The sequence below is a fragment of the Tasmannia lanceolata genome, unplaced genomic scaffold, assembly GCF_043159265.1.
Source record: "Tasmannia lanceolata isolate RefF3 unplaced genomic scaffold, GAP_Taslan_0.1 ptg000007l, whole genome shotgun sequence".
NCBI classification, from domain to species: Eukaryota; Viridiplantae; Streptophyta; class Magnoliopsida; order Canellales; family Winteraceae; genus Tasmannia; species Tasmannia lanceolata.
This window is the reverse complement of record NW_027518684.1, coordinates 1940083-2084261: the sequence shown is the minus strand read 5'-3', so window position 1 is coordinate 2084261 and position 144179 is coordinate 1940083. Positions and strand designations below refer to the sequence as shown.

The window sequence follows — 144179 nt, the reverse complement described above, 5'->3', positions numbered from 1 at the left end:
ATTTTTTCTTTATATGGCTTCGGACGAAAAGACCTGGAATAGCCTAAAAAATGGCCAACAAGCTGCTGTTGCAGAAATGACAGTTGTTTCAGGAAAACTGAAGCTTGCAAGTCGTTTTTGACATATTAAAAAGCATTTATGAAAATATTTGCTCAATAAGACAGTTTTAGGAGATATTATAACGAACACTTTTCCAGTTGACAGTTTCGAACAATTCCGATCAAAAGTACCCCAAAAATTACTCGACACGAAAATTTCTAAAAAAAAAAAAACTTGACAAAAACAACGTTATGGGCTGAAAACTTTAAACGGGCATAACTCTCTCGTCTTTTGGCCAAATTTGGGCCGCCATATGTCGAACTGACCGGCTTGACGAGATCTACAAAATTGATATGTTTGTTTTTGGTGATTTTAAGCTTTAGAAATCCGAAAATAGAAAACAAAGGGCTGGACAGCAAGCATTTAAGGGTATTTTCTAAGCATACAAAGTGTAAAATGAAAGAAACATTCACTTCCATTGTATGAACAAAATGACACTCAAGCAAACATGGAAACAGGGATGATGCTAATATCATAGCCACATGTTGAGGCATGCATTTTAACCCAATGTTCAAACGAAGTTTGGTTAAAAATTGTTAGGGGCAAACGATTAGATAAGCTAAGCTTGTGTCATTATAAGAAATGATGATAACCTTAATAATCAAGGGTCCTTACCATTCCTAAAAAGGATTCTCACAAAATTCATCTAGAATAAATAGAAACATCACCAACTCATAAGCAAAAATTGAAGGAAAACAAGGTGGGGCTGCTATGGGCATCGCCATGCCTCACGAATTATACCAAGGTAAACCACCTAAACTATTGTAGTTTCACAAAAGGATATGATGAGCAATTGATTGAAATAACAATGGCAGACCTGTTTCATACTATTGCTGAAACTGACTAATGCTATAGGTTAGGACATAGGATAGAGCAATGATATGAACAAAAGCTTGCATTTCTTGTCTTGCTCCCGGTCAAAATGACCACCTTTCTGAGAATTCAACCAACTGTCTAATATGATGGGAGGAACAAAAGGATTCAATGCCATTAAATGAAATTGATGGTGTAAATACATGAAAATCCCCTGCTCAAAGCTATTCCCATAAATTTGGTGAGCAAGAACCAATTAACACATAACATGGCTATGAATATCAATAAAGCTTGACAGAAGACACTTTATATGATACAATCACATTCATATAATCATTTATCCCAATTGAAATATAGATATTTATAATACCTTCTCCTCTTTATCGTATGAACCAACTATACACTCACATACTCATACATATATATGTATACATACACACATAACTTGGGCTGAAATATAAATGAATGAGCTGACATTATGACACAGAAAACTTGGGCTGAAATGTGCATAAAAACAAGGGCTGAATTTTGGATTCGGACTGTGCATAACAAGGGCTGAATTGGTGGACAGAACTTGTGCCAAACAGGGGGCAGATTTGGTGGACAGAATTTGTGCTATACAGGGACAGATTCTAATCCAAAACAGGGACAGATTTGGTGGACAGAATTGTGCCAAACAGGGGGCAGATTTGGTGGACAGATATTGTCCTAAACAGTGGCCGAACCATGGGCTCACATTGCCAAAACATAGGGCTAACCTTTGGCTGAATTGTTCAAAAAAAATGGAGCTGTTTTATGCCAAAACAAGGCTTAAACTGTGCCAAAACAGAGATTACACTGTACCAAAACAGGGGATGCTTTATGCTAAAACAAAGGCTGAATTGTGCCAAAACAGGGGTTGATTCAACAGGGACTAACATAGGGGCTGACTCAGCAGGGACCAAAACAGGAGCTGATTCAACAGGGACCGAAACATGGGCTAATTCAAATAATGGGCTGAAACAGGGGCTGATTCTAATAAGTTATAAAGATGAGTGGTGTTGTGATTAAAGTAGAGAAAATAATTTTTAGCCCAAACACCCATTTATTCACAAGAAAGTGTACTAATAGGTGTGTCCTCAAAAGGAAATCATAAACAAATTTATGCTAACCAATACATATAGACCACGAATTAGAACTAAAAATGGTTAACCTCACAAATCAATTAACAAGGGGAAAAAAAAAACCTTTTTTCTTTGAATTATATGGGGTATCAACGATGATCGGAGCTTTCTTCTTCTTTTTCTTAAAAAATTCACCCAAGCAACTCTACTCTATCTCAACAGATCTTGACTCAGAAAAGGAAAAATGTAAAAAATATGCATTTTAACAAATTGATAATTGCAAGGGCAGTAGTGATCATGAGAATAAAGTCTGAGTTAAAATCAAATTGTTGTCTGAATTATTCCGGAAGAACCCCTCTCTTGTGCTATAAATCTCAAATATTTTGTAAATCTGATCAATTACACTCCTTTCCCCTTCATTTGTATCAAAATCAAGCCTTTTATCTTATAAGACAACAAAGAAAAATTATAAATCTAGCACCTGTTTCAATTTCAGAGTAAAAAACAAAACTCATTTAATAAGCATCCAAAAGAAAACTGATTTTCTACAGAAGAGGAATTTGTACATCATACATATGAGAAGTGAATAAAAATTGAAAGAAGAATACCTGGAGCAAGATCGTTGTATTTTCTTTATATCAAAGCTTTAACACAAAAGTATGAGAGTAATAGCTTCAGAAATTGCCATTGACAACTTGTCTCCAGTCCTTCTCCACTCTTTTCTTTGTTTCTATCTATATTTCTCTTTGATCCCTCAAAAAAGGAAAGAATTGACAGAGGATGACAAAGGAGAGGATGGCTAATGTTGTAACGAAGTAGAGTTGAAGTCATAGAGTGCTCGCCGGCAGTTAGGTGAATGGCCGGAGCTCGTCGGACCTTGCCGGAGAAGACAAAAATCTAGGGTTTGGATCGTGAGATCTACTCTCTCTCTCTCTAAATTTTTTTTTGAGAAAACCCCCTCTTTCAAAATGAAGACCCTTGCCCTCTATTTATAGAAGAATCCCATAATTTTTACCCCCCATAAGTTGTCTTGGTACAACCCCCTTCTATGTTATTTGCCTTTGGCTTTGGTTGCATAGGGTGGCCCATGTAAAAATTTTAATGAGATAAAAAAAAGAAGATAAATTCGTGCTTCTCTGGTTACCCAGGGACACCCTCCTGCAGCAAATTACCCACGCTTTATTCCCACCAGGTCACCTCCTGGTCAGGATAATGCACACCCCTTCTGCGACACTAAATTTATACAACACTACTTACCCCTCTCGTTTGCTATGCAAACCGCGACGGATTTTTCTGAAATTTTAGAGGGACCTAAATGGGACCCTGACCTATGCTAGGAGTGATTTTGGGACATCAAATTCACCTATTTAAATGATTTTTTAACAAAAACAACGGTTTAGGGTTCGGTCAAAATGGGGTGTCTACAGATGCCCCTCTTTGGCAGAGCGTGCTTGTCGCGCGAATGCCAAAGTCGAACAGACAACTCATTTTGATCGACCCGAAAACAAAACAAAGTAATTTTTGGGTTTTTGATTCAAAAATGATATCCACAAAAGTAAAACAACAAAAAGACACTACAAGACTCAAAGCAAATAGGGAAGTGATCTCTCACTAACCCTAAAAAAAAAAAGTAATCATGACATCTCAAAGAGATAGCCTCTCTCAACGCTCATGACTCAACTAAACAAACAAAAACAAATCACAAACACTCTAAGATTTTATATCAAGACCTTCTCAAAACAAATATAAAATCCAAACACTCAAAGAATTTTTTCTTTATATGATGCCGCATAAACCAGCTCCATGGAAATCCAAATTCGTATGGTTCTGCACAAACCAGATCCATATGAACCTCCTCTCAGATATACAAAAACAAGCATAAAACCAAACACTCAAAGAATTTTTTCTTTTTTACTATGCGGTGCTGCATAAACCAGCTCCTTACAAATCCAGATTCTTATGGTTCCGCAAAAAAAACAGCTCTATATGAACCTTTCACAGAAACAAAACACAAAACCAAACACTCAAAGAGTTTTTTTTTTATTTATTATTGAAACTTTACCAAAACAAGTTCAAAAACACTCAAAGAGTTTTTTTTTTTTTTTTTTTTTACATATGAGATAACCAAACTTTTCAAAAACAGTTACGGCGCCGCACAAACCAGCTCCATGTAAATCCAGATTCGTATGGTTCTGCATAAACCAGTTCCATTTGAACCTTTCACAGATATTACAAAACCAAACATCCGAAGATTTTTTTTTTTAAAGTGTGGTGTTGCATAAACCAGCTCCATATAAATTCAAATTCGTACGGTTCTGTAAAAACCAGATCCATATGAATCCTTCACAGATATTACAAAACCAAACATCCGAAGATTTTCTTTTTAAAAGTGGGGTGCTGCACAAACCAGCTCCATGTGATTTTTCAAAACAAATGCGGTGCTGCATAAACCAGCTCTATGTGATTTTTCAAAACAAATGCGGTGCTGCATAAACCAGCTCCATGATTTTTCAAAACAAATGAGGTGCTGCATAAACCAGTTCCATGTGATTTTTCAAAACAAATGCGGTACTGCATAAACCAGCCCTATGATTTTTTTCAAAATAAATGTGGTGCTGCATAAACCAGCCCTATGTGATTTTTTTCAAAATAAATGTGGTGCTGCATAAACCAGCCTTATGTGATTTTTCAAAACAAATGCGGTACTGCATAAACCAGCCCTATGTGATTTTTCAAAACAAATGCGGTGCTGCATAAACCAGCTCCATGTGAATTTTAAACATAAAACCAAACACTCAAAGAGTTTAAAAACGGGGCGATAGCTATACAGACCATTGCTGAAAATCCATCTGTTTAGCTATCAAGGTAACTCTGACTCCTCTCTTTCAAGGTAGCGAATCACCTAAGATTTATATAGTGCTTCATAAACCAGCTCTACAAGAATCTCTTCGCAGATATGCCTGACTCCCAACTTCGTTAGGTAGCGACACATTGCGGATCAACCTTGATTTGTATGGTGCCGCATAAACCAGCTCCATACAAGTACAAAACCAAACACTCAAAGAGTTTTTTTTTTTTTTTTTTTTATCGTTGTATGAAAAACTTCACCAAAACAAGTATAAAACTAAACACTCAAAGAGTTTTTTTTTTTTTTTTTTAAAAAAAAAACTGTAGAAAAAGACCAAACCGCATAATATGGACTCCAGTAATTTTCTACTTTATTGAAAACTTCTCAAAAACGATGGAAGGAAAATAAACCAGACTCCGAAACACAGAACCGTCAGTTTCTATCCTTATTAAAAACTCAAAAGATGGAAGAAAAGGCAAACTCCGAAGCACAGAGCTGTCAATTTCTCTCCTTATTAAAAACTCAAAAGATGGAAGAAAAGGTAAACTCCGGAGCACGGAGCTGTCAATTTCTATCCTTATTAAAAAAATCAAAATGATGAAAGAAAAGCTAGACTCCGAATCACGGAGCTATCAATTTCTATCTTTATTAAAAACTGTAAAGAAATGATTGAAAAATTTGACAACTTTGATTGATTTCACTAATGGATTAGTTATCTCTTATCGAGAGTAACTAAGAGTGCATGATCTTTGCTGAAAGCAAAACTCAAATAGATTGATGAGATTTTTGGATAATGACTCTCTTTAACATGTGAGAAGCATTTTGCTGAGGTTTGAAGACTGTAGGAGTAGGTTCTAGACTCCGCTGGGAATTGGAGTTTCTGAAACTTTGACTCCAAAAAGAGACAATTTAATCAAAGAATTCAACTCAAAGAGTGTTCAAGCTTCTCTCGCCTCTATTTGGTAAGAATAGATATCACAATTATCATTGTTTAATATCTTTTATGACGCAAGTCATAAAAGATGCCCCTAGTATGATGTGCTTCCATGACAAGGTCTTAAGAAGGCAGAACCAAGGTATGTAGGAAAAATTTGAGTTTGCATGGGTTCTTTCTTTGGTATAGTGGTAAAACCATATCCTCAAAGGTTGAATGTAAGCATTCTTCCTTTTGTTCAATGTTTCAGGCTTTGATGTCTCTGACAAGTTTGAACAAAATGTGACTTGCATCTTCCTTGATTCATAAACCAGGATCTACTTTGAATTTTTTTCGCATTTCAGAAGGTATACAACCGCTTTTTCCAGTGCCATACACTATGAACTTTAGAAGAAAATGAATATCAATGAAAAACAGACTTCTAAGGACTCAACAAAGAAGATGCAGATTATTCAAGGGACTTGACTCACTTTTGATTCACCCTTAGATCTGATGTGTTATTTTTTTATGGTAAGGCTAGCCACTTTTAGAGTAATCTCGAGAACAATATCAAGAGGTTCTAATTTCCTCCATCAGGATTTCCGTCATGGTTATTACCCCCTTCAGATTGCTCAGTCTTAATGCCCCTAGTTTAGAAAGGTGTCAAAGTAAGTCTTGTCATCCCTACTCGGATTCCAAGATCTTGTCCTGTGCAGTGATTGCTTCTTCATCTCTTCGAATCTCCTCTAGTGGGAACTCATGATTATTGCATTCCAGATTTCTGGTCTAGCAAACTATTTGCTTCAGCTTTTGCCTGGAATTCTCATACTACTCAAACTCCAGAGTTCTCCATAATCGAGGAACTCCTTCCATGTCTTATCAGCTCACTTTTTGGGAAGTCTTCTCCTCTGACTGGATTGCCTCTTCAAGTTTTCAATCCAGTAGACCGCTACCCTCATTTTGCATAAGCCGGCTCCTTTGGTTATCGACTTAGCAAGTACATGACTTTATCTAGGTCGCCCTTTCGGGTTTTCAACCTAGTGGGTCTTCAGACTCTCGTTCTTTTTATTTCTTTTTGTTTTTATTTTCAATTGCTTTGAACCTTTGCTTGTTTCACCAGAAGGACTTTCTAGGTGGGCTCGGGTTCAAAAGGGTTAGATATCAAAAGTTCAAACGATTTGGACCGAATCTGGTCTTGCCAGACTACCTACGTACCCCAAAAATGGAGGATCAGGTCCGCGTAGTTCGCTTTGGGGTTTACAAAGAATGGTTTAGCTTTTAAGCTCCAAAATTTTAAAAGGGGAAAGATTTAGCTTTTATCCCCAAGGTTGACCAAATCTGAATTAATCAGACTGCCTACGTACCCCTGAAGAGTTGGGGATCAGGTCCGCGTAGTTCAAACTCATAAAAAAAAATGCCCCTGGTTTATAATGTGGTTGGAAAAAAATGGTTTGATTTGAATTTTTGGCCCAAAGGGTTTACAAACGAATTTTTAAACGTTAGGATTTTGGCTAAAAAGGCTCAAACGTCCAAAGATGACCTCCTAGTGTTTTGGTGCACAAGCTCTTTTGCTTAAGGTTCAAAGACTTTGAATATTTTTATCGAGGAGTCTGGCGGTTTTCTGGCAAGACTTTAACCATGGTGCTCCATTCTCTTCTCGAGATCTTGAATTCATGCTCAAGATTCTTCAACTTTCAATTGTCTCCAAATAGTAAAGACGATTCTCATCTGCGATCTATCTCATTGACTCCATCATCTGGGTCTTTGATATTCCAAAAGAATTGTCATATAGACACATTCTCTTTGTCTTTCTCTCATATTCTAAACATTAAAAATGTCCTCTTTTTTTTTTTTTTTTTTTAATATTCCACCTTAAATCCATAATGAAAATATACAGCCCAATTGTTCTATTAGGGCTCAAATCTATGACTTCATTTTAAGAAAGTCTTCTCTCAATTTTTCATCAGCTCCACAGGATGTCCAATGTCCATCTCTCTTGAATTTTGCTCTTTGACCCTATGTCTCAAACAAATGGAGTCTTGCTTTGCACCATACCCCGACATTCACCCGGTTTATCCTTATAGGATCCAGCAAGACTACCTCAAACCCCTATAAACAGGTTTATCAATTCCTCGCTCTCCTCGGGAGATAAAGTTTTGCCAATCCATCCTTCCCGAGTTTCAGATTTCGATACCACTATCAATGGCTTCGATTTCTTCTTCAAGTGGCTATGCTAGACGCTCTTCATCTCATTTGACCATTTTTCAGATCTTGAGAGAAATTTCGTCTGCATTCTCATCCGAGAAGGGTGTATTTAGTTATTTTAAACATTGGATCCAAGGGTGAATCAAAGAATATCAAAGATACGAAATCAACAACTTTATTGAATTGAAAAATATAAGTACATCAGTAACTCTTTGACGCGCCTCAATGGGCTCTACATCAGACTTAACAGTAGACTGGACATTGACTCGACAAGAAGACTGACAAACAGTATATATTCTGAATTATTGATGACACGACTAGACTTACCAAATTTGACACAAGAGTTGGTATATGCTCAACAAAAGACAAACTCTGAAAACTGGACACTTCTTCATGAGCAAGAGAGTGGCACTGAGAGTTCTTGGGCGATACACCCTCCTCCATGATAAAGGTATCTACTGAGCTTGATCCTGAAGTATGAATCTCGGAAAGGGTAACCCTACAAGGCCAGGGTTAAGTGGGACAATAAAAGGCTATGTTGGCAATATAGGGGAAGCAATAGACTGCCTTGATCAAATGTGTTTGAAAATGGTTTGTCTTTTGGAGGAATGGTCTTTCGTTGAACACAGACTCTTGACTTGGAAGCGCACACACTAGATCAACAGTCATGAGATAAGAATTCTGAACAAATAGAAATAAGAGCAATCTTGAGCATATCTGTTGGTACCTCAAGTCAAAATATCAAAAATGATGACATGATCTAAGTAAACTAGGTCTCAAAGAAACCCTCAATCAACTACTTTAAATTTTCTTTGGGTATGACTTCTCTTCTTTCGGGTATGAAAGAGTCAAGAACGATAAACACCCTTAATCTAAATAGGTTTTGATCTCAACATTAATCATGCACTCATGAAATAGATGGGCAAGACATAACCAATCCATTAATGATCACGGTATGATACAAGAATACAAAGTGAAGGACGGAGAAACATAGATCAAATGGATAATCAATGGCTCATATGATAGACCATGGCCATAAGAATGACAAAAGTAGGGTCAAGGACCAGATCTAAAATCTGAATGAAAGATGAACATGCAAATAATTTTTATGTACAAAGAATCTCTATAAAAAGGTAAATCCTAACCAATGGATATACAGGTGGAATGTAACCAATGGATCAAAAGATAAACCACGGCCACGAAAGTAACAGAGAAAGAGCCACAGGCTAGGTCTAAATCTAAAAATTGGATTGATATAATTGATTTGAATTAGATAAGGAACCTCACTAAAGAGTAGGCCCCAATCTGATAATCAAAATATAAGATATATACATATATATCCTAACCAGGGGCACCAGCCTTAAAATATGATCTCAAAGAGTCAAGATACTTGACTCAAGACAGACATGTGAGTGCACTAGGACTGCGTTGTAGCCACGTAAGGTGAGCTACAATAATCTAAGGATAGGACATAGCTCTTAAATCTAGGCTCCAACATGTGTAAGCAACACATGTTCGTCCTTATATGAATGCAATATATATATATAAGCACATGTAGATCCTAATTGGGTTTTACTAAGTCAACAAATATATCCATGTACATAATATTTGTAAAATGAAAATAGGGCTCCGGACTCAATATATTGGGTACTATGCTTATGATCCATACTTAAAATGTATAACACAAGTACGCCTAGTGTTATACATAGTATGCTTCATTGCTCATCGGCTGCTGTAAACACAAGTACGCCTAGTGTTTACGACCGCAGCACCGGCGCATAGCTTGGTAATAGATACAACAGCACCATCTGGATAGTGATATCCCATGAGGCACGCATTATATCTATCCCGTGGAGCCAATAATAATAAAATCAATAAAAGAAAGAAATAAAAATAAAAACAAAATGATGTATGCTATGCAGTGTGTGAATCCTTTATTTTAAACACCTATTTGGTGCCCCTGGATTCTAATCGATTAAATTCCCATTTATAATGATTTTAGCCAAAATTCTTCAAAGTTAGCAACAAATGGCATTTTAAAAGAGTTAGGCAATGTTCCAAGAACTCCCCAGCAGAGTCGCCAGCCTGTGGACCCCGATCCGAGATAGGCGGCGAGGGAACGGGTCCCTATCACCATCCGGATCATCCACGTGTGAAGGAGAGCTCTACCAAGGAACTCTCAAAACGGATGCCACCCTCATAGCATAGCACGAGTGGCGATATAAAAGAAAGAGATATGTCTCGATCCGGAACCGAGGTTCGAAACCGAGACATACCTGAAATAAACTCAGAGTCGCCATCCATGGATATGCCATGGAACCCTAAAATCAAATCCTCTGTGCAATGGATAACCAGAAATATATATGGGTTCGTGCCTGGTTACGAATGGGGAAGGTCTGAGAGCACCCCCGATTCGTCCGAGTGCAAGCACTTGGTCTCTTATGCCATTTATTATTAACTCCAAAGAAGTTTGGGTAAAAATCATCTGAAATGGGAACAATCCTCAAGAATCGTCTACCTAAGCATGCATTTCCTGAGGATAAAGATAATAAACACATATAAAATAAAATGAAAGATGTGCCACCTAAGCATAGCTAGGTTATGAGTGACAAACCTAATGGGTGTCTAAGTTCTGATGTGCAAACACATGCAAGCTACAGCAAAAGGTATAGGATCAGTACGAGAAAGTAAGAAAACACATCAAAACATATAATAACAACATAATAAATCCTAAGACTCCAAATTATTAGCCCGAGTCCTCGGATGGTCTGGTATTCATCCAAAGAAGCCTACGTATCCCCGCCTCCACGAGAATCAAGGCAACGTAGTTCTTCGCGCCTATTCTAAGCTGTGATGCCTAAGACACCTAGCCCTCTATCCTAGACTCGATCTAAAAGACCGGACTAGTTATTAAAGTTTCTTGTACGATTATTTAAATTCCAGTGAATTATGGATTTTTAGGACACCCTATATGCCCTAACTAAATGCAGATTAGCCCTAGGCTAATGCAGGTGGTTCCTACAACCTATGTGTAACTAGGCTGTATTTCCTAAGGAAAACCAAGGGTGGACTAGCGTATCCTACTCTAGTCATCAGTCGGCGATGTGAATCGCCAACTGACCGGACGGAGGCGCTCCTATAACTCTAGGACAAACCCCTAACTCTAAAACAAACACAAACAAGCACACAACAAGTCCAAGACAAACTCCTAACTCTAAAACAAGCACACAACAAACAAACAAACAAACAACCTATCAAAAGACACAACCTAACTCTAAAACTCTCTATCTAGGAGAAACTCCTAACTCTAGAGGAAGATCTTTTGAAAACAAGATTTTAAAGGTTTTTGAAGAAGGTTTAAAACATTTATTTACAAAAAAATATTTGGCTGGACTTGGGATGTAAATCCCAAGCTGCACTACGTACCTCGTGGAAGAGGATCAAGCCAACGTAGTTCGAAACGAACTCTCCTAATTAAAACCTAACAATCCAAAAGATTTAAGGTTTTTAATGTTTTTGACATTTTTAAATTTTTGATGTTTTTGGATTTTAAAATATTCCAATGCTTTTAGATTCTTAAATGCTTTCACCCTTCACGGGAACACGCAAGCATAATCACAAACTAGGGCAAAGCCCTAAATCAAAAGGGGAAACCCCGAACAAACAACAAGCGTCTCAAAGAGACGAACCACAACACGCGAAGAAGTTAGTGTCCCAAGAACAATGAAAAAGATCTAAGATCCCTAGCAGGTAAAAGCATCTTAAAGGATAAACTCCTATCTAACAGACGAACCAAAAGGCTACGGGGCAAACTCCTAACATATAGGATAACCAACTCTAAATGGGAAGCAAATGAATCCAAGACTCTCTATTGCTCTATAAGGGAGGTCAAATGAGTCAAAGATTCGCTCTAGAAAGGAGGGCTCTAACATGAGGCTAGGTAAGCCTTCTAAAGGGAAAACTCTCTAAATGAGACAAGACTTGTCTCCAAAAAAAAAAAAAAATTCTAATGAGACAAAGTGTGTCCCTTAAAATGAGACTCATAGAATTTGAAAGCTCTAGACATGATTTAGAAGTGATCCTAGAAGTTTAGATGTCTAGGTTGACATATAGCACAAGTTCCACTTATTTAGCATATAAAAAAATTTGAAAGCACTCTACACAATAAGCAATTTTCGCAAATACGGCTCTAAAATATAAAGTAAATCATGAAAATTGATCAATATATGATTTGTGACTTGCTAGCATACTCATCATGTCTCAATACAAGCATTAGAATCAATATAGGCTCAAAACAATCTAAAAAAAAAAAAAAAAAAAAAAAAAGAAAGGGTGAAATTTCCACCCAACATGTAATTTTCACCAAGAATGGTCAAAAATGCCAAACAAATCATGGGAATGATTCAATATATGATTTAAAACTTGCTACCAAGCTCAAAACATCCTAAACACTCATTAAAATTGAATAAAGCTCATATTGTCCATGATTTTCAAGAAATGACACAGTTATGTCATATAAATGTGAAAAATGCAACTTTGCACTGACTTTTAGACTCCTCAAACATCAAAACCATCAAAAACTCTACTAATCAAAATTGTAGATCTCAGCATGAATGACATCCTCTCAGTTGACCATTTCGTTTGGATCTGGCCAGAAGTGGCCGGAAAATGGCCTCTTCCGATCCATCGCCATTAAAAGACATATTAGTGTTTTAACTGAAAGTTCGGGCTCAGTTTTGACACTTAAAACATCGCTTCTGGAAAAATTCACTCAAGGACAAAGTATTAGAAAATATTTTTAAGAACATTTTTTCTTTATATGGCTTCGGACGAAAAGACCTGGAATAGCCTAAAAAATGGCCAACAAGCTGCTGTTGCAGAAATGACAGTTGTTTCAGGAAAACTGAAGCTTGCAAGTCGTTTTTGACATATTAAAAAGCATTTATGAAAATATTTGCTCAATAAGACAGTTTTAGGAGATATTATAACGAACACTTTTCCAGTTGACAGTTTCGAACAATTCCGATCAAAAGTACCCCAAAAATTACTCGACACGAAAATTTCTAAAAAAAAAAAAACTTGACAAAAACAACGTTATGGGCTGAAAACTTTAAACGGGCATAACTCTCTCGTCTTTTGGCCAAATTTGGGCCGCCATATGTCGAACTGACCGGCTTGACGAGATCTACAAAATTGATATGTTTGTTTTTGGTGATTTTAAGCTTTAGAAATCCGAAAATAGAAAACAAAGGGCTGGACAGCAAGCATTTAAGGGTATTTTCTAAGCATACAAAGTGTAAAATGAAAGAAACATTCACTTCCATTGTATGAACAAAATGACACTCAAGCAAACATGGAAACAGGGATGATGCTAATATCATAGCCACATGTTGAGGCATGCATTTTAACCCAATGTTCAAACGAAGTTTGGTTAAAAATTGTTAGGGGCAAACGATTAGATAAGCTAAGCTTGTGTCATTATAAGAAATGATGATAACCTTAATAATCAAGGGTCCTTACCATTCCTAAAAAGGATTCTCACAAAATTCATCTAGAATAAATAGAAACATCACCAACTCATAAGCAAAAATTGAAGGAAAACAAGGTGGGGCTGCTATGGGCATCGCCATGCCTCACGAATTATACCAAGGTAAACCACCTAAACTATTGTAGTTTCACAAAAGGATATGATGAGCAATTGATTGAAATAACAATGGCAGACCTGTTTCATACTATTGCTGAAACTGACTAATGCTATAGGTTAGGACATAGGATAGAGCAATGATATGAACAAAAGCTTGCATTTCTTGTCTTGCTCCCGGTCAAAATGACCACCTTTCTGAGAATTCAACCAACTGTCTAATATGATGGGAGGAACAAAAGGATTCAATGCCATTAAATGAAATTGATGGTGTAAATACATGAAAATCCCCTGCTCAAAGCTATTCCCATAAATTTGGTGAGCAAGAACCAATTAACACATAACATGGCTATGAATATCAATAAAGCTTGACAGAAGACACTTTATATGATACAATCACATTCATATAATCATTTATCCCAATTGAAATATAGATATTTATAATACCTTCTCCTCTTTATCGTATGAACCAACTATACACTCACATACTCATACATATATATGTATACATACACACATAACTTGGGCTGAAATATAAATGAATGAGCTGACATTATGACACAGAAAACTTGGGCTGAAATGTGCATAAAAACAAGGGCTGAATTTTGGATTCGGACTGTGCATAACAAGGGCTGAATTGGTGGACAGAACTTGTGCCAAACAGGGGGCAGATTTGGTGGACAGAATTTGTGCTATACAGGGACAGATTCTAATCCAAAACAGGGACAGATTTGGTGGACAGAATTGTGCCAAACAGGGGGCAGATTTGGTGGACAGATATTGTCCTAAACAGTGGCCGAACCATGGGCTCACATTGCCAAAACATAGGGCTAACCTTTGGCTGAATTGTTCAAAAAAAATGGAGCTGTTTTATGCCAAAACAAGGCTTAAACTGTGCCAAAACAGAGATTACACTGTACCAAAACAGGGGATGCTTTATGCTAAAACAAAGGCTGAATTGTGCCAAAACAGGGGTTGATTCAACAGGGACTAACATAGGGGCTGACTCAGCAGGGACCAAAACAGGAGCTGATTCAACAGGGACCGAAACATGGGCTAATTCAAATAATGGGCTGAAACAGGGGCTGATTCTAATAAGTTATAAAGATGAGTGGTGTTGTGATTAAAGTAGAGAAAATAATTTTTAGCCCAAACACCCATTTATTCACAAGAAAGTGTACTAATAGGTGTGTCCTCAAAAGGAAATCATAAACAAATTTATGCTAACCAATACATATAGACCACGAATTAGAACTAAAAATGGTTAACCTCACAAATCAATTAACAAGGGGAAAAAAAAAACCTTTTTTCTTTGAATTATATGGGGTATCAACGATGATCGGAGCTTTCTTCTTCTTTTTCTTAAAAAATTCACCCAAGCAACTCTACTCTATCTCAACAGATCTTGACTCAGAAAAGGAAAAATGTAAAAAATATGCATTTTAACAAATTGATAATTGCAAGGGCAGTAGTGATCATGAGAATAAAGTCTGAGTTAAAATCAAATTGTTGTCTGAATTATTCCGGAAGAACCCCTCTCTTGTGCTATAAATCTCAAATATTTTGTAAATCTGATCAATTACACTCCTTTCCCCTTCATTTGTATCAAAATCAAGCCTTTTATCTTATAAGACAACAAAGAAAAATTATAAATCTAGCACCTGTTTCAATTTCAGAGTAAAAAACAAAACTCATTTAATAAGCATCCAAAAGAAAACTGATTTTCTACAGAAGAGGAATTTGTACATCATACATATGAGAAGTGAATAAAAATTGAAAGAAGAATACCTGGAGCAAGATCGTTGTATTTTCTTTATATCAAAGCTTTAACACAAAAGTATGAGAGTAATAGCTTCAGAAATTGCCATTGACAACTTGTCTCCAGTCCTTCTCCACTCTTTTCTTTGTTTCTATCTATATTTCTCTTTGATCCCTCAAAAAAGGAAAGAATTGACAGAGGATGACAAAGGAGAGGATGGCTAATGTTGTAACGAAGTAGAGTTGAAGTCATAGAGTGCTCGCCGGCAGTTAGGTGAATGGCCGGAGCTCGTCGGACCTTGCCGGAGAAGACAAAAATCTAGGGTTTGGATCGTGAGATCTACTCTCTCTCTCTCTAAATTTTTTTTTGAGAAAACCCCCTCTTTCAAAATGAAGACCCTTGCCCTCTATTTATAGAAGAATCCCATAATTTTTACCCCCCATAAGTTGTCTTGGTACAACCCCCTTCTATGTTATTTGCCTTTGGCTTTGGTTGCATAGGGTGGCCCATGTAAAAATTTTAATGAGATAAAAAAAAGAAGATAAATTCGTGCTTCTCTGGTTACCCAGGGACACCCTCCTGCAGCAAATTACCCACGCTTTATTCCCACCAGGTCACCTCCTGGTCAGGATAATGCACACCCCTTCTGCGACACTAAATTTATACAACACTACTTACCCCTCTCGTTTGCTATGCAAACCGCGACGGATTTTTCTGAAATTTTAGAGGGACCTAAATGGGACCCTGACCTATGCTAGGAGTGATTTTGGGACATCAAATTCACCTATTTAAATGATTTTTTAACAAAAACAACGGTTTAGGGTTCGGTCAAAATGGGGTGTCTACACCAAGGAAGGAGCACAACTGAGACCGAGGCTCCCTAACAATACCACGAAAGATGAATGAGTCAAAGACTCTCTGATAATACCAACTAAGAGACGAAAGCGTCAAAGACGAATGAGTCAAAGACGAATGAGTCAAAGACGAATGAGTCAAAGACTCTCTAATAACCACCTAAAGACAACTGAGTCAAAGACTCTCTAACAACACTACCCGAAGGACGAGGGAGTCAACGACTCTCTAACAATGCTATCCAAAGGACAATAAAAACCACTAACGAAAACAAATGAGCCAAAGGCTCTCTAATACTACAACTTAAATGAGGAATGAGTCAAAGACTCTCTAAAAGGAGCTGCTCTAATATAAGGCTGGGTAAGCCTCCTAACAAGGGAACCTCCTAAATGAGACAAGGCTTGTTTTTTAAATAGGGCTCTATAAATGAGGCAAGGCATGCCTCCTATACACACAAATGATGTAAACAAGAGTGCTAGACTACAAATAAACCGAAAGGGTCCCCACTAGCAGGGAGACAAGTGTCACACAATCAAGGATAGAAAATAACAATGGCCCTGCTCTTTGACAATAGCATTACCCGAGACATTATACCCTCTAACTATATCCTCCTAAACCATGTTCATCTTTAGCTGTTTCAACAAAAGTAAAGGAGCATCATGGCTATCATATACTTCTAAGCAAGTTATGGATTTAATCACACCAAGGTTAAGGCACCATGACCCTGGAATACCAACATGGATCCCGCAAATGGACAGCAGCTTAAATGGAAACACATATCAACTGTAATCACTAGATTAAACCTAAGATGAAGATCGTCACAAGAGACAGTGCTTCACATCTAACACATAGAGAAGGTCAGAATGGTTTGATTGCTGAAGTTCTCATGATTTCACAAAGTCTGCTCTCGAATTGCCATTTCACAACAAGACTAGCAGAGCTCACTTCCAACGATCATAGTTCATGCTTAAGTGGGGATTATTAGCAGGTATTCATGGGCAACAAAAGAGCAAAGCTGAACATACACTTAAAATTATTTCTAACGAATAAATGAAGAGTAGGAATGCCCTCCTAATTGCAGGTAATACAGAGCCTAGAAGTTTGAATTAAAATTGTGATTTATGCATTTGAATTCAAGGCTATGGAATTGAATGAACCTAGATCTGCAGGACCAACTCACCTGAGCTGTGCGGCCCATTTTATCAAAGCTAGTTTCACAATTCACCAGGTCACCATTGTAGAATCCTTGAACAAAGTTCACATCTCCAGAACCAGCTACAAAATGGTTGTAACTGGAATATCGGCCAAAATCAACATAACCCATTTGTGATCTGGTCTCCACATCTTGCAACATTTCTGCTATAGAGGAATTCTTCATATCTCCTTCTTCCTTCGAATTGTGCACTAGCAGGGTGAAATTTACAGAGATTGGCGGTCAGAATCAACGGCATTCCGGCAAAGCTTGCCGGAGATCGAAAATAGTGATGGCTGAAATGGCCTCAGATCTAGATTTTCTCAAATTGATTAGGGTTTGAAGGTGAAGATAATGGTAGATCTCAGAGATGACAGATCTAGAGAAAGTTGAGATGGATCTTGGGGTTTGAAAAATTGGGGATGATGGAGATAGAGAAGAGGGTTTTGGGGTTGAGGTGATAGTGGTCAGAGAGATGAGGGAGATGGAGGTTGCAAGCCCGGTTGGAGATGGGGATGGGATTCGGTCGGAGATGGGGGTTAAGAAAATGGGTTTTGAGGTTGAAAATGGTGAAAGGGGAGCTGGAGAAGAAGAAGGTGGTGGTAGGGTCGGTGGTCGGAGGTGGCACGGGTTTAGGGTTGCAGAAATTAGAAATGGAAGTAAGTTTTGGAGGTTGTGGAGATGAACGGTCGGAAATGGGGACGGTGATGGTTGCCGACAAGGTTGGATCGGAGAAGATGATGACCGACGCGGTTGGATCGGAGAAGATAGTGGTGGCCGGTCCTCTTGCTCCTCTCTCTCTCTCTCTCTCTCTCTCTCTCTCTCTCAACGAAAATCCAAATTTTTTCCTTTGATTTCTTCGTTCAGATTTTATACCCAAAATGGGTTAACCATATTCGCACCACTCTAATTGATTGGCGCGCCAAAAATGATGGGCGCACCAAATAGACTTGGATCTAGATAGGATTATGCATTCTCCTGCATATGGCTTGATCAATAAACCCCTCTTTTATTCTATGGACACCCGCAGCCTGGATAAAATCGCCACCCTTTTGGATTCACACTACACTCATTGCCCTGGCTCGTTCATTAAGCGAACACGCTCGGATCTCAACGAAATTTTATGGAGACCTACGGGGGACCTCAAGCTACCCTAGGGTTCAATTTGGGAACCTCAGCTCACTGATTTGACGAGGCTTTGCTCGAGCAACGCGAACTTGGGTCCGGTCAAAATGGGGTGTCTACAGAGCTTAGCCACTAGCCTCTTGTATCTGCCAGGGTCATTTAAGAAATCTCCTTCTTCTGGAAGGAGTTTCCCATTTGGGTCCATGGGAGCAGACGCAGGTTTCACTCCAAGGTGACCTATCTCCTCAAGAAGATCTAGAGCATATTTCCTCTGTGAGAGGGAGAGGCCTCTAGTAGAATATGCCACCTCAATGCCAAGAAAGTATCTGAGACGACCCAAATCTTTGATTGAAAACTCTTTCTGCAAGAAGGTTTTTAGCCTGTGTATCCCCTCTGAATCACTGCCTGTAATGATGATGTCGTCGACATATACTATCAATAGCACACAACTAGCATTAGAATGAGAACTGAAGACGGAGTGATAGCATCACTGAATGAGAACTGCACATTGCTTCATGCCATATCGCATGATAGCATCACTGAATCGTCCAAACCAGGCTCTAGGGGATTTTTTGAAGCCATATATAGACCTCCATAACCGACATACTGAGGAAGATATCTCCTCCTGAGCAACATACCCAGGAGGTTGCTCCATATACACCTCCTCAGTAAGCTCACCATGTAAGAAGGCGTTCTTGACATCTAACTGATGCAAAGGCCAGGCATGTGTAATGGCAAGAGAGAGAAGTACTCTAACCGATGGAATCTTGGCGACTGGCGAGAAAGTCTCTAAATAATCAACACCAAAGGTCTGAGTATATCCTTTGGCCACCAATCGCGCCTAAGGCGCTCAATAGTACCGTCAGGTAAGTGTTTGACGGCATAAACCCAGCGGCAACCAACTGGACGAGCCCCAGGAGGAAGAGGAACTAACTCCCATGATTGATTGGCCTGGAGGGCCTGCATCTCAAGATCCATGGCCGCACGTCATCCCAAATGATCAAGAGCAGTTGGTAAAGACTATGGCAAAGAAACAGAGGACAAATAGGAAACAAAACTCCGAAACATAGGAGTGAGAGAATCATATGAAACAACAGAGGAAATAAGATGAGCAGTACTGTGAGAACGAGTACGAGAAGCAATAGGAGAATCTAAAGTAGAACTAGGGGAAATGGGTACTTGAGATGTAGAGGGTGGCATCTTCAGCTGCAAGGGCGAGGGCGAGGGCGCAGGCGGAGGAGGATGAGCTGTAGATCTCGAGCGACGAGGATGAGCTGTAGATCTCGGGCGACGAGGATATGTCTGCGAAGGAGCGGGAGGAGGAGCCTCAGTAGCCTCAGGAGCCTGTAGTGCAGAGGAGGGATCCCAGACAGGAGTAGTCTCAGGAACCAATACAAGAGGGGAGAGGAGAGGAGCCGGAAGGGCGGGGAGGGGAAGAGAAAGGTCCGTGTCAGGAATTGTGGAAGGAGTCTCATGAGAAGATACAAAGTAGGACTCGGACTCAAAGAATGTAACATCAGCAGACACAAAGGACCGATGCAGACGAGGACTGTAACAGCGATAACCTTTCTGGGTACGGGAGTACCCAAGAAAAATGCATCGTTCAGCCCGAGGGTCCAACTTATAGAAGCCAGGACCAAGGTAGTGAACAAAACACACACCCAAATACCCTAGGGGTGATAGGAAAGAGGTCATGACCAGGGTATAACACAGCAAAGAGGGAAGAGCCACCAAGACCGAGGATGGAAGCCGGTTGGCAAGGTGGCATGCAATAAGAACAACATTACCCTAATAGCTCTTGGGAACTCGCATCTGAATAAGAAGAGAGCGAGCCCCATCGAGTAAAGATCGCATCTTTCTTTCAGCCACACCATTCTGCTAAGAGGTGTGAGCACAGGAAGACTGGTGGATAATACCCCGACTGGAAAGAAAATCCTTGAACCCATGGGTAGTGGAGAAATATTCTCTAGCATTATCTGTGCGCAAGCATTTGAGGGTACATTCAAACTGATTTGTAACCTCAGAATGAAAAGTACGAAAAGCAGAGAAAACTTCAGAACGATCTCGGAGCAAATACAACCAAGTAATGCGAGAATAGTCATAAATGAAAACAACAAAATATCTATATCCAAAAATAGGAGTTCTCATGGGACCCCATACATCAGAGTGCACTAAAACAAAGGGTGCGAGGCCCGACTAACAAGCCTAGAGGAAAAAGACACACGGTGGTATTTTTCAAGTTCACAGGCCTCGCACTGAAAAGACTGAATAGGAACAGCAACTATAGAAGTGCGCCGTAAGCGCTCAATGCATGGATGACCAAGGCGGCAGTGCCACTGGTAAGCGTCAATGAAGCTGTGTAAAATGGTACGGGTGGAAAAACCATCCAGACGATACAGCCCATCTACCTCAGTCCTCTACCTCACGTCCTCTCAGTCGCAAGATCCTGAAATAAGCAGTAAGATGGATAAAATGAGTCATAGCAGTTGAGAGATTTAGTGGGCTGACTGACTGAAAGTAAGTTAAAGGGAGACTGGGGAACACAAAGAACAGAGGAGAGGGTAAGACCAGGATAGGGAGAGGTACTCCCAGTACCAGAAATTGGAGTAGTGCGGCCATCAGCGAGGGTCATAGACTGAGATGAAAGAGGGCTAAAGAAACTGAGTGATGAGGAAGTACCTGCACATAGTTCGAGGCTCCCGAATTAATGATCCAGGAGCTCGAGCTACTGAGAAGAGAGGTAGGGGTGCTACCTAGCTGTTAGGGGTGCTACCTGGCTGTGCAAAGCCAGCATTGGGAGGGTGGGCAGCCAAGCGTAGGCGCTGGAGCTCATCATAGTCGGCCTGAGTGAAAGATGGGATAGCCGGACTGGAGTTGGAGGAAGATGCTCGAGGGTCAGAGTCATCGAGAGTAAAAAAGGTGCGCTGATCACCCAAAATGAGATGGCTGCAGGGGACGACACTAAGGATGTAGCACATAACAGGTCTCATCACGGTGGCCTTCGCGCCGGCTGTGGACCCCGATCCGAGGATGATGAGGAAACGAGTCCCTACATCCTCTAGGATCTCCACATGAAAGAGAGCTTTGCCAAGGAACTCTCGAAATGGTGCCACCCTCATAGCATAGCACGAGTGGCGATATAAAAAGAAAGAGATACCTCTTGATCCGGAGCCAAGGCTTGAAACCAAGACGCACCTAAAACAACTCAGAGTCGCCATCCATGGATAGGCCATGGAACCCCAAAATCAAATCATCTGTTCAATGGATAACCAGAAATATATATGGGCTCGTGCCTGATTACGAATGGAGAAGGTCCGAAGAGCACCCTCAATTCATCCGAGTGCAAGCACTTGGTCTCTTATGCCATTTTCATTAACTCCAAAGAATTTTGAGCAAAATCATGTGAAATGGGAACAAAATATCCCCGGGAAGACGTCGACCTAATCATGCATGACCAGGGGATAAAATAATAAGCACACACAAAATAAAATAAAAGATGTGTCACCTAATGACAACTAGGTTATGAGTGACATGCCTAACTGGTGTCTAAGTTCTGTTGAACAAACACATACATGTTACAGCTAAAGGTATAGGTCTGCACAAGAAAGTAAGAAAACACAACAAAATATACAATATAACAATACAACAAATCCAAGACTAAACGATTTAGCCCGAGTCATTGGATGGTCTGATGTTCATCCAAAGAAGCCTACGTATCCCCGCCTCCACGAGAATCAAGGCAACGTAGTTCTTCGCACCTATTCTAAGCTAGGATGCCTAAGACACCTAGACCTCTATCCTATACTCGACCTAAAAAACCGGACTAGTTCTTAAAGCTTCTTGAACGATCATTTAGATTTCAGTAAATTGTGGATTTTATGACACCCTATATGCCCTAACTAAATGCAAGTTAGCCTTAAACTAATGCAGGTGATTCCTACAACCTACGTGTGACTAGGCTGTATGCCCTGAGGAAAACAAAGGGTGGAGTAACGCATCATATTCTAGTCATCAGTCGGCGATGGAATCGCCAACTGATCGGACGGAGGCGCTTCTATAACTCTAGGACAAACCCCTAACTCTAAAACAAGCACACAACAAACAAACAAATCAAAGACAAAACCCTAACTCTAAAACTCTCTATCTAAGACAAAGTCCTAACTCTAGAGGAAGATTTTTTCGAAAACGATATTTTGGAAGATTTTTGGTATTTTTAAAAGGGTTAAATGATTTATTTACAAAGTTTGGCTGGACCTGAGATAAGAATCTCAAGCTGCACTACGTACCTCTTAGAAGATGATCAAGCCAACGTTGTTCGAAAATGAACTCTCCTAATTACTGCTTCTAAAACACTCAACACTTTAGATTATTATTTTTTAAGGTTTTCAAATGTTTTTTATGTTTTAGATTTCTAATGTTTTTGAGTTTTAAGTATTTTAACATGTTTTTGGGATTTTTAAATGTTTTTGGATTTCGAATTTCTGATGTTTTTGGATTTTAAAATATTCCAATGCCTTTGGATCCTTAGATGTTTTCACCCTTCAAGGGAACACGCAAGCATAACCACAAACTAGGGCAAAGCCCTAAATGTAAAGAGAAAACCTCGAACAAACAACAAGCGTTTCAAAGAGACGAACCACAACACGCAAAGACGTGTCCCAAGAACAGAGAAAACGAATCTAAGTTCTCAAACAAGCAAAGCTCTAATAAGACTGAGTTAGTCTCTAATCAAAGTGGAGTAATGACAACTCTAAAAGAAGGTAAATAAGCCAAAGACTCGCTATTAAAACTACCAAAATAGGAAAAAACCGAGCCAAAGACTCTCTCTAGAAGATAAGGGGGCTCTAATATGAGGCTAGGTAAGCCTCCTAAAGGGGGAACTCTCTAAATGAGACAAGGCTTGTCTCCAGACAGGGACTCTGTAAATGAGGCAAAGCATGCCTCCGATACACAAAGATGGGCTCCAAGTATCCCTATCATCGCCCTTACAAAGAGGAAGGAAACCTAAGGTTTAAGGGTCTTCAAAAGACTAAGTCTACTATACAAAGGAGGGGACCGCTACTTAGACTGAGCAAGTCCCCTGAAGATGGGCTTGGGCTAACGCCTTCATCGCCCTAACCTGAGAGTAAGTTCCCACGGATCGATGGAAAGATCAAACGCTGCTGACAGTCCCAAGTTAAGTCGTTGCGCCGAGCAATATTGGGCATTTAGATTCCAAGAATATGGGTCTGGAATCGAGATTTGATTCCAATTTCGCCCAATTCCAACATCAGGTTCCAAAATAGAAAAGAATCAATAGTGTGAAATTGACACAGGTGGAATTAGAGGGGGAAATGTTGGAATCTGTTCTCACCCCGAGAGGTAGAATTATGATTACACCCGGCGGGAATGGAATTTTTAATAGAATTTTTTGAATTAAATTTTAATTTTTCTTCTCATTCTGTTTAAGGGAGCAACATAATAGGAATGAGAATATGATGTCAATTTGGAATCCGATTCGGCAATCCAAACACAGGACTCAGAAATTGGTCAATTCTAGACTTTTTTGGGGGTTTTGCAAAAGAAGTCTTCTACTTTGCCTTATTTGCAAAAAAGAGTCTTCCAATTTGACAATTTGCTAATAGTCATCACATTTGTTGAAGTTTGCAAAGGGATTTGCTGGCGTCCATCGCAGAAGGCATTTCGCGGATGGTCTTGCATCTGACAGCAGCCACAGAGGCTCACTTTTCAGCAGGTTTTGTCCTCATTTATGAGGTGGCTGCTGTCAGATGCAACAGACCATCTGAGAAATGCCTTGTGCGATGGACGCTAGCAAATCCCAAATGTTTATATATGTAAAATTATCTTGTAAAAATACCGAAATCTCCACTACACTCAACAATATGTTTAGACATTGTGGGTCCCACCAACTCAGGTCAAACCATGCAAAGGGTGGGGCCCACCATTTTACACTTCATGTTTTGATGGGGTGGGGCCCTTTAATGATTTTATAGGGTGGGCCCTACCAACTCAATTCAAATCCATGCATTGGGTGGGGCCTACTATTTTAACTCATGTTTTGACGGGTAGGTCCCATGATATCCACTCAAGAATATGCATAGGGTGGGGCCCATTATTTTACACCATCAATAATATTTTGTATAAGGTGGGTCCCACCAACTAGTTTGGGACAAAGACTTTGTGGAGTTGAGTTGAGTTGAGTTGGATCCCCCAACTCAACTCAAATTATGCATAGGATGTGACCCACCATTTTACACCTTACGGTTTGATGGATGGGGCCTACCATTTTACACTTTTCGTTCTGAATTTTGATGTGAGGCACGCCATAATCGCCATTTTACTTACCTCATGTCCACCGTCCCATTATTTTGTTCTTCTTGGAAGGTAATTTTCATCTTTCCATACATCTTACCGGATAATACCGAGTTACAGGTCGGAAAAATTCAACATGTATTTTGGTCACAAATTTATGGCTTCATCTGATTGACAGAATTGTAAGGAGTCGTACCACCTTTACGTGTTTACACGGCCTTTCATCATATAATAATCTTCTATTCCCCAACTCTTCTTTGCAAATAAAGCAAAATCGAAGACTGTTTTTGTGCAAACAAATAAAGATTGGAAGAAAGAATCTCTCTCTCTCTCTCTCTCTCTCTCTCTCTCGAAGTAGAATTGGAATTGAAATGGGTGATACGGAAGCTGCAAACATGCAACAGTGGGAATTGACACACAACTCCCTACCTGAAGATGTGGCCCTCAAGATCGCTTCATTCCTTCAGGTGCTTTCTACAATTCTTTTTCAATTTTCATTCTCTCTCCTTTTTATGTGAATGATTTGTTTTTTTGGGTTCTTTCTCTTTTGGGGTTGTTATTTGTTTGATTTGATTTTAGGTTTGGGATATCTGTTCGTTGGCTTGTTGCTCTCGCTTCTGGCGAGATATCTGTGTTTCTGATTTCATTTGGGTTTGTCTCTCCAAAGACAGATGGCCTTCCTTTGATTTATCAAAGCCATTCCCCCCTCTTTCTGATTCCAATGATCAAGACATGGAAACCTTTTCCTATGACAACGTGGGTATTCTTTTTTTCTTCCCTTTTCTATCAAGTTATGCTTCAATTGCAGGATTTTCCATTGTTTTGCTTGATTCTATTGAAGACCATTTCTATTTCATTTATTTGGGTACTTTGTTGACACGGTCGAGTACTCGGGAGAGTCAAAGGAGTTTTGATTGATGTGGCCAAGGTAAAAATGAGTCGACTCAGGCGAGTTAACCATGACACGGGGGAGTCATGAAAATTGAAAGTATGGCTATGGGTGCATTTGAAATTTTGAATGTATACCCAATTCATGGATAGTTTTCAAACATTATAAATTTCACCATATCTTTCATTTCAAGATTAGATACTGGCTATGGGTGCATTTGGATGTGTAACCAATTCATCGATAGCTTCAAACATGATAAACTTCACCATATCTTTCATTCCAAGATTAGATACTAGCTACGGGTGCATTTGGATATATACCCAATTGCTTCTTGGTGAAATTTGAAATGTGAGCCCTTTTGTATTGCAACTTTGTGAGTAAACTGCAATCTAGATAGGCCCTAGTTTTACCCAAGTACAAGTTAGGATAAGGGCACTTGAAATGAATGAGAAAAGAAACTCGAAATTCTTTGCACGTGTAAATGAAAGCCTTGCGTAGGGTTGGATGCTTAGGTAAACAGCTACATTAATTTTATAGTAATAGTTCATTTTAACATTCCAAAGTGCTCCACCAACTCATTGTATGAGAAAAAGATTGATGCTGCATGGAGGAACAATTACCTTGAGTTTGCTCCTTCCATCTTTGAGTGAACAACATGAGCAGTTTGTGATGGTCTTGTTCTACCATGGTACAAAAGAGATTTTGCCAATATCATGATGCTAGGGGTCATTTTTTTGAGTATGATGATTGTCATGGCGATGTCAAATTTCTCCAACAGGTTGTTGGGATTTTGTTGAAACGAGTTTGCAATATTGTAATTTTGTGGGTTCCCTATAATGGGTTAACTCTTTTTCTATTTATGGCTACTCTAATTGAAGTTTCTGATTGCCTCAGTAGATATGAATTCCTGATTTATTGGTCTGCAAAATTTAAATTAGCTCAATTAAACTCTCAATAACTGTTCTTTATTTACCTATGCCATTTGTCTGTTTAGTTTTTATCTTGTATTCTATGCCAATTCTTGCATGCAAGACTTTGTCATTTTCATGATGAAGTTGTTGCTTTTCTATTTGAGTTTTGATTATTGATGAATCTTCTGTTTCAAGTTGGAGAAATAGAATCTAAGGTTAGTGGACTTGTAAAGGCTGAATTAATAGGAAGCTAGTGTGCAACATTTGTCTAGCTACATAAGACCCAAAAAAATAAGGCTACAGATCCGTGCGATCATGAACAATTACAGAGGTAGAATCTCGATCAACACCTTCTCTGGCTAGAACGTCAGCATCTTCATTTGCTGATCGGTGCCGATGTTGGAGGGATGGGTGGATGGAGGAAATCAGATCCCTAATCTCATCGATTTTGCACGCCAAACGCCATGGTCCACAGGCTTTGTTAGAAGCCCACACGATGGAGTTAGAAGAGTTGCCCTCAACTAATAAGGGGCCCCAATTATGACTCTCATACCATTTGAGCGCAAAGAGGAGAGTCGATATCTCGGCTTCATTGGTGTCGCAAACCCCTGCCGGACCTGAAAAGGACATGAGAGTATTGCCCCAATGGTCACGGATCACCCCGCCGATTCCTGTGAGAACTCCCATCGAAGTTTAGCTTCAGCCATCCCTCAGGAGGAGGGCTCCACCGCGTAGAGGGAACGTGCTTTACTTTCCTTTCAGCCACAACCGTTTTCCAATTCCGGAGAATATCACCGACGGGGTAATGTATGCCGCTTTTTAATCTGGCCCATTTAATAATTGATAATTTAATATCGAGAATAACATTCATACGGCTCCTCTCCTTGCCGCCAAAGATCCTGCTATTGCGCTCCGCCCAAATGTGCCATACGATCGCATAAGGGATAGAGAGCCACATTGATTCACCAGAACATCCACCAAAAGCACCATACCAGTTCAAAATTGCTCTCCGAACGCTTTTCTGAATAACCCACGAATAGCCCAAAGTTTTGAATATGCCCATCCACACCTGGAAAGAAAAAGGGCAGTGTAGAAAAAGGTGATTCAACGTCTCTTCAGATCTCTTACATAGGACACACCAATTAGCCATATGGAAGCCCTGGCTCTTCAGGTCCGGCAGGGGTTTGCCGGAAGGAGTGAACGAGACTAGAAAAAAGTGCTACTGGTCATCCTGAACACAAAATATATTGATGAATATATTTATTAAGAGTGCTACTGGTCATCCTGAATACAAAAAAAGTGCTATAATCAAATTAACAACTGAAATTACTAGTTGGAAATAATGACTTAGCCTATGACTCTGAAATTCTGTTATCCAATCACAGAAGGGGATTCTTAGAGCTTAAACTTAAAAGCCTTATGGTGTTTCACTAACCATGGATGTCGAACCATTAATAAATAAACTCTAGAATAGAAAACTAACTGCCCCTATAAGGATGTGCATTCGTGTGATTTTAGATACTACGCTGTAAAATTGTAGGATATCAGTATTGTAAGCAGGTTGATGAGTCCATTTCCAAAAAAAAATGAGCAGGTAGATGAGTATGCACTTGAGTATAAACTAAGATTCAGGATACGGTGGTTAACCAAGAGAAAAGTGGAACTTCTCTCTTGGACTGCTGTTGATCTTTGATGGATAGAACTTGTCCAGTGCATGATTTTATGAGTTAAGAGATCTTTTTTTAAGATTTTCCTAGAATTTACAGTTGTAAGGTAAACAAATTTAGCACCTTACTCTATTATTTATGCCTGCACAATCTTTCAGAGGACCAGTTCAGTGTCCTGCCAGAACTTGGAAGTACCATAAGAAATTCTGCTCCCATCACTTCCATTGGTGGAAATCAAGGGTCCTACAACAATCAAGGGATGTTCCACTGACAAACATGCAGGATCCTACATTTCCCACCAAAAGGAGTGAACGAGACTAGAATTTCTGATATGACCTCTAGCTTCCAAGGTTGAAAATAATACCACATGTTTTATTAAGTAATCAATACCTAGATATGTGGTGGTCACTCTGAATCATGTTTTCGCCCTTCGGTTTGAGTTACTAAGAACCATCTGTCTGGATTTTAACATTGTAAAGATCGCAGTATTTCTTGTTTGTTAAACTTTATTCACATTCCTGAATGATTTTTAATCCATATGATCTGCACAGATGATTTGGTTTTATGTTCTTTGATACTAATAGCATATGCTTTTACGCTGTAGGCATGGAGGAGTTTTTACATCAAGTGGCACAAAGTGATGGCTGGTAGAGCTACTACTGTAGTCAAGTTTGTGAATCAGTGTTCTCAATATGAATCACTCGAAGTTGCAAATTATTTAAGGGCAATTGGAGACCTTTGTTCAGTGGAACTGGGTTTTAAGGATGTTCAACTCTTTCTGTTCACCACAAAGCAGAATGTACTGCTAAATCTGATTGGATTACACTACTGCTTATTTTCGCTAGGAATACCAGTAAGTAATCTTTATGCATAGTTCATGTGGAACCGGGATGTGTTTTTTTCCATTCAAAACATATGACAATTTCTTTTTGAAATTATTTTCTGAATAACTTGTGTAGGATACTTCTTTAGGTTATAGGCATTCAAGAAAAATTACTTCTTTAGGTTATTGTCATGGTATTTATGGTTTAAGTTTACTTTCCAGATGTCAGCACTGTGTTGGACACTTCAGTACTTGACATTTGGATTTGATGCTAATCTGCTACATTTTACTGGTCATTTATTTTATATTTAATAGCCTAATTAGGAAACATCCACCAAATTAATCTACGAATATAACGGAATGAATCTTTTTTTTTTTAACTGCAGCCTCTATTAGAAAGGAGAAAAAACTATGCAGACAATGATGATCTTGATGATCATACCACAAAGAAGAAAGAACGCAATAAATATGCTCTAGTTTGGGTGTGCAACTTAGTTATTAATTTCATTTTGTTCGTCCTTTTAGTGCGGAATGTTTTGTAAAAATTTGTAAGAATGTTAGGAACGAAACATCTCTCTCTCTCTCTCTCTCTCTCTCTCTCTCTCTCTCTCTCTCTCTCTCTCTCTCTCTCTCTCTCTCTACACGAACGAAACATCTTGGTCAGAAATTTGTTCTATACTGGTCTTTTACGGTTTCGTTCTAATTCATATTTTCCAGACAAAACAGGAGCGAAACGACCTGTTTTGTCTGAAATCGTTTTTTTTTTTTTTTTTTTTAATTTCAGAAATCCCAGATTCTGGTATTTTCGCTCTTTTCTTATTTTAGCCTTTTGGGGCCCGTTTTATAGATGTTCTAAGGGCATTTTATATTGACCACCATTAGCACCGCGCACATTTGTCCGCTCGCGTGATGAATCACTATTCTTAAACAGTGCCACAGAAGTCGGAGAAACTGCTTGATCTTGTAGTCATTCCAGGCTCATAACTTTGCTTCTAAAAGGAGTGAGAAGTGAGGCTTCCCCGTCTCAGGTCTCCCTCCAGTTATCCATTAAATTGTTTGACCTCCCAAATGCACCCCATCATTCCCTCTACAAAGTACAGATATGTCCATGAACTACTGATAATAAACTTCCATCTTTGTGTTCTGCTTGCATCCAACTAATATATGTACATCTGATTGTTTTCTGTTGTTCTAGCATCCTTGTTTTGATAAGCTATTTATTCAAAATTACTTTTGTTTGTATTATCACCAATGTACTTAGCAGACTGAGTCACCATTCTCGCATATTTTGAATTCCAATGCATATTTTTTTATGATTCTGTCAATGTCAATTTGTGTGATCATCAGAAACAATTTTTTTCCTTAGCAATCAGATTATTACAATTCATAAACACCACGCCACGCCCTTTGTAGACGTTGATTTTTTATTTTTTTTGGGTCTTCATGTTCCATATCCTCACTCTTATTGAATGAATATTTGCAGGCTGAGGATGTAACTAAAGCCCTTTCCAACGGCCAAATATTGCAACGACAAGTGTGTGTGAGATGGTGGAAGCTGGGCAGGTGGTTTCATGGCTTCCGTCTGCGTGACGAAACTCATTTTCGTAGGGTTTCTCTGGGTGAGCTTGCAACGGCCAAGGAGGAGGAGGTTATGGGGGTCCTTCATCGAGGAGCCATTCATGAGGTATTGCGCGTTCAGATCTCTTCCAATCTCGCAACCACCACATGGGTACGTATTCATTCACAAGGCTGATTGATGAGCATCTCTGCATGAGGGTATGTATGTCTGTATGTATGTGTATATGTGCATATGTTATGTTAAAATTGTTAATAAAATTGACTGCCGCTGTATTGTATGTAAGGAGAATGTAAATATAATATTTTCATAACTTAGCCCCTTTCTCGAAATCACCATATCCTTTCATGTAACATATTTCATTAGACAATCTGAACCCTCTGATCTGTGGAGATTTTTGCGCTGTAACTTCTTTACTATATGGACCACTGACATACAAACCAAACATTAAAGGATTAGGATCATACAATGGGGAAGATTTTGTGGCGAAGCAGGAACAAGAACTCGTATTCGTTTACCTCAGCCTAAGCCTACGACTGATATGCATGACATCGTCATGGTCATGGAACTCGTTTGCTTCCCCGGAGAATCAATAGATCTTTTTATCTTTTGAAAAAGTGACTTGACGTATTCATACCATGGAATTTACATGGGGACTAGTAGTCCTCTAGCGATTACATAGTATGATGATCTAGGAGCATACTCCTGAATCCCAAAAAACATAAAAGTGCACACATTGTGAAACCTTTTGGAAAATCTTATTGACCAAAAAAATACTACTTTGTGTTAAGAGGTATGGCTTTGTGCTAGGGCTAGCTGGGCACAAATTAAGAATTCCCACGAAATTCAACCGGAAAATGGTCCTTGCCCGAAAAAAGGCGGTTGGATCCCAATAATAGTTATATTTTTATAAGATGAGAGCGTGACATTTTGCACCCTTGATTTGTGTCAATTTCAATTAGGGGTGGCAATGGTTCGGTTTTGGTTTCGGTTTGACCCCCAAACCGAACCGAACCGAAATTTGAATCGGTTTGGTTTTACCAAACCAAAACTGAATTTTCGGTTCAGTTCCGCCAATTTTGCCACCCTTTACTCATAATAATTGCAAATATTCGGTTTCGGTTCGGTTTGATACCCAAACCGAACCAAACCGAAACTGAATTTTCGGTTCGGTTCCGGTTCGGTTCGGCCAATTTTGCCACCCCTAATTTCAATTTCTTTTTCTTTTTTCATTTTTCATTTTCTTTGATTTTATCTGAAATTTCTGATTGCCCTATCCCTTAATTGCCTAGTTGACAACTGAAGTTCCTCAAAGAGAGAAATTTGAGCAACATTATCCTATGATCAAAATTGACTACCGGGACGGACCCATCCGAAACCATCGAGCTACATGATTCAGGGTTTTAGAGATTTGGGTTTGGGTTTTGCTATATACCATCGACCCCTTTGTCTATAGAAGGTTCCTTGTAAAAATTTGAGATTTGGGTTTTGCTATATACAAGGATCATCTTCGTACAATAATCTCTAAACTTTTGATGCAGGGTTTTAGAGATTTTATGATATTTAAATCTTTAGAAACTTGAATTTGAGAATTGGGGTTATTTTAGAGAGGAGAACTACTACGCAAAAAGTCACTTTCACAATTAATGGTAAAAGACAATTTTTGGGCCCCACTAGATGTAAGTGAAATTGGGACCGTTGATCATGTACAACATCTTGGTCTTGATCTGAAACGGACATCCCACACCAAAAATCTAAAGCTTTCTCTGGCAAACCCGATGATACTACTTGGATCAAGAGCTAGGATCACTTAATCAATGTGTTCTCCACAGCATTTGGTTGGACTCATGAATGGCATTTGGATCAACGGATATGATCACATATAGGAGGTAGAACTAGGGCCCAACAAGTATCATTTATGAAAGAGCTTAACAACCCTTTATCTAGCCGTGCTGAAAACTGATTATTGGACTCAAAAGGACACATAGGGTGTCTATTTAACATATATGGGGGTCGATTTATCACTGCCCGACTCAAAATCAAGGCCCTATTCGTTTTAGAAATCAGTTTTTGACTTACAATTGGTTCCTAGAATCCAATACAAACAAGGCCTTTGGGTTATGAGAAATAATTCTGAGTCGTTTAAGGTTAAGATTTTGATAACCGATTGTGAGTAATTGGTTTGGTACTCACAATCGGTTATCATAATCTTAAACGAACAGGACCTAAATTTTGAGTCCAATAATCATTCTCATAACCCAAAACAAACAGGGTCTCAATTTGGAGAAAAACAATTTCCTAGGAAACTTTTTTCCATGGGAAATATTTTTCCCGCAATCCAAACAAGGACTAAAGCCCTAAAACCCTAATGTTAGGCCACCATTTAAAACCCAAGCAGCCTCTCTTTCTGATACATTTTCTCTCTGTGTTTAGGTGCTTCCTGAGATTGAGCACTATTAAAAATGCTCGTCCTATTTGAAACCCCAGCAGGTTTTGCCCTCTTCAAAGTGTTAGATGAAGGAAAGCTTTCCAAAGTCGAGGTATAAATCCATGTTTCTTTGAATTCTCTGTTTTTTTTTGTTCTTATTCAGGGCTTATTTCATTGCCTATTTGGATACCCAAAACAATTGATTTTTATTTGCAAAGAAACCTTATTTTGAGTGTGATTTGTTCAATTTCAAATGGGTTGCATCCAAAGTTCTCTCATTATCTTGTATATCATGTTGCAGGACTTGTGGAAGGAATTTGCTACGTCTGACTCTGCTAGAAAGGTCATATTTAGAGCCTTTACACGCCCATTGTTGCAATTTATTTTATCTCTGAATATATGCAAAATTGCCGCGTATTGATATTTGATTCTCTGTAGTTAAATTGTGGAATAGATATTAAAAAGGAAAAAATAGCATATCTTATAATAAAAAATAGCAAAATACAAATAAGGAGAAATATGCTAAAAATAAAATAAATAAAGAACATACATAAATCATATGCATTCCTCTAACTTAATAAAAATTACGAAAAAATTGTAAATGTATGTATTTATGCACAAATCCTGTAGAAATTTGAAATTAACAAATTTTAAATCAACAAAAACATATATTTTGTGCTTCCCTTGTGATTCATATGTGTTTCTGTTGACGTTTTTCTATCATTTATGAAACGTTTCTAATCTGTTTCATAAGACATTTCTCAGTGCCTTTCTTATACGATTTTCCATTGTTCCCCTGTTTCTCGTTTTCCCTCTATTTTTTTCTCAAAATTTCCCATTTTCGCTTCATGTTTCACTTTCTGAATTCTTTTCTCAACTTGGTAACTATGGTTTGATTTATGTTTCATAAATGGGGGTTCTTTTTTCTTTTCATCTTGTATCAGGCAATTCCATTCTTCAGTATTTATCTTGTTTAATCTTTCATTTAAACTTAATCTAATATCATTATAGTTTCATATCAAGGCCAGGTAGTGAAGCTGAAGGCTTTTACTAAGTTTGACAACACAGCAGAAGCCTTGTCTGCAGCAACCTTGCTCATTGATAGCAAACCCAGCAAAGGTCTTAGGAAGTTTCTTCGCGCTCATTGTGATGGAGAAACACTAGCTGTTGCCGATTCAAAACTTGGAAATGCGATAAAGGAAAAACTGGTCTGCTAGTTGTGTAATCTAAACACTTGGGTTTTCTATTGCAACGGGCTATCTTAGTCATTTCCTATTGTGGTGATTAATTTATTTTTTTGCAGCAAATTGAATGCCTTCACAACAATGCTGTAATGGAACTGATGAGGGGAGTTCGGAGTCAATTGACCGATCTCATAACGGGGTTAGCTGTGCAAGATTTGGCTCCAATGAGCTTGGGTCTGTCACACAGCCTATCAAGATACAAGCTGAAATTCAGCCCTGATAAGGTGAATTGCTTTTCTTGTGAGTCTTTACCCCTCTCTTCTCCCAATGCTATAATTAAATCAGATCCGTGCATCAAGACTTTTTTAACCTATTTGCTCTCATTTTTTCTCCTTTCGCTTGCCAAATCAATCTCTATATCGACAGGTATAGTGTCATTTAGGAATGAGTAATGTATGCATTTTCCTTAAGACTTGCCTCTTTATTTTTCTTTTTAGGGTAGATCTTGGCAAAATGAATATAAGAGAATGGAATGCCATTGGCTACAAATGATTTTTTTTTTCAATGCTTTTGATGTTTATATGTGTCATTCTCATTTCATCATGGCCTCTTGGGAGTAACAAATGAGTTGGCTGCATAATTGAATGAATTGAGTTTTTGTGTGCCTCCAGGTGGATACTATGATCATTCAGGCCATTGGCTTGTTGGATGATCTCGACAAAGAGCTTAATACTTATGCTATGAGAGTCCGTGAATGGTATGGATGGCATTTCCCTGAGCTTGCAAAGATTATACAGGATAATATCCAGTATGCAAAGACAGTTAAGCTAATGGGAAACCGCGTAAATGCGGTTGATCTTGACTTCTCCGAGGTAGAGCATTGGCTTAGTTGCTATTTCATAAAAAAAATGACACTTGTGTAAATTTTCTTTTATAATATTTGTTTGTTTTGTTAGATACTGTCGGAAGAAGCTGAGGCGGGGCTAAAAGAGGCAGCTGTGATATCCATGGGAACGGAAGTGAGTGACCTTGACTTGGCAAATATTAGAGCCCTTTGTGACCAAGTATTGGCCCTTTCGGAATATAGAGCTCAACTGTATGACTATTTAAGAAGCAGAATGAATACTATTGCACCAAATCTGACTGCCCTTGTTGGAGAGCTTGTCGGAGCTCGCCTAATTGCCCATGGTGGTAGCTTATTGAATCTGGCAAAGCAACCCGGAAGCACAATCCAGATTCTTGGTGCAGAGAAGGTATGCTTTCCTTAAACCCTGCCATTCCTGTTACACCGGCATCAGGATAGATATAAATCATATTTGATGTTTTAAGAGAAAGTTAAAAAATAATTTTTCCATATCGTTCTTTTTTATTTAATTCCCCTTATGATTTATGTTACCCAGTATGTTAAGTGGGCCTACACACATGTTGGATATGAGTGCCACATAAATCATACCTGAGTACAACACGTAATTCTGTATGTGCTATCAACATGAAGTGCAGTAAAACCCATTAGTAGGTGGGGCCTACGTTATCCTTCCGATGGCATATCTTGCAGAATGCACTGAAGGGATAGCTCTATGATCTGCCTGCTACAGAACTGTGGAAAACGTAGAAAAGAACAGTCCTCTATTATGTTAGTTGTAATGTTTTCTTGAATTATATTATTTATGCCCTGTTCGTTTGAGATTATGACAACCGATGGTGAGCCCCCAAACTGATTATTGGACCTCTCCCAAAGTGATTATTGGACTCAGAATTATTTGAGTCCAATAATCAGTTTGGGGGCTCACCATCGGTTGTCATAATCTCAAACGAACAGGGCCTTACTAGTAATTAGTAATTTCAACTTGGTGGAGTTGGTCCCATGGTTCAGTTGTATCATGCTTTGTTACAACCTTGAGACTACTAGTTTGACCCTGGCAGATCTGCATAAGAAAGAAAGTGGTTCTGGCTCATTGAATCCTTCTGATATTTATTGCAAAGGACCTGCAATTTCTGGAGTTCAATTTTTCAAATTTTAAATCCATATGCACCCAATATTGAGATCTTTCCATATTCCAGATTTCGTGTTTTCTCAAACCATAACAGCTGCAACCAACTTCTGCGGACAACATAACTACACCTGTACCTCTTTCTTGGAATGTAGGCAATGGTTTATGCTTTATATTGCTGTGATTTTTAGAGAAACATATGATAAAAGTAGATACCTTTTATGAAGTATTGATATGGGATATGTTCTTGTACCCTTTTGAGTTATTACTATAGTCTTGATTAGTTTTAGTTTTCAGGCCCTCTTTAGAGCTCTGAAGACAAAGCATGCTACTCCGAAATATGGGCTTATCTTCCACGCATCTCTAATTGGTCAGGCTGCCCCAAAACTCAAAGGGAAAATTTCTCGGTCTCTTGCTGCCAAGACTGCATTGGCCATCCGATATGATGCTCTTGGAGACAGTCAAGATAATTCTATGGGACTAGAAAATCGAGCCAAGGTAAAGATACCAGCTAAAATATACTATATTACTTTACAGTCTTTTGTTTCTTCTTTTCTGAAAGCAATAACTATTGTAAAATTTCGAGTAGCTTGAAGCCCGGTTGAGGAATCTTGAGGGCAGAGAATTGGGTCGCTCTGCTGGATCAACCAAAGGGAAACCCAAGATAGAATTCTATGACAAAGATAGGAAAAAGGGTGCAGGTGCTTTAATCACTGCTGCTAAGGTGTGGATTTGTACCTTGTCTTTGCTTTTCATTTGTTTTTCTAGTTCCTAAGTCACAAATATCGTTCTCGGGAATTTCTTGGCGGACTCTGGGGAGGGCTAGATGTACGCAGCTTTACCCCCGCTTTGCAGAGAGGCTGATATTTTCATGGTAAATGATAAAAGGAAAATATCGCTATTTTAAAAAAAAAAAAAAAAATCTCGGTATTGTTTCGGAATTTTGTCATTTTATCAAAATGTCGGGATAAAATCACGATATTTTGAAAATGCCAGAGATATTTGTGACAGTCTATTTCTTACGTTTTAATCAGTAGGAAGTTAACACAAGTCAAAGATTGGAGTCAAAACAAATTGACAAAGCTAGTGCTTTTTTGTTTGTAGACGTATAATCCTGCAGCTGACTCAGTACTCGGCCAAACAACACCACCAACAGCAGAGAAACAAACAGATAAAGATGATGACACACCCCAAAAGAAAAGGAAGCATAAAGAACAAGAACCATCACAAGCTGAAGATGCTGTAATGGTGACTCCAGCTATAGTTACTGAAGGGGGTGATGAAGAGAGGAAGGAGAAAAAGAAGAAGAAGAAGAAGAAAGAGGCTGATGTTGATGGGACTGTTTTGCGAGATGAGGATCCAAACGTTGAACCAGAAGGGGAAGAAAATGAGGTAAAAGAGAAGAAGAAGAAAAAGAAAAGAAAGCATGAGGCAGAGGAAGAAGAAGCAGCTGAATTAAAAAGTAAGAAGAAAGAGAAACGGAAAAAAGAAAAGAAGGGCGAGTGATTTATGAGAGTAGAGGATTTTCGTACAGAGGAGGAGGTGGAAAAGCATAAGGAGAACAATCTAAATCACAAAGCAAACGACGAGATGAGTAAGAGGAAAAGTGAAAGAGAGCCATGTGTGAGAATGCAAGATCTTCACAGAGCAGGGGACTGACGATTTTGAACATTCCGACTCTGGAATGGTAAGTCATGCAAAATCTTCCTTTGTCTTATTTTTCCTTTACTGGCTTGGAGTTTTAGTTATTTTTGTAATGTAATTTCTACTTCTTGCCACTAAAATTGCAAGAATTGGTGAGACTCAGCAGAAATTGCTGAATTATATGAGTATATTTGGTAGTTTATTTATTGATCCTAAGCACATCATGTTGCACACCAACAATTTGATACCCACAATTCTGAGATGCACAATGCTTACTGGTTCCATTCGATCTTTGGTAGTTTACTTTTCCAGTATATGATTGTTCAATTACTGAATTACAGGAGGAGAAACACCCATTTTCTGATCTGTTGTTATTTTGGGGTCCATCAGAATGATTGCCCAGTTCGGCCAAACCGCCCACGCACCCCCATATGAGTTGTACCCAGAAAACCTTCACCATCTTAAACCATAAATGAACTGTTGTAGCCCACGTTCCACATTAGAAAATGGCCATCCAATGGCTTGTCAACATTGGGGCGTATTGGACGAATGGTCTGAATCACTTAATGGTGATCTGTCTTGTACTGCTTGCTTAGACTGAGTACTAGCAATGAATTGTGTTTTGAGCAGATCATAGTTCCAATATCACAAGCTCAAAGAGAGAATTGAAGGATGGGATTGAGGCTGCCCAAAAAATTAAATAGAGAATGGAAAGATGTGATTTAGGGAGCCCCTTTGGGTGTCATGGGTCTTGGGTTGGGTTGTTTTTCCGTTTGAATTAAGCTGATACACGTTTGTAATGGGAAAAGTAGTAAGCTGAATTAAGCCTAGAGGTTTTTCGAGTGAATGTTTGTTGTTGTCTACAATCTTTGAAATCAATCACCATCCTAAGCTAAGCATTTAAAACCCAACCTGATCCGAGATTTTATCTCGGGTAGGGTCGGGTATATGAATCTCGGATTATCCCATAAAAAGCTCGACCCAACCCCAGCAGCTTCCCTACCACCACCTCGCCCAAGATCTATTCCGGTTCCAAAGAACCACCAGGCCGATTAGGTGACTGGGGTAGAGCTAGTTGGAGAGACATTATCTAGCCTTTGTCCGCATTAGTGGTTGTCCCATAAAAAGCTTGACCCGACCTGACGCGAGATAATCTCGTGGGTAGGGTAGGAATCTGGAAAACCCGAAACCCAAGTTGCAACCCTAGAATTATCATACATAAAGCTTGTGGTCGATTTTAAGAATTATTCATTGTGCAAGCTTATTTCTAACAATTTACTTTTATCATTGTATCAACTTCAATTTAAGATTGGTCTCAACCGTCTATTTAATGACTTGTATCAATGGGAACCAATCAGATGGTTAGGATCATTGTGATTCTTGTAATGTGGTCAATGCATAGAAGGGCCCACCCGATTGACCGTATATGGTCTTGGTCCCATCCCAAAGGATTACAACTGTTTAGATTTTCTTGACAGAACCCTAAACAAGGTTTAATGGATCATCCGATCAATGTGTTGTAAACAGAATTTGGTGGGACTTAGGGTTGACATTTGGATCAACGGATCTGATCATGTAAACGAAGTAAAATTGGGGCCAGACGGAGGTAAATGTGACTTTCATTTTAGCATTTTCCGACAAATGAACTAGTTGCAGAAGTTGATCCAATCAATAGTGAGATGTGCCATCATCACCTACCGTATACATGGGGGCACGACTAGAGATCTTGGCCGTCCATTTCTCCGATGGGCTCTACAATGGATGTGCCATGGTCCAAGAAACAACAAAGGGTGTCAATGGACCCAGATGGTCGGATGGATCCAAACGTTAATGGACAGGATTTTGGCACAGTAGTTGGATCTGAACTATGTCCATTGGATTCATATCTTAAGGTTCGAAATTATTTTGGAGAATGGGGATAGAAACAAAATCCAATGCATTGTTCGATATCTGAAGTAATTGATATTTGATATTTCCACACCCCGACACTCTTTGCTAGTACAGGGGGTCTGAGGAAAGTTCCTCAGACCCCAACCTGAGCAAAGTTTTGTTCCTTTTGAGTAGGGTTTTTGAATGCTAGAAAATAAGTCTAACGAATAGATACAGATGAACAAAAATATTTTCAGAAGTAATTGATATTTGATATTTCCACACCCCTTGCTATTAGACTATTAGCACGGGGTGTGAGGAAAGTTCCTCAGACCCCGACCTGAGCCAAGTTTCGTTCACTCAAAAGTCAAAACAACAAACAATATTTCATGGGAAATGATATCAGCACAACCAAGTTTTGAAAAATAGTTTTGATGTTTTCGCTGACCCTTCTTGTCTTTTAACATTTAAAGAGCTGTCAAACAAAGGTTATAACAGTCTCCACAAAAGGCTCTCACAAGTCACAAGTCACAAGCCAATGAAAAATATGCTGATATCATTTCCCTATTTCATTTTTCTTGCTTTTCATTTTTATAATGATTCTCGTCTCTTTCTTGCGTTTCTTCCTTCTTCCCTCCCCTAACCCTGCATTTGGAATGCCGGGATCGGAATCGATATCATAATGCAATTTCTATTCTAATTCTCTCTTAAATGGAACGAGGAATAAAATTTAAATAAAAAATTTAATTTAAAAAAGGGTGATGATTTTTTTCCCCCACTGTAGGATTATGCACCCCCCATTTCGCGGGGGGAGGTAATCATTTAACTTTAAAAAATTGTAATAAAATTTCCATTCCAACTGCGACAGAATCAGAATATCATCTCTTAGGGTGGAATACAGATTCTGACATTTTCCCCTCTAATTCTGCCCTGGTGTGAATTCCACACACTTGATTCACCAGAATCAGGTAGAATTGGAATCAGATCCCGATTCCAGCACCTGATTCTGGCAATCCAAACGCACAACAATGCTATAAACACAAGTAGGACCTAGGGCACTGATGGATGGTCAGATTTGAAATGGATCATGACCCAAACTCAGAGAGTAGGATCCAAAAAGCTGTCCAAAAATGTTCCGACCAATAAGGGATCCAAATGGATTGTGACCCTGATAGGTGGATTCAATCGAAAGCATATCCGTTGACACCCCTTGAAACAACAATGGATGGTCAAGATCATCCGATCGGTACATTTTCTTCTTAAGCATATTTAAATGGACCCTCCAGATTGTCTAATGCAACTTACTAGATCACATCTTGGAAATACTTCAAGTCCAATTACAAACTAATAATGCCCATATACTTAAATTCTGTTCAAATCAAAACATAACCAGAGAAAAGAAATACAAGCCAAGAAATAGCAAAGAAGCTGACCGGAGATCCGTTAAGGGCAACGGTAAACATGTACGACGGCCCCCCGCCTCGGAGGGGAGTTGCAGAGTAGTATTAGCACAAGTGTAATGATCAAAAGCAAGAAGAATTTCATGGGATCAAATTCAGAACCCCCACCATTATCTTCTTCTGGTTCTGGGCAACAACAACCCCCCATCACAACAAAGATCAGAACAGTTGGGAATAAGATTGGTGGAGAAATGAGGTATCTGGGGTTCTTTATCTACCACCCCAGTTTGAATTATTTAAGGTATTCTAAGTAAGATTCTTGCAGCTTAGAACATATTCAATTTGGTGAAGAGTCTCTTTCTGTAAGTAGATGTCTATAAACAAGGGACAGAAATTGACTTTGGCCCTCTTTTTTTAATCTATTTTTGGGTTGTTTTAGTTGAGGGGTCCATCACATAAGATTGGGCAATAGAGGTCAACTAGTATTAGGCTATGTTTCACTGACGTAATTTCCCTAGTAAAAAATGGAGTATAAAATTGGTTTTAGACCTATCTTACATAGAAAGAAATCGAGCCTGAGGCCCCGTTCAGGCCCACTAAGTTGATGTATTTGCCGCAGAGAAGAGCTTATTTGTCACCATATCATATTCATTTGTGTTTCTTGTATCAAGGGGGAAATGATATGGATTCCCTATCGTGACTTCATTTCCATCTCCCAGCCCTGAAAATTGATGTTTTATCTAGGAAAAGCTCTCTCTACTCTTTTCTTGTCCTTTCTGCCCTCCCTGTGGGACTCTCCAACATATTCATAATAAAAAAACAAGGTCAATCTGTCTCATTATTAAAACATGGTAGTAGGAATAGTCTGCCTCGTTATTAAAAGATGGTAGTAGGAATATCAATACCCATGTTGTGAAATTATCATGGTATTTTTTAAACGAAAATATCTCACACAACAATTTGAAAAATTCATAGATATTTGTGATTATGCTCCCGAATCCAGCAGAGATTTTATCTAGGTAAATGAAGTTAACACCCCCTCCTCATGGTTTCTATGAGAATGGTTCACTGCTTAAGGATAAATTCACCCACTTTATTGTTTTTCTTTGCCTTTAAAACCTAACGAATAAGGTTATCAGGGGGGGCGGTGGTGGTGTATCAAAATATCATTTCCCTTTATTTAAATGTGCACTTGGGTTAATTTTTGGGTATTTTGGTTAAGCTTCACCTTAAAATGTGGTTGCTCCAAGGATCGCCCTCTATAACAAGTCTGTCCAAGGATAAAATAAACCCTAGGTTTGCTATCCCCAAGACAGTGAGGATAGCTATCCCTAGAGCCAGTAGAACCGCTCCAGGGAGAGAGCTTAATGAAGTAACAGGCACGTCAAGAAGGTTCTGGTTATAACTTCTCAGTATATTTTCCCTAATGTAAAGTAGGTTGTAGTACATGGCCCCCCAACTGGAAACAGGTGGGTCCCATCATCCCAGCCAATGGGCTACCATCATTATGTAATCTGAAGGCTGACATAAGCAATTCAACAATTTACAGGTATTATGAAGAAAAGAAAGTAGTCCAATTAGAACCAAAAGTAATTCATTTTATATCTCAGCAATCCATCAGTGAATCTCTGCCCATTGAATGTGGATGCCACCTAACGGATGGTTAGGATTGTCCAATCAGTATGATTCTTGGATACTTGACCATCATCAAATGGTAGAGCCCCTGGTGTGTTAAAGATTTTTCAAAATCAAGTGTTTTGTGGTAAAAACAAATTTTGGAAAATATTTAATATTTTCTTTTAGTTGTTTTGGGAAAAGAAAAATTATTCTTTGAAAAAAATTGCTTTTTGCTTTTGCTTTTGGAAAGAATGTAGAAGTGCATTGAAAAAATAGTTCCACATTGCTCCTGAGAAAAGTTGGAGATAGGCATATATTAGTTCACACATTCCTCTCTCTTGTTTAAATGCACAATGGGTCTTTGCCATGGGTCGAACCGCGCCGTCCGCGCTCGCGCACGCACGGCGTGTGCAATGGGCAATGGGCTATAGGGCGCATAGTGGCGCTTTTTTAGGCGCACTTTGCACTTCCTAACGGTCGGCCCAGCGGGCCCAGTACTCCAACGGTCAGTGGGTGCAATCCATTGGGTTGTGTCCCTTCTCCCAACGGTCAAGAATCTTGGGGGTGCAATCTGTACCGTAGATGGATCATCTAACGGTTACAGGGGAGGACGAGATTTTAAATATCCAACGGTCACTCCAGGATTGATCTGGATCATTGAATCGCGTATGGGCGCGATCTAACGGCCAGAATTCAAACCGAACTGGAAAGACACTATTCCAGAGGCTAAATAAAAAGTGCAGAACCCAACCATTTCAAGACAGAAACGAATTTACTTATTCTGGTGCAATTCTCAAGACTTCCAGTGCAATTATACTCTCTTTTCTCAATCCCACCAGAGTTATTTTTCATTGTTTCATTCTTGTTTGTCTAATTACTGTTATACTGCAGAAACGGTAATTAGATTGATTCTCTAAGGCTTGTTATTCTCTAAAGGGCATTTCGGATTTGACTCCGCTTGTGCATAGCGTCGTCAAATATAGTAGGACATTCCTACCGGCTTCATTGTATCTTGGAGGCAGTTTGCGGATCCCTTTTGCACACTTCTAGTGGGGGGCGAAATCTGTCTTAAGGAAAGCAATTTCGCGCCTTGAAGCAAACCGGTTTCTATTCTTTCTTCTCCAACAGATACAAAATTATTTCAACAGCATGCGCATATATAGAAGTACTTGTACTCAAATTGAGATTACAGCTTTGTTGAGTAATACAAACATTAACAGGTTGAACGGGTGATACTGAAGTAAAAACTAGTTATTTTAACTGATCATTTGAATGAAGTAATCTTAAGGAGAGCACTCACACCTATTCCGACAATCCGAGGAAATGAGAAAAACTCGCATATTTCGGCTCCCATCTGATTTCAGTACGAGTTTTTGAGTTATTTAACTGCTTCCCCAAGGGATCATCAGTTCCTGCAAATGAAAATATATACATTCCATGTATGAGGTTTCAGATTGAAATGTTCAATTAATCATACCATCTTGATTAAGCGCAGGTCGATTTTTGGAGATTTTGGTTGAGCTTTTACAATAATAGGGTTGGGTTCGGGTTGATTCCAATTAATTTTTAACAAAAGCTCAACCCAACCCGACCCAAGTTGAACCCATAATCTTGATGGTTTGTCTTTAAATGCCAGAGAGAGCTTGCCTGTAAAACCCTCAAACTTTTTGCTGAATTTCCCACTTTTGCTCACATAATCCATTACTTCCTGCCTGAAATAAAGAAAGTAGCAATAGAACCTCCTCAGATAAATTAGAACTGTAGGATAACTGGATTGACAGCAGAGTGAAAATTCGAGGTTGAATTAGCAGTAGGGAAAGCCAACAAAGTCATGGTTTCCTGGCATCCGTATAATAAAATAGGTAAACTGATATTTGCACCCATTCTTTGATATACCCTCTTCTTATTTTGAACCTTTCTGATTGGCTATTACATTTTATTGAAAAGTGCAACAGCCAACTAGAGAAGTTCAAAATTTAGAGAGAGGCCCAAATATCAGGCTTCTGAGAAGAACCCCCTCTCAAATTTCCCAGCTACTTCATGTTACACTGCATTTTTCCATTTTCCAAATAGCAAGAGAAGTATTAACCACTGATGAAAAGGAAAATCAGATATTCTTTGGGGCTCATTTAAAATTTTAGAATCACTTAGGTCCTGTTTGTTTCAGATTTTGAGACTCAATTTTGAATCCAAAACTGATTATTGGACTCAAAATTGCGTTTAATTGTGAGTCCAATATCGAAAAATCAGTTTTGGACTCAATATCGATTAATCAGTTAAGTAACCAAATCTTGTTTCTGTAAAAATTTCCTCACAGCCCAGAAGGAAAGATCCCACTTAAAAAACCACTAATAAATAGTCATCTGCTTGTTCACTTGGCTGATAAGATTTAAAAACGGAAATTTTCAAGAGTTTTTTGGTAAAAAAGGACCAGGATATCAAATAGCATTGTATATCATTATAAATATTTTGCTGTCTACACATTTCTATAGTTATATAATAACTTAATTATGCAAGTAAAACCTTGTCTTGCCGGATATTTATTAATTTCTAGATCACTTGCATGGCTATAATGCGGAGAGAGTGGCCTGGTAACATTACCTGGACACAGGATGATTGTCGCAACCCAAGAAAATCTGACTTCTAAATTTCTTTTTCAAAATTGCAATTGAGAGAGCTGCAGCATCCTGTTAATGAAAATCAGAAATCAGAGCATAACATTTCAAGGTTAGAGGCCAACAAGCAGTTAAGATTCATATCCACCAAGATAACCTACGATTTGCTGCAGTAACCCAAAAAGCAAATGAAAGGAATTCCTGCTGAATTCAGCATGCAGAATTATTATTAACATGCTAGAAAAATAAAGAATTTCAAATGTAGGCTGCATATATTGGGCTCTTATTTGTGGGAGAAAGGAAGTGATATGGAAATGAGAGCTGCTAGGAAGGCTCATCCATCTCAGGATGTCCCCGAGAGCCCTATCTATTCTTCCATTTTTTCAAAGATACAAATTTTTATGACAAAATAACCATATCATTTGATAAATGACAAAAATATCCCCATGAACTTGGGAATATTACAAGGGCTGTTTGGGAAAATCTTGACACAAGTATGTCTTCATCTCATGTCCCTGTGGAAATAGTCTCCTAACATATTGCATATTTTAGCATCCCTTTTAGGTTACTGAAACCTGATACAACTCTTTCCCAAGTGGTTAAAATAAAAAATTGTTGCATTTTGACCACAGATATTCCTCTCACTGCTAAGTGCAAACTGACTGGATTGAATTGTGAATGAGAAACCCACGACAAAAGAGACCAGTGAATAGGACAAAGATCACAGAAGGAAGCCGTGACCTCATAATGAATCAGATTATCAGAGAAAGTTCAGCATTTAAAACAAGAATCAAACAAAGGAGCACAGATGAAACCTGACCTCGTAGTGAATCAAATTGAGTATGTGATCCGGACGAAAGCCAACAGTCCCTTTCTCTAACCAATAAACATGGGCACCTCTATCTGACTTGTATAAATAGTTAATGGAACCAAACACTATATAAAATATTTGAATGGAAATTTTAGTTGTGAATAACTGCAATTTCTGGTAACAGCACAAAGAAAGGCCCAAGTTTTGGCAAAAAGCACTGTGTGTAGGATATATAAAGCCCTGCCAATCTAAGAACACAACCGCCAAACTCCAGCACTGCATTTTCTGCTTTTAAAAGAACATCAGTTCGAGGGCTTCTCCCAATCGGAAAAATTTGTGAGTCCTGCAAAGCCATGCCCAAAATGCTAGTTAAAAGTTAGCTTCTTAACATTGGCACAGACATAAACCATAAGGACAAGAACAGGAAAAGGTCAACTAAACAAGGTGATGAATGACGGAGAAATTTGGCGGCCAAGGAAGCTATATTATCATCTTTCATAGTTGAGCTCCCAAGGTTGAAAAGAAAAAATGATAAAAAATAAACAATGCGTATATTGTAGACTTGTAGTTCAACCTCCATGAATTTCCTTCATCTCCTCTGCTCTCCTCTTCTCTCTTTTTTCTCTACTATTTCTGCTTCTTACTTATTTTCCTCCTTCCATAAGAATTTCATGTGGGTGATTAGTTAAGACCTAAGGCCCTGTTCGTTTGGGATTATGGCAACTGATCCTCCCCCCCACCCAAAAAAAAAAAACCATACACACAATACAAAAAAAATAAAAAATAAGAATTGGATTATCGGACTCAAAATCATTAACTTCGAGTCAAATAATTGGATTGGGGGTGACAATCAGCTGTCATAATCCCAAACGAACAGGGCCTAAAGAATAACTAAACCTGATTAATAGCATGAGTTTAGAGGACACATTAAAGAAGCACAAGAAACATGTTTTTTTATCAACTTTTCTTACCAGATAACATAAAATTTCAGGATATAACCAGATTTAAAGAGTAATGGTGACAGATTTAGGTCACTAGATTCTACTAAAAGTTAGGGTTCACAGGACATGCACATACATCAATAAGTACACAAGGAACATATTTTTCCATGTTACAACAAGAAGAACTAAATCAAATTTGTTACCAGTTGAACAATGTGTATATTAGAACTAACACCTCATCACATAATCCATTGTCATTGCAATCGTATACAGCAGTGCTTGACGTAAATAAGAGAGAACCTTCACCACTCCAGTTTGATGCAGCCATCCTGCACATTGTTTAACACTCAGACCTCTGTTATTTATAACTAGACACACAAGATTAGTTTCACACAAATGACTTCGACTAAATTCTCATCAGAAAAGAATTGGCGGCGATTGAACATTGAAAGGAAAAGTTCCTGATGCAATCGTCATCCTCATAATCTTCCTTTAAGATAGTCTCAAAAATTTAGGACCAAAATTGAATGGGGCCCCGCTTCATTACTTAGTTTTGTGAAGCGCTAGACAATTAAGGTCAACTATTCAAAACTTAAAAAAAATTACAAAACCAAATCTTCAGTCTTAGGTTTTTAGTACCAATTATTAGATATTAGACAGTTTTCTATGAAATAACACATAGAACAAAGCAAGAATTGGACATGGCATGATGGCTGATTTTTATTTTTGACAAGATTTTGAGACAATGCAATGTATCTTTGATTAAGAAATATGAAGTTATCATGGTCAAGTTTCAGAATAGGCACTGACAACTAATTTATGTACTTGAAAAGCTTCACCATGTGTACCTGACATCACCAGGGTAGTCTACACTTTGGGATGGAGGAGCACAAAAAATAACATAAGGAAATTGATGAATTGCTTTCGATCCCCTTAGACATGGGTTGATCCCAACTTTTATCAATTCATCATGATGATCCGTGGTCATTGTTTGTCCAAAAATTTGGTAACCTGGATGTTCCTGTTCCAGAATGGAGGTCACAATCTTAATATCAACTCATGGAACATATCCCATTGCATTGGAGAATTATAAAGGTATTAAATGTTAAAAGAGTATCCTTCTATACACGTAGATGCAACAAACCTTTTTCCACTTGCAACCCAAAAAAACATGGAGCATGTATAGATGTGCAGTAAATAAAATTGTATGCAATCCCTCGTCAAGAACATCGGAGTACCCCCAAGGGCCAAGACTAAGTCAGCTCTAACCATACCCAATGAATCAAGCCAAACCATGCAAGAACAGTGACAGCTGATAGGTGATAACTATTGCCCATGGGGGGAGAGAGAGAGAGAGAGAGAGAGATGGATTTGTGATTGGTGGGAAAAGTGGAGGCGGAGAGGCACTTCCTTTTGGGGATGTATAGAAAAGCATGAAGTTGCTTAGGCACAAACACACTATTTGAGCTGGATAAAGATTGATTACGTAATAGCAGCAACTTGTTGAAATCACATCATTCATTGTAATCATACACCTCCTATATGTATAAACTTCCGCATAAGATACGGATGTGTCCCTCCAATTCCTCACTCACCCCCACCCCCAAGGCCACACACAAAAAAAATATATAAAATAAATAAATAAGTATAAGAATAAAGAATTTACAATATATAGAAACGAAACAGAAATTGAAAATGGCTATATTCTACCTATTTTCCAAAGAAAAGTAGAAAACAAAAGTTTTTGATGATAACACATCTAGATATTCTAGTAATGAAAAGAATTTAAAAAGCCAAGACATGATGTCTTTATCTTTGTCCTAGCTCATATTAGGAAACAAGATTGCACAGTTACTAACTCTTTAACCTTGAATCTTAGCTTAGAGGCGCTCTGCAAATGCCATTTCTTGAAGGTAGTAGGGGCCTCCAAATCATGCAAGGGATTTAGGCAACACTACCTTCGGGATTGAACCAAGCCAGACTCAATCTCAACCAGGGTAAATATACTCAAGTCTACTATATAGAGATGATCTTGAGTGCTATATTCAAATCAATAATTTACTATTTACAATGATTGATAACTGTTGGTTCTCAGTGTTGATTAATGGGGAGTCTTAAGGGTTTTTTTAAGTCGACTACAAGTATTAGGGTGGGTTATCTTCATACCTCTTCATTATTGCTGAAGAAGTGTTGAGCTGTGCTCTTAATTTGGCTTTCAATAGTGAGAAAGCTAATTATTATTATATGCAGAGGTAGGGGTGTAAACGAGCCGAGCTTGGCCAGGCTCGGCTCGGCTCGGCTCGGCTCGGTCAGGCTCGACTAGGCTCTCGAGCCTTATCGAGCTTGGCTGCTTGGGTTATATTAAAAAGAAAACAGTAATTGATAACATTTCCTTTTTTCTTTTTTTATAGGAATTTGCTAGCAAACTCCTCCTATGCCACTTCTCGGGCATGTGACCATCCTTGGTGCAGAGATTCGCACATGCCAAAGGTGGTTAGAAAAGCAAAAATAATAAAAAAAAAGTAATCATTACGAAAAAAGTAAAATAGCTGAAAGTGTAAAGTTTTAAATGAAAAATTACCAACAAAAGTTATAAAGTTATGACAATTACCAAAAAAATACCAACAAAAGGTAGGAAGTTATGACAATTACGGAAAAAAGTTATGACTCATGATGATTATGCCTCCAGCTGTTTCCTACTGTATTATATTTATATTATATTTAACGAGCCTTAACGAGCCGAGCCGAGCCGAGCCTGGCCTAAATCTGGCTCGGCTCGTTAAGCTTAACGAGCCTAGCAAGCCGGCTCGGTTCGGCTCGTTAAGGATTCGAGCCGAGCTCGAGCGAGCTTCCGAGCCCGAGCCAAAATTGACACCCTTATGCAGAGGGGATGCAAGCCTATTCCCCATTGTCGTTTGTATAGAACACTATCATTTTTTATAATGGAGCTAAAAGATTTTATGAACATCATGCTGTTTTCAATGAAGCATGAAAGAGCTTCCAGTCAGTTGATTAATAAGAACAAGAGCAGTTTTGCATGTGGAGAGACTCTTTGAATAGCGAAGAAAAACATTATCAAGGCATTTACGGGTTTCAATCAAATGAGGCTTCCCATCACTTATCTTGGTATTCCTCTCTTCAAGGGGTAGACTAAGAATAGACTTCTTCTAGAAGCTGGTCAATAAAATAAGAAGTATAGTAGAAGGTTGGAATTGGAAAGGCAAGCTTTCAACGATAAACCCTCCAATGCTAGTGATCAAAAGAATTGAAAACATATTGGCAAACTTCCGGTGGGATGCGACAGAGCATGGGAACAAGCATCAATGGCTGGCATGGGACAAACATTGTAAAAAGAAAGTGGAAGGTGGGCTTGATACCAAAGTGATGAAGGTGACAGTCATGGATTTCAGACTAAAATAGGGTCCACGGTAGTCAATCTTTATGGAGTGATTTTATGAATTATCGGTACTTAAGGAATATAATAAGAAGTATTGCTGTGTGAACCCTAAGGCTAAATATTCTAAGCTCTGCAAGATATGCTGCTTATGAGAGATATTTAGATGTTGAAAGCTAAATGGATAGTTAGCAAAGGATACACAAATTTCAGGACGGACAGATGGATAACTAACATGCCTCTTTTAAATCATGTTGATATTATAGCAATTGTTAATATCAACATGAGAATTAAAAGATGCGATTAATGAGCCTGAGGAATGGAACGCCAATAAATCCGTTGCTCACCTGTCAGCTTATATTGTGAACACTATTATCAACTCCAACATTATGTTATCTAACCATGAAGATCAGTTAATTTGTGTGTCTAATAGTTTTGGTAGCTTCTCGACCAGCTCAACATGGAATACTGTTAGATTGCAATGTAGTGAAAGGGGTTAGGCGAGATTTATCTGGAAGGATTTGCTCACCACGACTTGTTGTTTTTACGGAGGTTATTTAACCAAGCTATTCCTATGACCCAAAACCAGAGCATGCATGGCAGGTTTGCTTTACTGGTATAACATATCCAGAAGGAGCCAAACTCAAGTAGGCAACCTTATGAGAATAGTTCCTTGCATTATATCTTAAGAAATCTGGAAAGAAAGGTGCAGAATGCATATGGATGGTAAAAGTAGTCTTTTTTTCTATAGTGATCAGATCTATTATGGATTGTATTCAATCCATTGGAGGCAGTGCCAAGCCCAGGTCCTTTATTGATTCATTGGCCTTATCTCAATTCAGCATTGAGCAAATCAAAATTACTCCTCCTAAGAGAATTTGGGCAACTTGGATAAGACCGCTTGGAAACTTGCTTAAATTAAACATTGATGGTGCATCTAAAGGATACCCAGGTGAGTCTGGTGGTGGTGGTATTATTCGTGACAGTAAAGCTAAGGTGATTTTGGCATTTTCTCACAACTATGGGAAGGGTAGTAATATGCAAGCTGAATGTAGAGTATTATTGGATGGCCTTGGGCATTGCAAGGTCAAGGGGATCCAAGGATTGGATTGAATCGGTTAGCCAGGTGTTGATCAATAACTTCCAAGGTAAAACCAGCTTCCCTTGGTCGATTCTTTACTATTGGCAGGAAATTGATAATTTAATGAGGGAAGTGATCCTACCATCGCCCACAAGTATAGAGAAGGCAACCAAATGGCTGACACGTTAGCAAATTATGCCCATATGAAGTGATGAAATCTAGGGTTTATATCAACCATATCGAACTTGCTAAGAAGCTACCTCCATGGCGGATAACTGGATATAGAAAGGTATTAAGTTGATATTCGGTCATGTTTATGAAGAGATAGATGAAGAAAATTCAGTACAGTAAATTAAGAAATATAATTTATCTTATCTTTCAAATGGATGAAAAGAATACCTCTCTCCATTTCTCTGCTACCATTCGACCAAGAACACCCGGACCTACAATTAACAGATCGTTTGCCCCAACCAAACCAGAAGAAGAAACCTCCAAATCTTCATTAGGTGCACCTACATTCACCAAAAATTAAGAAGTCTTCTTCTGCCCAACTAGTTAATCCTAACTGACATTGTATAATTTTCTGACGAGTCGACTAACAAAACAAAAGAAAGTTTTTGAGTCCCTCATCATGCACTCGCTCAATGGAAAACTAAATCATTCATTGCATCTTTTATCAATGAAAAATAAACTGATAAAGCATCATTCCCGTCAATAAAACACATTTTTAGGGACATCATACGAGTCTAAGCTCATCTGATAACATTCTCAGCATCTCCACTGAAAGAATCAAGATTTAAAGCTGTGCATTACTTAGGTGTAAATGAATATCATTTCGCACCCCCACTCCTTCTCCTTATTTCAATTTTCAGTTACCAAGAAGTTGTAAACAATGGACAGTAGTAGAAGTTTAAAAATGAAGAGGAGGGTGCGAATATGAAATCCATGAAAAGGAAAATAATGATGAAATTGGTTCGTCTGTATCTACAAGTGAATGAATATTACTAACCGAGGGCAGAAGATGCAGAGGAGGAAGAATGAGGTTGGAGAGACATTGAGATTGGGGGCTTCGTTTCGTATGGAGATTAGGGTTTGGGAAGAAGAAGAGAGGGCGTATTGGGCGAAGAGATAAGAATGGGCGTCCGGCTATTTGAAGAATTGTACTAGTTATTTCCATGGATTTGTGTGGGAGAGTTCGTTTACTCGCCTTGGATTGGGTATCGATGATGACGTATGATTATATTTTTTAAGGGCGCTGATATTCCCCCCCTTGACGGCTGGCTAGCCCTCCGATCTAAATAGTTGGTGGGCCCAACAGAAACAGTTGGTGGAATGGTGGGGCCATCTTTGAACAACGTAGGCCCCGCCCATACCACACCATAGGATAATCCTAACCGTACATTTGATGAGCCATAAACGTAAATAGGTTGCGTCCCAAAATATCATTTCCATAGGCTGATCCTAGCCCTCCGATCTAAATAGAAACTACATCTTATGCAACCTCTATAGATTGTAGGGTTGTGATCATCCTATGGAAATGATTTTTTGGGGCACAACCTATTTACATTGTGGCCCATCAAATGAATGGTTTGGATCATCCTATGGAGTTGGTCGTATAGTAACATTAAGGCCCGTCCACAACATAGGATGATCCAAGCCGTCCATGGTTTGGATAATCCTATTGAGTTGGTCGTACAGTAACATCATGGCCCAATCGTAGGCCCCACCAATATTTTTCAAATTGAAGTGTACCGTCCACAACATAGGATGATCCAAGCCGTCCATGGTTTGGATCATCCTATGGTGTGGTTCGTACAGTAACATTAAGGCTCAATTTAGGCCCCACCCATATTTTTGAAAATGAAGTGTACCGTCCAGACCATAGGATGATCCGAGCCGTCCATTTGATGGGCCATAACGTAAATGGGTTGTGCCCCAAAAGCCATTTGCATAGGACGATCACAACCCTCCAATCTATAGAGGTTTCCATAATAAGCAATTTCTCTTTATATCTGAGGGCAACGATCATCATATGGAAATGGTTTTTTGGGGACACAACCTATTTATGATGTGGCCTATTAAATGGACCGCTTAGATCATCCTATGGTCTTGCAAGCCTCCGAGCACTCCACTGCTTAAGTACCTCGCTTACCAGATCTAATGGCCTTGATGACCTTTTGGAGGCCCATCAACTGTTCCTGTTGTGGGTTGGATTTGGGCACCAAGGAGGAGAATTTTGGAGGCCCATCAACTATTCCTATTGTGGAGAGAGAGAGAGAGGTGGGAAACGTGCACTAACATGATTCGCCGGGGCGGGGGGACACACTACGTCATCAAATAAAAAAGGAAAAACAAGGGAAATTTAACCTCCGTTTTGAGTTAGCCGTTAAAGCCTAACGTTTAGCGTTAGCAGCCGCGGGGGGGGGGGGGGGGGGGGGGGGGGGGAATAGCCTACCAGGGGAGGGGCGGGCGCCCATTTTTTACGTTTTATCCATTGGGATATGGTGCAGACGTGCAGTGCCCGTTAATGCCTTTATGGCTGGTGGAGTTTTAATATTATGTTTGGAAGTGATATATTCGCCCCCTTTTCTTAACTGGGCCACCCCTTTGCAGCACAAGAAAGGGGCGTCCTTTGAATATATCATTTTCCAATCCTTGTATAGTCATCTTGGTATTAGATTAGGTAACTAAGCAAAATCTCAATTTATCCTAACTGCTGATTTAGCAATGATGAAATCAGGATGAGAAAAAGTCAGAGTTTCTCACCTTCACCATCCTCGCTTTCTTCGTAGAGGAAAAGAGTGTTGCACGGATGATGTTTTTTGCAATAACTTCTTCTAAGTTCACATTGCACTTATTATCATCTTCTCAACGGTCATTATGTCTTCAACGGAAAAATAAAAAAGCAAAAAAGTTGATTCCGAAGCACTTCTACTCCTTTGGATACAAGGAGATGGCAACAATTAAAACAAACAATGCAGGAGTATAGTCCTAGGGGTGCAACTCGGGTTGGGTCCGGTCATGTTGAGGCCAGCCCTAATCCAACCCAATGTAGCATTCCTCAACCCTAACCCGACCCAACCCTAGCCCAAGGAGGGTCAACTCTAACCCAACCCGTCTCCAAATCTCTCAACCATAACCTGACACATCAACTCATTTTTTCCAAATCTTGTCTAGGGAAAAAACACAACCCTAAGATTTTGAAAACAACAATAAAGTTAAAAGACGAGGTCAAGTTAGGGTCGGGTTGCCCAAGGCACTTATTCCCATATCTGCTGAACGACCCACACAGCAAGACGAGCGAGGGAAACTTTCCCACAACAGACTCAGGTTAAGCAAAGCTTGATGAGAGCCATCGTCGATCCAGGGAGCCATAAAAATGGGGATAACGACTACGCCTTGCCCACGGCCATATCCCCCGGGCTGGATCCAGAGGGATTTGGATATGAAGATCACTAAAACTACAGATTAAAAATAGTCATTTTCCTCCAAACAAAATCCGGTTAAGCCCATGTAGATAGCCTATTTGCAGACAACCATTTCAGGTAATCGCACCCCAAGAAGATTTTGAGAAGCAAATTTCCTAGTAAACCAAACAATTGAAAACCCTTTCTTAGAGAATCTATAATGAAAAATAATAGAAAAAGAAAGATAATTCAAGAAAAAAGATTCTACCAAAAATGTTCTTCTAGCCAACCAAGCATGACCAAAATTAAATTAACCAAACACGAGAAAAAACTCATTTTCATAATAAAAAATCAACAACCCTTCGAGCCTTTTTTGTTCAATGTTAGCTCTTATGAGAGGACAATACAACAACCATTTTCTCCATGGAAGAAAGAAATGGTCATCTTTGTCAAACCATCTCACCAACATACATGGCTAAACCTTCAAACTTCTCACGTAAGTACAGTGGATGTGTTTAACATAGCTTTGTCTCTTTATTTCTTTTCCATAAGAGACTACTCATGGTCTTTTAAATAATCTTAACGACTATTTTATTTCTTTAAGATAATAGTGTCTATATGTTGGGAATTTTGGTAGGTTGAGCGAATTTAATGTTTTATTTCTAGGTAAGAAAAACTTACTATTGGGATAAATAAAATTCAAGACAGGTGATAATTGTAAATTTGTTGTTGTATTAGAGTTTAGACAAAAACAAAATAAAAAATTAAAGAGACCCTAAACGTGTCTCAATAAATCCTTAAGATTGAAATCACGGGGCTCTCACCCTCTCTGGCACCCCCTTTCCAGGGGACTTGGGCCCGGTCCGTCGACATGAGTACTTTACCGATTCATATGTGTTTTCTTCTGAATTTTTTTTTCCTTATATTTATCTGCACTATATTTTTCATAAATTCTAATATGGTAGGTCACAAAGAAAAATTGCATCCATTTAGGCAATCCCAATAGTCTGATTAGTGGCTTATAAACATATTAATGAAATGGTAAAGGGCAATAGTTCAATATCAATGGTAAAAGCTAGGCCAGATTTTGAGATTCTATTTTTAATCCAAAGCAGAGTATTGGAGTAAAATTGTCATTTTATCATTGGGCTCTTACAAGGGCACTCTTCATTTTATCATTCATCTACTTATTTATAAAATTGTTGACCAACATCAGCTAAATAGTAGAATTCATTTAACCAGTGCAATGACAATGTTCCTACTCTTTTCTTCTCGGGCAACCCACCCCCAAATATAGGGTAAAAAGAGTAAACATTAGCTTACCAATAAATAAACAAAAAGGATGATGATAAATTCGCACCCCTTTAGGATAATTCGCACCGTTGAACCGGAATTATGTATTTATGTGGCAGACTTTAACGCTTTTTCACGTTACAGGGGAGCGAATTGTCCTAAAGGGGCGCGAACTTATCATCGTATTGCCCAGCCAGTCAGCAATTCCACGTGGGAACGAGGCTAAATCGAGCCTGTTTGACTTTACGGTGATCGGGATTTCTACTCCCGGCACATTTATACTGATCTATCTCTCTCTCTTGAAGAGTGAAAATTTGGAGACTGGAGAGAGCTTCAAAATCTTCAGACGATCCTCCGATTTGAATGTTACAATCAAGTAAGTAGAAAAAAAAAGGAAACCCATTCTCTCTCCCTCTCTTCAATTTTAATGGTGGATCGTCAAAATTAAGAAAGAATACTGTTTCCTTTTTTTGTTCCCCTTTTCCGCCTTTTTTGACCACTATAAATTGAGGGAACTGTAGATCATTTCTTCTATTGCTTGTTAGGGTGGAAAAACTAGGGTTTTTTTATTCGTTGTATTAACGAAGTAAGGTTTATACTGCTTCTTAGATCGAATAAGAGTTTGATTAGGAGACTAGGGTTTATGTGGAGGCAGATCGATCGGAATAGGGTTTTTTATTTGTTTTATTGATGAATTAGGGTTTATACTGCTTCTTACATCGAATGAGAGTTTGATTAGGAGACTAGGGTCTATGTGGAGGCAGATCGATCGGAGTAGGGCTTTTGATTTCTTTTATTGACGAATTAGGGTTTATACTGCTTCTTTGATCAAATAAGAGTTTGATTAGTTGCCTAGGGTTTTTGTGGAGGCAGATCGATCGTAGTAGGGTTAAGAAGCAGTATTAACGAATTAGGGTTTATACTGTTTCTTAGGTCGAATAAGTGTTTGATTAGGAGACTAGGAGACTAGGGTTTATGTGGAGGCAGATTGATCGGAATTGGTTTAGGGAGGATTGGATGAAGGGGAGGGTAATAGAATGGGTTGAGAAATGAGGTATGGATACGTGAGAGATGGGTTGCGTGTTTGGCAGAGCGGCGTCGAGGAATGGGGAAGTGGGTTTGGAGAGGAGACAAAAGGAGAGGGAGAAGGAGAAGGAGGAGGGGGCTTTGGCGGCTTCGGGTCGGAAGTCTCAGGTTATAGTGACGAAGATTGAGAACCTCGTTGAACTTGATAATGGGAGCAATCAGAAGAAACTGGAGAAGCAGGATGGAAATCAGCGGTCGCGGGGGGAGAGGAGAAGGTCAAGGACAAACCCTAGGTTGAGTAATCTGCCAAAGAATGTGCACGGAGAGCAGGTCGCTGCCGGATGGCCGTCTTGGCTTTCGGCTGTTGCTGGTGAGGCAATCAATGGTTGGACTCCTCGGCGGGCTGATACTTTTGAGAAGCTGGATAAGGCAAGTCTCATTCTTATTTCTTTCTTTCCCTCTCTTTCTTTATTGGTCTGTTATTGCTCTTGAATTAATACGATCTTTATTTTATTTTACATTGTTTAGATCGGGCAAGGTACTTACAGTAATGTTTACAAGGCTAGAGATAATTTGACGGGTAAAATTGTGGCATTGAAGAAGGTCCGATTTGATAATTTGGAACCAGAGAGTGTGAAATTTATGGCTAGAGAGATTCTCATCTTGCGGCGACTGGATCACCCCAATGTTATAAAGTTGGAGGGTTTGGTAACGTCGAGGATGTCTTGTAGTTTGTATCTTGTATTTGAATATATGGAGCATGATCTGGCTGGACTCGCTGCGAGCCCGGGAGTCAAGTTCACGGAGCCTCAGGTAAGAGCTCCTGTTCATCATTTTTTACCTTAGTTTCTATTTACCATGTTGACTTCCTCTCAAGAATGATAAAATGCATGCCATAGTTTCTATTAACGCTGTTGACTTCCTCTCTGGAATGATAGAATGCATGCCTTAGTTTCTTCAAGTAGTTAAATTGCATGCCTTAATTTCTACTAACCCTGTTGATTTCCTCTGTGGAATGGCTATTTCTAAGAATTATAGATTCTTGACATGGCAGGTAAAATGTTATATGCATCAACTGTTGTCAGGGCTCGAGCACTGTCACAACCAAGGCGTTCTGCATCGTGACATTAAGGGCTCAAATCTCCTACTTGACAATGGTGGAATCCTTAAGATTGCTGATTTTGGGTTGGCGTCATTTTTTGATCCGGATCACAAGGTGCCCATGACTAGTCGGGTGGTAACCCTGTGGTATCGACCTCCAGAGCTTCTTTTGGGTGCTACTGATTACGGTGTAGGTGTAGACCTCTGGAGTGCAGGTTGCATTCTAGCAGAATTGTTGGCTGGAAAGCCCATCATGCCTGGACGTACAGAGGTAACTTCTATATACATAATTTTTAATTCAAAATTCTTGTTTACTGAATCATCTGAATCTTGCAATTTTGTTTTCATTTCACTTCTCTTGATCTCTTCAGTTTCACACCATATCAATAACAATTGGGGTTCTTATAATGATTATAAACTACTGATCTTGTTTTGTTCCACTGCTTGGTATTTAATTGTTATTCTGTTGCTGGAGAATAGCAGATTTTGTTTCAGTTCGTTATATGGGTGCAATGCCTTATGTATTCTCCTTAGCTTTTTAAATTTACTCAAAGCAGTTGCTATAGCCTATAGGTTTCACCATATTGAGTTTTAGTAAGATATTTTATCATATGCCTGCAATACCATATATAATATTCTCCTTGACTTGAACTGAAATCAACTTCTTGGTGGAGAGAAAAAGAAGTTCTATGAATTCTATCAGAATATATGCAATCAGATTTTTATTTCTTGTTTGAATGGATGAAATGTCTATGCTCATCATGTTTTATGTTGACTATGATCTGTCTGGTGCATGCTCTTCTCATAAGTCCACTTAGTTTGATCTCGTAATTTCCACATGTTTCTAATCATCATCTTAGCTCCATGCATCTAGCTGCTTCTATTTTAAATCACATGTGCTGAGTTCTAGCATTTTTTGAAGTTTCATCTTAAAATTGTACTTTTTCGTCATTTTACAGTGTTTCCACGAAATTTCTAACCGCAACATTTTTGTTTTCTTGGTGACCAAAACTGAAACCGAAACCAAAATTTCATTTTCTTGCGTATAATAATACATTATTATTATTATTATTATTATATGCAAGCTCCTGAGAAAAAAATTTATGTTCATGCGGAGCCCACGAGGAGGCTAACGGTAAGGTTGCTCCATTGTGACCTGGTAGTCACGGATTTGTGTCACGGAAACTGCCTCTTTGCAAAGCAGGGGTAAGGCTGTGTGCATCTTGCTCTCGCCATACCCCGCAATGGCGGGAGCCTCCTGCACTAGGCCGCCCTTTTTTTTGCATATAATAATGATTCTTTCCATATTTACGATATATTGTGTCTCACTGACTATTTTAAAAGGTAGGTTTTGAACCTTGATAATACAATTATTTCTAATGGAGAATAATTGTAACCATTTTTTATTTATCAGGTGGAACAACTGCACAAGATTTTCAAGCTTTGTGGCTCTCCTTCAGAAGAATATTGGAAGAAGTCGAAGTTGCCTCATGCCACCATATTTAAGCCCCAGCAGCCATATAAGCGATGCATAACAGAGACATTTAAAATTTTTCCACCATCATCGTTGCCTTTAATTGAAACCCTTCTTGCAATTGACCCTGCTGAACGTCTAACTGCTTCGGCTGCATTGCGGAGTGAGGTGAGTTATTATGTTATAAACTTATAGTAACCATTTTCTTTCTGTTCATTTGCTCTGTTTTTACTATGACATTATGTGATGTGGATTGTAGGCCCAATAAATGGCATCTTTGCCCATTTGGACTTGTAGGGATTTTTTTTTTAATGGACTTTTAGGGATTTATTTCCATGGTATTTAATTTCTAGGATTTATATTTCCATGTATTGGGCCTACAGTCCTCATCATTATGTGATGTGGCTTATGACAAGGAATGTGCTGCATTGAGTCAAGTGTTGTTGGAATGTTAAATGTTCTATGCTGCATGGTATTCACTTTTGTTCCCCAGACCATTTGAAGACGGTTATAACACTCCTTGCTACTATTCACAAATATTTGTGTTGATGTGGTCATTCGGGGTGCAACTCGGGTCGGGTTGGGTCGGGTTGAGGCCAACCCGACCCGACCCGACCCGAGGAACCCTTTTTGCCAACCCGACCCGACCCGACCCGAGATTTTAAGCTTAAAAAATAAAAAAATTATTAAAAATGTCGGGTTGACTCGGGTCGGGTTGCCCAAGCCCTCAACCCAAACCCGACCGAACTCGACCCGGGTTGAGAAAACTCAACCCAAACCCGAACCCGAACCCGACCCGACTTTTTTCCGGGTTGAACCTGCCGGGTCCGGGTTGAGCCTGCCCAAGTTGCACCCCTAGTGGTCATATAGCATATGCTTGCAATTGTAATTCCAAGAGGGGTTCCACCATATTTGGTTCATAAAAGAATATGCTCCTTGGTTGAATGCCCCAAAACTAATTCTTATATAGGACAATTTTACGCGCAATCATAAATCACTTATTTTTAGAACCAACATTCATCACATGGCCCCTCACATGTGTGTAGCAAGGAGTAATGAGGTCTTGCAGTCTGGGGACTTTCGGTGCTCGGCCACTGCGTACTAGTCGACCATGTTAGCTATTCTCCAGTCAACGGGTACCTGACACTCGAGGCATGCCAAGCTGTCCGCCAAAATCTATTTCTTAGAATGCATTCTGCTTTGCACCCAAATCTATTTGTTAGTAAGCATTCATCCCATGAAGAAAGAAAGGTAAGCTGTTATGGAACATGATACTGCTAGCAACCTTTTGGGTTCTTTGGAAGGAGAGAAATGGTAGAGTATTCAGAGGGAAGTCAAAAGCGTAAAGTTTATCTTTGTTAAAATAGTAGCTCTAACCATAGCTTGGATGTGGATTCTTCCATCTTTCAAGTTCGTCTCCGCATTTGACTTGTGGCACGGGTGGCGAGAGGTGTGTTGAGGGAGTGATCATAGAGTCCCCACTCGATGTGATTGGAGCCCTTCAGCGCCTGGGCTTTTACAGCTTAATTTTGATGGTTCCAGCTTAGAGAATCCAGGGCTGTCGGGCATAGGGGATATGCTTTGAGATGAGAGCGGTTTGACAATTTGGGCCTTCTTAGGGCCCTTGGTATTGTCAATTCTAGCGAGGCAGAGTTAAGGGAAGTGCTACAAGGAAGACCGAATTTGGAGTCTGCCTCCTTTGACAAGTTTGTGGTGGAGGGATACTCTCTTAATGTCATTCGTTGGTTAAAGGATTCTTCTTGGCCGCCTTGGCGGTTTGCGCATTTGATGGATGAAATATCAGATTGCACTGTTGGATCATCGATTACATTTCAGCACGTTAAAAGATTGGCAAATAGTTAGGCTGACAGGCTTGCCGGAGACGGAGTCATTAGGGCTTCTTTGGAGTTCTTTGATTATCTCCCTTCTTGAGGGGTTTTGTTTTGCTATCTTGTGCCTTCTTTTGTTTCTATTTGTAACTGACCACCTCAGTTGCGGCCCTGCAGTCCCTTTTTTAATATTCAATGCAATCCATTACCATTAAAAAAAAGCAAGCTTTCATCCCATGCTTCAGAAGCACATGCTCTAGTTACATGGAATTAGGTCCCCCAAAGGAAAACTATACACTTGTGGGAGCCGCAATGTAAATTATGGCTATAATTATGATTTTTTGAATGACTAAAAAACTTTATTAAAACTAAGACGAAGGTGGTCAAGTTACAAGAGAAGGACACACAAAAATCACTCTTGGGGGAAAGAGACACGGAAAATAATGAAATCCTGAGGAGGAAATGGAAGAGCTCTAATCTCTGTCTATTAACTCTAGAGTGAACTAGGCTATTTGTTTCACTATTAGCAGACCTCCAAATGTGGTGGAAACGCACCCTTTGGCCCTCAATGAGACCCTATAATTTCTCAATGGCATCGGTAGATCTCCAAGGATAAGGGGTTTTGTTGTTTGTCCGCCTAATGACGTTAAGCGAATCTCCTTAAACTGTGGTGTCCTTGAAGATTCGAGGATCCCTTGCAGGATCGCCGTCACCTTTGGCTTGTTAGCAATGCTCTGGCTAATAGGCATTGAGAATGCCCACATAGTGGCACAATTATTATTTCTAAGCACACCTTCCACACCTTCTGGACCCGGATTACCTGAGCAAGATCTGTCAAGATTGAGTTTGTGTACTAGGTTCAGGGGGAGACCAATGAGGCATAGGGGGGTTGTTGAAACTCATGACCACTGCAGATATCGCTCCAAAAGTGCCGGAACATGAAGGAAGAGATACCTCTGAAGCAACAGAGATGCCCGACCTAAAGGATGGTCAAGGTGTGGGCATTTTGTTAAGTATTCACGATCCTTTTAGATTTGTTGTTGAATATGTGGTTGTTCCTTTCTTTCCAGATAACCCATATTGGCCAGAAACACGAGTTTGATCTGACCTCTCAAACCATGAGTCACACATCCATCCTGATTTGACCTCTCAAAGGCCATGAGTCACACATCCATCCCTCAAAGAACTTGTTAATGTGAACAGGTGTTACCCAAGAAATACCGAAGATTGGAAGGGTCCAATTCCAGATTTTTCTGGTAAATCTGCAATGGATGAAAATGTGGTCTACACATTCTCGAGCTTCCTTGGTTATAAGTAGGGGTGTCAACGGATCCACTTCGGATCGGATCCACCTATGTCTTAGTCATGATCCATTCAAATCCCTTATCAGCCGGATTCAGAGTGTTCTTCGGATCTTACTTCTGGTGTCCCGGTCATGATCCATTTCAAATCGGAGTGTCCAAGTAGGTCCTACTTACAAAACAACAAAAAATCTCAGCTTTCTTCATTTGAAATGAACTCCAAAAGTTCCTCAATTCAGAAAAGAATTAGTCACAATATCTAATAATATCCCATGATTTTGATGAAGAATAGGATTTTATTGTTGAAAAGAACTCCAGTGTTAGAGGGTACGTGGCGATAAAACTTTCTAGTGACTAATCCTTGTTGAGGGTGAGTGGCAAGTTTACAGGAAGAAAAACCGATTGAGGAAAGGAAGAGAAAAAGATGCCTGAAAAAGGGGGGAAGTGGAAAGTCGTAAGCTAAGCAATATTTAGTTCATTTTTATGAAAATACCCCTCCTTTAAGTCTTAATATAATAAATATTTTGAGGGTATTTTAGTAAAAGGACTTCAGATCAGACTATCCATCGGTTTTTTTTTGCCATGTCTTGATCACGATCCGAAATTTTCCGGATCTTACGAAGAGGGTCCAAACTCCAAAATATGTCCATGGATCCTTCTAATGTGCTTAGATCCTGTTTATTAAGGTTCAGATTCGTACTATCCATCGAACCATCTGGGTCCATTGACACCCCTAGTTATAACTTATAAGTTATGTTCTTTAGAGTTTTGGAATCAACCTTTTCTCGTGTTAGCCCATATGTTTTTATGACTACCATGTGCTGGAAGAAATATCTCCTTTCATTCTTTTTGGAGACACAACCATAGTTGTTAACCCGTGACTCGATTTCTTAATTTTATGACTCGTAACTCGACTCGACTCATGACTCGTAAGAGTTTTTGAAAAGAGTAGAAATGTAGTTGCAAAAATATCATTATATCTCAAAAGATGAAACATGTAAAAAAAAAATAACCCAATTGCACATAGATAAAGCACTAAGCCAAAAATATCAATCTATCCATCCATCCATAATATATACTAAGCACGTAACTTTCCAATTGTCATTCACCTTTTCCAAAAAAAAATTCCTGGAAAGTATTTTCCCCTACATCATGTTTTGATCTTTTGATGGGGTGAGGTGGAGCCCATATTCTATACCTAAGAATAGCATGGGTAGGGTCCACTATTTTAACCATGATCCGATGAGCCCATCAACTCTATCCAAACCTATGCATACACTGTAGGACCAACTTTTTTTTTGAATGGTTTGGACTAATTATTTTACACCTCATGCTATGATGGGGTGGTCCAATATTTAATGACCATGCCTAGATTGATGGGGCCCACTGTCTCTACCCAAACCCATGTAGAAAGTGGGGCCCACCATTTTACCCATAATGTTATTGACAAAGTGGTGTCCACCATCACTAAAAACCTATGCATTTGACTGGAGCCCGCCATTTTACATCTCATGTTTTGATGGCGCAGGGCCCACCATTTTACTAGTAAATAACTACATGCTTGTAATGTAACTTACAAAAATAATTAAGTTTTAAGTTCCTACTTCCTAGTTTTCAACCATCAAAGCAAGAAAGTCCAAGCCCAACGACTCGATTCGACTCGTAAGAGTCGTAGTTTTTTTATTGACTCGGAGCGACTCGTAAGAGTCATAGTTTTTTTACTCGACTCGGAGCGACTCGTAAGAGTCACCAGATGACTCGTAAGAGTTTTCGACGACTCGACTCAAGAGTTGACTCGTACGACTCGTAAGAGTTTGACAACTATGGACACCACTATATACGGTAGATTAAATATGCTACTGTTTTTTTTTAATAATATTAAGTAAGCTACTGTTATGCACGTGTCAATAAGAGTTAAGTGTTTTTGTTAATTAAATTAATGGAAATCTTGTGGCTATGGTGATCAACACAAGGCCTAGAGGCTGCCACTTGAATCTCATCATATCTCCCTCTTTGAATCCATGTTTTCAACCACTTATGATGCGCAAGGGGAGTTGAAAAAGAAAATAGCAGAAAACACCTCTAAGTGGGCCATGGTCTTGTTTGAATTCGAATAGTATATTTACTAAAAGGAAAAAATGCATGATTTTAGTTAGTAAGCTTCTTCATGTCATCTTTGGATGATAAACCAATGACTTTTTTCTAAAGAAAAGTGCTTGTTTCATGATTTAGATGTCAAGTTTGCCAATTCTAAGCTGTTGGAGGCATACACTAATTGACGGAAAACTTGTAAAAGTATCCAGAGTCCTTTAGTTGAATCACTGTTAAAAGACCTAAAGAGAAGTCACAATCCTTTAGAAAGGTCTGTTTCTTATATAAACTTATACGATGTGGTCAGATCAGAATTTTGTTTCTTGCTTATAATAAATTTCTAGAGACATTCTTGAATCAATGGGCTTGCTTTAACAAACCTAATCATACAAGGACGGAGACTCTTTGGTCGCGCTCTCCCTCGATCTCCAGGATCCTCTCTGGCCACACTCGCCCTCGGTCTTTCACTGTATTAATGGTAAGATCACCTCCCTCATGACGTTGTAACCTCTTTTAGTGAAGTTGGAACTATTCATTGGATTAGAAACAAGGAAAATAACTTAAAAGTGCACATTTGACAGCAAAATGAGTGTGTACTGGTAGGTGACAGGTAAAGAGGGTCTTGTTTCATCCTAACTCTTCAATAACCTGAACCTGCCATTTGGTGTTATAGATTGCAGATTGAAGTGTGGAACTGTCACAACTTTAAACTTTCATTTAATTGCATTATGAATTATAGAAATTCAGCCGACCCCAACTGGTTTGGGGCAAAGGCTTAGTTGAGTTGAGTTGTATGAATTATAGAAATTCACAATTTAGGGAAAGGTGAACCGGGTATGCAGCCTGTTTTACAGCTTCTCCTGTACCAACCACCAAAAAGATGCCTCTCAAAGCTTAATCTGTGGGGATCAAAGGATGTATGAGGGTATCTAGATTTTGTTGGGACTTATATCATGCTTGAATCTTCTCCAATCTACATTGCTTGGCATTTTAATTGTTCAATTTTACTACTGGGTATGTTTTATAGAAGGCTGTTTCCGTAATGACCTTTTTCCTGTTTTGCAGTTCTTCACAACCAAACCCTATGCGTGTGAGCCTTCAAGTCTTCCTCAGTACCCTCCAAGCAAGGAGATGGATGCTAAACTAAGGGATGAAGAAGCTAGAAGGTATCGGTATTTTTGTTTATGGATTATTTTGAATCTAACTTACATTCCATATTTCTTTAATATTCGATGATTGTGCTTGACACTCTTATTTGGAGTCCCACTTTTGTTTCTAAAAGCATACCTTCAAGGTATTATTTTTATTTGTACCAGAAACTAGTACAAATAAATAAATTTCGTGTGCCTGATTCCTTATTAGGCGCCAGGTTGTAACTTGGCATAAAGGTAGGAAGGACTTGGCAAGTAAATATGAAGGCTGTTGGATTGTATGCATGATATCTTCAATGAAACAGACGTGATTAAAATTGCAGTATACTTTTACTTGATTCTAGCGCCCTACTGATTTGTTGGAGCATTTAAAGAAAGCTCCAACAAGATTTTCTATGGAATGATAATGAAAATAGTCTATAATTTAGTAATATCGAAAGAGGTTTCCAAGAGAAAGAAGAGAAAATGGGCTGGGGATTAGAAGTTTAAAGCAAATAAATCAAGCCCTACTGGGTATGTTGTTTTGGAGATTTGGTGAGTAACGAGACACAGTATGGAAGCAAGTCATTCGAAGAAAATATGGGGCGGATTTTGGGAAGTGGAGGTAATTGGGGCGCTAGGAATGTGAGGTTGGGGGTTTGGTACTTGGCTCGTGGAGCAAAGGTTTCTTTTGATTGGTTATGGGATTCGGGATAAGTATGGCAATTATGATTTGCTTTTAGGAGGACCCCTGGTGTGGTGTGGCGTCCTTTAAGGTTTCTCGTAGAGCTTTCCTTTAATAGTGTCAAAAAAATTAAGGTCAGTGAATCTTGTGATTGGGAGGGTAATAGGTTAGTCTTGAAAACCCCACTTTCAGAAGAAGCTCAAGAATTGCAAGATTCAATATTTAATGGGGTTGCTGTTGTGCCTTGGAGGGTTTATATTTGCTAGTCAGAGAGGGGTTCTAGGGCGTGAGAGTGGAATTGTAGGCTGTCATCAAATTTGGGTTGAAAATTTTGCAATTTTTGTAGGACCCTTTTTCATTTGATTTTCTCAATTTACTTGAATTTTTTGAATCTATCACAAATTTACAAGTAATTTGCCTTTAGTTTGAATTTCTCTCGATAATTTGAAAAACATTTTCTTGATCTCTCCCCAAACTCTTCACGCACTTTTTGAACGCTGAATTATTCTCGAATCCAAACTTGGTGGCTATGGTTGTAGGTAGTCTTATAGTTTTCATTCTATCTTGTTTTGGTCTTTGGTAGTTTCATTAGTTTGTCTCGTGAAGTTCCAAGATTTGCTCCAAAGTGGGTCCTCTTAGAGCCATTGTTTTTTGGCGAGGCCACAAGTATTGAAAAAGGTTCTCATTGTGGATCAGCTCAATCTTTGGAAGTAACACATTCCTAATTAATGTTTTATGTGATGCTTGGTGAAGGAATCATTGCCCTTTTGTTTTTAAGATGTCACAATTCATTTTTCTCATTATTGGCATTTAGTGGGTCATTACAACCATGCTGGTGGGTCTCATCGAGGTTCGATCTTTTGCTTTTTTTCATCATAGAGGTCTCTTACAGGGATTAGCTTTGGTGGTGACATTTTGATTGATACAGAAAGAGAAAAATAGTATTTATATTCTAGAGATAAGGCAAACACATCTATGCGGTGAACGAGAAATCATGAGACGAATCTGTCCCCACTAATAATGACTACTCAACCGTCCCGCTATCCCAAGATGGTTCAAAATGTTTTCTGCCATAAAAAATCAAAATAAATCTGTTCATGAGCTCAATAATGGGGTATTGATGTGAATAACAAATGCAGTTTACTTGCTAGAGAGTTCGGATATTGGGTGCAGAATTTACGATGGTTAGTATCAAATTTGGGCCACATTTTCATAAGGGTGTCGTTATCAAACCTGGGTCCCAATATCACTATTGAACCTCATTTTCGTGGGAGTGCCATTATCAATAGTGGCTAGGTCCATAGTTGTCAAACTCGTTTGACTCGTACGAGTCGACTCGCGAGTCAAGTCGGATGTTTTTCGAGTCGACTCGGAAGGGTGACTCGCTGGTGTTGGAAACTCGTACGAGTCGTGTGGTGACTTGTACGAGTCGGAGCGAATTGACTTGAAAACTTAGGACTCGTACGATTCACAGAGTTTGCGTCATAGTTGTCTCTTTGTCTCTTCTCAGTTCTCCTCTTCTGTTCTTAGTATTTACATGTAAGTCATGTAAGTAAATTTTTATTTTCCATTTGCTTAAGATTTACATGCAAATAACAGAATACCCCCCATTTGAATCTATTAAAAATGGTTTCAAGACCAAAACCTAAAAGGATATAAAGTCAACTTTCCAGTTCTAATATAAAATTTGAAAAAAAAAAACATGTCAGGTCAAAATCTTAACTTACAAACGATGGGACATTTTGTCAATTTTAAAAATTCACAAATTCTATCATGTCCTAACATTATTAAATCCCAAAAGTCCGGTAAAAAAAATCTATTAATTTGGTCTCTAAAAGTTTTTCATCTTGTCAGCATGGTTTTAAATTTCGGTCGAAACGAAACGAAACGACTGAAATATTTCGGTTTCAGCCACGATTGAAACGAAATTTACATAAAGTCGTCTCTTTATAAGATTTCGATGAAATTTCGGTTGAATTTTCGTTTTAGCCATTTTTACAAAATTTCCACCGAAATTTATCCTTTCTTTCGACAATCTCGGTCAGTTTTTAGTTTTTGCACTTCTAATCATCATTTTCTTTATATATATATATATATCTCCCATCACCATTCCAAAAAAGAAAGAGGAAAAATCAGTACCTTAGTATGCGTCAGATTTTTCAGCCATCTGATATTTTATTATGCTACTCCTGCACTTTGTGTTAAAATGGTAATATCAGGATCCACAACCTAGACTCTATTCCTCCCAAGATGGATTATATTTTAGTAAACTTTTAGATGCTGAATAGTATATTGTTCGTCTAGCAAGCATGGTTATGGTTGTATCTTCTCAAATGGTTTTCTTGTTTACGGATTAGTATCTTCAACTTTGTGTTAATCTCTTGACAAATGGAACTCATATGACAAATATTCCTTTCTGGTTTACATTCATTGAATACTTGCCACACCCACTGGTTTTTGGCTGCGGGCCCCATCTTCATTTCCTTATACTCAGGGGTTCTTTAAGAATTATTGAAAGGGTCTGGGGTTTTTTTACTGTAGGCTGAGAGCTGGTGGAAGAACCAATGCAGATGGTGTGAAGAAGACTCGCACACGTGATCGACCTGTAAGGGCAATGCCTGCTCCTGAAGCTAATGCTGAGCTTCAAGCTAACCTTGATGTACGCCAAAAACTCCTACCTCTTTTTATTCATTTCTTTTTCATTCTTGCTAATATTTTGGTTTATAAAAGGGGTCCAAAACTCCAGATGTTAGTACCTCAGGGGCTTCCATTTCATTTTTCATATTATTCGTCACCGCCATTGTTTCTGATTTGCGTATTCTTATCCGACTGCAAATTCAATATTCAAACAGTTAATTTGTTTGTCGTGTTTATTTTCTATCATAACAGAGGAGGCGTCTAATTACGCATGCAAATGCGAAGAGCAAGAGCGAGAAGTTTCCTCCGCCACACCAGGACGGAACACTTGGCTTTCCATTGGGTTCTTCACATCACATGGATCCCACCTTTGACCCACCTGATGTTCCATTCAGTACCACGACATTTATATACCAAAAAGGACAAATGCCAACGTGGTCTGGCCCATTGGTGGACCCTGCTGCTGTGGGCCCTCAAAGGCGAAAAAAACAGACTCACCCCTCGAAACCACCTTTTGGCTTGAATCTGTCAAAGGAAATTAAGAAAGAGAATCGTGGTGTCCGTGTTAAAGGGAAGGAAAGCATGCCATAGACTTCATGCCCACACGTGACAGATGAGACTTGATTTATGAGGTGCTGTGTTTGTAGGATGATCTTAAAGCGGCCCGGAACATCAGTAAGTGTATGGTGAGTTAAAAGTCTTTCTTTTTTCATTCCATATTTTGGATGGCTGGCCTTATTATAGCCAGAGAATTAGCTTCCTGATATGTATATTTTAATTTTTTGTTTTAGTATTGCAAACTGAATGCTGTTTAGTTTAGGCTCTGATTTCTTTCGATGTAAACTGGACGTAAAACAAATTTTATGGTCATTTTAAGTGTAAAAATGGGTGTATAATTTGTTTTTACGGCCATTTTCCGTTGAAAGAAACGGAGCCTTAGTGAAATCCAATAAATGTGTCATAGAATCCGCCTATCTTCTGTTTACTTGTACCATCTTGTATCAGATTCAGGTGCTTCTCAAGGACTTTGCATTGTGTGGTACTTCTCAATTTTCCCCTCGTTCTTTTCTTTCAAGATTAATGAGTTCGGTACTCAGAATGATTATCGTTCAAAAGTCTAAACTCATAGTTATTATAATTAAACTAAATGACAGGAGCTTGAAGAAGATTTTTGTGTTTCTATTAGTAGTCTCAAAGATTTAGTATTGCAGGTCTGGGATGTACAATGTAGCTCTCAATTGAATGTTCTGTTGTGATATTGATGTGGGACTTGCTAGGCACCATCGTGGAAGGCATTTCGCGGATGGGCTGTTGCATGTGAGACGCTCACATTTTGTCTTTTTCATTTACTTCATCTGAGGTGGCTGCTCTCACATGCAACAGCCCATCTGCGAAATGTCTTCTCAGATGGTCCCTAGCAAATCCCTATTGAGGTTAAACTTCTATATGCATGGTGTTTATCTGCGGACTGTGGTTAAGTTGTTTCTAGTTTCTGAAGCATTCCTAGAAATGGAACATAGCTACTTTCACTTGCTCTGTTTGATCCATTTTCCCCTTGTAGGCCCCGTTGACATGTTTTGTAGGCTCCAATCTTTTGTTGGGAAATGATATATTCACTCCCTTTTCTTCCTCGGGCCACCCCCTGTACTGTAAAAAGGGTGATCATTACTCGATGAGCGTAAAGGACTTTTACATACGCACAGTTCTTTTAGAGCCTTTTATTACAGGCGAAGTGACTGAAAGAAGTCACTTTTCTTCTTTTACAGACCCACAGCAAAATCTTTAACAGGCGTATTAACTACTCTGTGACAAGTCAATTTCAAGTCCCACTAACAACAAAATCCACTCCATTTGATTCTAAGCTCTCAAGTAGTAATATTATAATTGTCCATTTAAAACTCACGAAGTAGAGGGAGGTTACATGATGGATATGCATATTTTACTACCCTGTTTGGACTATAGGGAAAACACTTGTCATGGAAAATTGGTTCTGTTGATGCCAAAATCGGTATCTGTCATCGAACGGCTGGTAGAGTCTCACCGCCCGATTATCTACAAACACACTCGAGCCTGAAAATTCTTACAACACTATGACCCTGTTTCTTTGCAGGTGGAAGGTCATGTTTTGCAACCGTAAATCTTTTCCCATGGATGCACAAGTGCAAAGAACCAGTGACTTTTTCGCGACCATAGGGAGTTTATAGAGGATGTGAGAGGAGATACACATCCAATCTAAATTTCTTTAATCTCTAACTCCAAGGCTGAGTTTGGATTGCCTGAAATCATTATCCTATTCGAATTCCGGCGTTTGGTAAAAACAAATTGACGATATGATCACAACCCCTACCACTTGCCCTAATGAGCAACTCTTTAGACGGACATAGACTCCTTTCCATCGCCCAATTGAGCAACTCTTCCATCTCCAACAGCTGGCCTCCACAAAGAGTATACTGGGTGATCATCCCCTACGGATCCCTTGCATAAATAGCCGTTTAAAATCAGTTGAAAAAGTAAATTCGATTAGGCATAATGATGTGGGCCCAATCAAGGACCCTATTCCAGCTCTTCATGCAAGGGCAGACCTGGCAAACGGCCGGGCTGGGTTTGACCTGGCCCGTACGGGTTCGGGTCAAAATGACCCGGAAAATTTTACCGGTCACTAAGCTTGGACCCGCACCCGGCCCGTACGGGCTGGGTCAACCCGCAGGTCATCCGGATTTTTGACATATTTTTTAAGATTTTTTTTGTTTGTATATGGATTTGCTAGCCACCTTCGCCAACCATTTATGTTGACTGTTTGAGAGATTTGTCTTATTGTCAACGTGATGCGGTACTAAGTTTTAAATGAGAAATTACGGAAAAATGGAAGCAAAGTAGAAAAATTATGAAAAATAAACCGAAAAAAAATGTTCTAAAATATGACACTTAGGGAAAAAACTACCTACAAAAAGCAAAATTAACGACAATTACGGGAAAAAAGGCCGAAAGGTGCCAAAATAAAACGTTTTGCACTTCTCTACGGGCACCTGCGCGTCCACCCGGCCTGGGCCCAGTTTTGACGGGCCGGGTGGACCCGTGGGTCAATTTCGAACAGGTCATTGATTGGTGACCCAGACCCGTAATTTACGGGCAGGCCGGGTGGACCGCGGGTCCGCGTCACTTTTTGCCAGGTCTATGCAAGGGCGCCCTTCATCTATCATTGCTCTTCTAAAATTTCTTATTTTTTTTAACACTCAAACAAAGTTAATTTGAACCGACCCTACTCAAATTTTACTTGTAGGGACCTTCTGTTGAAGATTATATCTCATTAAATTAACCATAACCATATCATTACCCTCCAAATTGTTGAGAGAAAAAATTTAGGAAGAAAAAAAATTCATTCAGAAATATTTTCCTAGCAATCCAAACATTGCATTACTACTGAAAAAGAAAAAGTAATTCTTTTTCAAGCTTTTAGAACTCTGTCAAGATTGGATGCTTTTTAGGTTCTGCAATTTCCATGACATGTACGGCCTCCTTCTTAAACATGTTGGAAATGTAATTTCATTTCGCTTTTAAAACCAGGCGATGATAAATTCACAGACCCTGTAGGATAATTCACACCACTTTTAACGTGAATTGTCAAAAATGGGAAGAGATATATTTGGCCGCTTTTTTCCCACACAATACGCCCACTACAAAACTCGTAAGTGGGACCCACTCACTTAACTGCGAGTCAGGGATTAAAAAAAACAATTAAAGTGGGGCAGTGATAAATTCACCCCCTTCTATTACAATATTCACCCCCTATTTTTCAAAGTGGACTGTACAGCCCACACCATAGGATGATCCAAACCGTCCATCTGATGATGCAATAGAATTTGCCCTTGCAATATATGAGATCTTCATATGGACCCCATTGATTCTCTAAAGTAGTCCAACCCACATCTCCCGGTTTATAGAAGGAAAATAGCGACCAATTAGTGAGGAGGTTGACAACAATGTAGTCTGGTGTTGAAATAGGATCTGCTGATAAAACAGTCTCGTACATATACCTATAGTCCCTTTCTTTTTCTGGCTCACAACTCATTTGGGGGTATATGAATTTATCAAGTGAGGGAAGCTGGATTTAAAATATGAACATTGGAGTTGTCATCTACAGTGACGACCCATCCCTTGGAAGACCTGCAGCACCATTTACCATGAAATTCTGGTATTTGAATATCATAAAGCTTGTTTTCAGGGACACTGAAGAACTTACCGATGAGGAAGTTGGGACTTCTCGTCCATGTCACTGCTAATGTGTATCTTCTTGGTTTTGATTGGATTTGAAGCTGAGAAAAGTGAAAAGTTGAGCATCTAAACAATAAATATAAATAGGTGATGGAGATTGGGTGGGTCATTGAAAAAACACATTTGCATATAATCTTATTATTCAAATAAGAGATATTTAGTAGTTGTAGACATATCCCAGCATTACGCGGGCAAAGAGGCTCTTAGTCTCCTCATGTAATTGTAATTCTTAACCCTATAGTAAAAAATGAGTGATTAGCCCTAGTTAAAAAGGTTGATCAATCACAGTTACACTAGGAGACTTATTTTTGAATGGGACATTGAGGCCTCTTTGGCCATTAACTATATCATTTAATAACATATTAGAAACATTATGTGCAAATAATCAACGACATTTAATACAGACAAGTAGGAATGATTAGATAAAACCTAGGTGCATGGTATTGGGATGCAGCAGTTTTGAAAGAATGAAAAGAAAGAGATAATCCCTTCAGCTAGTCACCTGATTTGTTCCTACCAATTTTGAGTACAGAAGAGGAAATTGGGCGTTTTCAATCACAATTGTAGAATCGAACGATTCTACCATCCCACCAAGATATACATAGAAATGTCAAATCAATTTGACTACAAAACCAATATTAAAGTATTAAACTACAAACCAAACACTCGACTTTGGTAAGAATCGGTTTTGGACTCAAAACCCAAAACAAAGAATTCCAAACAAAATAGTTTCAATTTAGAAAAAGGGCCACATATAGAGAGGTACCTCAAGGGAGAGAGATAGGCGAGGAAGACAGTGACCAATTTTTCCAAAAACAAGGGGATACAATGCTCTTTTCAAAACAAAGAGGGTATGTTTAATGTCTTTCGTGAGGATTAAGTAAGGCCGAGATTTTTGGGAATTTTTTCGCTTGCTAGTAAAATGGTTGTCGAAAAACTACTACTTTTTTAGTATAGAAAGAGAAGGTAACGACTATTAACGATCTGACCAAGCTTGGGCAAGGGCATTCAATCCAGACCGTTGAACTGTTGAACTGAGACCTCCAAAGGCCTTAGCCGTTTGATCACTATATTTGAGGTCCGGTTCATTGACCAATTCAGGACTTGCACCGCCTCACCTCTCTCAACTCAGTCTTGTAATATAGTGGGTCCCACTTTTGAATGATCTTAGCCGTCCATTTGACATGTCTTGCTTTTGGTGGTTCTGTGAGAGAGGGTAGTGAGGGCGTTTGTTTTAGATTTTGAGAACCGATTATCAGTACAAAACTGATTTTGGACCTAAAACTACGGCCGCGTTCGTTTAAGATTACAACCGATTGTGAGTGCCAAACCAATTATTGGACTCAAATTTAAATGTAATTTTGAGTCCAACATTCAGTTTGGCACTCACAATTGGTTGTTATAATCTTAAACAAACATAATTCTGGCCCAGTAATTGGTTGGGGCCCTCACCATTAGTCTTCACAATCTGAAATGAACAGGACCTAAATGTCAATTTAAGTCCAATAATCAGTTTTGGATTCACAATCGGTTCTCAAGATCCAAAACAAACAGGGCCAAAACAGACTTAAACAGACTTGAGATTACATGCCGATTCAACTAAAGCCAAAAGCTAGGGTCCTTTTTTTTTTAAGAAAATTTTGTTGTTGATTCAAGGTGGTATATCTTCAGAGTTGAAAAAAAAGAGAAATTTTAGAAATATGTTCCTTTCCAAACTTTTTCTAGAAAAGTCCTGCAATCCAAACAGGGCTCTATTGAAATTTATTCTCTTGTTCATATCCCAGGAAGCGCCGATCGCCTTGCCAAACAGGGTATCTTGAGGTCTTTGTATTCTGAGCAACCCTTGCCTGCAGATGGGAATACACAGTACATTTTACCAAAAGAAAAACTAATCATACTATATCAAATGATCTCATCAGTCCATTCAATGGCACAGTTTGCAAATCTACAGTTGCAACGGGGCCACTCACAGATAGCATTAACATTACATTAAGAAGCGTATCACAAACATTTCATCTTCCATCAGCTTCACAATATGTTGCATAGCATTAACATCACATAATGCACCTGTTCTAGATAATCTGAATCAATTATCTGTTTTCTCATTGTTCATTAATTGATCTTTTGTGAATCCACCCCAAATGCAACAAAATAATGGGTGAGTGGGTTCAAAATATCCTATCAAAAACTACTTATGCACAATACAAAGGTAGCAGCCAGCATTTCTAGAAGCAAAGACTGGCTAATAAAATAGTATCACATTGTCAAAGCCTACTATAGTACTAGGCTTCTAACTATGGTGTGGATGGATCTCATAACCTTTGATATCTTGAAGGTTACACAGACTCTTCCAGTGAATTATGAGGTTTCATTTCCTCCTCCCCTGTAACAGCAACAAGCAAATTATCAACATCTCTCTTTTTTTTTAAGGTAATCAACAACGAGGTTTAAAATTTCGGTTTCGGACATAGCCGATGTTGAAACTTACCAACTTCTCCAAAAGCTTAAGCTGTTGGAGAAAGGCAATATTTAATCTTTTTATACTTTAACACTTCCCCTCACGTGTGGCCTATTTGGCAAACACGTGGCACATGTGGTCCCACCTTGGGTCGACCATTGCATGTGGATTTTTGCTATCCGAGAGGTTTGAACTCTAGGCCTTTGGCTCTAATACCATGTTGGAACTTACCAACTTCTCCAAAAGCTTAAGTTGTAGGAGAAAGGCAGTATTTATTCTTTTTATACTTTAACAGACGAAACTGAAATTTCAGCCGAAATTCAGTATTAAAATTTTTTAAAAAAAAGCAAATTTCATTATTGTCCTGAAATTTTGGCTGGAATGTTGAAAAAAATATCAAAAAGTTACATTTTACCGAAATTTCAGATTTAGGTGGTTTCGGTGTCTGTTCCAACCGAAATTTCAGTATTTCAGCCAAAATTTAAAACCATGATCAACACCTCTTTCGTCAAATACCAATTTAAGACCATGGTTTGAAATTTTGGTTTCGGTACCAGTTTCGGACTGCACGGAAAACAAAATTTCAGCCGAAATCCGGCAAAACAAAGAAACCAATATATTATTTGATATAAAATTTCGGTAAAATATTAAAATAATTTTAAAAAACAGGTTTTTTGCGTGAAATTTCAGAAAAAACGAAATTTCGCCCTAAATAAAATACCGTTTCAGGAAAGTGTGATTTCGGAGTCGGTAATTTCGGATTTCAGTTGAAATTTAAAACCATGCTTAGGACCACATATTACCCACTTGCTTTGTAATGAGTTTAGATACCAAAGAAAATATTGTAAATAAAAATATTCATTTGAATGAAATGCATGGCAAATACCATTCATTTTGTGAAAATCTATATTCAAGTTTCAACATTTAGGAATCAAATACAGTAAAGGTTAAGTAAACTCCAAGAAACAAAAACAGTGAGTTATCTTAACCAAGCAAGCAGCAAAAGGAGCTAGGTTAGAATGAAGCCATTGAGCTTACCGAGCTTAGAAACTCATCCATGCTTGATTGTTTCCGTTTCTTTAGAGTCAGTGGTGGGGACTCCACAGCTGGTGGTCTTGTCATGGCTCGCTTTGTCGGTGTCAGATTCTGAAAGTCATAAAAAACAACACCCGGGGAGCAAGGGTGTCGTCAAAAGGTCAGAACTGCCAATATCCACAGCCTCTTCACAATACAAATGACAATAATAGAGAATATATGGACAAAAGAACAAAGATGAATCTGCACTAGAATACAATTAGGCCACCAACACGACAACTGTCACCTAATGTGCCCAACTCCCATCCATGGTTTGAAACTTCACCGAAATCCAAAATTTTGGACCGAAATGGTACTGGATTTCGGCCAAAATTTCACTTTTTTGTAATTTCGTCCTAAATTTAACAAAATTCAACCCAAAAATCTCTTTTTTTTTTAATAATATAGTATTTTCCCAAAATTTCGGCCGAAAAGGTTATTTCGGCTGAAATTTGGTATCAAATAAAATATTGTTTTTTAAGGGTGTACTGGATTTCGGTGAGGGCCAAAACGCATACCGAAACCGAAATTTAAAACTATGCTCCCATCCAGGTAGCTATATGGCACCAGAATTGGTTTATACAGCAGAAAAATGGGTGGGCCCTCATCCAATCTTTGGTATATGACTGCCTTCTGTTTTCTTTCTTTTCAAAATCTACCTTAAGAAAAATAAAAATGTATATTAAAAAATTGTCTAGTAGAGAAATTCCCAACCTTGGCAAGCTTCTTATCTTTCCTAGCCTGTCTCTCCTTCTCGTCAAACTCCTGATTTTCTCTCTCCACCAACCGAATAAGAGCATCACAACGACGCGCAAGTTCCTGAGTAGTGCGGGACTTCACAAACCAATCAAAACGGAACAAGGGTGACGTGCGGAAAGCAGCCTTCAGCTCATCCCAATTACCATAACCAAGTTTGTGGACCATGCATAACTGTAAAAAGGCAGTTAGTAGAACAGTGGGTCAGCTTGTGGGAATTAGTTAAAGGGTTTTGCTAACGAAGTGCCCTAAAGGTGCATTGGAAAGAAATTTTACACGTGTTTTGATAAAAATCTCAAAACATGAGTAAAAGTCTCAAAACAATGTGTAAAATGATTGTAAAATTTCTTTCCCACTGCGAGTGCCCTAAGCTAAAAGGCGGAACTATTTGAATTTTGAACTTGCAAAAATGCAGGAAATTTTAGAAATATCAATAAATCGCACCATAAAACGATCACATTCTTCATTGTACAACTTCCCTTTGTTCTGCCCATACTGAATCTTGAGTTCTAACCATGGATTCTTGTAACGATTTAACTTCTTACCAATTGCTTTCATTATCTCATCTTTCCTAGAAATTCGTGCCTCTCCTCTTTCAATGTTCTTGATTATCCTGTCATAATCTGGAAAAATGTGCCAGACAGAGACATACATTTTTACAATGTAATAGCAATATAAGAAATAACCAATAATTCTTCTCTGAACACTAGTTCATGTGAATCAGCATGGCTTTTACGGTGTTCATGTGAATCAACTGGATAGGAAAAAAAAGCATGAGTAGAATTGTAGGGAAAAGGGAAGCCACTGGGAAGGGAAGGAGAAACCAAGGATCTACCACAGAATAATTTCTCTTCAATTCATTTTTTGCTTACAAGCATAGAAGTAGTATTCTTTTTAAAATACAAAAAAATAGAAGTAGAACTTACCATTTAACTCCTTATATCTTTCCCTAAAGACTTTGGCATATCTTTCAACTTCTGCTTCACTCTTGCCTTCCATTTCAAAAGCAATACCCTTTATGTCATTCCGACCGTATTTCTCACATGCTCGAATGAAGGTATTAAAGTCTCTCCTAGTCCACGTGGAAAAACCCTGAAATTCACGGAATCAGTCTCGAAGAAAGCACCGAAAAGAAGGTTTGATTTGAATACTTAAACAAGTGGGTCACCTCTTCTAATAACTGATCCTTTTCTTGCCGTTCCTCTGCAGTAAGCGGGTCCCCTAGTTCTGCACAATCAATTTCATTTATTAAATAATTTCATTCAACTTTGAAGAGAAAGTTCTATATAAAGAGTATTTTCAGGGTGAGTTAATACCTTCAATTTCATCCCCATCTCCAATTGTGTCTTTTAACTGATTCTTTTGATGTGTTAGCTAAACAGACATGGAGTTGGAGGAGAAATTAAATCATGGAAATTAAAAATTATGGAGTTTATACACAGTACCATTTCAAAGCGTTAGAAAAAATATATTAACTAAATCAAAGACAATTTGACAAAACATTTTATCACCCAAAAATCTTAACAGCAGAATTCCATGAGAACGTAAAAGAGAAGCTTTTAGCAGGCACTCACCATGAGATAGCGTACTTCCTTTTCATACAGCTCATTTAGCCTTTGGTTGTTGAAAAACTGGAAATCATGCCTGAAAATGAAAGAAGGTAAATTAGGATGTTAAAAAATATTAACCATAAACCATGAGAAGACAAGTAACATGAACCAAAAGAGACTTACAACTGAGGCATGCGAGGTATTCGTGGCTCTCTTGGTTTTACTGGACCTCCTTGGCGCATTGCTTGCTTAAAGTAATCAGATTCTGAATAGCTATATCAAAGAGTGGGAAAAGGTGGGTTTTAAAAATATAAAGAAACAACAACCAGTCGCAGAGTTTTTTAACCGAAAATTGTCTTACTTGCGTTTCCGCTCACGTCTTGGTGGTTCAATAGCGTTTTCGCTAACAATTTTCTTGAAGTCGAACTTGTTATCATCCTTCACTCAAATACATCAAAGAATGAGTTGGCAAGCAACAGATTGTGGAAGAATAAGAAGACTAGCACCAACCATGGATTTAAATTTCGGTGTCGGTTTCAGCCTTGGCCGAAATTTGGGAAACCCCAAAATTTTGAATTAGGTGGATTTCGGCTTCGGTTTCGGCCGAAATTTAAAACCATGGCACCAACACAGAACATTCCACAAACATCAAATTAAGCAGATATTTCGCAGTTAAGGGTAAAAGGTGTAGATGATGAATTGCCTCTTACATTCTCATCATCAAAGTCATACAATTCAGCAGCTGCATCAGAACCAGATAATGTTATGAGACATAAGATTGGACTTGATTAATGAAGAAAAACAATAAAAGATCAGACAGTCAAAACTATTTTAATAAAAGATAAGCCAAGTGAGAACTAATCTAATCTAAAGCATAGATCCACATACTATCGTCCATTTTAAATTTGATGGCATCTTCAGTAAATTTCTTCATTTTTGCATCAAGCTCAGCAGTTGCCTCCTCTCCTTTAGCTATGATTCTGTCAATATCCTCATCTGTAATTGTGCTGTCCTTTGAACTGAAAACCATTTCAGCACCAAACCTCACCATTTGCAACAGTTCATCTTTATTAACAGCTGCACCAATGGCCACCATGAAAGCATAAATGAGGATAGTAATCTCATTTTTCGAAAATCAAATTGCACAAACCAAGAAAGCAACACTAAGGACACTTCTAAAATGTCAGCTTACTTTTCTGCTCTGCTAATCGACCTTGTTGAATGACTAGAGCATCAAGTGCAAGCTTCTTATAAGCCCGCTCAATCACTTTCTCCTCTATGGTGTACTGCATTTGTTAAGTGAAAAACAGAGTATGATTTAACAGATGATATACCAAAATTCACAATGAGACGCTCATGCAGACCATACAAACCATAGTTACCAGGGTGGGAAACAAATTCAGGAAGAGAAACATGAAACGGAAATGGGAAACACAATGAAAAAAAAAAGAGGGGAGAAGAGAAACGGGAAAACGATAGAAAATCACATGAGAAACATCTTAGGAATCGCATTAGAAACATTTCAGAAATGATAGAGAAACACAAATGAAAACACATGAAACACAAGGAAAACATAAAATATATGACTTTGAAAATTTAAAATTTGTTAATCTCAAATTTGTATTTGAATATTTCTTATTTTTATTTTTTATTACAAATTTACAATATATGCCATTGTTTTCCTTTTTAATATATTTACAATATATGCTATTGTTTTCCTTTTCAATATCTATTTCACTTGTTTGGTATGTGTTTTCCAAAATGATTTTCGTAAGTTTCACAAATGTTTCCCACACGTTTCACATATGTTTTCGACCAGTTTTCCATACGTTTCTCAAGGTTTCACATTCCCCCAATTTTTTTATCATGTTTCGGAAACGTTTCTGAAACGCATTTTAGGGGAAACGAGTTTCCCACCCACCCAAGAATTTTCCGGCTACTATGATACAAACATCCTTGTACCTCAGTGCAAAAACGGAAGACTTGAACTTCTTTTTTCTGGCCAATCCTATGAGCACGGTCCTGTGCTTGCAGATCCACCTGTGGGTTCCTGAAAAATAGAAAAATAGATGAGGCCTCAAGCACTTTAAACGACCAATTTTAAGACTCACTACAAATATGTGTTAAATGACGTACCAATCACTGTCATAAATAATGACAACATCAGCAGTGGCAAGGTTAATACCCAGGCCACCTGCTCTGGTTGAAAGCAAGAATATGAACTTGTCGCTTCCTGGCTGGTTGAAGGCGTCAATGGAAGCATCACGGTCATCTCCACCAGTATTCCCATCAATCCGACAGTACGTATATCCACGGTACATTAGATAATCTTCCAGAATGTCCAGCAATCGTGTCATCTAAACTCAAAAATAAAAACCATAAATCAAAAAAGATTCTTCATTCCATAAAAGTAAAAAATGCATGGGAACCGGATAGACAATACATGGTGCACTTGTTAAAAGCAACTAGGTTGAAACAATCTGGGCCAGATATTGCAGGCGAGGAAGTTCACATGGATTACTAACAAGACAATGGACCATGAAATCAAGGCATTTTCAGAGTCGACTCTCTTTTAGCTTGGCCGTGTTCTTGTCCAATTCCGCATTTTGCACTATAAAGTCAATCAAAACTCCTTTGACTCCCTCGAGTTATGTCCGCGTCAACCTAGCAGTCAGCCACGGATTTGATTTGGCCATGTTTTTGGCCCACATCCGCGCATTTTAAAACAATTTTAAGTTATCAGAGGTACTATAATTTTCTTTAGTTATACAATCAATGGAAGACACTTCCAAAATGGAACTCCGTTCTGAAAATAAATATACAGTGAAATGACCAACGATTTGGTCATTTTCAGTGTTTTGGTGTTGAGTGCAAATCCGTGCTCTTTTCCTTGCTTTCTTGTGCACGTGTCATGAGGGAGGATCTCGTCTTTCTTTTTTTGGAATGATAGCCATTTTCATTAAAAAGGACCGAGATCGTCAAAATATGTCTCGTCTTTTTCTTTTTTTAAGAAATTGGATTTCTGTCTTGCCAGCAGTTAAGTCACTTAAGTGAATGCCTCATAAAAGTGGGGCCCGTCAATTATTACGAGAATTCTAAGTGTTCTTTTCTCATTAGAGTCGTACAGTTATATGGAGTCTATTTAGAAGTCCTTGTCGTGTTGGGCAGTCAACAAAGATTCCATGTCCTAAGTGAATAAGGGTCCAATTTTAAGCTACATAGAGTCCTTGTTTAGTCATTGTCCGAGTGGCAACATGTGAATGGTTTTTTCGTGTTTTAGAGTTGGTGAAAATAGTCCTATGACCCACACTCACTTAGTTGTGAGGTATAATTTTGCCTAAATGCAAGGCCCTTCGCCCACTTTTTGCATGTTATAAGTTTATATGATGAATATAAGATTACAGGTTTATTAGCCCTTGCTTGCTCTTAGAGTATGTTGCATTCGCCCTAGCCCCTTAAAAGTGATTCTAGGTTCCCTTCTTCTCTCTCTACTTATTTTTTATTTATTTCAGTTTTAGAATTCCTGCACATATTTAAGTTATTTCCTCTTTGTCCCCTCTTTTCTCTAGTTTATTACTTCTCTTACCCTCTTTTCTCTAATTAACTACTTCAGTCCGTGGATTCTCAAGTCCCAACCTTGACCTGTGTTTAAAACCAAGAAAAAGTCCACTACACCCCTGCTACCTAGCCAACCACTACCATGCCACCTTTCTTTCCAAACCTAATTTCTACGCTTTGTACAGCCAATATCCATCCTTAATCCCTTCTTGAATTCAATTATTAATCCGTTCACAGATTCAAGAAAACAGTCCCAAACATCTTACCAATGACCCATATTCCCAGTCAACAGCCCCAAAACCTATTTCCTTCCATCGATCACTCAACTAATCTCATTGCAACCGAGCAAAACAGGATTCAGTTTGAACAAACTTGAGAGTTGAGACTGATATAATTCACTTCTTTCTTTCTTTTTCACTTCATTTTATCATCTTTTTTCACTTTATTTTATCATTATTGTTGAAGTATAAAAGATTAAATAACGACTTCTCTAACAGCTTAAGCTTTTGGAGTAATTGGTCGTTTCATATGGTATCATAGCAAAGGTCCTCGGTTCAAAACTCCTCGATGTTAAAAATCTACATCAAATGGCCAACCCAAAACCAGGGCCACATTTGCCACATGTAGCCCAACCCTAAAAAGAGGGGCCACACGTGAGGGGGAGTGCTGAAGTATAAAAGATCAAATAACGCCTTCTCTAACAGCTTAAGCTTTTGGAGTAATTGGTCGTTTCACAATTATGAATAAAGAACCGAGAAAATCAAAGTTAACATGTGTTAATCTGTAAAGATAAACACGTAATATTAACCTGCGAAAATATTAGAACTCTAGAGTCGCGCTCTTTTAGCTTCGGTAGCAACTTATCTAGGAGAACCATTTTGCCTGCAAAAAATGACAGATTCATCAAAAATCAAAAATCAATAAGAATCATTTAATTTATCATTCAACAAAAAGTAAGAATCATTTAATTCCACCAGCAATATAAGAGCTGGAGTCTACCTGCATTTGTGATAAGATGTTCTCCTGTGGTGTAAGGTGGGCCCGGCTCGGCACCTTGAAAAAGATATGGATGGTTAGAACATTTTCGCAGCTGCATGCATATGTTAAGAAGACGTTTTCGTTCTCCACCAGCATTTAAAACCTCCAGATCTTTCTGAATTATAGCCCGATAAAACTGTTTCTGTAACTGGGACATTCCAACCTTAAGTATAGTTTCCTTTTTCGGAGGCAATCCTTTTTCAACATCGGACTTTAGCCTCCGGAGGAGAAATGGTCGAAGGACCTTCAAGATACATACAGTTATATTCATCAGTGACATAGATCAAATTAGCGCCCAGATATGAGGCATGTAAAAGTTTTCATTGATCGTTTGGATACATGGATTTTATAATCCATGATTGTAAAATCCTCGATTTTACAAGTTAAAACCTAGATTTTGTAAAGCTAGAATCTGGATTTTACGAGACTGAGTGGGAACACCTTATTTATGCATTCAAAATCCGTGTTTTAGGATTTAAAATCTACGTTTTAACTTTAAAAAATCTAAGTTTTAGCTTGTAAAATCCAGGCCATCCAAAGTTCAAGTTTACCTTATGAAGCTGCTGAACAACCTCCTGCTGATCATTTTCGCCAGATATTTGAAACCACTCGTCAAAGGTTTCAGCAGAACTAAATATCTCTGGGAGTAGAAAATTAAGAAGAGACCACAGTTCATGGAGATTGTTCTGCATGTAAAAATGATTGTAACAAAATATTAACCTAGCTGAAACTTAAAATAGAGATAGCTGACTATTTAAATATAGATAACTGTATAATGTACCCCAGAAGATGTGACATCATGTAGAGGTATTTTTTTTAATAGTAACTCGGTTTGGTGTATGACAAGATATATCCCCAGTAGAGGTATTTTTTTTAATAGTAACTCGGTTTGGTGTACGACAAGATATATCCCCCGAAGATGTTATTTCACGTCAATGCATACATTGGTTTCAATAAAACAAACAGCAAGAAAGCATAATGAAATAGAAAATTCCAGCAGTGACAAAGGGCACATTTGGCTGCCAGGAATTTGTTTTCAAGATAAATCTGTATCTCCAAGTGGAGATAAGGGTAAAATCCCTAAAAAATCATGAAACAAAATCCCGGAAAGTAGTGTTTCCGGTGATCAGAAGCTGCTAAAAATCCAAAAACAAAAAACTCTACTCAAAACCAGATCAACCTTTTCAGATTTTTAGCAGCAACTCATCACCGGAAACGCTAGTTTCTGGGATTTTGATTCCTGATTTTTAGGGATTTCACCCTCATCTCCACTTGGAGACGCCGGATTTATTGTGAAAATAGAATCGCGGAAGCCAAACGTGCCCAAAATGTAGGCCCAAAAGGACAGCCAAGCATGACAATGAACTAACCAAATTATCACTTGGTGGCAAAATCAAGCCCACCCAGGCTTCTCTGATTAACTAATCTATTCCCTGATTAACTCAAACCAGTGACTATTTTGGGACTTTAAGATGTGGACAACTAAACAAGAGAAAACTCATTCTGAATGAATTTTGCCAAAAGATATAAAATATATACCTGAAGAGGTGTGCCCGTAATAAGAAGGCGATAATTTGTGCGGTAAAGTCGCATTGTCTTAGAAAGAAGAGAGTTTTCATTCTTGATCCGATGGGCCTCATCAATAATAACATAGCGCCAGCTAAAGCGGCATAAGGAACATTTTTCTTTGATAGCCATTTCAAAACTAGTCACGCATACATCAAAGTTCCCTGCCACCAATTGTTTCTCACGTATATGCTTCTGCATAATTAGTGTCATGTGAATGTTAGGTTTAAAGTATTATATAAGCATACTTAAGAACAAGGTTTTAAATTTAGAATGAAATTCGGAATTTTGGATTTCGGTCAAGACCGAAACTGAAATTTCAGCCAGTATCCCAAATTTTGAAAAATTTTGAAATTTTGGGAAAATGCTACTTTTTAATTTTTTTTCCTAAAGATTTTGGCCGAAATTTCGTTACAATAATGAAATTAGCTTCTTCTTTTTTACCGAATTTCAGTACTTCGGCCGAAATTTTGGTTTTGGCTATGGCCGAAACCAAAATTTAAAACCTTGCTTAAGAATAGGAGAAGATTTTAGCGCAAAAGTTTAGCCATCAGCCGGACCCTTTCATCTGGATTTCCCAGAAACTTTACAGCTCGCAGAAGTGGGCAAAAGCGGTGAATCTCCTTCATCCAGTTTCCAAGAGTAGATTTTGGTGCTACCACCATATGGGGGCCAGTAATTCCTCTGAACTCATGCAAATAACCCAATAAGGAAATGGTTTGCAATGTTTTCCCCAGACCCTGGACAGAATTACCAAGTTACAATCAATATAGCTTGCTTAAATATCAAATGGGCACTTGGCTTATACAGAATTATCAAGTTACCATCAATATAGCTTGCTTAAATATCAAAAGGATACATGGCTTATACAGCACTTGTGATGAGATCCAGAAAGGACTGATGCATAGCATATATGATACAAACCTATGTCATAAATATCGTTCTCAAGAATTTCTTGGTAAGAGAAAATCTCGGGATATATTTGTTTTGGGGTTTATATCGGGAAAATGATAAAATAAAACTACTTAAAAATATATAAATTAAGAAAAATAAAAAAGTCATAAAATATCGTAAAAATATAGTGATATTATCACAATAAATGAAAATATCTCTATATTTTTAAAATTCTCGGGATTATATCGGGATTTTGTCGTTTTATCAAAATATAGCGATAATCCGGGGCCGGCTGCAATAGGGGGTGTTCTTAGAGATGAGGAGGGCTTGGTGAAGTGGGCTTTTTCTGGTCCAATTGGTGTTGCTAACTCAAATGAAGCTGAGGTTCGGGCTGTATATCAAGGTATCAAATTCCTGAGGGAGATGAGTTGGATAGCGTTATGGTAGAGGGAGATTCCCTTAATGTTATTCGATGGTTGTGTGGTTCCCGTGTTTTTTTGTGGAGATTTGCTGATTATTTTGAGGAGATTAAGGACATCATTGGAAACCATTCCAGTTTATTTCGTCATATTAGGAGATCTGGTAACGAGGTGGTGGATAGGCTTGCTAGGGAAGGGGTGCAGTTGGATGATATTGAGCTGTTTGATTTCCTCCCGCCCTGATGTCGTGTTGTATTCTGCTTCATTTATGTTCTCTTTGTATCTTTTTTCCATTTTTTTAATTTCTTGTAATTGACCATCTTGGTCTTTTTAATGAAATCTTTGCCATTAAAAAAAATCACTATATTTTGAAAATATAGGAGATATTTGTGACATAGGTACAAACTGGAAGCATAGTTCAACACATACCATCTCATCAGCGAGAATCCCATTAATGCCATTTTCATACAAACGTATAAGCCAGTTCAATCCAGCTAGTTGGTAATCCCTCATCTTCCCTTGTATGCCTGCGAAGAAAGCACAATAGATAAGTCCCCAACAGCAAATAAACAGCCCAAATATTGGAAGGTATGAAGTATACCTCATAAGGGTGTGAACTAGAGTCCTAGACACAGCCTAAGTTGTATGCAATTCCCAACATGGCAGACATTAGGAATATAATGTAAATTCCTATCATTCTCGAGTAAATAGTAAATGATAATGGAGTAAATTTACTTGCCAACCTAAGAGAAAGATCAATACAAGAGAAACTGAAAACCATTCATTAAATAAAGCTCTTACAAGATGGTTGTGTCACCAATCGTGTACTTCCTGCAACAGAAAAACCATCCTCTTCCTCCTTAAGGTATTCTTCATCTTCTTCCTTTTCAGTTATCTTTGATGAATGACGACCCCTACATATATTGGAAAACAAATTTGAAATGTTTCATATCATTAAATACTATAAGCAAATAAGAAAAGCTCATATCCCTGACCATTACAAAAATGGCTCTGGCAGCGAAATAACGGTGTTATAACCCACAACATATAGTATACTGATCCAATCTTATTTCATCTACAGTGCTTAAAATGTATGCGATAGCAAAAAAGTAAACTCCAAAACATCGCACACCCCAAATCAAGGGAGAAAAATCTACAAAAGTATGTCATCCACAAAATAATCAGAGTCAAATAAACATGTGTAAACCACTATAAATAATTAAATAGGAGCATAACCAAACAAACTAGCATCGAATAAACAATTGACCCTCTGCTATTTTCACAGGATTAATATTTAAATGTACATTTAATTATTTTACATCAAAATTAATAAAACCACTTGTCCAAGTAAAATGGCAAACCACCTACAACTGTTAGAAACTTAGAATCAACATTACACCTTTACAGAAAATAGTGTTATTACAATTGAGGATGGATTGTCATTGTAGATTAAGCCATGAGAAAATACTAACATGATAAAAAGGAAATTTCATGAATTCCTCTTAAAATAGTCACCATTGAAAATACTAAAACAGTAAAAAAAGAAAAGTAGAAGATATCCTCAGTCCCATATTTTGGTAATAACACCCCTTTATTTTAAACTTCACTAAATGGGAAGAACTTTAAAATAGACGAATGCCCATATCAAATCAAGGGTGTGTGGATATTATATCCCAAAAGAAAAAAAACATCAACATACTGGCAGCTTTCAAGAAAGTAGGCAAGATTACCTTCCCCGTGGTTTCTTCTCATTTGCAGTTTGACTACCTTGGGCAAAATGAGCAAATATCTCTGTCTGTTGCAGAAGATATTTCAAGCGTCCCTTCCCTCTGTTGTTCTAATGAAAAATAACTGTTAATTTATTGCACTCACGAATAAAGAAAATATCAGATTGAATAAAAAAATGTATGTGTTTCATATCCACTGGACTCACTCACCATATCAGCATCAATGGCAGCATTTTGTGTGTCCAAGATTTCCCGAATTTTTTGTTTCTTCATCCTTTCCATCTCTTTCAACCTGGCTCTTTCACGCTTCCCAACTTCAGCATTTGATGATGGCCCTTCAGCCTGGGAGAATATTAAGAAGACAATGTGACTGCAGGAAAATTCATGTATGATGCAACTATTTATTCTGTTTAAAGTTACAAAATCATAGATGTAATGTAAGTGATGCCAAAAAATGAAGGGCAACCATAAAAAGGAAACAGAGCTTAAGCTTCTCATATTGAGAAATTTCAGCAGCCTGAGAAATCTCAACGGCCCAAAAAACATTCGGAGAGGTGAGAAATGAGACTTGCAGAGCAAACGAATTGCAACAAGAACAACTGAATAACCGGGTGCAGGCAAAATGTGACAGCAATAATCAACTGAATAATCGGGTAATGGAAAGAATTCACAATAAATTGGTAATGAGTATTGTTAAGTTCATGAGAAACTGAGGTAAAATATAGGCCAAAAACAATGAAGACAATAAAAGATACTAGAGTGAAAAGAAGAGTAATATGATTGCCAGACAACAGCAAGCTTCCACCTATAATTCTTGGGTATGAGCTACTGTTTAGGATTCCATCTTACCTCAGTTGGTTAGCCACACTGATGGGACCCAGGTAGAACTCACCCTTAAAAGCTAGTCTTTGAGCAGGGGCGGAGCTACATGTAGCATAAGGGGGGCAGTTGCCTCTGTTGAGTTGGGCCAAATCCTTAATAGGCCCAACTCAATTGGGCCCAGACCCCTTTAAAATTTGAAGGCATGCCCCCCTTATGTATAAGCATGTATAAGCTTGCCCCCTTATGCATAAATCCTGGCTCCGCCACTGTCTTTAAGGGGAGGGTGCCCAAATCCTTATAAGCTCATCCACATCCTTCAACTATTTCGATGTGGGATCATTGCTTTTGCGTGGAATCCAACACACACAATACACGGGTGGGTCCAATTATTTCATGGATGGGACCTGTCGCTTCAGCCAATTATAACCCACGACTCTCCTTTATATGCAAGGCAGTGTTTCCCCATATCATTTATCTGAGAAATTACATGATGAGTGGACGGACAAACTCATATTGGTTGTGCGATGGAAGTACCAACCTTGACATTTGATCCAACAGTAGCTTCTTAAAAACCGAGCTGCTGTTTGATCAAATATCAGGGACGGTACCTCCAGCACAAGCGTGTAAGCCCACTCAGCATATAAAATCTCCATTTATCTTCCTCTTTTTGTGAGTAAGGTAGGATCAACTGATCAAACATGACACCACAATTCCATAACTCTCGCAACCAAACCATCACAGAAATAAATGAATTCATGGGTACCCTTAGGGGCACCTCTACGATGAATTGTTTTTCATGATAAATCGGTGTCTCCAAGTGGAGATGAGGGTGACGTGGCAAGAAATAAGGAAACAAAAAACAGGAAACTAGTGTCTCCGGTGATGAGGAGTGGCAAAAAAATCAGGAAACAGTCAGATCGGATTTGAGTAGGGTTCTTTGTTTCCTGATTTTTAGCCACTTCTACCACTTGGAGACACTAGTTTTCTGTATTTTGTTTACTGGTTTCAGCCATTTCACCCTCATCTCCACTTGGAGACACGCATTTATCACGAAAAACAATTCAAACAGACGAAAATGACATTACAGACGAAATACAAACAAACCCTAAAAGTTTGTTTGTAGCCAGAGGTGCCCTAAAAGTGCAAAATTTGACATAACAGACGAAAATGATAAAGATATAACAGAGCACTCAAAACTAAAGAATGAAATCTTCATCAAATGCCGCAACAAAGACACCAACTCTTGCCCAACAAACAAACCCTAAAAAATCTCAAAAACAACGAAATACAACCAAACCCTAACCGAGCAGAAAACACCAGACACTGTACCGAATGCACAAACAAAATTCCGATCTTGTTACCTCGTCATCATCATCTTCCATCGGCGAATTCTCCTCTCCGGCTTCTTCTTCATCTGGATCTGCCGATCTAGCTACCGCTTCGAGTTCTTCCTCATCCTCCTCGTTGATCTCCTCGTTCTTCCCCTCTTCTTCAGTTTCCGATCCGTTCGATCGAGCTTCGTCGGAAGAAATCTCTGAATTTATGGCTTTCGCCATGGATTTACAGAGATTGGAAAGGGTTTGGAGCAAAAAAAGGGGGTGCGGGAGAGGAGAAAAGGTATTTAAGTCGGAGCTTAAAAGAGAGGGATTTGGGGAAAGGATCCGATGGTATTTATAGGCGTTTGAGAAATGTTGTGTAGGAAGTTCCCGCGCAATAATTCGGTTAGGGCATCATTTTCCCGCCGTGGTCTGTGTAGGTTTTTAGAACTTTCGAGGTCGAGCCCCGTGGCCCGGGGCGGTCCTGACCTATTGGCCATGTGCTCGAACCCAGCTTGTTGGCTTTGAAGAAAATGGAAGATTACTAAAATCTCCTTGTCATTTTGCGAGGGTGCTTTATGGTCTATGATAGCTCTGTCGTTTGGTTACATGGATTCTATTATCTAGAACTGTAAATCCAGTGTTAGCTTGTAAATACTGGTTTTAGTTTATAAAATCCATATTTTATCTCATAAAACCCTAATCTAAGATTATAAAATCCATGTATCTAAATACACTGCATGGCACATTCAGTTAGCATGACTTATTTTTACGGGTCTCCAAGTGAAAAATGAGGGTGAAGTGGCTAAAAACTAGGAAACTACAGTCTCCGATAATGAGAAATGGCAAAAAATCAGAAAACGGTCAATCTGATTTTGAGAACGCCCCATTGGTCTTCTTGCATTTTTTCATGAAACTACCATTAAAAAAATTAAAGCCAAGTTATCAGCACCATCAAGTTTAATTTTGATGGTGCTTCTAGAAACACAGTCCGGCGGGTATCTAATGGTGTTTTCAAGGATCGCACGAGTGTAATCATCCTTGCCATCTCTAGAAAAGCATGAATCACAATCATGGGGCTGATGTACAACAACAACGTAAATCTTTGCGTATCATTGACTGCAAAGGAGCTGATGTACTTCACGTTAGAAGGAATCGATGGGGCTAATTGCCACGTACACTGCTTCAATAAAAAGGGGCGGATATATCACTTCCCCTCTTTAATTGTGAAATGAGTATTTTTATCACGTTCCATGAGATATGGATATTTTTGTTAGTTTTTTTAATATAGGAGGTGTCATTTGGTCATTTTCATGAGACAGAGGTATCTTGTCATTTTCATTATAAATTACTGTAATGGGTATTTTGTCACTTAATATAAGACAAGGAATTTCAAAATCTTTTAGCTGAACTCTGAAGTCTATTTGGGATGGGGTAAAATATGAAAATTTCATTTCTCAATGCATAATGATATGTACTTATGCCATGTGGTATGTATGGATTTGTTATGTCCCACTCTAAGTTACTAAGGTTAGGCAATCACGGCACTCTTTCTTGATTATAATGTGAAATATGAATTTTTGAATCTGCTAGAGAATTTCGTGAAAAGGCATTTCACGGCTGACTTTTGCACGAGAGAACAACCGCACATGCTCACTTTTCAGCAAATTTGTCTTATTCATTTATCTTGCAAAAGTTTGCTGCAAAACGCCTTTCTCGGGAATTTCTTAGCAAATCCCATGAATTTTTCACGTAGAGAACGTGTGCTAATCGTGGCCCACCATATAATGGTCACTAATCATCCCACAACCAAGAATGGTGGGCCCAAGCATGAGGACCAAAACCCCAATGGGCCGTTTGGCTATTCGGATTTTAGAAACTTGAATTTCCTCAAAATTGTAGATGGGAGATGAAAGATGGGAGATGAGAGAAGAGTGAGACCAGGTTTTAGAATTCTCGCCCCTTTCCTACAACAAGAGAGCATGCAGTCGTCCCAAGTTTCCAGGTTTTTGAAATCTAAGGACGCGGGAGATTTCTAAAATCTGAATTTCTCACTTAAAACCCAAAAAATGGTGTCAGCAGCTTATCATGAACCCTATTTACACTATTTTCAAACTAAAACTTGGATTCTAAAATCCGGGAATCCAAACAGCCCCCAAGTCTCCTGCTAAAATTGATTTTTATTGAAATATCACCTCTTTTGCAATCGTGATGGTCGCACAAGCAGTCTTCTCATTTTTTAATTTGTTCCATCAATTGTTTTAACGGCGAGTGACGCTAGCAATCTTCCCAAAGTCTCTTTCAAGTCAAAGGCATAAAAAAGGCTAAGGATTCGGAAATACGAAAAGAAGACCACTAATAGTGGCATTATGTCTTTTAAAAATAGCACTAGCTCAACTTGTCTTTTATGCTCTGAACAGCCGTCAAAGGTTATTACAGATTTACAGCTCTAAAAAGCTTTCAGAAGCCAATTAAAAAAGAAAAGACAAGCATAATTATGTGCAATTATTAAAACACAGCCGTGCTAATATCAGTAGAATAAAAAAGGACGATTTCGGTATATTCGATTTTATTCTCTACGCCGGTCTCCAGCAATACGAAACCAGAAAAGAAAAGGGGGTTTGTACTTTGTTGAGGGGGACTCTCTCTCTCTCTCTCTCTATATATATATATATATATATATATATTCAGAGATTCAGACCCTCTTCCCTTCATCCCCGAAACAAAAAACGGAATTCAGTTTCGCTGAAGAAATTAGGGTTTTTTTTTTGTAGCGTCTGATTCCTCAAAACCCCAATACTCACAAATTACGCAGGTATTTCCCTCTAAAGAAAATTTTAGCTCCCTCTCTCATTATTGCTTATTAATTTCCTTTTTTAATGACACTGAAACGAGAATCTTGTTATTTTTTTCCTAATTCGGCTTTTTCAGCAAGATACCCTTCAGGCCCTGTTTGGATTGCAGGAATTTTCTGGAAAATTTTGGAAAGGAAAAATATTTCTAAAATTCCTACTTATTTTAGGCATGAAAAAACATAAATTGAACCAGCCAATTTCAATTTTCATGTAGATAGATCTTAAATTTATTATGATGTTATCCCTCTAAATTAATCATAACAATATCCCAAGAAAAAATATTTCCATGAGAAGTGTTTTTATTGCAATCCAAACAGGGCCTTAATGTTACAATTTCATTGTTGCGAATTATTGATTAGTTGGTTGGTTCTGTGTTATTAGTCTGTTGATTTTGAGTTTCTTTGTTAAATGTAAAAAACCCCAAAACATAAAAGAGGCCATTTCCATGCTGTGAATTTTTATATTTTTACCTTTTTATTTTTATTTTTGACATTTGTTCTTCAATCTTTGGCAGGTTATGGAACGTTTCCGATTTTTAAAGGTGGCAGTTTTGATCTGTTTATTCGTGGTATCCGGAGGGGGAGGTAAAATAGCGATTGTCGATTATGCTCTTGAATATGCTTTGCGATCTGAATTGTGCTTACTCCCTTTTTTTCCTAAAGGTTTATCAATGTAACCTGTGCTACTTTGCTTCATAAAATTTTCCCTAGAGGTAGACATAGAAACTATTGTAACTTCCATTATTAGTTTTAAGTTGCTTCACTTGTAGCAATTTATTGTTCTAGCATTCTTTAACTGTATCTCGTTTCTGTAGAGAAAAATGGATCAAGTAGTGGCCGTAATTTAGATATGCAAATTGATTATGGAATTCAGGATTGACATAATTCGATTGGCTAATGGAAACAAAATGCTAAGTGGACTATCTTCCCTCTCATCCTCCTCCCCTCTCTCATTTGTCACATCTCCCCCTTAGTGATGAGCCTGATGGCCACCCGACTATTTTTTAGCAGCGCCTCTTGATTCTCAATTCCTGGCCAGTCTTTTCTTTTTCCCTTTCTATTTCCTTTGCTTGTTTTAGGGAGTACTGCCTAGTGCCGTTGGAGATTTCAGTGCATGCTTACGATGACACTAACAAGGATGTCCTAGACTCCCAGGCACTACCTGGATCAAAAGATATCTGGTGTGAGTGAATTGTTGGAATTCGTGGTCCTTTTAGTCGTCTTTCAACTATAAGTTTGTTTCGTAGTCCCCCCTTTTCTTGATCCAACCTTTTCTTTGCTCCAGTAGTTAATAACCTACTAAAAATGAAACCGGCCTGCACGTACCAAACCCAAAACCATGGTGACAACTACCTCCTAATAATCCCATTAAACTAAAGTTTAATGGGAGTATGTGTCCTTTGGGAACATAATAGGGGATTGTTACAGATAACATTTGTAGGGTTGTTCCTCTAAGAATCTATAGACCAATTAGGTATCACGGTTAAGGGTGAGTTGGAACAACTCACTTTACAATTGTCATATTTGGGATGGTGGTGATGATTCCCGATCACACAAGAGACGTACTATCCATCCACATGTGAGTGTGCGTACTTGCATTTGTTGACAGGGTCAATGAGGAAACCCTAATAGCACTACCATGATTTATGGTTCGATCTCATTGTCAGAGATTATATAAGGTTTTGGGCCTTAGATGTTTATGCCTTCGAATAACTATGATGGGTCCTTTTACTCATTTATTTATTTATTTTTATTTTTTTTGACTCATTGAAATTTGATCTCAAAAGAAGGGATATATCATAGGTGTTTTGTGTGCACATGTAGCTTATATCTTAAAGCATGGATTGCCAACTTGGAATCACATAATTTGATGGATTAATTTACATGAGTGATGGTTTCCAATAGATATAATTTATTTGACCTCCAAAAGGTGACAATCAGATGTTTTCCCATTGATACATCTTTTTCAAATCTGTTATTTACTTATATATTATATTGGAAAAATTCCAAATGTTTTTCAAATTGTCAACTGTGATTAAATCAAAATTCCTCATGGTTGCAGAGATTAAGGTCAAGCATGATCATCATTTCCCTATGTACAATCACACTCTTGCCAACATACTTGTGGAGTATGCTTCTGCGGTAAGGTTCATACAAATCTCTTAACATGTTGAGGGGCTACACTTTTTGGGAGAATTTGAATTCTTGGTCTATACGCAATCTCCAATTGTCAAACATCAATAAATTTCCGATGCGTTGCTTTTTAGACTTCTTGGATTCTTCTTGCTTCTGTTGAAGTGGTTTGCCATTTTAATAGCTGTGACTTGGTTGTTTAATTAAGTTTGGTAATAGGTGTCATTTTAATGGTCATGGTTTTAAATTTCGGCCGAAATGCCAAAATTTCAGATTTCGGTTGGGACCGACACCGAAAGTAGATAAATCCGAAATTTCGGCCAAAATCCTAAAATTTCAGATTTTGGTTGGGAGCGACACCGAAAGTACATAAATCCAAAATTTCGGCTGAAGTTACCGAAATTTCGGCACAATAATGAAATTTGTTTTTTTTAAACGAATTTCGCCCAAAATTTCGGTTTTGCCTATGTCCGAAACCGAAAATGAAATTTTAAACCTTGTTAACAGTCAACTTATTCATTACATTATTTAATTGTCTTAAGAAGATTCACTTACCTGTAGTGGCCCTGGTGGCTTGCTTATGTGTTTTGAAGGTGTACATGTCAGATCTAACAGCACTAGTTACTTGGACCTGCTCACGGTGCAATGATATGACTAAAGTAATTTTACTTTCATTACTTTTTTCCATCTCTTTTTTAATTGTCTAAGCGTAAGCGTGTAATGTGGGATTTTACTTGTGGCTGGAAGCATGGTTTTAAATTTCGTCCGAAGTTTCGGATTTCGGTTGGGACTGAAATCTGAAAATTTCGGATTTTGGCCGAAATGTTAAAAATTTTGGCCGAAATGACTGAAATTTGAAAAAGAAATTCTTCTTCGGTTTCAGTCCTACTGAAATTTAAAACCTTGGCTGAAAGATGTTGCTCTCCTTCCTAATGGTTGGTTACCTAATAATTGTTCTATATTGTGCAGGGGTTTGAGATGATAGAGCTGATAGTTGATGTCCAATCCTGCTTACAGGTGCATTCTCATTTCAAAGTTGCTTTTAAAAGAATTAATGTGGACATGCTTTATTACTAAATCCAGTGTTTAAAACTTGTTCAAAGTCACACTGGGTAAAACCGAGTCGGCTTGTGCATGTCAATGATAGATGCGGCAGGTTTTACTATTGGCTGAGGCGAGTCAAAGTGATTTTGGTTTGACTCACTAGGACCAAGACTGAGTCGATGGTTGACTCGGGGAGTTTTTAAACAGTGATTTAAAAGTACATAAACCTTCAGTGCAATGGCATTATATTTAGTTCTACTGCTACTTGTTAATATGTAAGCTCTTAAACTATTGTAAACTATCGATGCAGGCATTTGTTGGGGTGGATCAAGATCTTAATGCCATTATCATTGCATTTAGGGGTACCCAGGAACACAGGCATGACTTTATGTGACCCCTCTCTCTCTCTCTCTCTCTTTGAATGGTTTATGTCACCCTCTTATTCTTGTTCTTTCTTACACTGACCCTAATATATATGCCACATAAGTTTTGAGAAGATGGTAGTCATGGAAGTATAGAATTAGAAAGGTTGGGGGAATTAGAAAGGTTTGGGACTTATGTTTTACAGATCCTGGGAAGGTGCGAGGAGAACGTTTCTTCGAAGATCTTGTAACTATATCTGCCATTTTTATGAAGTTAGGTTTAAGCATGTGTTTTTCTATCCCTCCCCCCCCCTAATAACATCTGTTCTTCTTTTAGATTTCAATTGTGAATGATGTGAAGGTTTTGTAATCATGCCACCTTTCAATCAGACTAAACTTTAAAGAAAGAGAAAAAAGGTGTAAATCTCATGAATTGAAGAAAAATCCTAATTACAGCAACTATGTCAACTATTTCCTTCTTTTATGTAGCATACCAAATAAGGAATAGTTTTTCGAAAGAAAAACCAAATATAGAAGCTTATTGCTAGGAAATAAATTTGGTGAAAGATCCAGTTGAGCTTGAAAACAGGTGCTTTGCGACACTTGTCTATTGTTGAAAAAGCAGTGGGAAAGCCAATGATGTTTTTTAATTTTGTTTCCGTTGAAAATATTTATTACAATGCAGTACCTGTTTTGAATTATCAATAGTTGTTTTGTCCATGCCATACCCATTTGGTGCCCAATGTTCTCCAGCAAGCAATCTGTTCACTGTTTACTGGAAAAAAATGAAAACGAGCTGGATATGGCTATAGAAAGTATATTTTTTATTAGAGGAATGATCTTTGCAATAGAGAAGGGCCCTTGAATAGATCCACATCATTTTTAAAGTCGGTTGAGAAACTGAATTCGGTTGCCCTTAATGATGTGGCCCTTCTTTAGCCCTTGCATAAAGAGGGCCCTTGCATCTATCATTCCTCTTTTTATTATTGTAAATTAAAAAAAATCAGAATTAGACCCTGAAAATGGATGGCAATTTAAATGGAAACAAAAATAGGGCTTACGTAGTTAACTGCAATCATCCATCTCGTGTCACACACATAAAAGTCACTCATTGGTGCTCAAAACTAACGAGAGAAGTATCTTTCCTTAATTTCCTTACATTAAATCATATCCACATACTGAAAAATCTCGTTCTGTTTTTTCCTGTGATAAAAGGGGATTTTGCAAGGAGAAGAAGGGTTTCATTCCCATTTTCATGGCAAGTGCGATTTTGGGGGAGAAAGGGTTTCATTCCCATTTTCTGAGACTAGAAATTGTAGAGAAGACCCAGTTCTCTCTCTCATTGTCCTTGCTTTCATCTCCTTTTTTTCTTAGTTGAATGATCTTACGCCACGGTAGAGAGAGAGGATTAGATTTGGGTTTTCCTGGGTTGACCTACCTTGTATCATGGCAATGACTCGTGATTGCAAGGGACCGGGTTTTTGTCTGCTATGAGATGACAAGATGTAGGCACAAGTAAATCAGGGGGTTTTACTTGAAAAAGATCCCCGATTTTGCATTATTGTGCCGGAACTGAGATGCTACGGAACCTGATATTCACCCGACAATCCTGTAGAAATCTGGGGTTTTAAAATGCAAAAATGGCAACCAAGTGGTGCATTTTGCTTATGTGGCTTTTAAAAATTGAACAAAAAGTCCCAGAGAGAAGTCGGGATATTTTGCAACCAAACACACCCTAACGAAGGAAGCCCTAGAAAAAATTTTGGGAAAAAATGTGAAAAGAAGCCCCTCTTGTGTCAGGGTGTGTCCTCCTCCCCTCATTCTTTCTCTTTCCTTGTTTCTCTTCTCTCCTTCTCTCTTATAATATTCTAATTAGCTCCTTATTACTCTCTTCAATGGCTTCCTTGTGTGACGTTCTGGGTTTTGGTATTCATGTTATGCAATATTGAAATTATCAATCGTGAGATTAATTTCTATAGACATTTTGGGTATGATTCGAACTGGGGATCTTTGTTAGGTCACGGCAAAATTCTAAATTGATTCAGTTTCCAAACAAAACTGATTTTTTTAAAGTAATTATTTTGGATTGATTCTAAGTTCTGAATATTTGTAAATCACATAGTTTTCTCTATCAATTAATTGCTTTTTTTTTTAAACATTTGAGCAGTATACAGAATTGGATTGAAGACCTGTTTTGGAAACAGCTTGACTTAAACTACCCAGGAATGCCGGATGCGATGGTGTGCAACTTTTTTTTTTTTTTTTTGAAAATGAGGGTTTTTACCCCCCAAAAAAAAACACTCTAAATTGCGATGGTGTGCAATTTAAAGGGTTTTTTTTGAGTTTATGCTTCAATGGCCTAACATCACAGTGATTATCCATTGCTGGTGCTCATGCACTGATTTTTGGATGCAGGTGCACCATGGATTTTATTCTGCTTACCATAACACAACTGTACGTCCTGGGGTTCTGCAAGCTGTTGAAAGAGCTAAAAAATTATATGGGGATATAGGCATCATGATTACAGGGCATTCAATGGGAGGGGCAATGGCTTCCTTTTGTGCCCTTGATCTTACTGTAAATATCACGAAACACTGCCTCGAGAATATATATATTCATTTATTTACTTGATTTGTAGCATACTGACATCTTAAAGCTTCATTTTATTCTTCATTTCAAAAAAAAAAAAAAGAATCTTCATTTTGTTCTTTTATTTTATTTAGAATGATATGGTCAGATATCGATGAATTCCAGTGGGCTGTGATTGCATGATGTTAGGGGTTATGCTTGATACACACACACACACACACACACACACACACACACACACACTTTATATATATATATATATATATATATATATATATATATATATATATATATGCATTCATTTGAAAGGCCCCATCATGGATGGGGTGTGTACCAACAATCAGCTCCATTGGTCATCCTAACCCTTCCATTTGTGGGGTGAAAAAATGGGCAGATTTGTGGACAAACAGTACCTGCCCCCCCCCCCCCCCCCCCGGCTCCCAAAAAAAACCACCACGACGACAAATGGGCACCTAAGATGATCCAATTAGCTGATTTTTGGTACACACCCCATCTATGATGGGCCTTTTCAAATGAATGCTTAGGATCACCCAAAAAATGTGGGCCCACCCTTGTTTCCTGCATTCGAGCGCAGATAAAAGAATATATGTAGATGCTTGCATGCACGTATATCTTCTTGACTGAGCCATGGCCATAGTCTTATGAAGTCCCTATCATCTAAAGATTGCGTGACTCTTTCACATTTGTGGCATTAAAGACTAATACCACGTTAGGTGGTTTAGATTCTTAGTAGAGCTGATAGTTCTAAATGGAATGATTTCGCCTTCTCTGTTTTGCTTTTAAGGGTGAAGCTTGAAAATGAGGGAACCCTCTCCTCTCTCTCTCTCTCTCTCTTAGTGGAGCTGATAGTCTTGAAAATGAGGGAACCCTCTCTCTCTCTCTCTCTCTCTGTTCTTAGTGGAGCTGATAGTTCTAAATGAAATGATATCACGTTTTCTGTTTTGCTTTTTAGGGTGAACCGTGAAAATGTGGGAACCCTCTTTTTTTCTCTCATTTCTCTTCTGCTTGTGAGGCACACCCATTACAGTCTTGAAGCCATGCACGGATAATATTCATGGCTTCCAAGTTCTATCAGGACAGCATTTTCAGTTCCCTGAAGAATTTCAATTTCCCCACTGGCTTTGTCTTTCTGTTTTGGAGTTATGAGACAATTTCTGATTTATCACGCCCTTGCATAGTTGGTTTTTGTATTTTTTGTCAGATTTTTAGATGTTATTCATTGATTATCATGAAAGTTCCTAGTCTATGAATTGTTCATTGGCATTATTTATAACATAAAATTGTAATTACATTGCATTGAAGGGAGATTCAATGTTATTATTGATTATTTCCAGGTTAATCATGGAGAGCAGAATGTTGAGGTTATAACGTTTGGACAGCCACGTATTGGCAATTCAGCTTTTGCAACTTATTTCAGCGAACAGGTTCCAAATACAATTCGAGTCACCAATAATCATGACATGGTGCCACATTTACCTCCATACTATACTTGTTTCCCCCAGAAGACGTATCATCACTTCCCAACAGAGGTAAATCTACGCTTATAAAACATTAAATATGTCCTGTAGCATACGAATCTATAAATAGGAAAAGTACATTTTGAACATATTTTACAGTTTGTCCTCCCCGCCATTGTCTTTCTTGTTATCTTTTTCCTTATAATTTCATTTCACCCCTAGACCTCTATAGTGTTCCATGAAATTTCAGGTGTGGCTCCACGACATTGGATTGGGAACCCTAGTGTATGCAGTTGAGAAGGTTTGTGATGATTCCGGCGAAGACCCATCTTGTAGCAGGTATCAATCTTTCTCCCCCATGTTTCCATCATGATAAGCAACACTGCCCAGCTTCACCATTCAAAAAAAAAAAAAAAAAAAACATTGCCCTGCTTCTCACCATGTGGGTTTTGTAGGTCTGTGAAAGGCAACAGTATCTCCGACCATTTAGTGTACTTTGGAGTTGAGCTACAAGCTGATACATGGGGTTCTTGCAGAATTGTAATGGATAACAGTATGATAAAGGATAGCATGGATCTCAATGGAAATTTTGTCATCTCAAGGGATCCTGTTACCTCAGTCTTGAGACTAAAATCTCAAACAGGTATTAGTCAGAGCTCTGTTTAGTATTAATCGTGGATTAATCACATGGGGCTGAACAATTAGGCGCCTGTTTCTGCAAACCTTTCTGAGACATTGACCATGAAAAAAAATTAAAAATTAAAAAAAAGTGACCATGAAAATTCTCCCAATGGGCCGAAGGTAGAAATTTCTGTATATAGTTCAATCCGATGGCTCGGAATGTAGGTACAATCACTGTATATAGGTCAATCCGATGGCTCGGAATGTATGTATCATCTCCCCTGGGGTTGATATGAATCCAGACTGGGGATAATATAAATAATATATTGTTAATTCTGTTGCATTTCCTTTATTATTCTGTTTATTGTGGGGTGTAATTTTATTTTTACCTCTTTTATCAATAAAAAGGAAGAAAAACTAGCTAATCTGGCTCTCTGTCTTGAGCTTCTTTATGAATCAGTCATCAACAGTTTATCGGGAATTCAATTTATAATGATACCCCTCTAAATAAGCTTTAAACCATGTCATTTCCCTCCTAGAAATTAAAAAAAATAAAATCTCCTGAGGGAGAAAGCACACTCCAGATCATTGGTGTAGAGTTGAAAGATGAGAATTTCTTATTTGGGGATCAACCTTAGATCTTTGTATAGTTACACTTGTCCTGCAGAAGCCTTCTTTTCAACTCTCACTTATGTACTTCCTTACAAGGATTAAGTATTCTTCCTTGCCTTAAGCCCTTAATCAACTTGCATGTATGCCAGAAAAGATTAAACAAATTTTTTAAGATAAATTAGCAAGATAATCTCATCTTGATGAACTAAAATGGCGATGACTCGGGGAAAACTTTTCATGCGTGCTTAGTGGAAAGGGCCATTGGGCACTGATTAATTCGCACCCCCTGTGGGATATTTCGCATCACTTTAACCATGAATTGACTGTAAAAAGCGTTAAAGTCTGCCACATACCCTTGAGCTAGAGCTCCATCCTTTGCCCTTACAAAATATTCTGAGATAAATCTGCTTCAGATCTATATCTCCAAAATGTGCGGTCCTGATCATTTATAAATGACCATTCTTTTTTGTTAGTCTAAGTTTGCCCTATTCAGTCACAGAGCCAAGCTTCTGTAGCCTATCTAGAGAACCAATTTCTTCCTTATTTTTCTATTTCCTGGCCTAAAATTCACATGAGGTTGTGTTTGGTGACTGTGGAAAAAAATATTCATGGAATATTCTGAAGAAATCCAAGATTCTAAAATCTGCGTATCCAAACGGCCCTTAAGTTTACAGTATAGTATAAATCCAGTGGACCGTGAAAGGTTGGAAGTCCTTGTTAGAAAGCCAAGCTAGTTTAAAATGAAAAAAAAATAAAAAATGCTGGTCCTCTCAAGTCATCTTCATTTCAAAAGGAACTAAGTGCCCGTTTGGATACTTCCCATTTTGTATTTGGATTTGAAATTGAGTTTTGAATACAAATTGAATATATCAAGCAGCTCATGTAGAGGGAGACAGAGAGGGTAGGGGGTACTTTCTAGTTGAGGGGGAGAGGTTGAGGAGCAAAGAGGGTGAAGGAAACTGCCACATCTGTGGATTTCTAATTTCTTATTTCCACAGCAAACTTAGAAATCTGATTTTTTTTTCACTGTCAGCTGCTGAATTAGAAATCCAAGAATTTGACCCGATCCAAATTACAATGCAAAAAGGGCTGCAAATGTGATAAATCCAAATCAAAATCTTCTCGGCATCCAAACGGGCCCTAAAAGAACTAAGGCTCCGTTTAATTGCATTAGTTTCTGTAGAAAAGATGTAGAAAATAGTTTTTTTTTCCGTCAAACTGGGTTGACTGTGCATTCACTTGTGCTGCTTCTTATGAGATAGAAAGCGAGCTGGATTCTATGTCGGCTGACATGGAATCCCTGTCAGCCTGACTATGCATTTCCAATTCCCTTTTCTGAAAGCGGAAAAGATTGGGTGATTTCTTTGTTGCTTGTCCAAGTGTATTTACTACTAAGGGTAAATCCACAAGGTTTAGATCTGTAACAATTTTGGACTGACTACATTTCTCCTAAATGGTCTTCTTACCCTAATGTCTCTCTTAAGCAAAACTATAATGTCGCAGTAAGAAAATCCACGACCAACTGGTATTAGAACAATCCAGAGGATAATAGAAATGTCATAAGGTAGGACTCAAATGAAGCAGAAGTTACTAGCTTTATCTCTTCTTGATTCACTAGTGGTGGAGGAGGATTCCCTTGGATTAATGGGAAAAATCAACAAGAAAATTTACCACGAAAAGTGAGGGTTATACTCAACTCAACTCAACTCAACTAAGCCTTTGTCACAAACTAGTAGCGGTCTGCTAATGAATCCTTTAGAAAATTTTCATGAAGAAGGTGAAAGGATCTACCCGGCTCGAATTGACTTAAGTCTAAATCTGACACTAGTTGGGTTTGTCTACATGGATCATTTTCTTCCATTCTCTCCTATCTAGGGTCATGAAAAGTGAGGATTATAAAGGGGGGAAAAAATCAACAGAAGGGTTATTTGATAATGACAGATAGATAGGATGGAAAATTGTGAAAGAAATGCTCAGTATGCAAAACTTCAAGCAATCTGAACTTACATAGATCGGTATAATCGGGACAGTATGGTAGTATGCGCAGCAGAAAAGCTATTAATGTCTTAAGTAAATACAGATGCTCATGACTGCAAGTAAAGACGACAATAAAGTTAGGACAAGATTTTCAAGTTAAGCACTTAGAAATCATTTAATGAACAGTATTATGATGAACGATTAGAAAACAATAAACTCTGACTTTAACAATGTTTCCTAATAAACAAGTCAAGAAAGAAAAACTTTTAAAAGAATTTTTCAAACACCGTCTGCAAATGAATGTCATAAGAAAACAAAATTCCTGCAAAAGATATCGTCCTAATTCTCACATAGGGTGTGTGAATGATATGCTCATCGGCAAAATAGGGTACAGTTCCTTCGGAAAAAAGTAAATATAAGCACACCTTTCTCCATCTCCCAGTGGATACCTTTGTAATCATTCCCACATGTTATATTTCACCCGCATAAACTCATTATGCAGAAGACAAGTAATAAAAAGTCCCTCAGATAAAACCATAGCCGCTCGTACATGTCCTAGTATAAGATACACTTGATTGACAAAAATTTATCATTTAATTCACTTTCCAAAAGATGGCAAGCCCATTCAAGAGCAACAGAGACGGAACTTCTGTGTAAACCATAGACATGACTATTCTGAAATCCATGCACAAGAAAATCATATGAAAAAAGGTAGAATCATGGGATATCCAAATCAAAACCCAACTCGGGGAAAATTACATTTCTATACTTTTGACTCCTTTTGTGGTTAACTTTTTCTCCTTCCAAAGCAGATGACAAAAAATAGAATATAACATACAATGATGACTAAGATTTTAGGCACTGGAATTTACCTCTCATTTACTCATTTGTACCATCAGAACTGCCTAGTGCATTTGCCCGCTTTCTCTCTCTCCAATTCTCACCCCATACTTTTGCCTCTGCTACGGCACGCTCTCTATCAGGGTTTTTGTTGAAATTCTTTTGACCATCCCTTGCTTTCCCTGCATGAACAGGGCTGTCCCTCTGAGATTCCTGTCTCTCCAATTCCTCCAAGCCCCACTTCCTCCCGGACCCACCACCACTTTCGCCTCTGCCTCCTTCAGCACCGATACTCACTCCTCGGACAAGGTCACGGGGTCTGAAATCAGGAGAATTCTGATGTGGCGATTGGACGCCTTGTCGCACACCACGCCCATCATCTTGGTTATCGGGCCCACCACCCATATTCTTACGGTCATCCTTGTCCCTTGGTGTGGATGGACTAACTCTACTACTTTGACCAGTAGTAGTTGCATTTGTATCATAATTTTGGGAAGCTAAATATGATAGAGCAGTCACAACATCCCCTATAAGAGGCCGAGTTGTAGCTTGCTCTTGCAAGCACATTGCAGCAACAGCAAGAGCTTGGTATAGTCCTCGCATTGGATAACGGCCCTGCAATAGTGGGTCCGCCATTTTGGGGAACTTCCTCCGGTCTTTGAACAGTGGACGTGCCTGCACACCAAATCCCAATAATTGAAAGCAAATAAGCATCATTTTCAATAAATGAAAAAAGAATGGACGCAACTTCATGAATTATTTTCCGAACTAAAATACTCAAGTGTTGGGAAAGAATGACGAACATATTTTTGATACATCAGTTACTCTTGCACATTAAGAGTTCAATTTTGGAAGGTGGAGTATGCATGTAATTCAAAATATGTACAAGGCAACCAGTTGCCCTAATAATTCCTAAAGTTACTAACTGTTAGAGCCAAGAACATTATGGGTTTTTTTTTTAAAGAAAAGCGGTCTTGCAGTATATGAGTACTGAGCGCATTTTTAGGAAATCTTATGATGGAAATATGGTTAAATATGAAAATCTCAGTGCTATTGATTTTTTTTTCTTTTTCTGATTCATAAAAACTCTACTAAAAGGAAAATAATTACAAAATTAAAAAAAGGGCAGAGCTTGCCCATTATCCAAGACCAGCCTAGAGCTGGAGTTTGGACAAGCTTGACACTGTTGACATGTCCAAATTATATTGGTATCTGCCGGTCTGCCCACATTAGAGGGCAGCTTAATGAAGTTGGCAGATGTCAAATGCAAGGTTTGAAATTTCGGTTTCGGCTAGGTGGAAATTTCGGTGCATATCTTAAATATCGGTCGAAATTTTTAAAATTTTGGTATAAATTTCGGTTTTGGTCCTGGCTGAAATCCGAAGTTTCGGTGGAAATTTCGGTATTTTGGCTGAAATTTAAAACCATTGTCAAATACACGAGAAGCCTTCTAACATGAAATCCGCACAAAAGGAAAATGGAAATGGAACACAAGAAACAATTTACCCATGCGACCAGATTGTGCTCTCCAGCAGCCCGGTTGTTGTCGATTGCCTTGCGTCCTGTGATCAGCTCAAGGAAGACCACGCCGAAACTGTAAACATCCGACTTGAGCGTGAGTTGTCCAGTCATAGCATACTCAGGAGCACAATAGCCATATGTTCCCATCACTCTTGTGGAGACATGAGTCTTATCACCAACAGGGCCAAGTTTCGCAAGCCCAAAATCCGACAGCTTTGGATGAAATCCTTCATCAAGTAGAATGTTGGATGATTTGAAGTCCCTATAAATGACAGGAGGGTTTGCTTTATCATGCAAGTATTCCAAGCCTTTTGCTGCCCCAGCTGCAATTTTCATCCTTGTATTCCAGTCTAGAGCCTCCTTGTCAGGTGGAATATCTGAAAAGAAGAGACAGATTGAGTTATATAGTTGATTTGCAAAAGTAGCAACCACCTGAATATTCAATTTAAGACTTCTATAGAAACTGGAAACAAAGGACTCCGGTTGGATTTTTTCTAAGCCATAGCTATATGTCTTAAAAACATATTAGGAGCTTTCTAATGGAAGTCCAAGCAAAAAGTAAAAGCAGCACTGCACAAAAGTAATGTAGGCAAAACCAAACCATTCAAAAAAAAAGTAAAGAAAAAAAAGGAAGGCAAAACCAATAAAAGGGTAAAATGGTAAACAAAACAGTAAACCTTTTTTCTCAGACTGCATGAGAACGCAACCCATGTCTCTGAACTAACATTTTCACACACACAAGAAATCTCTTCAGAAGCAATGGATTACCATGATTTAGTATTACTGCACTTTGTATAATGTGATATGAGAGGACACTGAATTAGATGCAATGGATTTTACAACAAACTGTTATGTATTTATTTCTAGCCAGGCACTTTTAGTTGTCCTTTATATGTATGCCATAGGCTGATAGAAGATGGGAAGGAGACAAGGTATGGCAGAACTGATTCTCACAAAGATCCCGCATATTGGGCATTCATTCACTATTGCACATACATATATAAATCTTTTATATGGTGTTTGGGCGTTAGTGCGCATAATGGGGACGCTGTCCTTGATATTTGATCCAGCGACGGTCGACTTTTTCAGAGGTTGTCGTTGGATCAAATATCAAGGGCACCTATGGCAGACCCTCATGCATGCGCGTCTTGTGACTGGTAAGTCCCCCTTTATGAGAAATTATGGTTGAAGAAGTCTGTGTGGATGCACTGTGGAATTGTAGTGCAGATCTGCAAAGATGTGCTGGTTATGTCATTTTGCAATCATGAAACATTTTTTGAGATCGTGAATCTCTTTTGTGCTATTGCAATTGCGAGCGACGATGTGCGCTTTGCCAAAAAAGTTTTATCCTATCTTCTTCAGGTGTTGTGAACTGTAATGTGCAAGTGGGATAGGTTGGAAATGATTTTGAGACCTCCTGGCAAATGTTTAACAAGTGTTTAGAGATAAATGATGCCTGATATCACATCCTCGAGCATGTTCAGTGACATTCTAGTTCAAATTGGACCCGAGGAAGTAGTCAAATGGATCACTCTAGTGTCCAAATCACCACCGATCGATTGGGTGGATTTAATTACCTTGAATGGTCACAATCTGCAAGAATGTTTACTGGTAACAAATCAAAGTTCGGATACATGAACAGGAAATTGCAGAATGTTTATTGGTAGCAGATCAAAGTTCGGATACATTAATGGGAAAAGCAATGAACCTAAAGAGAATGACCCTAACTATGAAAAGCGGTAGCCTGCTAAAGTCTATACAACCTAGCATCAATAGGGGTCTTCTATTCTTACGCACGACAAAGGAAGTGCAGAATATTGCAGCACAAACATACTTAAGTACGACATTGCTAGAGTCTATTAGCTTCATCAAGACACAGAAAATCTTGCTCAAGCAGAGATGACATGTAAAGAATACTATGTTACTCTCAGAAGAAAGTGGGCAGAGTTGGATCATTACTAACTTATTGCACTTAGCCCAAAAGATATAAAGAAAAAAACAGAACAAAGGAGAATCTTTTAGTCTCTAACAGGATTGAACCCTAATCCTGAGTGACAGAGGGTTCAAATCCTTGGGAAGAATACTTTCCTTCGCTAGAGTCTGTTTACAACTATGTCAAAGGTGAGGCTATCACAAGAGCCATACTAAGCATAACAGGGGAAGTGTAACTCTACACGAACGATGTACCTTAGTTTCCAATTTTACTTCGCTATTAGGTGGAAGCTCTAGCAGAGGAAGAAACCAAGGAAACATGCCAACTACTAACAAGGATAAACTGAACTGGAGTTGTGGGACAAAAGGCACAATAGAGAGATGTGTTGGCATCTTAATCCTCATATGTATTAGAGACTCAGAAGATCTAGTGTTCATACTGCCCCTACTGATGGAGAAAACACTGGCTATGCTGACAGGGGAACTATGGATGCATCACTGCTGTTGGGTCCAGTTAATTCGTAAGCGATCTTGTACTCCTCATCTAATTTCTGGTAAGCGATCTTGTACTAACCATCTAATTTCTAACCTTGACTACAATGAGTCTTTTGTCTCCATTTAAAAAAAGAAAGAAAATAGAGTCTTTTGTTTCCTTCATACGGAGCATACCACTTCCATTGCCTTCGTATTTGTTCCTACTAGAGTTTCAGATGGCTTAGCTCATCCACAACAGAAAGAAGCTATGATTGAGGAGATAAAAGGGCTAGAAAAAAAAATCCTACATCAGATATGGTAGAGTTAGCTGCAAGCAAACATGTGGTTAGATGTAAATGGGTGTACGTTGTGAAGCACAAGCCGGATGGGTCTATAGAACGACACAAAGCCTTGTTGGTAGCGAGAGGGTTTACCCTGTTATACAGGATTGATAATCAAGAGACCTTTTCTCTCTTGTTGCCTAAATCAACTCTCTCAGAGTGCTCTTACCACTATGGTTGTAAACAGAGATTAGCCTCTTCATTAGCTTGATATTTTGAATGCGTTTCTTCACGGTGATCATCATGAGAAAGTCTACATGGACCTTCCACCAAGGTTTCAGCCTATGGGGAGGCTGGAAAAGTGTGTAGGCTATTGAAGGTAATATATCTCTCGTGCCTGGTTTGACAGATTTAGATCGGCATTGCTGAAAATCAAGTTCAAGTGAAGTTGTATAAATCATTTAGTCTTTGTTAAAAGAGATGGAAACATGTAAGCCCAATGGTCCCCACCTTGGCAATCTTCTATGTTTTGATGATTCCAAACACAAGTTGATTTGTGTTGTATTTGTAATGTGTTTGATGTTGAACTGCATGTGTTGGAGATTCAAGTAATCAAACACAAAAGTCAAGGACATTGCATGGATCGTGACATGAATCAATGGAGAAGATCATTTGAAGCCAAAGGAAGATGAAGGCTTGGAGCATTTCATGAAGACCTCATGAAGCCAAAAGAAAGGAAGAGATGATCCATGATTGGCTTGAAGCCTTAAAGTTCAAGAGAAGATTGAAGTGCTTGTCAAGTCAATTTAGTATGTATTTTCCTCTCTTTTGTTTTTAGAGATGTTAAAGGCACTTAACAATGTTTTAAAATGAACTTGAAAATCTATTTGAAAGATTAGAAAAATGTATTTGAAAACTTTGGATTAAAGCCCAAAGACCATGACCCAAGACCCTGATATTTTAAAGTAAAAATGAGATTTTATGCAGGGCCAGTCGACCGGGGCTTCCTGGACGACCGCGGAAGCCGTGCTGGAAATCCAGCACTTGACTTTCAATAGCGGGCCCGTCGACCGTGGTGATCCAGACGACCGCGGAAAGGTTTTGAGCCGATTTTTTATCGAACAGGTAGCTCTCGTCGGGCGACCGCCATGGGGCCGGTCGACCGCGACGGTTTGAAATTTGAAAATAAAAAAGTGCGCCCGATAGGGGCGGGCGACTGTTGTGGCTCGGTCGAACTCGCCGGTCTGGCAAAAGAGTCGTTGGGGCTAGTGGGGCTTGATTTTTTCAACCCAGATTATTACAACTTTACCCCCAAACGGTCATATTTTCAAATGGGTTATATATACACTATCTAAACTTTTCCAAAACATCTTTTTGCATTATCTTGAACATCTAAAAGATCAAATCAAAGTGTTTTAGTGTCTCTCTCATCTCTAAGCAAAGAAGTAGAATTAGGCTTATATTTGTACATCTTTCTTCCATCTTGTGTAACCCTCTTGAAGGGATTTTAGTTTTCTTTCTTCAAGATCAATTATATATTTGGCGAGTGCGAAGAGATGCGGAGCCATCTCAAGATTAAGTGTTGGAGACGCGGAGCTTTCTTCGGTTTGTGGTGAATCTTGCGAGGCGTAGCCGAACCATCTTTGTAATTGTGTTGATTCCCCTCCATTAAGGGAATCCGTAGTGAAATCACCAAGAAGTCTTGGTGGAGTGGAGGAGGTCCTTGGTAGTGACCGAACCACTATAAGTCTCGGGTGCACTATTTCTCTCTCTCTCTCTATCTCTTTGTGCATTTGTAATTTGTTTTCATTTGTGTGCTTAAAGGTTTTAATTTGCCATTGTTTTTAGTTTTCGCATTTTATTTGGCAAAAAATTTTTAAACCCAATTCACCCCCCCTCTTGGGTTGCCATCACTCCTGGGATTTCACTTCGTATCAGAGCACAAGGCTCTTATTTAGGAATTTTTGAATTTTCAAAAATTTAAAAGAGAAAAAGATTTTCGTTGCCAAACCCATGGATTTTCATCTTAGCCAATCAATTTTCAATCCACCTATTTTTTATGATAATAATTTTGATAAATAGAAAATTCGTATGAGTTTCTTTTTAGAATCATTAGATTATGATATTTTGGATGTGCTTGAAAATGATTTTTCTAAAAAGAAAAGGGGGAAAATTGATTCCAAATGGCTTGATTTGAATGCTAAAGCTTTAATCGCCATTTGTTGCTCGTTGTCTCCTCATGTAATTGAGAAAATTTCAAAATGTAAAAATGCTTAAGAAATTTGGGTTAAACTTGAAAATATCTATAAATCTCATGATTGTCATTTTGCTTTTGTAGATTTTAATGCATCTCATATACATGATTGTGTTGTGAATCCTAATGAGCATTTAAAGTCTTTTAATATTGAAAAGGATTTCAACATTTCAATTTCCAACATGCAAAAAGAGATTGATTCTTTAAAAGTGGAAATTGATAATTTTTCGCTCAAAAATGATGCTTTGAATCAAATGAATGAAAACTTGATTAGTACTAATTTTGATTTGATTCAAAGATGCAATTCATTTGAGAAAGAAAATGAAAAATTGGTTTTTGAAAACCATGATTTGCAAGAAAAGAAGAAAACACTTGAAAATCATAAATCTTCTTGTAAATCCGTATGTTTTTCTACATGTTGTGCTAAATGCAATTTTTGTGGTAGAATAGGACATTATAAAAATGAGTGTATGTTTAGATTATTACCTAAAATTACAGTGATTTGGGTTGAAAAGAACACTTTAGGTAAATCTAAACCATTTGGAACCAAATGGGTGTGGGTTCCAAAGGCCCAAACCTAGTTTTCTATGCTTTTGCATTAGATTAGGGGCTCATGTTTTAACTTGAATATCTTTATGATTTTGGTGTTTATGCCCAAGGTTTTTGTTTAGATTGTTACATCTTTACCTTGGCAATGTATTTTGATGACTCCCACATATATTCTATTTGTATTTCAAATAGGGGGAGATTTGATTTAGGGGAAGCTTGAAATTGTGTTATTTTTCAAAACCCTATTTATGTTTCTAAACCTCCTTGTTTTGAATTTTGTTTTTTAAATAGGGGGAGTTTTAGATTGTTTCATTCCTTGACAAAGGGGAGCTATACATTGTATATTTTTAATCCCTTCTGTTTAAACTTTCATCCCTTTTTTTTTGTGATGACAAAGGGGGAGATGTTTTATGCTTATTGTGCTTAAATATGGCAATCACCTTGTGTGTTGTCATCATAAAAAAGGGGGAGATTGTAAGCCCAATGGTTCCCACCTTGGCAATCTTCTATGTTTTGATGATTCCAAACACAAGTTGATTTGTGTTGTATTTCTAATGTGTTTGATGTTGAAATGCATGTGTCGGAGATTCAAGTAATCAAACACAAAAGACATTGCATGGATCATGGCATGAATCAAATGGAGAAGATCATTTGAAGCCAAAGGAAGATGAAGGCTTGGAGCATTTCATGGAGACCTCGTGAAGCCAAAAGAAAGGAAGAGATGATCTATGATTGACTTGAAGCCTTGAAGTTCAAGAGAAGATTGAAGTGCTTGTCAAGTCAATTTAGTATGTATTTTCCTCTCCTTCGTTTTTAGAGATATTACACTTAACAAAACAACACCACAATTTTGGTGGTATATGCTGATGACATAATCATAATAACTTAAAACGGGAGAGATATTCAGGATCTAAAAGACTATCTTGAGCGAGTATTTGACATTAAATATCTCGTCCCTCTGAAACCTTTTTTTTGGGTAATAAAGTAGCAAGACCAAAACAAGGTACCTTATATCTCAATGAAAGTATGTTCTTGACATGTTGAAGGAAATATGAAAGCTAGGGGCAAAATCTGCAGAATGTCCTATGGAATCACGACATAAACAAGCAGACCAATAGGGAGATTTTGTGACTTGTCTAGACGGATAACGGAGGTTGATAGGAAAGCTTATTTATCTCACGATCACTACTCTAGATATTGCATATAACGTGAGTGTAGTTAGCAAATTCATGCACTCACCTCGGTCCACACACATCGAAGCGGGTCATAGGATCCTAAGGTATCTAAAGAAAACACCAGGAATTGAAGTTGCTCATTCCAAGTAGGGTATTTTCATTTCTCAACACAAGTGTGTTTTAGACCTTCTCAAGGACAAGTTTAGCAGGCAAAACTGGTTGATAGCTCTCTTGGAGTTAATCATCAGCTCTTCAGCAAGACTACAACCCCCTCTCCATGATCCTTCCAAAAATCAGAGATTAGTTGGCAAGCTAATATACTTGTCCAGCACACATCCATATAGGCTGTATGACTAGTCAATTCATACATTCTCCCTACCTTTATCATTTTCTCGCTGCATAGTGCACTATCAGAAGGGGTCACCAGGAAAAGGTCCATTATATAAGAATCATGCGCAGCTGGAGATCATGGGATATTATGACGCTGAATGGGCAGGATCTTCAACTCATAGGAAATCAACCAACGACTACTGTAAATTTATTAAAGCAATATCGTAATGTGGAGCAAGAAACAATCAGTTGCTCGATCATCTGCGGAAGTTGAATAAAAATTCATGGCTCATGCATGTAGTGAGCTAATGTGGTTACGTTCCCTCCTGACTGAGATGAGTGTTGAGGTCTCTATGATGAAACTTTATTGCGCAAGCAGGCTGATATTCACATTGCCTCTAATCTAGTGTTTCGTGAAAGAAAGAAGCACATCGAAGTTTATTGTCATTTTGTTTGGGATTAGGTGACTTCCAAGCTCATTGTTAGTCCATTTGTTTGTTCTACCTCTCAATTGGCTGATATCTTTACAAAAGCGATAGTTTGAGCAACCTTTCATGATGTTTTTGGCAAGATGGGCATGTGCGACATTTATGCACTAGGCCCATCATTGTACACTTGTAAATGCAATTTGTCGGGTTTACTGGGGATTTATTTGTAATAGCATGGGGATTTCCCCAACATTATGCAATGTTTACACTTAAGTGCGTTAAGTGATTCAAGTGTGGGTCTCTTTGGGTTTTCCCACTTATGAAAGAAATGAAATGCTTGTGCACAAACACTTTTCCTCCCCATTATTCTCTTCTCTTTTCTTCCTCATATCCTCCCTCCCCCCTCCCATCCTGGTTCTCTTCCATCGCTTTTCTTCCCTTTGAATCTAGTGACTGGATTGTTACCCCTCCATGCGGTAGATTATAACAGCCTTTAATTTTACTTTCATATCTTCCCAATCACCAATTACACACCCAGTTAATCTATTGATTACCATGTGAATTCTATGCCATAAAATAGTTTCTTGGCTTTTCATCCTACCATTACCAAAATATAAATTCTCTTCTCCAATGTCATTCTAACCAAAAAATTATATATTCTGCTCAACCAAATAAACAAAGCAGCAAAATGTAAACCAAGGTTCTAAAGTTTGGTTTTGGTTTTGGTTCCGATCGTCATAGAAATGAAAATGTTTCAGTTTAGGTTAGAGATTTCAATAGAAATCCAGTAAAACCGCGGAAATGTATGGAAACATATGCAAATGATAGAATTTTAAGATGAAATTTAGGAAATGCTATAATAAGCACAAATACACACTTAGAAACCATCACATAAGCAAAACAGTCATCCATAATAATCACATCGAACTCCTGGTGACATGTGTTGCCGTGAATGTCGGTTAATTCAGTACATACCAGATTTTACAAGTAATTCACATAAATATTTATACAGAATATACACACCATATTTCATTTGTAATTCATATAAATATAATTATGTAACACATACTAATATAGTATACCACTAATGCACTTACAATTTTAATTTCGATTTACATTTCGATTTCGGTATCATTGCAGTGGGGTCGAAACATCGTTTCGTATTGGTTTTGGTGGAAATTTACAATCATGATTTAAACTATAAAATTCAAGCACTTCTAGATGCACTCCACAGTAATCCCAACAATCATCCTTGCCTCCATAATCATGTGTATAATAGGCTCCTTTTTTGAATGGCGAACACATTAGCCTCTTCTAAAGCCCTCATAATAACCTCCATCTAATGTTGTATTACAGGGAGCAGCTGCCATCTAATGTTTTTTGTATTTGTTCTTTTTTCTATGTTCATTATATCTCAATGTGGATAACCTCTAATTTTCCTGTCGCTCACGAAGGCCTCATCTCTTGGGCCTTTTCCCCTCTTGGTCGTCTTAATGCTCAATTTTGATGGCAGCGGCAAAGGTAAACCTGGTTAACTTATACCTATATGGAACTTTGGGTTCCAATGCCAAGGCCATGGAATAAAAAAACTCCAACGAAGGACATCTAGAGATAAATCAAACATGTAGTCTGCAACCAATTGTTGGTCAATGAGACCATGCTATCAAATGTGTAAAGCATATGTTGCATCAGTACGGGTACGAATGTTGAAATCTGACACGGGCATCAAGTGTCGTATACGGCAAACCTTAAAAAAGAAAGATTCGAGGATTTGTTAAAATATTTTAATCAATTCTCAGATTTTAATTTTTTTTACATCAAGTGTCGTATTCGACAAACCTTAAAAAAGAAAGATTCACGGATTCATCAAAATATTTTAATCAGTTCTCAAATTTTAATTTTTTTTACATAACCAAATGGTTGTAACAAGTAATATGTTTAAAATTTAAATAGGTTTAGTAAATACAATGCTTTATTTCCTTATAAAATGCTAAATATTACCCGTACAGAAGAATCTGACATGGGGTAAAGCAAACATGCCCACCTTAAAGTTGGCCATCATCCTTGATAAAATATATGATACCCATGTTTGGCTCAAGAAGGTTTCACTCATACAAAGAGACAGAACAGAGTCAATATATAGTTTCAACTTACAGTGTACCTCCTAAAAGGCAAAAGGCTTTACTCATAATGTGTTTATATTAATATAAGAACTTAGGAAGGAATATTTGAGATACTAGGCCAATATTTGGGTGCATGCTAATAGAAAATAATGCAGTTTTTATGCAGGAACATGCAAACCTAAGAAACCTCTTAGCATTATGTCAAACTTGCAACAGCCTTCTCAAAAAAGGACTACAGAAACCAATTAGAACTCTAGATAATCATCTTGAATGAGCAGTATAATGGCCATTCTGACCTAAATGGCAGTATCATTTAACTATATATAGTGTACAATTCAACTAGGAGATTTATATATGGAATAAATCAACTATTTACATGATATGGGCAGTGCCATCTAACCATGTAAATGATCCTCCAAAGACCCCAATGGCATAAACTCATAAACGAGGAGACGCTGGTCCCCGTCAGCACAATAACCGATCAAATTGACAAGGTTAGGATGGTGTAAGAGGCTGAGCATGAGAACCTCCACCAAAAATTCTCTATTCCCTTGAAGGCCATTCCTGTCGAGTTGTTTTACTGCAACCACCTGCCAAGATAATTACTTTGCATCACTCTCAAACAAACCAAAAACATCACATTTCATTGGTAAAAGGATTGAGTACAATAATTACATAATCCCATCAGAGTGACAAAATTCATACAAGTTATGGTTCTCAGAGATGTAAAGTAGTAAACATAGTTGATAAAATGCCAAATGCAAATTAATCTCAAAGCCCAACTAACCTGCCCTGTGCTCTCCAAGCGACCCTTATACACTCGTCCAAACCCTCCTTCACCTAAAAGGCACTCTTGCCTAAAGTTCTTAGTAGCAGAAGCAAGCTCTCGAAACGTAAAAGTCTGTGCAGCAATATGTGCAGTTGGCCCATCTTTGGGAACTGAAGTTTCCTTCTTAGAATCAGAACCACCCCGAGACTTTGATTTGTCTGTATCATGAAAACAAATCATAAAAATTGAGAGAGAGAGAGAGAGAGAGAGAGCCAAAAAATGACATAGAACAAACATTTGATCACACCAATTACAAAAGGGCAACAAGAACCAAGGCATTCACATTTGCGCATTCACATTTGCACACTCTACATTTAGACTCCATCCTAAACTGCCCTAAAACTAAAACATGTCAATATGAGGTCCTAATTTTCAAGTATAGCCAATTAAAAAAACACTTCTCAGCACAAACTTCATAGAACAGTAGCAGAAACAAATAAGAAAAGAAAAAAACAAATTCTACAATGTACACAATGAAAATCTCAGAATAAAATCTAAAAGCAAAAAAACCAGCACACTCAGTAAACACACCAACTAGACAGTAGCCACAAAAAGACAAATTGCAAACAACACACTAATAGAAACCCCAGAGAACAGATTAAATAATAAACAACCCATCTTCAACTTATCCAAAAAGAAAAAAAAAACCCCAATATGGGAAAATTATAAAAAAAAATCATAAGTTCATAACAAAGAGCATAGAACAAAACCCAATTCAATAAAAATAATATAAGAAAAAAAATTGAGAATTCTACCTGAGCTGAAAAAGCTAAAAGCAAAAAACCAGCACACTCAGTAAACACACCAACTGGACAGTAGCAACAAAAATTAAAAATTACAAACAATGCCCTAATAGAAACCCCAGATAACAGATTAAATAAATAATAACCCATCTTCAATTTATAAAAAAAAAAAAAAAAACCAATATGGGAAAATTATGAAAAAAAAAACATAACAAAGGACATAGAACAAAACCCAATTCCATAAAAATAATACAAGAAAAAAAATTGAAAATTCTACCTGAGCTGACCCTTGTAACGTGATGAGATGAATCAACTGAACCCTCTTTACCAAAATTTGTATTCCCTAGTTCAAATCCTCCCTTCACACTATTTTTCCCTTCATTTTCCTTATCATACGATCTAAAACAAGGTAAACACCCTCCCATCTCAAAGCAAACAAAAGCAAAACCCCCAAAAAAAAATCTTTAACAAACACAGTCCTTCACTTTCGAACCCATCACAATTTTAGATGGTTCAGCCCCAAATTGATTATCTCCTCACATCAGATCAGAAAAAAAAAACTGAAAGAAGAAGAAAGAGAGAGAGAGAGAGAGAGAGAGAGAGAGAGAGAGAGAGAGGGATGAAATTAGAAACAGTGACGAGGTTAAGAAAAAGAGAAAATAGGAGTTGGGTTAAAAAGAAAAAGGAGAGAAAAGCAGTAATAAAAAAAAAGTCAGCAATCGGCCCAAACAAGGATCGACATAATTACAAAGTAATCACGTTAATTAAAGGAAATATCAACAGTGTTTATTTACAAAGCTATTCTGTTTTCTGTCATTTGCCTTTTTCTCCCAACTATTTAAAAAGGGCTTTACTAGGGACCATGCAGAAGCCATTTTGAGATTGGGCTGTTGCATGTGAGAGCAGCCACCTCAGAGCATGTGTGGCTGCTCTCACATGCAACAGCCCAACCGCGAAATGCCTTCTGCGATGGTCCCTAGCAAATCCCATATAAAAATCATGAAACTTGCAAGTTATTTAAAACTTCCAATTTTGGTAGTTTTTGTTTTGAGGAAAAATTGCCAATGGGAGACATCAAAATATTGGAGAGGGACGAAACGTGGTTATCAAGTCTCTAAAAGGGGGTTATCAACCCTCTAAATGGGGTTATCAAACTCTCAGAAAGGGGTGGGAGACATCAAAACATTGGAGAGGGACGAAACGTGGTTATCAAGTCTCTAAAAGGGGGTTATCAACCCTCTAAATGGGGTTATCAAACTCTCAAAAAGTGGTTATCAACCCTCTTTAACAATTTTCATGAAGTGTGTCCCCTGTTGGCAATTCTCGTATTTTGAGGTCTCCCCTCTCCCCGCGTTGATCTTAGGAAAAATTGCTAATGGGGGACATCAAAATACGAGAGAATTGCCAATGGGGGACAGACTTTTGAAAAATTGTTAGTGATTAAACTGCTATTGCCTTTGGAGGTCACTGCAAGAAGGGAAACAACATTTAAGCCCTGTGAGTCCCTATCGTGAGTCCAAAACTGACTATCGGACACAAAAGTAAACGTGATTTTGAGTCCAATAATCATTTTTTGATTTACAATTGGTTCTCAAAATCCAAAACAAACAGGGCCTAAATGCAATGTGGGATTATGGTACAAGAGTTTTATTTAGAGTGATATTATTAGGAGTCGATTTCACTTCTGTCGCTCCATCCAAAATCAGCACATTTGCTTTGGTGTGAATGGCTGAGATTAAAAAATCTGTTTTCAGTTGAAAATAATCTTTTAATTGTGAATTCTTTTTGGTTGTGCTGATATTGTTTCCCAATTTTTTCCTGAGTTTTTAATTTAAGTATAACATTTTAGAAATAGGGATTTGCTAGGGACGATCGAAGAAGGCAGTTCACGGCTGGGCAGTTGCATGGGATAGCAGCCACTTCAGGATCAACGGTCTAGATTGAATGTCCCAACCATAGCTTGATCGCCAAGACGTTACCTTATTCCTCTTTCTATATTCACTTCTTGTTTTTTACTTGTTAGTCAAGAAAGAGTGGAATTAGTAGGCCTCTCGTAAAATGGTTATGAGCTTTGGAATTTGAAGGTCTCTCTTATAAAAATAAAATGGAAACGAAGAGCAGCTTATTCCCTTCCCTATGAAAAGTTGGTGTTACAAAATGATGCGTTTTGGTGGTCTTACTCGCCTATCTCTCTCTCTTTTCAAGTCTAAAGGTACCTCTATGTGGCCCTCTTTCTAAATTGAAACTATTTTGTTTGGAATTCTTTGTTTTGGGTTTTGAGTCCAAAACCGATTCTTAGCAAAGTTGAGTGTTTGGTTTGCAGTTTAATATTGGTTTTGTACTCAAAGACGTTTCTATGTATTTTTTATGGGATGTAGAATCGATTTGAGTGCAAGTTCGATTCTACAATTGTGATTGGAAACGCCCAAATTTACCAAGAACATGTTTTGTACTCAAAATTGGTAGGAACAAATCAGGGGACTAGCTGAAGGGACTATCGGTTTCTTTTCATTCTTTCGAAACTGCTAACCTATCCATATATTACTCATTAACGGTTAAGATGTTTTTCAAAAAATAGGTTGCATCCCAATACCACGCATCTAGGTTTTATCTAATCATTCCTAGGTGTCTTGTTGAAGTTAAATATGATTATTTGCACATTAGAAAAGTGTTTATAAGCACGTGCTTAGGGAGCTCCCTAAGCACAAGTGGCTTAAAAAGCCACCGATTGGTTCATATGGAGGGTCCACCTCTGCGGGGTCCACAAAAAGCAACCAATCGGTGGCTTTTTAAGCCGCTTGTGCTTAGGGAGCTCCCTAAGCACGTGCTTAGAAACACTTTTCTCTTTGCACATATTATTTCTAATATATTTTTAAATGATATAGTTAATAATTTTTAGAGACTATTCAATGAGGCTCCCAATCTCCATTACGTATTTATATTTATTTTTTATATGCTCAACTTGTTTATCGTAATGCCTTTTCACTTTTCTCAGCTTCAAATCCAATCAAAACCAAGAAGATACACATTAGCAGTGACATGGACGAGAAGTCCGAACTTCCTCATCGGTTGTTCTCTAAACATCAATTTCCACTGTTGATGCTCCCTATGAAGTGCGTAGTGAATCTCGTAAGTTCTTCAGTGTCCCTGAAAACAAGCTTTATGATATTCAAATACCAGAATTTCATGGTAAATGGTGCTGCGGGTCTTCCAAGGGATGGGTCGTCACCGTAGATGACAACTCCAATGTTCATATTCTAAATCCTTTTTCAAAAACACAAATCCAGCTCCCCTCACTTGATAAATTCACAGACCCCCAAATGAGTTGTGAGCCAGAAAAACCAAGGGACTATAGGTATATGCGCGAGACTATTTTATCAGCAGATCCTAGTTCAACACCAGACTACATGGTTGTCACCCTTGTCACTAATTTGTCGCTATTTTCCTTCTATAAACCGGGAGATGTGGGTTGGACTACTTTAGGGAATCCATGGGGTCCATATGAAGATGTAATATATTGCAAGGGTCAATTCTATTGCATCACTAATTGGGGTGTTGTTGTAGCTTGTGACTTTGCTTCCAACGATTCACCCAACTTTACAATAGTTGATCCAGAAGAAGATGGAGGGTATAATAAGATGTATATAGTGGAATCATCTGGGGAGTTGTTGAAGGTATTCACACACTGGGAGTTTCATCCCGAGTATTTAAGATATCTTCGAGGAGACAGATCGGTATTGTCAGATGAAGATATTGATCCGGAAAGTTTGGAATGGACTACGAGGACATCTTGTTTTGAAGTTTTTCAATTGGACCAGAACAGAGGAAAGTGGATCGAGGTTGAAAGCTTAGGTGACCAAGTGTTGTTCTTGGGCTCGAATTGCTCCTTCTCTCTCTCAGCTTGTGATTTTCCCCAGTTGAAGGGGAACTGCATCTACTTTACTGATGACCATCCTGATAAGGACGAGCACCTTTATGATAATGGCATATACAATTTGGAGGATGGGACTATAAAACCATGTTATCCTAACTCTCCTTCGTGGGTGACAAAGCCGATCTGGCTCCATCCAAATCTGTCGTAGGTGGTGATCAATTTTATTATCATTGGTTTCCTTTTTATTGTTTCTAATCATTTTTTCCTAAGTCTTAATGTGTCATCAAATGCTGAGACATTGCTTGTTTGAAATTGTAAACAAATTTTAGTTACTTTTACAAGATGTAGCCATAACTACTAGTTTGAATTTTGGTCTAATCTGGTTATGCAAGTTTACGTTTGCTTACCAACCAAAAATCTGGTCTACCAAGTTTATGAAGTTTAGAATGAGTCACAAAAGTTCATGGTTCTTTGGATAAATTTGCAATTATTCACTGAATATAGTAACTATAGGTGCAATAAAGGTTCCAAGCCCTTGTCATGTATTCTTTGTGGGGGTGTACCAAATTGCCAAGGCTTCTAATTGGTGCGTTTGGTACACCAGAATAGGGAATTAGAATCGGCATCCTACTCTGTTAAGCTGATTACTGCGTTTGGTTCTAACAAGTGGGTGGAATGGGTGACTCCGGAATTTAGGGTGGAATGGGCAGAATTAAGCCCGGAATGATGTTCTACATGTTCAACGGTCTTGATCTTACAAGCATGCATCCATACCGTTTAGAACCAAAATCTTATATGCCAACTCTTGATGTTCTACAAGATCAACGGTCTGGGTCTTACATTACCTCCATACCCCACTTTACAACCCAAAAATTACCTTTTACTATTGATCATAAGCGAATGAAACTTCATTATATGATCTTGGAAGAAATAACCACTATTACACACACTGTCATGACCCGTTTTCGCCTAATATTTTTGGGATTTTTCTGTTTTTTATTTATTCCATCTGACTTTAACTTGTTACTAATGACGATCTGACCATTGGATCATCCCCAAAATTTGTGAAAATTATCACCGGGGAGCGATAATCATGGCCATGCTAGGTAATGCAGTTTTTGATGAAAAATATCTCTAGTAGCATTTATACATTACCACAATCTATGACACGTAAGAGCCTTTAATCCAAACTAAAGGCCAAAAAGGATACTGGCATTCGAAACTATAAAAATTATGTTTTCCTTGTTTTTTCTTAACATAGCTGTATTATGTTACGGTCCCGAGTGGGGGCCTGCCTAGGTATGGGACTAGGTGGGACCCAACCTGGTATGGGATAGGTTTAAAGGGCCTTGCCTAACACGTTCCTTCAGAGGCTACCTGGAAAGGCCAGAGTGAAAGCCATCACAGAGTGGGCCACCGAGGACGGCAAATTCGGAAGCGTGGTGGTATGTTACGGTTCTGAGTGGGGCCCCGCCTAGGTATGGGACTGGGTGGGACCCAGCCTGGTATGGGACAGGTTTAAAGGGCCTTGCCTAAGCGTTCCATTAGCTCTGGAGCTTTTGTCGTATCGGTAAGGTACCTAACATATTCATGATTTTTTTTGGAGCTTTTTTGAGCTTTTCTACGGAATCCAGTCACTTGTGGAGATGCCTGGATTGCTCCTTCTCCCTGATTAGCTGCTTGGTGATAGAATCCAATTTTCTCAAGTGGATTATAGAGAAACTGTGTAGAGTTAGGTATGTGATAAAAGGACATGGGCTATAGATTGAAGTGGCCGGTAAACCAAAGAATCTTTTCTTTGGTTTTAAGTTGGGAGAGATAAGATCATTCATAGGAGGGGTCTACTATATATGTTCTATGATACGATTGGGGCACGTCTCATGCCAATTAATTTACTGGATCCTTTCAACCATAAAGAACTTAAAAAAAACAAGACATGTCAAATGGACGATTAAGATCATTCAAAGGTGGGGATCACTACGTTCCACTACACAGCCTGGGTGCAAATCCAGGGTCAGTCAATTTACTGGACCACCCCACATTGTGATTAAACGGCTATTGCCTTTGGAGGTCACTACATGAAGGGAGCCAACATTAAAGCCCTGTATGTATAGGATTTTGATAGCCTATTGTGAGTCCAAAACTGATTATTGGACTCAAAATTAAATGTGATTTTTAGTCCAATATTCATTTTGACTCACAATTGGTTATCCAAAATCCAAATCAAGCAGGGCCTAAATGTAATGTGGGATTATGGTACAAGAGTTTTATTTAGGAGAACTTATATGATGCCCGACCGTCAAAATAGCAAGGGCTAGGTGGTTTGATTTCTGATATGGTCAAAACACCTTTTTTGAGTGTTTTGACCGGATCAAAAATCAAAAGCTAGGTGGTTTGCCACCTAGCCCTTATAATTTGCCCGGTCGGCCATTATATAAAAACTCTTTATTTAGAGTGATATTATTATGAATTTATGAGTCGATTTCACTTCTGTCCCGCCACCCAAAATCAGCACATCTGCTTTTGTGTGAATGGCTGAGATTAAAAATTTTGTTTTTCAGTTGAAATAATCTCAGCTGTTCAATCAAAAGTGAATGGGCTGATTTGGGGTGATGTAGAAGGTGAAACAACCTTTTATCAGAAATTGAAGGTCCCTAGTAAGATGCTACTTTTTTTTTTTTTTTGGATACTGATTTTAAACCTGGATTTGCTAGGGACCATCGCAGAAGGCAGTTCATGGCTGGGCAGTTGCATGTGAGAGCAGCCACCTCAGGATCAACGGTCTAGATTGAATGTCCTGACTCCCGACCCTAGCTTTGATCGCCAAGACGTTACCTTATTCCTCTTTCTATATTCACTTCTTTGTTTTTTACTCGTTCATCAAGCAAGACTAGAATTAGTAGGCCTCTCGTAAAATGGTTATGAGCTCTGCATCCCTGAATCCTCCTCGCCTGTCTCTCTCCCTCCCTCCTCAACTCCTCCAAAGGTACCTTTCTTTCCCTCTTTCTAAATCAAAGCTATTTTGTTTGGAATTCTTTGCCCTCTTTCGATTTTCAAATAATAATCTAATATTATGGGTGTCAATGTCCCATTTGCAAATAAGATTACATAAGTCCTCGTACTCTCCTAATGTGAATGTGATTGTAATCCTATAATATAAGTTGTGTAAGCCCTTTATTAGTGCTAATCACTCATTTATATTGTAGGAGTAAGAGTTATAGTTACATTCATTATTGAGACTGTGAGTCCCTTTGGATATCACCAATATTAAATTTATTTGAAAGTATGATTATTTGCCAATTGGACATTAAGGCCTCTTTGGAAGTCATTAACCACACAATTTGAGGACGTATCTACAACTATTATATCGCTTATTTGAATAATATGAGTATATGCAAATGTTGTTTTATGCAAATGATTTTTAGAGAGTATTCAATGAAGCTCTAAATTTCCATTACGCATTTACATTTGTTTTTTATATGCTCAACTTGTATATCATAATAATATTTCTCTTTTCTCAGCTTCCAATCCAATCAAAGCCAAGAAGAGACACATTAGCAGTGATGTGGGCGAGCAATCAGAACCTCCCCGCTTGTCGGTCTCTCAGCATCGACTTCCATTGTTGATGTTCCCTGATAAAGAGAGTAGTGAATCTCGTCAGTTTCTCTGAAAACAAGCTTTATACTATTAAAATACCAGAGTTACATGGGAAATGGTGTTGGGGATCTTCCAAGGTATGGGTGGTCACCGTAGATGATAACTCCAATGTTCATATTTTAAATCCATTCTCAAAAACCCAAATCCAGCTTCCCTCACTAGATGAATCCGCGTACCGCGAAATGAGTTGTGAGCCTGAAACACCAAGGGACTACAGCTTTATGTCCAAGATTGCTTTATCAGCAGATCCTATTTCAACCCCAGACTACATTGTTGCCACCCTTAACGGTTCGCTAGTTTCCTTTTACAAACCGGGGATGAGGGATGGACTACGTTGAAGAAGACAGGGTCGGGTCCATTTGAAGATCTAATATATCACAAGGGTTAATTCTATTGCATCACTAATTATGGTGTTGTTGTAGCTTGTAACTTTGCTTCCAATGATTCACCCAACTTTACAATAGTTGATCCAGAATCATCTGGGGAGTTGTTGATGGTATTCAGACACTGGGAGTTTCATCCTGAGTATTTAAGATATCTTCGAGGAGACAGATCGGTATTGTCAGATGAAGATATTGATCCAGAAAGTTTGGAATGGACTACGAGGACATCTTGTTTTGAAGTTTTTCAATGGGACCATAGTTGTGTTAATGAAGGTATTTGTCGGACTCCTACTTTAGTATTATTATGTTGGATGTGTGAGGTTCGTTTCCATTGGGTTTCTTCATTGAAGCAGCAATTATGAGGGTCTTTGTTTCTACTTTGACTGGATTATTAATGGATTGTTCATTGTATTTGCTTTTTGTTCACTTTTTTTTAATGACAATTTTTCCTTGGAAAAAAGAGACATTGTTACGTCTTCTCACCAGATTAAGCATCCCTCCTGGATGATTTAATACCCAATTTTATAGGTATTGGTTATGGTTGATTTTCCCTTAGTGATAAGCGAATCCATTGTCTGAATTTATGATCTGCTTACATCAAGTGCTATCTTGAACATTCATCTCATGCCTTTTTGTTTTTCATCCACAAGTTACAAGTAAGGTTGCATGTGCTATGTACATGGGAGGAACCATAGTTGTGACTATAAGCTTTTCTTTTCTTTTCTTTGTTTGAGCAAAGGCCCTATTGGATTGCAAGTTTTTTGGGGAAAAGTTTGGACATGAAAACTCTCTCGAGAATTTCCTGTTTTTCTATTATTTGATTACAAATGAAAAAATATGGCTTGACCCACCACAGCTGTTCAAGTTTTATTTAGAGGGAGCTTCAGTTTGTGATGATATCCCTCTAAATAAGTTGTAATCATATGATTTCCTCTTATTATTTTTGCTTGGCCTAGATATATATTTTTTGTATGTTTCTGTGCCCATGTGTTTCTGAAATTATTTGTATTTTGTGTTTTTTGTCTGAAAATTTTGATGATAATTTGAGAAATCATCTTCATTCATGCATCTGATTTTTCATAGGTGGAAGCGTTTATTGCTTCTATTTTTTCTGATACAATCAGTCTGTTGAGTATAGAAAATCTGTTCTACAACATTAAAAAAAGAAAAAAAAAGAAAAAAGAAAACTCTGTTCTACACTTTGGAAAACCATGGGTCAATTTGCTCATTGTTCCGACAGGACCATCTCGGTTCTGCTTATTCATATATATAAATATAAACTCTGTTGCCTTCTTCAAAAAAAATATTAACCTATTGCAGACTCTCAGGATGATATTTTACAGTAACACTAGAGTATAAGGTTTAATGTTTTTTGGTGTTTGAATGTATCACTAAGGCCATGTTTGGTAACCATGAAACTTTTTTCCATGGAATATTAGTTTTATCAAGTAGTGGGAGCGGGGCAAGGAGAAAAACAGGAAAAAGAAAAACTCTATTTCCCTTTCCCATTCTCTCTACGCCTCTGTCAACTCTTGGTAAGATAATATTCCATGAAAAAGATTTTCATGGTTACCAAACATGGGTTTTATTTTGTTTAACTGTTTTAGCTATTCAATTCTGTATTATTTAGTTTTCAACTTTTCTTGTATTTTTACTTTGCATCACTCTCTTTTTCATGTTTCTTAGTGGATCTCAAGTACACTACTTTATTTCAAAAGACTAGTTTGACTTTGATTCATTCTCCATATGAATCTTCATTCTTGCATAAAATTTCCCCTTTATGATATTAGTTTCCTTGCAGCTTTGACCTCTTTCTTTTGGGATCATTCCAAGGAATTCTAGTCTACCTGAAAATACACATTATAGCCTTTACTTGATGCATTCTTCATAGAACTCTGTTTGTGTGAACTCTATATTGGTGCGTTTGGTACACCGGAATAGGGAGTTGGAATCTAAATCCTACTCTGTTCCATCGATTCCGACTTCTAGAAAAATGATTGAAGTACCCTAGTCCTATGGAAAGTGCTAAAAAGAGACTATTGCCGCCCTCCCTAAGTGACTCTTATTGGGCTCCACATTTGCCCTGTTGGCAGGATCCAATCCTTTAATCCGAAAGGCTACCATAAGGCCATCCAAATTCCATTGACAGCTTCTTGATCCGTTGATCCTAGACCCTTGATCCATCAAGCCTCTTTTTGGGTTCTTTACAAGAAAAGCTAATTGTTAGAGTCCTATATCTTATGCATGGGATGCCCATTTTGGATGGAAACCAAGATCATGTAGGTCGTCGCTTCATGATGTTCTACAAGATCAACGGTCCTGATCTTACATACATGCCTCCCTACGATTTAGAACCAAGACCATGTATGCCAGCTCTTGATGTTCTACATGATCAACGGTCCTTGATCTTACATATACTCCATGATCAACAGTTGTTGCGTGGGATCGCCAAATCATAGACGGGAGGGCCTATATTATTGACTCTCTAAATATTTTGGAAGGGCCATAGTCATTGATCAATCAAGATTATGATAAATGGTGTTCCAAATCATAGACTAATAATAATAGTTATAGAGACAGAGCATATGAGGAGTGAATAGTGCATATACGGAATCACATTTTTATTCCGATTTGCCACATTCAGATTGGTATTTAAATTTAATGGAACAAATGACTAGAAAGGCAAATTCAAGCCCCTCAAATTGTTTTCATCAAGGAAGGAAAATGATACTAACACAGTTTATGAAGAGGAGAAATGGATTAGCACCTGAAAGTGAACCGACAGTTGGAGGTGATGCAGTAAAAAGGAAACAGACAACATAAAGGCAAGAGTGAGAAATATAAAGGAAAACCAAATTAGGAAGCCTAGAAACCCAAAAATTCAGAATAAAAAAATAAATCTCTCCAACATTAAAATAGTGGGGTAATTCAATCACCAACTTGCTCTATTTTTATACATATGGGGTTTGTTGCAAATCTGGCCATGACTGTGGGTGACCTGAGCTCCTCCCACCTTTCGCGTGATTATGGGGGAAGGGCATGTGAGTTGTACACTTGTACGGTGTTTAACGGCAGATGGCAACTTTATTGACACGCCCTAACATTTTATGTTAAAAGGGTTGATTTAAGATATATGGGGGTCGATTTATCACCGTCCAATTAAATTTCTCTATTAAATATGGTATGCATGTAAATTTCTCAGGAGCTATTACGTATTTTATAGATTCAAATTTATTAATTGCTATTAAATACCTTACATTTTAAGCTTTGGCTCTATTTGAAGAAGGGTAGGCACCTCTCTGCAGATTTTGAGATGAAGTGCCCCAGTGCGGCCACCATTCCTGTGAGCCGCTGCACTTCTCTGATAGTTCTCGGTGGAGTGAGCTTCACCACGGCCTTGAACTTCTCTGGATTGGCCTCTATCCCTCGTTGGCTTACTATAAACCCCAAGAACTTTCCTGAGCTGACGCCAAAGGTGCATTTGGTGGGGTTGAGCTTCATGCTGTACTTTTTCAGGACCTGGAATGTTTCTCTCAGATCAGACACATGATCCTGTGCGCTTCGGCTTTTGACCAGCATATCGACGACATAGACTTCCATGTTACGGTCGATCTGGTTCTGGAAGAGTCTGTTTACGAGCCTCTGATATGTGGCCCCGGCGTTTTTGAGACCGAAGGGCATGACACGGTAACAGTAGGTCCCTTGATCTGTCACGAAGGAGGTCATTGGTATATCTGATTCATACATCCTGATCTGGTTGTATCCGGAGAAAGCGTCAATGAAGCTTAGTAATTCGTGACCTGCGGTGGCGTCAATGAGCTGATCAATTTTTGGGAGCGGATAGCTGTCCTTGGGACAGGCCTTATTCAGATCAGTAAAATCAACGCAGGTCCTCCATTTTCCATTTGTCTTCTTGACCAGGACTACGTTTGTCAAACAGTCTGGGTATTGGATTTCCCGAATGAAGTCATCCTTTAGGAGCCTCTCCACTTCCTCTTTTATCGCCTGCCGTCTTTCGAAAGCGAAATGCCTTCTTTTCTGTTTCACCGGCTTGCAGGTTGAGTCAACACTGAGTAACAGGTACGACAGTGACGTAAGAGCTGAGCTGGACGACCCGATGAGTTGAGTCCCAAGAAATCGAAGTGAGGGAGCTGAGTCCTGCTGAGAGAGCTAGGTCCTGCACAAAGGCAAGCGAGGTCAGAAGACCAACCCGGGTGTTACTCCGGACAGGCCCTTCGACACTCAAGTCAGTATGAGCAGGAGTGTAGAGCTAGTTTTAAGAGTTTTGGGTGGAGAGAAGGTTTTTGGCCTGCTATAGGTTTGAGTTCACCTACTCCAGGACAGGTGTCGGCCTGCGATGGGCTTGAGTTCACCTACTCCAGGACAGGTGTCGGCCTGTGATAGGTTTGAGTTCACCTACTCCAGGACAGGTGTCGGCCTGCTACAGGCTGCTGTTTTTACACCCCATCAGCACCTTTCTTTCCCTCTTTCTAAATCAAAGCTATTTTGTTCGGAATTCATCTGCCCTCTTTCGATTTTCAAATAATAATCTAATATTATGGGTGTTACTGTCCCATTTGCAAATAAGATTACATAAGTCCTCTTAGTCTCCTAATGTGAATGCGATTGTAATCCTATAATATAAGTTGTATAAGCCCTTTATTAGTGCTAATCACTCGTTTATATTGTAGGAGTAAGAGTTATACTTACATTCACTATTGAGACTGTGAGCCCCTTTGGATATCACCAATATTAAATTTATTTGAAAGTATGATTATTTGCCAATTGGACATTAAGGCCTCTTTGGAAGTCATTAACCACACAATTTGGGGACGTATCTACAACTATTATATCGCTTATTTGAATAATATGAGTATATGCAAATGTTGTTTTATGCAAATGATTTTTAGAGAGTACTCAATGAAGCCCTAAATTTCCATTACGCATTTACATTTGTTTTTTATATGCTCAACTTGTATATCATAATAATATTTCTCTTTTCTCAGCTTCCAATCCAATCAAAGCCAAGAAGAGACACATTAGCAGTGATGTGGGCGAGCAATCAGAACCTCCCCGCTTGTCGGTCTCTCAGCATCGACTTCCATTGTTGATGTTCCCTGATAAAGAGAGTAGTGAATCTCGTCAGTTTCTCTGAAAACAAGCTTTATACTATTAAAATACCAGAGTTACATGGGAAATGGTGTTGGGGATCTTCCAAGGTATGGGTGGTCACCGTAGATGATAACTCCAATGTTCATATTTTAAATCCATTCTCAAAAACCCAAATCCAGCTTCCCTCACTAGATGAATCCGCGTACCGCGAAATGAGTTGTGAGCCTGAAACACCAAGGGACTACAGCTTTATGTCCAAGATTGCTTTATCAGCAGATCCTATTTCAACCCCAGACTACATTGTTGCCACCCTTAACGGTTCGCTAGTTTCCTTTTACAAACCGGGGATGAGGGATGATGGACTACGTTGAAGAAGACAGGGTCGGGTCCATTTGAAGATCTAATATATCAGAAGGGTTAATTCTATTGCATCACTAATTATGGTGTTGTTGTAGCTTGTAACTTTGCTTCCAATGATTCACCCAACTTTACAATAGTTGATCCAGAATCATCTGGGGAGTTGTTGATGGTATTCAGACACTGGGAGTTTCATCCTGAGTATTTAAGATATCTTCGAGGAGACAGATCGGTATTGTCAGATGAAGATATTGATCCAGAAAGTTTGGAATGGACTACGAGGACATCTTGTTTTGAAGTTTTTCAATGGGACCCTAGTTGTGTTAATGAAGGTATTTGTTGGACTCCTACTTTAGTATTATTATGTTGGATGTGTGAGGTTCGTTTCCATTGGGTTTCTTCATTGAAGTAGCAATTATGTGGGTCTTTGTTTCTACTTTGACTGGATTATTAAGGGATTGTTCATTGTATTTGCTTTTTGTCGGTGTGGGATCCTGATCAGTCTGTTGAGTATAGAAAATCTGTTCTACAACATTCAAAAAAAAAGAAAAAGAAAAAGAAAAAAGAAAACTCTGTTCTACACTTTGGAAACCATGGGTCAATTTATCACTGTAATGTCACGAAATCTCTTTTTCATGTTTCTTAGTGGATCTCAAGTGCACTACTTTATTTCAAAAGACTAGTTTGACTTTGATTCATTCTCCATATGAATCTTCATTCTTGCATAAAATTTCCCCTTTATGATATTATTTTCCTTGCAGCTTTGACCTCTTTCTTTTGGGATCATTCCAAGGAATTCTAGTGTACCTGAAAATACAAATTATAGCCTTTACTTGATGCATTCTTCATAGAACTCTGTTTGTGTGAACTCTATATTGGTGCGTTTGGTACACCGGAATAGGGAGTTGGAATCTAAATCCTACTCTGTTCCATCGATTCCGACTTCTAGAAAAATGATTGAAGTACCCTAGTCCTATGGAAAGTGCTAAAAACTAAAAAGAGACTATTGCCGCCCTTCCTAAGTGACCCTTATTGGGCTCCACATTTGCCCTGTTGGCAGGATCCAATCCTTTAATCCGAAAGGTTACCATAAGGCCATCCAAATTCCATTGACAGCTTCTCGATCCGTTGATCCTAGACTCTTGATCCATCAAGCCTCCTTTTGGGTTCTTTACAAGAAAAGCTAATTGTTAGAGTCCTATATCTTATGCATGGGATGCCCATTTTGGATGGAAACCAAGATCATGTAGGTCGTCGCTTCATGATGTTCTACAAGATCAATGGTCCTGATCTTACATACATACCTCCCTACGATTTAGAACCAAGACCATGTATGCCAGCTCTTGATGTTCTACATGATCAACGGTCTTGATCTTACATATACTCCATGATCAACAGTTGTTGCGTGGGATCGCCAAATCATAGACGGGAGGGCCTATATTATTGACTCTCTAAATATTTTGGAAGGGGCATAGTCATTGATCAATCAAGATTATGATAAATGGTGTTCCAAATCATAGACTAATAATAATAGTTATAGAGACAGAGCATAAGAGGAGTGAATAGTGCATATACCGAATCACATTTTTATTCCGATTTGCCACATTCAGATTGGTATTTAAATTTAATGGAACAAATGACTAGAAAGGCAAATTCAAGCCCCTCAAATTGTTTTCATCAAGGAAGGAAAATGATACTAACACAGTTTATGAAGAGGAGAAATGGATTAGCACCTGAAAGTGAACCGACAGTTGGAGGTGATGCAGTAAAAAGGAAACAGACAACATAAAGGCAAGAGTGAGAAATATAAAGGAAAACCAAATTAGGAAGCCTAGAAACCCAAAAATTCAGAATAAAAAAATAAATCTCTCCAACATTAAAATAGTGGGGTAATTCAATCACCAACTTGCTCTATTTTTATACATATGGGGTTTGTTGCAAATCTGGCCATGACTGTGGGTGACCTGAGCTCCTCGCACCTTTCACGTGATTATGGGGGGAAGAACATGTGAGTTGTACACTTGTACGGTGTTTAACGGCAGATGGAAACTTTATTCACACGCCCTAACATTTTATGTTAAAAGGGTTGATTTAAGATATATGGGGGTCGATTTATCACCGTCCATTTAAATTTCTCTATTAAATATGGTATGCATGTAAATTTCTCAGGAGCTATTACGTATTTTATAGATTCAAATTTATTAATTGCTATTAAATACCTTACATTTTAAGCTTTGGCTCTATTTTTATTCCATTAAAATTTAGTCGTAAACGCATTTTTTTTTGCGTAAAAATGTTCCCACGCACATGGTTTTCTTGCTATCATTACAAATTATAAGATTTATAACATCCAAAGAAAAAAAATAGCACCTTTGAGAGGTAAGTCAAAATGATATTATTCGGGCCAATTTTTGTGGCATCCAAAGAGATCCTAAGGGTCCGAGGGAAGTCAAAAGGTAAAAAAATAGCTTGCATTTGGAAAATTTACAGCTAACGACGTGGCTGTCATGTGAATAGTAAGCGGATACCAAATAATACTAGGAAAAGGAAAATATTGGGCATAAAAGCAACGATCTCACGTCAGAAAAGTAAAGTGATGTGGAAGGGCTTATAAGCACTGGGGCACCCACTCTTAACCCCTGCCTTTTAAAGGTGAGTTCTACGCGGGTCTCAACAAGTGGTACCAGAGCCGGGGCATGACAACTCTGGTTTGCCCTCAAGGACGTAAAAAAGTCCTTTGGTAAGATCTCTCATCTCACATTGCTCTTGCGTAGAGGAGGAGATTATTGGGGGTTCCACATGAAAGCAACGATCCCACACCGGAGGAGTATAGTGATCAGGAAGGGCTTGTAAGGACGCGGGCATCCCCACCTTAACGACTAACTTTTAAGGGTGAGTTCTACCCGGGTCCCAACAGGAAATATGTCCTTAACAGCTAGCTTTTACAAGGCAATCTCCATATAAAAGCCCCCCTAAACAGCATTACCTCTTTAAGAACGAAAATAAAGAAGAGAAAGGGCATGCAAAAAGCAAGCAAAATTTATTTACTTTAAACTTAGGGGCTTTAAGCTCTCTTTTTCTTCTCACTTCTAGTGTAGTGTGTCAGAAAGCAAATCCCCTCACCTATGTGAATATGAACTTCTTACATGGTATCGGAGCAATCTTGATTCTACTATACTTAGAGAGCTCCGGCCTCTTTAAGTTGTTGGATTAAGGATCCGCTAAGGTGGAGAGATATAATCGTCTCAATGGGTCCCACTAGCTTGCCGTCAATGAAAACAACCGGCACTGGTGGATTACGATTCAACAGCTGGACGAGCACCTTCTCCATGTCTTTTCCATTGGGGTCTTTGTCGAGATCATGAACGGTTGGTTCAACTCCGATCTCGCAAAAAAGCCTCTTGACAACATGGCACATGCAACATGAGCTTAGGCCGAAAATCAACACTGCATTTTGGGAGGCCAATGCCATAACCCTATCCATCTTAGCACAATTGAAATTTACTTGAAATGCAGATAAATTTTGTAAAATATGTTCAATTGGATTTGCAGGTGGAAATTGGGTTGAGAATGTAAGAAGGGAATTGAAGAACAAGATTACTAAAATAAGAGAAAAACAGCTTTAATGGAGGAGATTACAATAGTCCTAGTGGGTTGAGACACTGATCAAACCCAAGTGAAACAGAGGAAGAAGGTTGTTTAGAGGAATGAGTACACTAAGGCTTTGGTTGTGATGAACTTAAAGGTCTCTCCCATGGCTTATTTATATATGCACAAGAGGGTGGTGTATCACCTTTCATGATGGTGCGCGGGCCATGAATCTGCTCGGTCTGAGTGGCTCAACTGCTCTTTGTCTTCTTTTTTTCAAGGATTTGTCTAGGCAATTTTACACAAAAGCATTTTGAGGTGCCTCTCTTTTTCAATAGAGAAGGGCCACATTAGACGAGCTGAATTTGTCGTATTAATTTAATTCATAATATAAGGTGGCACTTTCTTCTGGTAAAGAGAGGATGCAAATTCCCAATCATTCCCCCTTTTCAAATATAAAAGTTGTAAAAGGGAATGTTCCTTGGATATCTAATCGTTGCCACAAACACTCCTTCATTTGTGCTTTTTTTTATGGGTTATGCTTGATGGAGACCAAAAGGTGTGGGGGTGGAATAAGAATGCTTTATTTTTCCACTCCAAAGCATCGAATATAAGGACCGGTTTGAACTCTACCCATTTGTCGGCTGTTATTTGATGGTTATGATATGATCGACCCGTACAATTTTTACTTCGAGGGCAATCCATGGTGGGGCGATTGGGTTCATTGGTTGTGGTTGGTGATAAGACCACGCCCAATGGCAATGCACCACATTGTGATAGTTCCTTTCTGCAAATTTCTGCAAATTTCACTTGTGAAACAGTACTCCAAAATCTTAAGCTGGTAGAGTTGGTATTATTTAATCATTTATACTTCAACACTCCTCCTCACTTGTGGCCTCTTTTTTTTTTTTTGGGGTTGATAGTTCATATGGATTTTTAGAGATTTTATATGGTGAATGTGCACATTCACCTTATAATTTCTCAGATTTTTAATATCAAGGAGTTAGTTAGGTTATAGCTGTGATACCATGTTAAACAACCAATTATTCCAAGAGCTTAAGTTGTTAGAGTTTGTGTTATTTTATCATCTACACTTCAACCGTACAAATGGTAAGGGCACAACTTGGGTCGATTTTTGGGAATTCGGGTTGAGCTTTTACCATAAAATCAGGTCAAGTTCGAGTTAATTCCATTTCATTTTTTAGCAAAAGGCCAACCCGACCCGACCAGACCCAAATTGCACCCCTAACAAGAGGCTAAGTCATGTTAAAAGGAAGGAGAAAGAGAAATGAGACCTTTACCGTGAAAAGGCAAAAGAAGCATCCTATAGCTTCGTCTCCTATAAATTGAACAATCTCCCGGGGAAACATATCTTAAAACGGATATGTTGAAGAAAGTGGATCTGCTTAGTTATAAGAACTGTTTTAAGTCATAATTAGGGGTGTGTGACCCATCATTGGATGACCCTATTGGTGCTTTTGCAATTTGTTTAAAGACTGACTTGAAATATGAAGGCCCTTCTCTTCTTGGATTTTAAGAGTAGATTTTGAGTCATACGGCCAAAATGTTAGTGAGGTTGGGACCCACACAAATTCTTTGTCTTCTTATTTTCTTTCTCTTTTCAGCTTGCATGGGTAAAGACTATTAAATGTGACATGGTATCATAGTATGAGACCTGATCTTAGATAATTTAATCTTTTCTTTAGAATTCAGTCTTGGTTCCCTTTTCATACGATTTCTATCATTAGATCTGATCTTGGATTACTTATCATTTTTTAGAATCTTCCATTAGATCTGATCTTGGATTTTTTTTTTATCTTTTCTTTTGGTTTATTCCATTAGATCTTTCTTTTCACTTTCTGTTTTGAGACCACACATTTTTATTTTTATTTTTCCTTTTTCATCTCTCTGTATCTTTCTTTGTATCCAAGATATAGATTAACATCTGGTTATACTTTCACTATTTATGGGAGATTCAAACTAAAACATAGATCTGCCCTTTGAAACCCTAGGTCTACTCTTCCAAGCTCTTGATCTATCCACAACCTATCTCATGGCCCTCTTTCCATCTCTCAATCTAAAATCACATTCAGTACATGTTTGGCAGCAATGGAAGTTCTTATTTTTCCATGGAATTCTAGTGGGAAAGATGAGAGATAACATAAAAAGAAATGAAAACACTTAATTAGAATTGATTTTTTTGTTTTCTTGGTTTTTAGGCCATCAGTCCCACCCAAAATGTGGCCCCACCCTGTTTCTTGTTATATATATATATATATATATATATATATATAGAGAGAGAGAGAGAGAGAGAGAGAGAGAGAGCATGCATTTGCTGCGCTCGAGCACAGAAACAGGGTGGGGCCACATTTTGGGTGGGATCCAAAGCATTCATTTGATGGGCCCTTTCATGGGTAGGGTGTCCACAAAAAATCAGCTCCACTGGATCAACTTAGGGTGTCCATTTGTGGGGCTAAAAATGGACAGATTTGTGGACAAACAGTATCTGTCCATTTTTGGCCCCACAAATGGACACCTATTGGTGATCCAATGGAGCTGATTTTTGGTAGGCCCCTCATCCATGATGGGGCCTTCCAAATGAATGCTTAGGATCACCCCCCCCCCCCCCCAATGGCCCCACCCCCTGTTTCTGTGCTCGAGCGTAGCTACCCTTCTCTCTCTCTCTCTCTCTCTCTGTTTATATATATATATATATATATATATATATATATATATATACACACACACACCATAGGATAGTCATTTTAAAAGAATCAGACCGAACAAATGCTCTCAACGAAACAATCCTGACCATCTGATTGATGGCCTTCAAAGTTCAAACATTGGAAAGAAAAAAGAGTCCGTTCATCCGAGGGTTGAGATTCTGCAACTGTCCAAACACTTGTTCTCTCAAACCCTTCATGGGTTGTGCCTTGGGCTTGGGCTGGTGTAAATGTTGGGCCTTGGGCTCAGGCCCATGTATGGGTTGGGCCTTGGACACAAGTCCATTTATGTCAACCCATAAGAAAAAAATCCTAAAAAGGAAAATTTACTTCAAAAGGAAATCTTTTGCTATAAGGGCAGCCATGCCATTTACATTCTACCATGTTTGAATGAATTAGGTGTGTTGGGGTTTTTAATGGGGGGGGGGGGGGGGGGGTTCCACAAACCCCGCTGCCAAACTAAATAGTATTCACTATCCAACAACGTGGCTAGGGGTGTCAATGGATCCAAACGGTCCGAACGGGATCCAAATATATGAATAGGATTCATGGGCATATTTCAGATCATCAAATCTGGGATCTGAAAATTTTTGGATTGTGTATGGGCACGAGGGCACGCCACATATGTCCATTGGATAGTCACGATCCGAAGTGGTTTACAAAAATACCCTCCAAATTTTGTTAATGCTAACCATTCTATGAAGGGTATTTTGGTCAAAACCTCTCTTATCACTTAATGAATTGGATGGGAATGCGATTTCACTCATTTCAATCGTTTCATTTCATACTTTCACAAAGGAAAAGAGAGAGGGGTTTTGTTCTTTATGGATAATATTCTTTGATAATAGTTATACATTATATTTGTGTATGTAATTTTGATTAGTTTTATTGTTTACAAGCATTATCATACATATAGATTAAACATAGATAAATTTTTAATTTAGTTGAAGAAAATGCATAGAGACAAACTAATAGTGGACTGCCATTCTGTCTCTTTTTTTTTTAAAAATTAATTGTTTACTTAGCTTAGTGGGACATAATAGGACACTCCGATGGACGGTCCGAATTAAAATAGATCGTGATCATGACGTGGAAAGTAGAATCCGAAGAACAATCTGACTCCGACTCCGACCCTACCGATAAGGAATTTGACTGGATCGTGACTGTGACATAGGTGGATCCGTTGACACCCCTAAACATGGCCCACAATCAGGCAAATGAGCAGCAAGTTTGATTGGAAAATGATATATTCACCCCCTTTTCTTCCCTGGGCCACGACCATCTAGTGTATTCATGATTACTCTTTTACACTACAAGGGGAAGCCAGGGGGGGGGGGGGGGGGGGAGTGTATAATTTCCCAATAATATATGTGCTCCATTTTCAGCCATGGACTCCCCCTCTTGAAGTGATTTTATCGTCATTGCCATAAACCACTAAAAGAGGAACAAAACTCGGCTCCATGCGTAGTAAAAATTAGGGCTAATTTAAGCCACTACTTATGCCCAGCGGCCCTCTCCTCCCATGGTAATCTTTTCTGCATGGAAGGAAAAATGATGCTATGAGTCTATGAGATGCAGTTGGATAAAAAAGAAAATCAGAATACATCTCATTGGTGGCTCAGTAGGAACCACATGAATTCCATATGGGGAAGTATATATTCCCCACTTTTCTTCCCCGGGCCACCTCTCTACCAATCTTTTACTGTTTTACACTACAACAGGGTAGGCCGACGAAGAAAAGGGGCCAACTATTTCATTCCCCATTCCATGAAGCCCTTCTCATTGGTTTCTTAGGTAAAATGCATCATATTACTATTTTTTTTTTCTAAAATATGGACCCAAGACAAGCATTCCTATAAGAAATGAGAAAAGAAGTCTCTAGTTATGGAAAGCTATATAATACTGCATTTACTCTTTAACCAACAACGAAGATAAAAGAGGAAACATATGCTAAATGTAAACAAAAGCTACTTCCTTGTTTCTTTTTATTCTAATCATCATATATGGAGTATGTGGGTAAGCCCAAAACCTCTATGCATATAAGCTTATTCTTCTAATATGGTATCAGAGCGTGCAACATCTATTTTACTTCACCCCTGGGTACGGTGAGACCGCGATAGCTCCGGCGTCTAAAAGCAATTTGATTAGGGTACCGTCCATTTGACGAGAGAAGACCTCTTTATTAGAGCCTATAAGTTGATTGCCTATGTACACAACAGGCACAGGCGGACTGCGGCCCATCAGATTTGTGAGTGCCCCCGCCATTTCGTTCCCTCTTGTAACCTTGTCCAGCTCGTAAATTGCCGGGTTCGCTCCCATTTCGTAGAAAAGCCTCTTGATGGTATGACACATGCAGCATGAACTCATGCTGAAAATCACCACCGAGTTCTGCTCAGCCAATTTCAAAACCCTATCCATCCCTTACAAATTCAAGAAGGTTTCTTCTCTACTTTGTATGGAAAAAGTTGAAGAGAAGTATCCCAAGTGAAAGAGTGTTAAAAATGCAAGAAAAGAAGCTGTTTTGAATGCAGTGAAGAGATGGGTGTGTTGAAATTGAGGTTCTACAATGGCTTATTTATACATGTCTGAGGGGGTTGGTGGATTGCTTTTTTATATTGGATAAAGAGTGAAAAAAAGAGAATGTTCCTCAGATAGTTTGCTATGTATTTCCAAAATGCCCCTTATGATTTCTTCATGATGAGTGCTTCAACTTAGCACGTGAAATTCTATGGTCGAATATTTTGCTTTGCAAGGAGCAAAATGCCGTGCAAAATCAGGAAAGGGGATATCTTCTTTTGGACTTATACTTATTTGGTGCTTGAGGATAGCAAATTAGATGGAATGGGTTGATGGACGGTGAATGATGGGCTATACACTGAAGTTTAGTATGTGTTCAGAACGTTTATTGAACCCCACTTTGTACGTCCTGTATGTGATCGAACGGCGAATATAAGTCGGCCCAAATGCTGTTGAGAACAACTTCATTGGTGACCCTAGGCTCTTGGTCCATCAAACCTTAGTTAGGCCAAGTTTGGATTCGAGGAAAAAATATTTCTTAGATTTTTTTTTATAATTTCCTCAGTTTCGACGGAAACGATGAATTTTAGTAATATCATTAAAAACTAAGGGTGTATTCAGCAAGGACTCTCATTCTAACATTATCGGGTAGAAAGAGATAGATGAGAATCTACATAAGCGACTCCGAGTCACTCTGAGGAATCTTATCTCTTAGACATGTGAAAGGAGAAAAGGGGGAACGGGCTTTTGCGGGTCACTCATTCCAAACGGGATTGTTACTTTCATTTTAAATTGCGGGTCGGCAGTGTTTGGTTGCACAGACGCTCGACATCCATTGGAATTTTGAGAGAGAAGTCAAGTTGATTCTTCGTTTTGTTGCCAATATTGCATTGAAATTTCAAGAAAGTCCCCAACATGTTTCTGACATAATATTGTGTGTCTTCCCATGTGCTTTCCACTTTCAAACCAAATTCTACCAAGATGGGAGAATTTTAGTTGAAAAATATTTGAAAGGGAAATGTTATCAGCACTACTGTATTTTGATGAGGCACTCCTCACTTTATGAAAAGTAGGGTATGTCCCGCACCATAGGATCATCCAAACCGTCCATTAGATGGGCCACAGCCCACTCCTTTGGGAATTCGCTTTGAGGCCAGCGAAGTTCCCCTTATGCCGTTGCACAAAGTTACCCATAATTTATCTTTAATTTGACAAGATGGTGTTGTAGGGATTCCCTTATTCAGATAAGGTTAGTGGGAGAATCACTATTCAAAAAGGTTAGTATGCATTTATTTCCATGGTTTGTTTGTTTGCTTTTTATGTAATAGATGACATGGTTTGATTTGCTATGTATGTTTTTCATTTATGCAATGGTTGTCTAAACTTACAATTGTTTATTTATTTTTTTAATTAAATAAATATAGTCCCTCCCATCCAATGGGATAAAAGCTCCATCCATATTTTCTATAATGCCCAAAATAACCTTTATGGTTAATACTTAACCATTTTGGTATTCCCAATGTATCCCATAGTGCAAATACACTATTTACACTGTGTATATCCTATCAATGCATCGAATGCAGCGAAACTATTTAGGCTAGGGGTGTTCAATCGGTTATAACCGAACCGAAATAACCAAAATTTGATAACCGAAATTATTTCGGTTATCAAATTTCGAAAACCGAAACCGAACCGAATTTTACGAAAACCGAACCAAAACCGTACCGATTTAAAATTCGGTTATAACCGAATAACCGAATAGTGATAGAAAAAGACAAAAAAAATAATATTTGGACGGTTGATTGGAGGGCTATGATCAATCTATCAAAATGGTTTTTTAGGCACAGCCTATTGAAGTTGTGATCAATCAAATGGACGGTTTGGATCATCCTACGAAGTGCCCATACACAATATTTTGAAAAAATAATGTTTATTTTTGGTGAATTTCGGTTATTTGGTTAACCAATTTTTTTTCCCGAGATAACCGAATTAACAAAAAATAAAAACAGAAACCGAACCGAATTAGCAAAAAACCGAACCGTACCGATCGAATCAATTCGGTTAAAACCGAATAATGAACACCCCTGATTTAGGCTGTGGCCCATCTAATGGACTGTTTGGATCATCCTACGGTGCGGGATATACCGTACTTTTAATAAAGTGAGGAGTGCCCTCATCAAAATACGGTAGTGCTGAAAACATTTTTCTATTGGAAATTAATCTTTTTTTTTTCCTTTCTCCCTTTCTCTCTCCCCCTCTCTTCACTCTTTATATTCGTAATGACACCTGTACTTTTTCTACAACTCTCAGTGTCTATGCCACGCAACTTAACACCACTCCGCTATTCTGCAAGAGGTAATTTCAGACAAATCCAATGCTTGAGAGGTAATTCTAGACAAATCCAATGCTTGTCTCCTTCATGTTGACTTCTTATTCCACTACTCTCTCTGAGCCAAAAGATAAGCCATTAATTTGCATGGTATGTCCATATGGGAAGGGCGTAAAGGTCATGTGGGTCGGCTCATGACGTTCTACGAGATCGGCGGTCTTGATTTCACTTAAAAGACCCTTGTTGGAACCGAAAATCTTATGTTACCATTGATACTAACAATGACTTTTCTAAGCAGTCGCGGTCTTCTTTAAAATGGGATTTGCTAGGGACCATCGCTGAAGCCATTTCGCAGGCTCGCTGTTGCATGAGAGAGCAGCCACCTCTCATGCAACAGCCCGCCCATAAAAATGTCTTCTGCGATGGTCCCTAGCAAATCCCCATTAAAATATTATAATAATGAATTTGAGGCCTCTTCCACTTTTATTTCCAATAAATAAGTAAGGCCCAAGGCCTTGATGGGCTTTCTTTTTCATGATTCTTGGACCCATCTTCTTTTAGCCGGCTTAATATCTTCCTACTCTTTTTACTATCCTAGTTATTTAATAGAGGACTGCTAAACTAAAGGGTACCATTGCAAAAGCCCAGCTCCATGGTTGCCCCACTAGATCTACACCATGCAACCAAATCTGAAACCAAACCCGTCTAATTTTTTCGCCCGATAGGGTTGGGTTAAGGTTGACCCTCATTGACCTGAGGCCCGGCCTGGGTCGAGATAGGGTTAACGGAGTACTAACTCAGGTTGGACTAGGGTTGGTCTCAACCGGACCAAATCCCTCTCAAGTCGCACCCCAAGTATAGATAGTGGACCGTGGATAGCAGGTGCTGTCATCCTGTGAACCCATTTAGGCCTAGCAGAGGCCTAAATGGGTCTAGGAAACCCAATAGGTAGGCCCAATTGGAGATACACATACCATTACCAACTATAGGCCCAATAGAAACTGAGGTGTTAGATAGCGTGTGCATGGATGTGGTCCATGTGGATGAGAACGTGTACGGAAGGCGCTATGAACAGAACCGTGAGGAAAATGACGGAAGTGGATCCGTACAACAAAGATGGAATCAAAATCTCGTGGAATCTTATCCAAAATCATATAAAAAAGTGACATGGATTTGGAGAATTTTAAAAGATGGTTAGAACTTAGAAAGGTAGAAAATGGTTTTGGGAACCTAGAATAGTTTTTTTTCTTTCACATTCTATTAACGTGGATTAATAAACCCGGTTTAGTAGTCCCCATGCTACTAGAATTGGTAGCCCAAACCCCAAAAGTGAGGATAAGGGCAAACTCCCAACTTTGGTAGT

At 38.4% G+C, this 144179-nt stretch overlaps 8 protein-coding genes across 11 annotated transcripts; 4 read left to right on the top strand and 4 right to left on the bottom strand.

Moving 5' to 3' along the window:
* Window positions 1-24924: 24924 nt before the first annotated feature.
* LOC143881385 (F-box-like protein) lies at window positions 24925-31063 on the top strand. Of its 3 annotated transcripts, none has more exons than XM_077384426.1 (4): window positions 24925-25329; window positions 25534-25618; window positions 28934-29182; window positions 30636-31063. In XM_077384426.1, exons 1-4 carry the CDS (start codon window positions 25298-25300, stop codon window positions 30903-30905), a joined length of 636 nt encoding a protein of 211 aa, XP_077240541.1. In that variant the 5' UTR covers window positions 24925-25297; the 3' UTR covers window positions 30906-31063. The 3 variants fall into 3 exon arrangements, with proteins under 3 accessions (XP_077240541.1, XP_077240542.1, XP_077240540.1); XM_077384425.1 differs by having other exon boundaries at window positions 24928-25329; window positions 25442-25618; XM_077384427.1 differs by lacking the exon at window positions 25534-25618.
* A 2042-nt stretch (window positions 31064-33105) lies between these two features.
* Window positions 33106-38257, top strand: LOC143881384 (putative nucleolar protein 5-2). The gene is made up of 9 exons (XM_077384424.1): window positions 33106-33268; window positions 33458-33499; window positions 34185-34364; window positions 34460-34624; window positions 35012-35212; window positions 35297-35593; window positions 36629-36829; window positions 36921-37055; window positions 37436-38257. The coding sequence occupies exons 1-9, from the start codon at window positions 33191-33193 to the stop codon at window positions 37835-37837; spliced, it is 1701 nt and encodes a 566-aa protein (XP_077240539.1). The 5' UTR covers window positions 33106-33190; the 3' UTR covers window positions 37838-38257.
* Window positions 38258-43951: 5694 nt separating this feature from the next.
* LOC143881383 (uncharacterized) lies at window positions 43952-52927 on the bottom strand. Its single transcript, XM_077384423.1, has 9 exons — window positions 52713-52927; window positions 52103-52215; window positions 48077-48249; window positions 47464-47557; window positions 46520-46630; window positions 46297-46386; window positions 45463-45548; window positions 44509-44573; window positions 43952-44273 (listed from the first exon to the last, which is right to left on the bottom strand). Exons 1-9 carry the CDS (start codon window positions 52756-52758, stop codon window positions 44164-44166), a joined length of 888 nt encoding a protein of 295 aa, XP_077240538.1. The 5' UTR covers window positions 52759-52927; the 3' UTR covers window positions 43952-44163.
* A 3701-nt stretch (window positions 52928-56628) lies between these two features.
* Window positions 56629-70719, top strand: LOC143881382 (putative serine/threonine-protein kinase At1g54610). Its single transcript, XM_077384422.1, has 7 exons — window positions 56629-57858; window positions 57958-58242; window positions 58484-58801; window positions 59945-60172; window positions 66291-66391; window positions 69582-69699; window positions 69930-70719. Exons 1-7 carry the CDS (start codon window positions 57475-57477, stop codon window positions 70266-70268), a joined length of 1773 nt encoding a protein of 590 aa, XP_077240537.1. The 5' UTR covers window positions 56629-57474; the 3' UTR covers window positions 70269-70719.
* A 5158-nt stretch (window positions 70720-75877) lies between these two features.
* LOC143881381 (putative chromatin-remodeling complex ATPase chain) lies at window positions 75878-91476 on the bottom strand. The gene is made up of 25 exons (XM_077384421.1): window positions 91173-91476; window positions 89200-89331; window positions 88993-89099; window positions 88064-88176; window positions 87692-87789; window positions 86510-86689; window positions 85923-86144; window positions 84935-85069; window positions 84345-84627; window positions 84154-84227; window positions 81924-82144; window positions 81750-81837; window positions 80980-81073; window positions 80676-80864; window positions 80498-80529; window positions 80149-80225; window positions 79971-80060; window positions 79812-79881; window positions 79554-79611; window positions 79406-79464; window positions 79164-79329; window positions 78682-78860; window positions 78196-78411; window positions 77446-77553; window positions 75878-76332 (listed from the first exon to the last, which is right to left on the bottom strand). Exons 1-25 carry the CDS (start codon window positions 91365-91367, stop codon window positions 76318-76320), a joined length of 3201 nt encoding a protein of 1066 aa, XP_077240536.1. The 5' UTR covers window positions 91368-91476; the 3' UTR covers window positions 75878-76317.
* Window positions 91477-93783: 2307 nt separating this feature from the next.
* LOC143881380 (putative feruloyl esterase A) lies at window positions 93784-102560 on the top strand. Of its 2 annotated transcripts, none has more exons than XM_077384418.1 (11): window positions 93784-93942; window positions 94497-94566; window positions 96044-96123; window positions 96708-96773; window positions 97084-97131; window positions 97469-97548; window positions 99688-99760; window positions 99936-100097; window positions 101465-101659; window positions 101838-101926; window positions 102043-102560. In XM_077384418.1, exons 2-11 carry the CDS (start codon window positions 94500-94502, stop codon window positions 102251-102253), a joined length of 1071 nt encoding a protein of 356 aa, XP_077240533.1. In that variant the 5' UTR covers window positions 93784-93942; window positions 94497-94499; the 3' UTR covers window positions 102254-102560. The 2 variants fall into 2 exon arrangements, with proteins under 2 accessions (XP_077240533.1, XP_077240534.1); XM_077384419.1 differs by having other exon boundaries at window positions 93785-93942; window positions 97469-97536.
* A 2910-nt stretch (window positions 102561-105470) lies between these two features.
* On the bottom strand, window positions 105471-118916 carry LOC143881379 (serine/threonine-protein kinase PBL27-like). The gene is made up of 5 exons (XM_077384417.1): window positions 118554-118916; window positions 117492-117691; window positions 117105-117294; window positions 107144-107535; window positions 105471-106312 (listed from the first exon to the last, which is right to left on the bottom strand). Exons 1-5 carry the CDS (start codon window positions 118699-118701, stop codon window positions 105677-105679), a joined length of 1566 nt encoding a protein of 521 aa, XP_077240532.1. The 5' UTR covers window positions 118702-118916; the 3' UTR covers window positions 105471-105676.
* Window positions 118917-139852: 20936 nt separating this feature from the next.
* On the bottom strand, window positions 139853-140536 carry LOC143880784 (glutaredoxin-C1-like). The gene has a single exon (XM_077383760.1). The coding sequence runs from the start codon at window positions 140386-140388 to the stop codon at window positions 140056-140058; it is 333 nt and encodes a 110-aa protein (XP_077239875.1). The 5' UTR covers window positions 140389-140536; the 3' UTR covers window positions 139853-140055.
* Window positions 140537-144179: the final 3643 nt, after the last annotated feature.

Coding starts and splice junctions, on each gene's coding strand:
- LOC143881380 (XM_077384418.1), top strand. CDS start 94,500: ATGGAACGTTTCCGATTTTTAAAGGTGGCAGTTTTGATCTGTTTATTC. Junction 96,774..97,083: donor GGTGCAATGATATGACTAAA/GTAATTTTACTT, acceptor TATATTGTGCAG/GGGTTTGAGATGATAGAGCT. Junction 97,549..99,687: donor GAACACAGGCATGACTTTAT/GTGACCCCTCTC, acceptor ACATTTGAGCAG/TATACAGAATTGGATTGAAG.
- LOC143881381 (XM_077384421.1), bottom strand. CDS start 91,367: ATGGCGAAAGCCATAAATTCAGAGATTTCTTCCGACGAAGCTCGATCG. Junction 80,865..80,979: donor TCGATTAGCAGAGCAGAAAA/GTAAGCTGACAT, acceptor CCATTGGTGCAG/CTGTTAATAAAGATGAACTG. Junction 77,554..78,195: donor AAGATAAGAAGCTTGCCAAG/GTTGGGAATTTC, acceptor TATGACTTTCAG/AATCTGACACCGACAAAGCG.
- LOC143881379 (XM_077384417.1), bottom strand. CDS start 118,701: ATGGGAGGGTGTTTACCTTGTTTTAGATCGTATGATAAGGAAAATGAA. Junction 117,692..118,553: donor CGTTACAAGGGTCAGCTCAG/GTAGAATTTTCA, acceptor TTCATGATACAG/ACAAATCAAAGTCTCGGGGT. Junction 106,313..107,143: donor AGCACAATCTGGTCGCATGG/GTAAATTGTTTC, acceptor TTTGGTGTGCAG/GCACGTCCACTGTTCAAAGA.
- LOC143881382 (XM_077384422.1), top strand. CDS start 57,475: ATGGGTTGCGTGTTTGGCAGAGCGGCGTCGAGGAATGGGGAAGTGGGT. Junction 58,802..59,944: donor TCATGCCTGGACGTACAGAG/GTAACTTCTATA, acceptor TTTATTTATCAG/GTGGAACAACTGCACAAGAT. Junction 66,392..69,581: donor AGGGATGAAGAAGCTAGAAG/GTATCGGTATTT, acceptor TTTTTACTGTAG/GCTGAGAGCTGGTGGAAGAA.
- LOC143881385 (XM_077384425.1), top strand. CDS start 25,234: ATGGGTGATACGGAAGCTGCAAACATGCAACAGTGGGAATTGACACAC. Junction 25,330..25,441: donor AGATCGCTTCATTCCTTCAG/GTGCTTTCTACA, acceptor ATTTGATTTTAG/GTTTGGGATATCTGTTCGTT. Junction 25,619..28,933: donor AAACCTTTTCCTATGACAAC/GTGGGTATTCTT, acceptor TTTACGCTGTAG/GCATGGAGGAGTTTTTACAT.
- LOC143881383 (XM_077384423.1), bottom strand. CDS start 52,758: ATGTCTCTCCAACCTCATTCTTCCTCCTCTGCATCTTCTGCCCTCG. Junction 46,387..46,519: donor TTAGATTGGCAGGGCTTTAT/ATATCCTACACA, acceptor AACTATTTATAC/AAGTCAGATAGAGGTGCCCA. Junction 44,274..44,508: donor AAAGTTTGAGGGTTTTACAG/GCAAGCTCTCTC, acceptor TTTCATTTGCAG/GAACTGATGATCCCTTGGGG.
- LOC143880784 (XM_077383760.1), bottom strand. CDS start 140,388: ATGGATAGGGTTTTGAAATTGGCTGAGCAGAACTCGGTGGTGATTTTC.
- LOC143881384 (XM_077384424.1), top strand. CDS start 33,191: ATGCTCGTCCTATTTGAAACCCCAGCAGGTTTTGCCCTCTTCAAAGTG. Junction 33,269..33,457: donor GAAAGCTTTCCAAAGTCGAG/GTATAAATCCAT, acceptor ATCATGTTGCAG/GACTTGTGGAAGGAATTTGC. Junction 33,500..34,184: donor CGTCTGACTCTGCTAGAAAG/GTCATATTTAGA, acceptor TATCAAGGCCAG/GTAGTGAAGCTGAAGGCTTT.